This window comes from Lepus europaeus, chromosome 2, assembly GCF_033115175.1.
Source record: "Lepus europaeus isolate LE1 chromosome 2, mLepTim1.pri, whole genome shotgun sequence".
Lineage (NCBI taxonomy): Eukaryota > Metazoa > Chordata > Mammalia > Lagomorpha > Leporidae > Lepus > Lepus europaeus.
In genome coordinates, this window is record NC_084828.1 from 82,600,369 (window position 1) to 82,741,596 (window position 141,228).

The following is a 141,228-nucleotide window of genomic DNA, read 5'->3' on the forward strand; positions in this document are numbered from 1 at the left end:
GAATAGCGGGTAGAGCCGCCGCCTGTAGTGTCAGCGTCCATGTGGGTGCTGATTCAGTCGCCGGCTGCTCCACTTCCCATCCAGCTCCCTGCTGATGGTCTCGGAAAGCAGCAGCAGATGGTCCAAGTGCTTGGACCCCTGAACCCATGTGGAAGACCCTAACGAGGCTCCTGGCTTTGGATCGGCCCAGCTCCAGCCGTTGAGGCCATTTGGGGAATGAACCAGCAGATGGAAGATTCTCTGTCTCTACTTGTCTCTCTCTGTGTAACTCTGCCTTTCAAAATAAATAAATAAATCTTCCTTAACAAGACACAAATCTGAAGACTGCTGAAGTCACAGGCCCCTGCCTCGGGGCTGCCGCCTGGCCCTGTCCTCCTCCTCCTAGATAAATCCTGGCATCCTCTGACCTCGGTTGCCCTGCGTTCTCCTGGTTCTGCCGTCGCTCTCTGACCCGTCCTTCGTCTGTGGAGCTCCCGTTTCCTCCTCCCCTCCCTCCCCTCCCAGCTCTCTTCTTCCGCACTCCACACCTCCCTCCCTAGCAGCTGCCTCGCTCTGTCCTCTGTGTGACAGCTCTCCCAGCTACACCTCGGCCCCCTAGCTGCTCTGATGACCTGCAGCCTGGAAGGTCCCACTTGAATTCCCTCTGTGCCCTTAAAGTCTCAGATGGCAGCCCCAGTGCTGGATTCTCGGGGATTCTGTGAGCACGGTAAGTGCACCAGGTCGAAACCTTATCATGGCGTCTTCATGCAATTGTAACCCATGAGGCCACTGGGAAGAACGAGACCGCGCCACACATTCTGATGGGGAACAGTGTCCATGTATGTAAAAAAAAAAAAGGGAAGGAAGGGAAGAAGTGCAGAAGTTCAAGGCAATGCTGTCTGCAGAAATGGAATGTAAATCATGTGTGTTGGGGCCAACACCGTAGCATAGCGGGTAAAGCCGCTGCCTGCAGTGCCATCATCTCATATGGGCGCTGGTTCGGGTCCCGGCCACTCCGCTTCCGATCCAACTCTCTGCTGTGGCCTGGGAAAGCAGTGGAAAATGGCCCAAGTCCTTGGACCCCTGCACCCACATGGGAGACCTGGAAGAAGTACCCACATGGGAGACCTGGCTTCGAATCAGTCTGGCTCCTGCCATTGCAGCCATCTGGGGAGTGAACCAGCAGATGGAAGACCTCTCTCTCTCTCTCTCTCTTTCTGCCTCTGCCTTTTTGTAACTCTGCCTTTCGAATAAATAAATAAATCTTTTTTAAAAAATATCAAAAACTTTAAATGTTCTATTACCCACATTACAAGTACAAAAAAGACAGGTGGAATTAACTTTAATAATATATTTAACATGTTATCATTTTTTAAAGATGTATTTGTTTATTTGAAAGGTAAAGCTACAGAGACAGAGAGAGGAGATCTCCCATGCTTTGGTTCACTCCCCAAATGCCTACAGCAGCCAGGCTGAAGCCAGGAGCCAGGAACTCCATCCAAGTCTCCCCTGTGGGAGGTTGACTACCTTTGTAACAGAAATTGACGAGGCCCCGGTGCAACTCTGACAGTTTGTTGGGGGCTCATTCCCCGGGCACAAGGAAGAAAGTCAGACAGAAAGAGGTTCTGCCAACTGGTGTCTTTCTTTTCTTTATTTGTTAAAAAAAATTTTATTTATTTATTTGAAAGACAGACTTGCAGACAGAGAGAGGGAGAGACAGAGAGAAAGGTCTCCCACCCACTGGTTCACTCCCCAAATAGCTGCAACAGCTGGAGCTGGGCTGATCCAAGGCCAGGAGCCAGGAGCTTCTTCCAGGTCTCCCATGTGGGTTCAGGGGTCCAAGTGCTTGGGTCATCTTCTACTGCTTTTCCAGGTGCATTAGCAGGGAGCCAGATCGGAAGTGGAGCAGCCAGCACTCGAACTGGCGCCCACATGGGATGCCGGCACTTAGGGTGCATATGCTCCTTGCCCCTGGTCGCGTTGGAGCTGGGTGCACAGTCGGGTCAGGAGACGGGCACACAGCAGGTCTGGGCAGGCTTGATGTAGTGAGTCCTGCTTCCATCCGGGCCCAACCACCTGCTGCCTGCCTCCCAGGGTGCACCTTATTGGGAAGCTAGAAGGGGAATGGAACTGGCTCAAAGCCAGGTCCTCTGTGGGCGTCTTAACCACTGTGCCGAACAGCCACCCCCTTGCTGCCAGTTTTGCCCAGAGGCTGTGCCTGGCCACCCGGGAAGCACCGCCGTTTTCATGAGCCTCTGTGCAATCCTTCTACGTGAGTTTGCTCAAAATCAAGGCATCTGAGGCCGGCGCCGCGGCTCAATAGGCTAATCCTCCGCCTGTGGCGCCGGCACACCGGGTTCTAGTCCCGGTCGGGGCACCAGATTCTGTCCCGGTTGCCCCTCTTCCAGGCCAGCTCTCTGCTGTGGCCAGGGAGTGCAGTGGAGGATGGCCCAAGTGCTTGGGCCCTGCACCCCATGGGAGACCAGGAGAAGCACCTGGCTCCTGGCTTCGGATCAGCGCGGTGCGCTGGCCGCGGCAGCCATTGGAGGGTGAACCAATGGCACAGGAAGACCTTTCTCTGTCTCTCTCTCACTATCCACTCTGCCTGTCAAAAAAAAAAAAAAAAATCAAGGCATCTGTCAGTCAACAGCATTCTGTGAGTGCTCACTGCCTGCCAGTTACCTGGCGCCAGGGACATCACCAAAGCTGCCTCCTGCCCTCATGCAGCCCCCCGTCTAAGAAGAGCCCCATCCCATCCCTCCTGGTCTACCCCTTCTCATCCTTGCCCCTGCCTCCCTCTCCCCAGGCCTCACCCCTGTCTCCTGACACCATTGGCGTTCACGTATGGCTGCTCGGCTTCTCAGCCACACCCCCTGGATCTCCGTTTCAGATTCAGTTTGGCCTGGTTTCTGCTCTTCCTGGGGGAGGTTTCGCTGCATTAGTCACTTCGCCTGGCTCGGACAGGCAGAGATGGCGGGGTCACCCTGAGGACAGGGAGGAAGCCTGGGCTCCTGAAATGATCAGGCTCAAGCCTGTGCCCGGGGGAAGGAAGGCACAGACCAGCACCTGGGCTGCCCGGAGCTCGCCTGTGGGATCCACTCGGCACACACAGAGCAGGGGCGCTGCAGACTCTCCTGTCAGTCAAGTCGGCCCCAAACCCACTCACTTCCTGCTCGGTGCCTCAGGCCTGGGCTCTGTCCTGCTCCCTGGGGCCATTTAATGGCCTCCTCCAGGATGGCCACCCAGACACCCACCCTGGGTACACCTGCCCCCACAGCCACATTAACCTTCTGAGACCACCCCTCAGGTGCCCTGCTCCCATGGGAAGTGTGTTTCTGCCACTGCTAATCCTTTCACAAAGTGACCGACCACAGGGTTCACCCCGTGCGCACCCTCTATTTTCTGGAAATGGGAGACGCACTTAGCATAATAGCGCACCCACGTGGTGCGGCCTCGGTGATGGCAAAAGGGCAGGCAGCTGTGTCTGTGAACCCTCCTTTCGTAGCTCTCCCCCCAGTCCCCTGCCCCTAGAGCTCCTGAAGTCTCACCAGCTCCGGGAAGGGGGAAATGCGACGCAGCCATGCCCAGTTGAATTCATGTGTATGAAAGGACAATACGACACGACCACCGGGATGTATCTCAGAAATACAAAGTTGGCTTAATAGTCAAAAACTTTTTTTTAAAAGATTTATTTGTTTATTTGAAAGTCAGTGTTAAACAGAGAGAGAGAGAAGGAGAGGCAGAGGTGGGGAGGTCTTCCATCCGCTGGTTCACTCCCCAGTTGGCCACAACGGCCAGAACTGCGCCGATCCGTAGCCAGGAGCCAGGAGCTTTTTCCGGGTCTCCCACATGGGTGCAGAGGCCCAAGGACTTGGGCCATCTTCTACTGCTTTCCCAGGCCACAGCAGAGAGCTGGATCAGAAGAGGAGCAGCCAGGACTCGAATCAGCGCCCATATGGGATGCCGGCACTGCAGGCAGCAGCCTTACCTGTTACGCCATAGCGCCAGCCCCTCAAATACTTTTTAAAGATCAACTTGAAAAGTATTCTAGCAGACTAAAAAGGAAGAACCTATCAACTCATTAGACTTTTTTTTTTTTTTTTTTTTTTTTTTTTGGGACAGGCAGAGTGGATAGTGAGAGAGAGAGACAGAGAGAAAGGTCTTCCTTTTGCCGTTGGTTCACCCTCCAATGGCCGCTGCGGCCGGCGCATCTCGCTGATCCGAAGCCAGGAGCCAGGTGCTTCTCCTGGTCTCCCATGCGGGTGCAGGGCCCAAGCACTTGGGCCATCCTCCACTGCCTTCCCGGGCCATAGCAGAGAGCTGGCCTGGAAGAGGGGCAACTGGGACAGAATCCGGCGCCCCAACCGGGACTAGAACCCGGTGTGCCGGCGCCACAAGGTGGAGGATTAGCCTGTTAAGCCGGCCGTAGACATCTTAATTATCTATAATATCTTAAGAAAAGTTCAAAAACACTATTAGAACTAATAATTAGCATGGTGACAGATACCTGGTCAACACACAAAAATGAATTGCATTTCGATATATAAGGAATGAACAGTCATAAATTGAATTCTAAAAACTCTCTGTCTCTCCTTCTCTCTGCAACTCTACCCCTCAAATAAATAAATAATCTAAAAAATTAGTCTTTAGAGTCGGCCGGCACCATGGCTCAACAGGCTAATCCTCCGCCTGTGGCGCCGGCACACCGGGTTCTAGTCCCGGTCGGGGCGCCGGATTCTGTCCCGGTTGCCCCTCTTCCAGGCCAGCTCTCTGCTGTGGCCAGGGAGTGCAGTGGAGGATGGCCCAAGTGCTTGGGCCCTGCACCCCATGGGAGACCAGGAGAAGCACCTGGCTCCTGCCATCGGATCAGCGCAGTGCACCAGCCGTGGCGGCCATTGGAGGGTGAACCAATGGCAAAGGAAGACCTTTCTCTCTGTCTCTCTCTCTCTCACTGTCCAATCTGCCTGTCAAAATTTAAAAAAAAAATAGTCTTTAGAAATAAAATTATTAAAAATAGGCTGGTGTTGATGGCCCTTGAAAAGAAAAGAAGCCTGGCGGGTGTATACGCGCGTAGGTGAATGTGTGTAACAAGTAGAATAACTTCATGACTTCCCTGTATTTTTAAAATTTTTAAATTAGCTTTGAACAGTCAATATTGGTCATAGACAACAATATTCTCTTGCACCCCCCCCCCCCACATGGAGATTTTAGGGGAAAAAAAAAGTTTGCTTCAGACCAATCAAGTGAGGATCTCCGGGATGAGGTCCAGGCACCCCTCCCAAGGTGAGTCCAGTTCTCCAGGACTGAGGACCCCTGTGGTCAAGGAAAGCTGCTGGGGCCAAACAAGCTGGGGGCTGACCTCTGCCACCAGGTCTGAGTTAGGAACTCACCATCCTCTCTCCCAACCTCGGCTTTCCCGTCTTTCAAATGGGTTCACAATAGCAGCTCACTGGTGACGTCCTGAGATGTAGGAGCTCAAGGGCAGTCACAGCGCTGCCTTCCAGTAGATCTGAGCTCCCAGCCCGAGGGCCACAGTCAGCCTCTGCAGGTGGCAGGGAACGGGGGAGTGCCGAGGCACAGGACCCATTCCCTGTGCTCCAGGGGCTCACGAATTGCAGCCAATGGCCCCTGATGAGAACAAAGGGTCTACATCTAGAGTTTTAAATTTTTTATTTATCTGACAGACAGAGACCTCCCATCCACTGGTTCCCTCCTCAAATGTCCACAACAGCCAGGGCTTGGCCAGGCTGAAGGCAGGTGCCAGGAGAACGATCCAGGTCTCCTGCATGGGTGGCAAGGACCCAAGAACCTGAGCCGCCCTCTGCTGTCTCCCAGGGTGTGCATCAGTGGGGAGCTGGAACGGAAACAGAGGCAGCACTTGCATACCAGAACTGTGGTTTGGGACACAGGCGTGGCAGCGGGGGCTTCACCGTTGCACCAAACGCCCGCCCCGGCATCCAGGCTTGACCCGGTGCCTCCCACTTGCTCCATTCGAAAGTGTGCAAGGAAAGGGCATGGCCCCCCGGAAGGCACTGGGGGGTCCCATGATTTGCTGGGGCTGCCTGCGCTGGACACTGGAGCACGCCCGCCCCCGGGGCACCAGGTGCAGAGGGCAGGAGACACCCCAGGGACAGTCCCCTTGCCACCTCCCACGTTTGCACCTGCTGGTCTGTGTGGGGTGGGGAGGGATGGGCAGTCACTTGGGGGTGCCACCTGAAGAAGCTGGTTCCATCTGTGACCCCGGGCCCTGAGGCCATGGGACAGTTAAGGTGAGGGTCCGTCCCTGTGTTCACACAGGAGAGTGGGTGCTAGAAAATGTGTATTCTTTCCTGTTATTAACAAAACTGGCCATGGCTTCGTGATTGCGAGCTCCTGAGAGACCACAGACACCTGCAAGCAGCACGCGGGGGCAAACGTGAGCTGTGATGACAGGGATGAGTCCTCGTGCTTGCTTCCCCCCCGTACTAGCTGTGTGACCTTGGGCAGATTGCTTAACTTCTCTGAACTTGATTTTCTGAGCTAAAGAGAGGGCCTGATAACACTCACTTCTTACATACACCAAAGTTCCCAGCACAGGGATTTCTGTGGAAGATCAATAGTGCGCAACAAGGACAGTGATGCCCCCTAGGGGACAGTTTGGGAAGTTCCGGGAAGCTTGTGGTTATCACTGTGCCAGGTGATAACCTGGGCAGGGCCCAAGGACCTCCTGCAATCCACAGGGCAGTTACGCAGGAGACAGCGTCCTCTCTCCTTCGTGATAAGGTAACTTTCTGCACAGTTTGAAGACTGATAGAATTTCCCAGCAATGCAGCTAGCGCGGCGGTCAAGGGCATTTCGGAACACTGTGCTTGGCTCTGTACCAGGACTTGGCCATCGCTGACAGCACTGCTGCTCCCGGTGCTCAGGCAGCCGTGCGGCCCCCGTGTGCCGCAGTGCAGCCGCCTCGGTGTGCAGGCGTCTGACACCCGCGACAGCTCCCAGAGCAGCGCCCTCTGCTCTTGGATTTGCACGCTGACTCCTGGGGACATGGTCAAGCTGGCTTCCAATCCAGGGGGTCTGGGGCGGGACCCGAGTGCCTGCATTTCTCTGAGCCTCCCAGGAGCTGCTGGGAGGTCCCAGCACAGTCATCCCTTTACGGTGACCTGCAGAGCACGCGACAGGTAGGGCCCGGTCTGGGGTAGAGCTCCCCGGAGAGCAGCAGCAATGGAGTCCTGTTCTTGGATACCCTCAGCATTGGGCAGAGGGATAAGGGGGCTGTGACGGTCACAGCAGCGCCTCGGCTGGTCCCCTGGGGTGGCCCTTCAGAGATGTCGCTGGCTGTGGGTGCTGGCCCCCCTGGACCAGCTGTGAGGAAGGAGGGTCTCCTTAAGGGATTGGTTACATGTTGATATCCACTCCGGGCGATATTCTGGTTTCTTAAAAAAAAAGTGTTTGGGGTGGGGGGTGAGTGCTGTGGTGCAGTGGGTTAAGCCACGGCTTGCAATGCCAGCATCTCATATCAGAGTGGCTGTTAGAGTCCCAGCTGCTCCACTTCTGATCCAGCCTCCTAACTAATCCAACTGAGAAGGCAGTTGGGTCCCCTGCCACCCATGTGGGACTCTCTATTTCCCTCTCTCCCCTCCTCCCTCTGTCTCTGTTTCTCCCTCTGTCACTCCGCCTTTCAAATAAGTAAACCTTTAACAAACCAGTGTGTGCAGTTACAGCATCTATATAATTTCACTTCAGCCTAGTAAAGATATTTCAAAATATTTGGCATAGGAAGGGAACGCTGGGTCTGGTAGGCTTAGGACTTCTGTACACATCAAATGCAGGGAACCCCTATGAACAGAAACAACAGTACAGCAAACAATAAACATGTATGCCTCGTCCCAGGCACTGTCTTTGGCACTTGTCGCTACATCAGTGAACAAACCTCGTGGAGCTGTCCCAGCAGGCGGCAGGGGTCACGGGCTGGGATGGCAGTGGTCAGCTGCAAGTCTGCACCTGCCCCCTGCACCCCGTGTGTGCGCATCCCATGGCCAGCATCGGCCAGTGGGGATCTCACTCACAGCAAACCCCCCCCAGCAGTGTTCGGGAGGGGAGCTCCTCTCTGCCCGGGGGGTTTGTGACCCCAGAGTATGCAGGAGGCCCCACAGTCCTTTTTCTCTCTCCATCTTCTCCGCGTGGCCCCAGAGGCAGTGGCAATCAAGAGGAAGCTGTGTTAGGGCAGGCTTTCAAGCCAGGAGACATGCCAGTGGGGCAGGGGAATCTGGGAGTCATAAGGTTGTCACAAGATTGAAGACGAGGGGGTGGCTCATGACCTCCATCTCACAAAGCTGTGCGTGAACTGGATTCATCCCTGAACTGCACCTGCATGAACCTGACCCTCAACTGTACACCCAAGGCTCTGAGAACAGAAAGCTGTGGTAGACTACTAGGCAGGTCTCAAACTGGCCACTGGGTGGCGCACATATGGGCGGGACCCAAATAGAGGTGTACTTCAAAGCGTCTGTGGAGAAATGCAGATAAAAGATGATTTGGGGGCCCGTGCTGTGGCGCAACAGGTTAATGCCCTGGCCTAAAGCGCCGGCATCCCATATGGGTGCTGGTTCAAGTACTGGCTGCTCCACTTCCGATCCAGCTCTCTGCTATGGCCTGGGAAAGCAATAGAAGATGCCCCAAATGCTTGGGTCCCTGCACTCGCATGGGAGACCCAGAAGAAGCTCCTGGCTCCTGGCTTCGGATCAGCGCTGCTCCGACCATTGCGGCAAATTAGGGAGTGAACCAGTGGATGAAAGACCTCTCTCTCCCTCTCATTCTCTCTCTGTGTAACTCTGACTTTCAAATAAATAAAATCTTTTTTTTTTATTTGACAGAGTTATAGACAGAGAGAGAAAGGGAGCGACAGAGAGAAAGGTCTTCCTTCCGTTGGTTCACTCCCAAGTGGCTGCTATGGCTGGTGCTGCACCGATCCAAAGCCAGGATCCAGGTGCTTTCTTCCTGGTCTCCTGTGCAGGTGCAGGGGTCCAAGCACCTGGGCCATTCTCCATTGCCTTCCCGGGCCACAGCAGAGAGCTGGACTGGAAGAGGAGCAACCGGGACTAGAACCCAGCGCTCATATGGGATGCCAGCACCACAGATGGAGGATTAACTAAGTGAGCCATGGCGCCAGCCCCTAAATATAATCTTTAAAAAAAAAAAAAGTTGTAGAACTGAACAACACAATAACCAAAATAAAAAACTCACTGGATGGGCACAATGTCAGAGCAGGCTACTGAGAGCCCCTGAGGCTCCTCCCAGGGCACAAAGGCCAGAATCAGATGAAGTGGCCTTGGTGTCAGAACCCCTGACACCAGTCCCACATTGTGTCCAAATCTGTCCAGTCCTCTGGGGCCCAGCGGCACCGCCTTCCCATTCAGAACCTGACTGCGCCTGCTCCCTGGCTACCTCTGTGCATTTCCTAGTGCTTCCTCTAGGGGGCATGCTCTATCTAGCAGTAAGCTCCCAGGGAGGAGAGACTGGTGGTTTTTCTTTTACCCTCTTCATAATACTGTTTTGTTTTGTTTTGAAGATTTTATTTATTCATTTGAGAGGTAGGGTTACAGACGGTGAGAGGGAGAGACAGAAAGGTCTTCCTTCCGTTGGTTTACTCTCCAGATGGCCATAACAGCCGGAGCTGTGCCAATCCAAAGCCAAGAGCAGGGAGATCCTTCCAGGTCTCTCACGTGGGTGCAGGGACCCAAGGACCTGGGCCATCCTCCACTGCCTTCCCGGGCCACAGCAGAGAGCTGGACTGGAAGAGGAGCCGCCAGGACTAGAACCCGGCACCCATACGCAGGCGGAGGATTAACCTACTGTGCCACAGCGCCGGCCCCCATAGCACTCTGCATACAGTAAAAGGCACAACAGATTCACCTCAACGTGGGCCACTAGAGGAGAAGCAAAAGTGCGCAGGGCGTGAGATCTCAGCTGCAGGCTCTGACAGGTCAACGCCCTCACGATGTGTCATCCTGGTTACAGAGGACACTGATGCCCTGGAGAGACTGAGAGACGTAGCAGGAGCCTGCACACGAATAACACAGCTGACTCAAACCCACGTTCCTGCCTCGAATCCAACCCATTAGCCGGGGAAGATGAGAGCTGTGCAGAGCAGAGGCGGCAACTGTGGGCAGAGCTCACCATGAGCCTCCGCCATCAGACTGCTCCTCCCTGGGACAGAACACAGAACACAGGGTTGGTAAGGATGGTATGTGAAACCCAGGGACCAGGAAGGGCAGGGACTTGCCCAAGTTCAAATAACCAGTGGCAGAAATACCTGCTTTCCTGAACTTTCTATATTTAAGTAGGATTAAGTACCAAAAAGGGCTTTTATAACATCATTAAGAATTTCACCTTCAGGGTCGGCACCATGGCACAGTAAGTTAATCCTCCACCTGCAGTGCTGGCATCCCGTATGGGTGTTGGTTCTAGTCCCGCTGCCTCTCTTCCAATCCAGCTCTCTGCTGTGGCCTGGGAAAGCAGCAGAAGATGGCCCAGGTGCTTGGGCCCCTGCACCCGTGTGGGAGACCAGGAAGAAGCACCTGGCTCCTGCCTTCGGATCGGCACAGCTCCAGCCACTGCAGCCATTTGGGGAGTGGACAACAGATGGAAGACCTTTCTCTCTGTCTCTCCCTCTCACTGTAACTCTACCTCTCAAATAAATAAATAAAATCTTTTAAAAAAAATTCACCTTTAGCGGGCCAGTGTTGTGGTGCAGCAGGTAAAGTCACCGCCTGCAGTGCTGGCATCCCATATGGGCCCTGGCTTGTGTCCCAGCTGCTCCACTTCTGATCCAGCTCCCTGCTAGTGGCCTGGGAAAAGCAGTGGAAATGACCCAAGTGCTTGGAGCCCTGCTACTCATGTGGGAGACCCAGACGAAGCTCCTGGCTTCAGCCTGACTCCGCTCTGGCTGTTGCGGCTACTTGGGAAACAAACCAGGGGATGGAAGACCCCCTCTCTCTGCAACTCTTTCAAATAAATAAATCTTTTTTTTAAAAAAATTCACTTTTACCAAGATTTGTAGAGTTCAAGGGAAAAAAAAGTTCTTACATGTAGACTGTTGTGCTTAATATCTTGCCAAAACAGCACAACAGCCAACTGCTATTTTTTTTTTTTTTTCAAGAGATGCACCGGATTAAATACTAAGTGTGAGATGGGCTGGTTCAATAGCAATAGACTGAACACAATCAGCTCTGGCAACGAGACTGGGCGCTCCCTCTGTGCTGACCAAAGGGGATGCCTGAGGGTGCTTCGGCACTGGCACTCCACGTCTGGGACTCTGTAACAGGGTGAACATGTCAGAAACACAACCAGACTTTGCTTGGGATGCCCACGTCCCACACCAGGGGCCTGGGTTCAGGCCCTGGCTCGGCTTCCAGTCTAGCTTTTTTACTAATGCACACCCTGGGAAACAGCATGTGATGGCTCAAGTACCTGGGTCTCTGCCACCCACGTAAGAGACCCAGACTGAGTTCTGGCTTCTTGGCTTCAGCCTGCCCAAACTGCGACTGTCGCAGGCATTTGGAGAGCGAGTGAGCAGACAGAAGATCTTCGCCTCCCTTTCAAATAAAACGAACCAACTTTTTTTAAAACACAAAAGGACACGACTGTCAGGATGTTACACAGGGGTTGTGTTCTACAGTCAGAGCATGAATGCGGGGCTGGTGTTGTAGCGCGGTGGGTGAGCGCTGCCAGACACTGGCACCAGATATGGGCAGAGTCTGGGGGCCCCATCTCTGACCCAGCTCCCTGCCGATGCACGTGGAAGGCATAGGCCCCTGCACCCACTTGAGAGACCCAGATGAAGTTCCAGGCTTCTGGCTTTGGCCTGGCCCACCCCAGCCATTGTGGCCATTTGGGGAGTGGGCCAGTGGATGGAAGACCTCTCTCTCTGTTTCTCTCTGTCTCTATAACTCTGCCTTTCAAATATTCCTTAAAAAAGTATGAGTGAGTGGAAGATTCTATTTTTCTATATTCCTGAGTTTATAAAACAAGAAATTTTTTTGTCAAAGTTTTATTTGAGAAAAAAAGAGAAGCCAGAGGCTGGTGCTGTGGCGTAGTGGGTAAAGCTGCCACCTGCAGGGCCAGCATTCCATATGGGTGCCGGTTTGAGTCCTGGCTGCTCCACTTCCAATCCAGCTCTCTGCGATGGCCTGGGAAAGTAGTAGAAGATGGCCCAAGTGCTTGGGCCCCTGCACCCACGTGGGAGACCTGGAAGAAGCTCCTGGCTTTGGATCAGTGCAGCTCCGACTGCTGCAGCCATTTGGGGAGTGAACCAGCAGAGAGACCTCTCTCTCTCTCTGTGACTTTTTCAAGCAAGCAAGTAAAATCTTCAGACAACAAAGGCCAGCCTTTATTTTGGTGGGCAGTGGGCAGCTGGAGCAGAGCTGGCCACTGGGGAGCACCATGTGCGGCCTCAGCCCTCGGGTGCTTCCTGCGTGCCCCCAGCTGCCTTCAGAGCTCCCGTCTCAGCCCCTTCCCGGCACTAGATTCCAGCTGGTCCCTGCTTGGCCCCGAGTGTGCAGGAGCCCGTTTCTCCTCTCCACGCTTCCTTGGACAGTCTCTTTAAGCACCCAGAGGCCTGGGCCAGCAGCATTTGGACTTAATTCATTTATTGGGCAATGACTTTCCACTTCAGTCTTTGGAATTTAACCTCAGGCTGCAATGTCACATTTTGCCAGTAGGTGGCGCTGCCTAACTCGAGAAAAGCCCAGGGATTCTCAAGCCTGATTTCAGGGATTTGGGAACACGGTTTACCGCCCCACACAAGAGCAGCCATTTCTGTAGAGAGTCAGGACGACAGAAATGTCACAGGGAGGGCGGTCCTGGACGTGGGATGCACCCTGAGGTCAACTCGGCCCTGTGGTTCACATTCTCAATTTCACCTGGACCCTGGGGGGAACTCGCCCCTGGGCAGCAGCAGCAGCCCCGGGCTGGCCTTGAAGCCCGGCTGCTGTCGCCAAGGTTGGCAAGAGCTGGGGCGTCCTCCGCTCCCCAAGTTCCAATTTCTGTAAAAACTCACTGGTTAGGAGCACCCTTGTTCCCAGTGGGTGGCTGGACATGTGCCAGATCCCCCCCTCAGGGCCACAGGCAGCGGCAGCCACTCTGCACCTGACCCGTCGACCACCTCGCCCCTCTGCGGGCTCTGTGCATCTGCAAGGTCAGGGGAACACGGCGTGTCACACCAGCAGGTCATGACCCCGGGGTCACGGGAGCCACCCCAGCCTAGGCCCCCTGCTTTCAAGGCCCCTGGGCGCTGGCTGGAGGACATCACGGCCCGCACCCCCCAAAGCCTGACCTTCCCCTCCCCCTGGGGACGCCGACTGTGTCTTTTCAGCTTGTGTCACCTCATCAGGGCACAACAGAGAAAAGTGCTGGGCAATCTTAGGCTCAATCCACCCCTCCATGCTGGCGACAAACCTCATCAGCTTCTTCACTGCTCTACCTTAAGGTCCTTCCGGAAGGCCCAGGATTAGGGAACCATGTGTCCTGCATGGACAGTGCAGGGATCCCAGGAAGCGGCCGGGCCTCGGCGCCTCCCCCCTGCCCCAGCCCTTGCAAAACATCCTTCAGACGCCTGGTAAATCACACAAGAGGCTGCCAGCGCTTAGGCAAAAATGACAACCCGAGTCCAAAATGTCCAGAAAAAAATCTATAAATAGATGACCGTGTGCAGCAAAAAGAACAAAATGTATCAGACAAGAGGCTCGGGAAGACAGGAGCAGCAGAACCCAATGTTATGCAGAGTGTGGCAGACTATAATGTAAGCCACTGACTGACGGATGGAGCCACAGTGCCAGCCCCGGCATTACTGAATATTAACTTCTGCCCGGCTATGAAGTTTGAGTAATTTTTTAAAAATTAAAAGTAAGTGTTGCCCCCAGCAAATGGTGTGCAGAACAGTGGGGTCTGTGGGCGCCAGATCTCCAGGGTGGCAGGGCTGCAGGTCTCAGGCCCACCAGGCAGGGAGCCCAGAGCACTGACACCCAGGGTGGGCTGTAAACCCAAGTCATCAGCTCACATTCTATGATATAATAGTATATACAGCGGGGCCAGCGCTGTGGCACAGCAGGTAAAGCCGCCACCTGCAGTGCCCGCATCCCATATGTGCGCCAGTTCGAGTCCTGGCTGCTCCACTTCTGATCCAACTCTCTGCTATGGCCTGGGAAAGCAGTGGAAGATGGCTCAAGTCCTTGGGCCCCTGCACCAGCGTGGGAGACCAGGAAGAAGTTCCTGGCTCCTGGCTTCAGATTGGCACAGCCCGGGCCATTGCCCACTCCCACTTGGGGAGTGACCCAGCGGATGGAAGACCTCTCTCTCTCTGAATCTCCCGCTCTCTGAAACTCTCTCAAATAAATAAATATTTGAAAGTCAGAGTTACACAGAGACGAAGAGGCAGAGAGAGAGAGGTCTTCCATCCACTGGCCCACTCCCCAACTGGCCACAATGGCCGGAGCTGCACCGATCCAAAGCCAGGAGCCAGGAGCTTCTTCCGAGAAGGCAGTGGATAATGGACCAAGTATCTGGGCCCCTGCCATCCACATGGGAGACCCGGATGGTGTTACAGATTCTTGGCTTTGGTTTGGCCTAGCCCTGGCCATTGTGGAGTAAACCAGTGGACAGATCTCTGTCTCTCTCCTCTCTGTCTCTCCCTCTATCTTTGCCTTTCAAATAAATGAAAATAAATCTTAACAAAAATAAACCATATCCATTCACTAGCGAAATGAATGCAAATTAAAACTGGAGAAACAGCATTTTCTACTGGTCAGTGCGACCGAAGTCAGAGAGCTCCTCAGCTGGCCCCACGGCTGCCGTGCATCAGCTGGGGCCGCACCCTCCACGCCTGCGCTCCCGCTGTGCCCCAGCCGCCACCAGGTTGAGACTGAGGGAAGAGCTGAGCTACACGACCTACTGCAGCAAGTGTGAAGGACCACACCCTGCCAAAGAAACCTGGACGCTGGGCCTGGGCTGAGCCGCACACCCACGCAGCCAGAGACGGCACCAGGACCGCCCCTCGGGCTGCCGCGGGACCCTTCCAAACACTGTAAGCTAAAAAACAAACAAACAAACGACGGAGACCCGAGAACCTGGTGCTGAAGACGGGAGGGGATGGTTGGGACAAGACCCCAGGCTGTCCACCCTTTAGTACGGCTAGACTTTGAACCACGCGACCGTATTATCCAGAAAAACAAAATTATCATCTCATACACACTAAGCCTGAGGTTCCTGACCGGGCTCCAGTTAACGAGCTACTCAGATCCCTCCCGCCTGCCTCCTTGCCTGGGGAACAAAACCTCGAGGATGTTCCTATGAGAGCCAGCGGCTGGGTGACCTGGGGTCTCTGGCCCCTCTGCCAGCCTGGTGGCCGCACAGGTCCCGGCCTACACTTCCCTGCTCTGCCCGCAGGTGGCACTGCGCAGCCAGTTGTCCTAACAGAACCTTGGGCTCTATAGCTGCTGACCACAGACAGAACAGGCGGGCACAGGGCGGTAGCATAAAATAGAAACTAACTTTATTTCTCTGGAAGAAGCAGGTATTGATAGCTGGGGCAGCAGCCGTGGCGACAGGCTGGTGGGACGACACAGAACAGCACGGGGGAAGAGCTGGGGTCAGGGAGGGAGCAGTAGCTCCTCCAGGGCAGCTGCCCCCTTGGTCTCCTCCCATCGCTGGGGCCGTGGGCCCTGGTCCCTGCCAGAGAACGGTCTGGCACCTCTGCTCTGCTTCCTGAGCCGCCTCGGGCTATTTCCAGGCACAAGGTCCCAAGACCAGCCAAGTCCCACAGTGCGTCGGCCGTGAGGCCACAGGTCACATTCTCTCCGACACCCCAGCCATCTGCCAGCGACTCCCTGGAAAAGGGCCCAGCCCTCGGGGTGGGGGTGGGGGGCTGCCAGGGCCAGCCCACCCTTCTGTGTGGTCACCCCATCCTCCCTGGGCCAGGTCAAGCCTGGCCTCCTGTGTCCGAGCCTGCTGGGCAGGGCTGGGGGGCCCGTGCCAGCCCCAAGTCCAATCAAGGACCGGAGCCAGCAGCAGGCCACGCATTGGCCCTCCTGGGGCAGCTCCTTCCGCTGAGGGGCCCCCGAGGGCTCCTTCCCACCTCTCGGCTGGGGCACGGAGGGCTGAGCCGAAGTGTGCAGGGACGGCGCTGGGCAGGGAGGGACGAGCACAGGGGTCACCCAGCCTCTGCTGTGGGGCCGCGCTCTGTCCGCTGGGAGCAGCAGGTCCTCGGGCCCGGCTCAGGGCGACGGACAGACAGACGGACGGGCTTAAATGATTCCTTCAGGACACGCCCTCTGGCTCCACAGATGACTCTCAGCGCCTAAAGGACAAAAAACGGCCAACAGTCCTTGTATCAGGGGGCAGGTGTCGGCTCCTGGTGCCGGGCACACTGGCTGCAGGGCGGCTGTGCTGGGCACTGGGTCTGTGGCTCCGCCGGCCCGGAGTGTCTTCTGTCTTTAACAAATGATGAACCACCGGCAAGAGGAGCGCGCTACTGTGCGTGAGTCACAGGGTAGCCACGGACTCGGGTGCAACAAAACCTAAGTGTGCCTGGATGCGAACCAGTGAAAGGAACTGTGGGAGGGTGCCGAGCCTCCAGGCCGGTGTGCTGTGGGCCACGCGGCAGCCACATCTCCTGTCCCCAGACAGGGACCTGCGTGAGCTGCTGGTGAGCAGGAGGCCAGCTGGGCCCCCCCTCCCCTGCCCGTGCCTCCCAGGGTGACCCTAACTTTATCCCTGTGACTTCACTTCACAACGTCTGGCTTGTTAACATCTTACGGACGTATTTCTACGTCACTGTACGTTATTTACATATCTATTGGTTTTGTTATATAAACTTTTTACAGGAAAGCAGTAACCCATTATGATTTTTCTTGGTCGGGCATTCCTTTAAAAGGCATTGAGGGGGCCGGCGCTGTGGCATAGCGGGTGAAGCCGTTGCCTGCAGTGCCAGCATCCCATATGGGCGCCGGTTCGAGTCCCGGCTACTCCACTTCTGATCCAGCTCTCTGCTATGGCCTGGGAAAGCAGCGGAAGATGGCCCAAATCCTTAGGCCCCTGCACCAGCATGGGAGACTGGGAAGAAGCTCCTGGCTTTGTATCGGTGCAGCTACGGCCGTTGTGGTCATCTGGGGAGTGAACGAGCGGATGGAAGACCTCTTCCTCTCTCTGCCTCTGCCTCTCTGTAACTCTGCCTTTTAATAAATAAATCTTTAAAAATAAATAAATAAATAAAAGGTACTGAGGCTGGAGTTCGGCCTAGCAGTTAAGACGCCTGCGTCCCCTATCAGACTGTGGGGGTCAAACACCTGGCTCTGGCCCGGACTCCAGCCTCCGCCGATGCAGAGCCTGGGAGGTAGCAATGATAGGTGCCACTCATGTGGATCGGCTCCCGGCTCTGGCCCCAGCTGGGAGCTGTTGGAGGCATTTTAGGAGCAAACCAGTGGATGGGAAATCTGTCTCTCTCTCAAACAACTTTAAAAGGCATTCAAATGTTAAATGTTACTTTAAACAGAAATATAAAAAAGAGGTGAGATACAAAAAGTTCACAGGAAGATGGACTTCAAAGACAAATTTGGTGAAAAATGAATTGTGAAATCCATGCATGAGTGGGTTCTTCAAAAAGTTCATAGAAAGCATGTGTTATTTAAAAAAAAAAAAAAAAACTGGGGCAGGCGCAGTGGTGCAGCAGGTAAAGCCGCCACCTGTAGTGCCAGCATCCTGTATGGGCGCTGATTCGTGTCCCAGCTGCTCCACTTCCCATCCAGCTCTCTGCTGTGGCCTGGGAAAGCAGTGGAAGATGGCCCAAGTGCTTGGGCCCGGAAGAAGCTCCTGACTCCTGGCTTCGGATTGGCACAGCTCCGGCCGTTGCGGCCAACTGGGAAGGGAACCAGCGGATGGAAGACCTCTCTCTCTCTCTCTCTCTCTGCCTCTACTTCTCTCTGTGTATAACTCTGACTTTCAAATAAATAAATCTTTAAAAAAAAATTTTTTTAAAAAACTATGCACAGATTACAACACCTTTGCTCCCAAATAAAGTCATGTTTCAATTCCACAAACCTTCTGCAGGGCCCTCCTATTTGTCTCCATCACTGGGTCCCCAGAGCGCCTCTCCCTGGAGCCACTTGGAGCGGCTTCTGCAGGGGCGAGCGGGGTCAGGCCATCCCCTCCCCTACTCACCAGCTCACCTGAAAACCAAGTGGCTAAAGTGTCTAAATGAGTTCATTTAGGAGAAATTGTTTTCAACCCAAACTGCCTGCCTCCCCACACCCGCTAGGGAGCCCTGGGCGACACAGGCAAGGCAGAGTGTGGCGCTTACTCACTTGTGGTGGGCAGGGCCACAAGAGCCCAGGAGGTGGCAGCCAGCCTGCTCCAGGTTCCAGTCGAACATCTCCAGCACCTTGTGGCATTCCCCTCGGGGACGCAGACCCAGCCCAAAGAGCTGCTCCACCTGCGGGGCAGAGCGGGTATCGTGGGACACACCGGGGCCGAGGGGTACAGGCCGGGGGCGGGGCTTGGGAGCAGCGGGGTCCCTGAGCGCTGGAGCAGGCAGGGGTGGTGGCGGTACCTTCAGATACTGGGCAGCCCGCTGCACGCTCCAGCCGTGGCTCTGCAGGGCTGCCTGGCACTCCTCTGTGGTCACCCCATGCACCATGACCTGCAGCTGGGCACACCCACCCGCCTGTCAGCACCACGCAGGCCCACTCCGCTGGGTCCCCTGGGCCCCTGCCCCTCCTCACCCCGAAACCGCACCTGCTACTCACCATCTGGATCTTGTCAGCTGGCCGCCCGGCCTCCGGCCCATCCGCAGGGCAGCCCCGGGGTGGCAGCCGAGCAGCGGCCCTCAGGGCTGCTGGCCGGGTCCCTGGGTTGCTGTTATTGGTGGAGAAGTTGGCCTTGGGGTCCAGGGCAGCCTGGGGCATGGGCCGGACAGTGGCGGTGGGGGCGGCAGGGGCGGGGGTGCTGGGCGGGGGCAGCAGCAGGGGCACGGGCAGGGGCGCGGGCTCCTCCTCGGGGCTCTGGGCCTCCTGCAGGAAACGCCGGCAGCGCTCCAGGTAGGCAGGGCGCTCGGGCAGCAGGTAGTAGTGGGTGTTGCTGGCCTTCTTGCCGTCGTGGATGATGGGCAGGATGCAGGGGCCGGCCCGGGGCCCGGGGGCCTGGACCACCTGCGGAGTGGCGTACTTGGGGTCGGAGGCGAAGCTCTGGGTGGTGGGCATGATCTTCCCAGGGGAGCTGGAGAGTCGGGGGGACAGAGGAGAGCTGCCAGGGGGTGCCAGGGGGCTGGGGGTCCTTGAGCCTTGAGGGGACAGGGGCTCACGGGGAGGCACTCGGGGAGGGGAGGCAGGCCCGGGCCACCGGCCCACGTCTTCCTCGCCTGCCGGGGCTGGAGACGGCTCAGCTCGTGGACGTGTGGGCCGAGGCGGGATGGGCACCCGGGGCGGCACCTGGGGCTTGTCCTCGCCCCCAGGGCCAGGCGAGGGCGCCAGGGAGGCGGCCGGGACCTGCAGCTGCCGCATGCACTCCTGCTGCAGCGCCTGGAAGATCTGGGCGGTCTGGGCGGAGCTGGCCGGCGTGCTGCCCCCCTGCGGTGGCGGGAGGAAAAGGTTGTCCTCCAGGGCAGGGGGAGGCCGCGCCTGCTCGGGCACGAAGGCGTAGTTGGTCTCGCCCTGGCCAGGCCCCATCAGGGTGCTGTTGATGGAGCAGACCTCGAAGTCCTCCTCGTCCTGGGCCACGTCATCATAGGCAGGGGGTGGGGGCAGGGGGCGCGCATCCCAGTCCACCACGGGTGTGGGGTGCAGGGGCCGGGGCAGCGCGCGCGTGGGGCTCTGTGGAGGGGTCTTGTCCAGCAAGGAGCAGGCGTCCATGGCCAGCTGTGCCAGGGAGGGCGCGCAGGGCCGCGGGGCCGGCACCACGGGCTCCTCGCCGAAGTCGATGAGCGGAGCCTCGCCCACACCCCCGCGGCTCGCCTTGGTGCCCGGCACCCGGGCCGATGGCTTCGCCAGCCACAAGCCCCGGGCTGGGCCAGGTTTCCGCATGCCTAGCCTCTTGAAGTCGCTGGCCAGTGGGTCCTGTTCCTCACTCACAGGGTCGTAGGTTGGCTCTGTGATGGACAGAGAGACCCCCATAGGAGGTGGTGTCGGGGGCAGGAGAGCCGAGCGTCCCCACCGACTCCCCGCTCCCAACTCCCAGAGGCTGCTGCAATTCTCTTGGGTGCCTGGGGGACCCCATTCCAGAGACAGGGTGGGACCCACTGCTGGCCCCCTGCCTTCACTGAAGCCATGGTAACCTATGCCCATGCCTGTCTCCGAGGCCCCCTCCAGCCACACGAGACCCCAGACGGCCCTGCTCCTGGGCCGGGGTTAGCAAGCCTCCACTAACCCCACAGCGGCCACTGTTAGTGCAGGCAGGGGTTACGGGCAGCACTCCCTGGCAGGAGGGGGACAGTGACCAACCACCTCTGCTAGTCCGCACAGGAGCGAGGCAGGGCCCGGACCCAGGCACAGCGGGGAGGTGGGGGAGCGCTGCACACCTGCTCCCGGAGCCCAGGCACTGGGGGTGGGGGGAGGCATGCTGGGCCTAGCCAAGCCCAAAAGCTCACGGCACACACCCACGTGCCCTCCCACCCGGCCAGCCGCCAGGGCTCTGTACCTTCCAGGAGAGGAGTGAGAGGAGAGAGGGGGCGGGGGCAGGGGCCAAGGCATCCAGAGCAGCCCCACTTACTCTGAGTGAAGATGGCGGGCTGAGGTGGGCGAGGCGGAGGCTCCCCTACAAGAAAGGCCATGCAGAGAAGGGGGCACAGAGCAGACAGGGCAGGGGAGGGGCACAGAGCAGACAGGGCAGGGGAGGGGCACAGAGCAGACAGGGCAGGGGAGGGGCACAGAGTGGGGGGACAGAGCAGACAGGGCAGGGGAGGGGACAGAGTGGGGGGACAGAGCAGACAGGGCAGGGGAGGGGCACAGAGTGGGGGGACAGAGCAGACAGGGCAGGGGAGGGGCACAGAGTGGGGGGGACAGAGCAGACAGGGCAGGGGAGGGGCACAGAGTGGGGGGCACAGAGCAGACAGGGCAGGGGAGGGGCACAGAGTGGGGGGCACAGAGCAGGCAGGGGAGGGGCACAGAGCAGACAGGGTAGGGGAGGGGGACAGAGTGGGGGGCACAGAGCAGACAGGGTAGGGGAGGGGGACAGAGTGGGGGGCACAGAGCAGACAGGGCAGGGGAGGGGCACAGAGCAGACAGGGCAGGGGAGGGGCACAGAGTGGGGGGACAGAGCAGACAGGGCAGGGGAGGGGCACAGAGTGGGGGGGACAGAGCAGACAGGGCAGGGGAGGGGGACAGAGTGGGGGGCACAGAGCAGGCAGGGGAGGGGCACAGAGCAGACAGGGTAGGGGATGGGGACAGAGTGGGGGGCACAGAGCAGACAGGGTAGGGGAGGGGGACAGAGTGGGGGGCACAGAGCAGACAGGGCAGGGGAGGGGCACAGAGCAGACAGGGCAGGGGAGGGGCACAGAGTGGGGGGCACAGAGCAGACAGGGCAGGGGAGGGGCACAGAGTGGAGGGGACAGAGCAGACAGGGCAGGGGAGGGGGACAGAGTGGGGGGCACAGAGCAGACAGGGCAGGGGAGGGGGACAGAGTGGGACAGGGCACAGGAAGGGGGGACAGAGAGGCACAGAGGGCACGGCAGGGGGAACAGAGTCGGGGGAGAGAGGGGGAGAGAGAGCAGTGAATAGGAGCGCGTGAAGGAGCAAAGGACCCAGCACATGCGAGGCACTGCGGTGGCAGGATGCGGATGGTCAGGTTCCGGAGTCACAGGCAGAGGATCTGGGAGGTGCAGGCCGTGGGGTGGTTTTGGCTCAGGACAGAGCGGGATTAAGGGCAGTGAGGAAAGCCAGGATCAGAGCAGGGCCAGCGAGGAAGGCGGCAGGAGGGAGGGGGAAGCCGAGGCAGGCAGGGCTAATGCAGGACCAAGCCGAGGGAGTCCACCTCAGCGGATACAGCTGCCTCTCGTCCTCTACCCCACGCCCAGCCAGAGCCAGGGACGCAGCTGTCCCACCCGCTGCTCCTGGAGCCGGAACCGCAGGCCCAGGGCAGCCCGAGAAAGCAGTACCCCCCGCCCCAAGCCCCCACAGCCAACGACCTGGACAGCACAGAGCAGGGGGCTCTTACTTTTCCCCCTTCCTGGAGGCTGGGTGGGCCGGGAGGCGCTCAGCTCCACGCTCAGCAGGTCGGGAGGGTCCATGGGATTCCCCAGGTAGAGCCTGTGGTAGGAGAGCCAGGTCAGAGGCGGGGGTGGGGGGGTGGGCTCCCGCAGAATCGCCACGCCTATCACTCTGAGTGTCAGAGGAGAAGCTGAGGAGCAGGCAGCACGGGGCATCCCGGGCCCAAGCTGCAGCTCCGGTCCCTTCTGCAGATCTAAGCTGTTAGCAGAGGAGGCTTCTGGGAGAAGGAGCAGAGAAAGCAAACCCAAGCCCAGGCTAGAAGCTGCCGACTCCAGGGTTCTGATACTGCCCCCATGGCACCCCAACGCACACTGGCAGTCCCTCTGCTGCGTCCTGCAGGTCCCACGGGGAGGGCCCGCGGCAGAGGCATCCGGGCCACAGTCCTCAGGCAGGGTGGGTGGGAGGCGTCCTGCTGGGCCCTGCCAGGAGCTGGAGAGGCTGGGCCACCTGCACCCTCAACCCCTGCACCAACTGTCAGGATCTGGGACTTAGTGAGGCTGATTCAAGCCTGGAGGAACAGGGCCAGGCTGGCCAGGCCAGGAGTGGGGCAGCGGGTGGTGGCCCACTGCCGCACAGCCCCGCACTTGGCTCTGGGGAGTGACAGACAGGGGCCGGCCCCTCCCAGGGCCTGGTGTTCCGTGTGTGGGTCATGGAGCAGGAGGGCCTGGCTTTAGCACGCCACTCAGGGAGGACATGCGTGTGCGAAGTTGGCAGGAGAAAGGGCTGCACAGGGGCGTGCAGGCTGGCGGAAGGAGCTGCTGGGGGTCCCAGGGAGGGGGGCCGTCCAGGACATGACCAGATCTGTGTCCCCCCCACCCCACCTCACCCTTCTACTACAAGGAGACAGCAACCCCTGTCCCAGGTGCAGGCCCGCGGGGTGGCTCCCCTCCGAGGTCACCCTGGAGAGTTCCCCCAAGCCCTGCTGGCCTGACTCCGTGAAGCAGGCACGCCCCCAGCCAGGCCTGTGCACACCTCCAGGACCTTGGCCCTTGCTCAGAGGCAAGGGTCGGGACCCTTCCCCAGGCTGTGTCCTCAGGCCAGTGTGCCAGCAGGGGTAAGGCCATAGCCTGGGGGTCTCTGCACCCAGGGGGAGTGTGGACCCATCCTTGGTGGTCCCTGACCCAAGTTTTGCCTACAGTGAGATGCTATGGGGCAATGAGACCTGTGCCCACAGCAGTGCAGCGAAGAGTGCAGGCGGACAGAGGGCTCTGTGGGCCCTGGAGGGCAGGCCGGATGCTTGCTCGTCCCCAACTCTGCCCCGGCACTGACAGCCAGCACTCAGCGGGGCCCTGCACTCCGGCACACACACCCCACCCCATTCTCCCTTAATATCCTGTTGTTGCGTTGTGCTTCAGGGATGGAGGGCAGCTAGGAAGACTTGGGCAGTGTGTGCCAGGCCCGGGACTGCGGCAAGGCAGAGAGAGGAAGCCAGACAGTGCCTCTGCCGCTCCTGGTCCGAGACACCCACGGCCCTGTCCCCATGCGAGGGGTCACCCGGCTGCCCAGGGAGCCGCTCCCCTGCACGGGCCCCCTTGGAGCCCACGAGGGGTGCTGCCCCAGCGTGTCCACCAGTGCTGAAGCCAGGAGAGCGCTGAGGACGCCGCTGCGAGAGCAGAAAACGCAGCGCTGAGGCTGCCCTGTGCTGTCGTCCGGGAGGAAAGCTCTCGAAGGACAAGGCACAAACCCCGGCCCCGGGCAGGGGGTCAGGAGCGCGTGCGGGGTCAGAAGGCAGAGCAGCGTGTGTGAAGGCCTCAGAGTGCGGCACGACACCTGCTACAGGTGACTGTGACAGGCAAACTCCCAAGGCCCCTGCCATGGCCACCCGGCAGACTCTCCCCGTAGGCAAAACAGGGTTTGGGGACTTGAAGGATGGACCCACACTGTCCCCCTTGTGCACAAGGGCCCTAGGTGCTGGACCTGGGAACCGCCTCTGGGAAGCAGTTGGAGCTGCACATGCAGAGAGCACATTCGCAACCCTGACCTTGACCTCGAGGGCAGATGCACCATGCCACCTGCTGAGTGACCCGCATCGCACCCAGGGAGCTCACAGACACAGCAGGGCCTTCCCAGCAGGACCCCCGAATCCTGGGCTGTGGCTGCCCAGGGGTCTGCAGCTTCCCAAGAACAAGGCTGGGGCCGGGGAGGCTGCGCACTCACTCGTCGATCCTGTCGGGGAAGCCCCAGCAGTGGCGGGGGTCGCTGTCGCCATGCCCCGTGTGGATGAAGCTGTTCTGCAGGGGCTGGCTGATGTCCTGGGCCGACAGGCCAGCCACGGAGGTCACCACGTTGCGAGGGAAGGGCCCCACGCACAGCGTCCGTGTGTTCTGGCCGCGCCACCAATAGTTCTCGGCCCTGCCCGACAAAGAGGACGAAGTAAGCAGAGGTGGTGGAACCCTTCTCACATCTGCTCACCTGGGCAGAAGGCGAGCACGAGGGCGGGGCCTCAGGACCAGGCAGCTGGCCTGGGCGCCCCTCCCTCTGCCACTCCCCATCCCGGCCCGGCCACTTGCACACAGCTGTACCCTGAGCTCCCTAGGTGGCTCAGGCAGCTCTTCCCACAGCTCACAAATAAGGAAACAGGTTCCAACAGGCGACACGCTGTGCCCACAGTTACCAGATAGATCTTGGCGGACTCAGGAATTAAGTGGGCAAAGCTCATGCCCTGGCGTCCCTCCTTCCCCGGCCCCAGGCCTCCTGGCCCCTGGATTTCACTCCTCAGCTGGGTCCCAGTGGTTCTGAGATACATGGGACTCAAGGGACATCCGGGACCTCAGTACCAGGCTGGGAGCCAGGCCCTCGGCGCACTGTCTACTCCCAGCTTCAAGTGTGTGTAGGCACCGGGGTGCACCTGCGGCCTTCTCCATGGCGGGGCGGCGAGGACTCACCCTTGCCACCCTGCTCCTCTCCCCATGAGTGGAGAGAGCTCCACTTGTCTTAAAGCGAGAGGTCCAGCAGGGAGCGCCTGCCCAGGGCACGACGCCCCGGCAGATGCAGCCTGCACTGGGGCTGGGCCCCCGCGCTTTGGTGTTTGCAAGCCCTAAGGATTGCGAGATTCCTGCCTGATGTGGGGCAAGCCTTGGCAAAGGCACAAGTGGGGACAGCCCTCACGCTGATGGGACACACGTGGCACCAGGCTGCCTGCCCTCCCTGCCATCCCTACTTCACCTGGCCTAGGGCCAGAAACAGAGAGAGAGGCTCCAAAATGCAGCCAGACCACAGGGCCTGCAGGAAGCTGGTGGCAGGAGCTGAGGCAGCGTGACCTCCCAGAGACCAAAAACCCAAGGCCACCAACACGGTGTCCTCGGGGTGGGGCGGGGGAGGTGGTGCTGAGCTCCCACAGCCCCAGCCCCCTCACAAACAGCATACCAGCAACCCTGTGATTACCCATGATCCCTCCAGGGTGGGAAGGGCAGGAAAGGAAGCAAGAGAGGACCCCACCCCAAGAAGGCACAAGGCCCATCCAGAAATAGCAGGGCCGCCTCAAGGAGACAAAGGCTCCCCTCGGAGCACACGGTCACCAGGGTCAGGCGCTAGGGAGGAACAGCTGGCACCGGGGACCCAAGGCCACTCCCCCCCGGCACCCCCACCGGCTCCCCAGTGACGCCCTCGACCTGACGGTCCCTCCACCCCAGGGCTGGACGCTGGACTCTGCTCCCCACACCTCTGCAGAGGTGCTCATTAACTCGGGAGAGAGCCGTGGCTGAGGCGGAGCCGCTGTTCCGAGCAGAACGGACTCCCGTCCAAGGCCAGGTCGGGCCGGGGCCACTCCCTCCGCCCCACTGCCCTTGCCGGCTCAGCCCAGCTTCTGTCACAGAAGCCTCCTTCTGGACCCCCTCTTCAGAGGGCAAGGGATGAGCAGAGGTCTGACGGAGACCAGGGACCCCGGGGTGGCTGTTGGTCAGTCCCAGCATCGCCTCTCAGACGCACGCTTGCTCCTGGGGGCAGGAGAGTTGGGGTACAGAGGCTGTGTAAAGGAGAGAGGCCCCCGAGATGCATCCCAGCCCCTCAGAAGCAACACACACCTCAAAAGGAACTTCACGGGCAGCCAGTGCGGCATCTCACTGCCCCCACCCCTGGGCAGCCGTCCCTTCCAGCCCAGCCTGCTCCAGCCGCACCCTCTCTCCCTGCCCTGCATGGCCCAGAGCCTTGGTGGCACGGGGAGCACCAGGCCTGCCATCCACAGCGCCGAGCAGAGGCCAACAGCACCTCCAGCGCAATCTCCCCACTTGCTGCTGCCCTTGGGCCTCCTGGCCGAGCTCCTGGGGCAGACAAGACTGGAAAGCTGAGCCTGGGCCAAGGAAGGCCGGAGGCTGCCCCAGCTCCGCACCTGTCGGACCCTGTCCCTGTCCTGGCCACAAGTACTCCAGAAACGGCCAAACAACGTGGCCTCAGCTCACGACACACAGCCCTCCTGCCCCCTTCTCTGTGGGCGTCCCCCCGCCTTGAGGGATAATTCAGGTACTGGTTGCTGACCTCGCCTCCCTACCTCAGGAGGCAGGGGCTCCGGGGCCAAGCCCAGGCCTTCCAGACGGATGGCAGACCCCCGCCCGCCGTGGTCAGTTCTGGGGAAGCGCCAGGTGAAGACTGCCGGCTCCCAGCCGGACCCTCTGTGGAAGCCCCGCCACCCCCTGTCCCTCTGAGCCTGGGCAGCTTCCTAAGCTCAGCCTCCTGGCTGCCCGGTGCCTGAGAAGCGCTGGGACCTCGGGGTCAGGCACAGCTGGGGCCGGGGAACTCCAGAGCTGGGACCAGCAGACAGTTTCAGCAAGGAGGAGAACAGCATGGAGAAGGAGGTAGTGAGACAGAGGGAGACCCACACAGGCACACGCAGGCCCACAGAGACACAGGGACAGAGACACGGAGACACTCAGGGACCACGCAAACAAGGAGGCAGTCAGCATCCAGGCACTGCCGGCACAGACCCACTCCCAAGCCTCACCAGCTGCCGGGATGCCCACCCCTCACCTCCCGTCCATCCGCCCCTCACCTCCCACCTCCTGAGCAGCTCCAGGGAATGGGGGCAGGACTGAGGTCCCAGTCAGGGCTGGAGGCCCAGGACGAGTAGCCCTGTGGGCCCAACCGTCAGGGGCAGCAGCCCGGCGTTGGAGCCAGCAGCTGGGGTCAACCGGAGCCTGTGGCTGGACCGGCAGGGCCAGGGCCTCCCAGGAGGAGCCACTCCCGCAGCCCCGCCCGCAGCCTGCCTCCTTCCGGTGCTGACCCAGGGCACCAGCTCCAGAGACACACGCCCCAGAGACACACCAAGTTCTGAGTCATTCCTCTGGGGAAGGCAGGCTCCAGCCGAGACAAGAGATGGGAGTGGTAAAGACCAGGACCTAGCAGAGTCCCTGGGGGTGGGAACAGTTGCAGGCCCAGACCTGGAGCCTCAGGCCCTGTCAGGCCCCTCCACAGGGCCTTCTGAGGGTCGTGCTGCACCCACAGCTGTTCCTTCCTGCTCCCACCCTGTCTCTGTCCCCCTAGCAGCTCTCTGCTTTCCCCTCACCATCCCTGACTCTCGACCTGAACCCGCCTCCTGCAGGCTGTTGGGTGCCATTCCTGCTCCCAGACACTACGTTGGAGAGGGGGGCGCAGGGTGTGTTCCTCCACCCTAGGGACACAGCACACAGGCTCCCCACCACAAGAACCCCCCGCCTGAAACCCACACAGACGGGGCAGCCTCCTGCCCCCAGCCTGGCCTGGTGCAGCCAGAGGAGTGGGCAGCACGGGGCATTTCCTCTGCCTCACTCTTGGTGAGGAACCTCCAGGCTGCCCTGCCCCAACCAGTTCCTCAGACACTCAGGGGATCAGATAACAGAAGGTGGGGTGCATGTGGGCGGGGCTTCCCGGGACAGGTGCTGGCAGTGCGGGGGCTGCAGGTAAGAGCGGTGACTCAGGGGACGCTGGGCCTGTCAGACGGAGACTGCTCCGGGCACATGGGCAGGGGAGGGCAGGGGGCAGGAACAGAGAGGGCCTTGCAAGGAGAGACTGGCAAGAAAGGGGCGAAGGTGGAGGCCCAGGCACAGGACAGGGGAGGCCAAGGCCACCGGAAGCCCTGAGGGGAGCCTCGGGGCTCGGAAAGGACAGGAAGAGGGCAGGACCCGGCAGGTCCAGGCTGTGTTAGGGTCCTGCAGGGCAGCCAGGTGGGCGGTCAGGAGTCCTGGAGGAATGACAGGCGCTCCTGAGTGTTCGGCTGTGGCCCGGGGCCAGGCTGGGCCACTTCCTGTTCCTCACCAACCTGGCAGCCCGGCCCTGATCCACACAGCAGGCGCAGGGGACAGGGAACACCCTGTCTGCGCAGCAGCGGCCGCATCTGTGCCCTCGGCCCCAGGCGCTCGGGTCTGACCCCACCCGTCGCCGCCACGGTGTGCCCTCTGTGCACGCGCCCTGCCGGCCCACGTCCTTGGAGGGCTCCCAGGCCAGGGCATGGTCCTACCTTCCCTCGATGACGGTGATGACGTCATTCATCTGGATGTGCAGCTTGTCTGGCTCCTCAAAATCCTGCAGGGCTCGCATGTCCGTGGGCTGGGCCTGGGGGAGACACAGGTCACTGCCCACCCTGGGACTGACCCAGGGCAGCCTCTCACTTGGACACCCCAGCTCGGCCCCTCACCTCCAGCAGGAAGTCCCGCAGGGCCACAAACGTGGGTCTGTCCTCCGGCTTGTGAGCCCAGCACTGGACCATGACATTGTAGATGTCCTGGGGGCAGTCCTCGGGCCGCGGCAGGCGCTCCCCTTCCTTGTCAATCTTGTGCAGGATCTGTCGGGAGCACAGGCAGAGCACTCAGCTCTCCACCTCCCATGGTCCCTGCAGCCCAGGCTGCATCTGCCGCTGCTGCCGCTGGCCGCCAGGCCTGCCCTCCTCAGTAGAAGCCTGGCACCCACAGCAGGGCTAGATGACAGTAGGTCCCAGCTCTTCCCTGCCCCCATCAGCCCCTCCTGAGACCTGGAGGCGGACTTGGGGCAGGGAGAGGAGCGCCAGTTCCAGCAAGGCCAGACTGGGTGCCAAGGAGGGAATTAACCCCCACCCGCCCACAAAGAGCATGGCCCCCTTACCTGACTGCCATTGAGGCCGATCCAGGGCTCCTGGCCATACGTGAACATCTCCCACAACGTCACCCCAAACATCCAGGTGTCGCTGGCGTGTGAGAAGGTGCGTGTCTTCAGGCTCTCCGGGGCGCACCTGGCAGAGGCAGGAGTCAAAGAAAGGGCCACCTGAGCACCCCTACAGGACACTGGTCTCACAGGCATTTGCTGTCGCCTGGAGCCAGGCCCAGTGATGGGTATCGGGGACAGGGAACGAGTGGACAGGAGGGGACTTCCTGACTGCGGCGTGCAGGTGCACTGACCCCACCTGTGCTGAGGTCCCTCGTTCACGTGCAGCTGGGGTGGGAGGAGGAGGGGAAGTGCCCAGTTGGGAAGCAGGGCAGGGGCGGGCGGGCTGTTCTCTAACTGGTGGGAAGACCACAATGCCCAGATTTGGGACAGGATTCTGGGATTTGGCCCATTTCAGCAGGAAAGCGTGGGTGGGAAATTCACATAGGGCCTGGGGAAGAACCAAAATGGGTGCCAAGAGTCATCCTGGTTTCACCCAAATATACCCACGCTGTCTCTGGACGCTACTGCCTGCAGCTGGGAGGGGGCAGTCCAGAGTTGGGGACAGAGCAAGGGGGAGTGTCCCAGACTGAGAGCAGCCCTGCCACTCAGACGGGAGGGGACCCGGGGAGTCTCCAGGGCACACCCTCCCTGTCCATGAAAAGGGAACTTCAACCTGCTCACTTCACAAGGTTTGAGGGGTCTACAGTCTACCCCCAAACCAGAAGGCTTGACTAGGAAACGGGCTGCTGCCAATTATTCCATGTCAACAGGGAAGTTCCAGGAAATACGGTACCGCCCTGGTATAAAGGGAGCTCCTAACAGGGGAGCCATGCAACCTGGCTCACAACGGCTGCTGGACCGGCGCCCTGCACTCCGAAGTGGGGAGATGGTACCCCTGGCACAGGAGGACCACGGTCATCTCAACCCACAGGGGACATGGTGGTGTGCCACATAACCCCCCAGTATGCAGGTGAGCAGCCCTGGTTGTAGAATACAGGGCCCATCCTGGCTCTACCACGAGAGAGCGTTAACTAGTCTTTGCCTGGATAACTTCACAGTTGAGTCCCCTGGGAAGCCTCTTCCTAGCTCACTGAGTAACAGGCCCCTTGTCTCTATGTCTGGCCGGGATCCAGACCCTGGCACCCGGGACCTCGAGGATTTTCTACACAGACAGGTAAAGGGATGGCTGTGCCAGAGGGGTACCCCAGGCCCAGGCCGGTCAGGGGCAGGCCCAGACAAGAGTCGTGGCCATGGTGGGTGCAGGAGGCCCCGGGTTGGGTGTAGACCCTGTGAGTTGGCAGCGCCTGCCCCTCACCAGGCAAAGGGCACCTTGCGATGTTCCTGCATGACGTAGTGGTCATCGTTCTGGGGCAGTGCTCGCATCAGCCCAAAGTCCCCGATCTTGACCAGATCTCGGGTAGCCAACAGCAGATTGCGGGCAGCCAGGTCACGGTGGATAAAGCGCTTGGACTCCAGGTAGCCCATGCCCTCAGCCACCTGCACAGCGTAGCGGCTCAGGGTCCCCAGGAGGAAGTGCCCCTGGTGCTTACGTAGCCGGTCCAGCAACGATCCCAGAGGTGCCAGCTCTGTCACCTAAGGCCAAGGAGACGGAGGGAGGAACACGCCCAGGTAAGCCCCAGCCCCTCTCAGCACCCCAAGCTGGGCCCCCAGGGCCCCCATGAAGGCCTGGCGGAGCCATGAGCAATGCTGCTTCCTGGCCTCCACACAGTGCGGGAAACTGAGGCCCAGAGAGAAGGAACTCAAAAGATTTGGGTTAGACATTCTAAACACTGGGGTCAGTGATGTGGTATAGCAGGTTAAGCCGCTGCCTGCAACGCCAGCATCCCATATTGGAGTGCTCGTTCAAGACTTGGCCGCTCTGCTTCCAATCCAACTCCCTGCTATTGTGCCTGGAAAAGCAGAGGAAGATGGCTCAGGGACCTGAGCCTCTGCCACCCGCGTGGGAGACCCGGATGAGTTCCAGGCTCTTGGCCCAGTTCCAGCCGTTGCAGCCATCTGCGGAGTGAACCAGCAGATGGAAGATCTCCCTTTGTCTTTCCTTCCCTCTGGGTCACTCTGCCTTGCAAACACATAAATAATAGTTAAATTTTTAAAAACAAGTTCCAAAAACTAGACTTAAGGGTCAACTCCTCCCATGGGTGCAACACTCTGCCAATGTGTGCTAGCAACCCAGAGAAAGCCCCAGGGCTGGGCCCATGAGCCCCCTTTACCACCATCAGCGGGGGGCCTCTGACCTCAGTGTGGACAAAGCAACCCCAGCACAGGCAGGAAGAGGGGCACACGCGGGAGCCCAAAGCCTACAGGCCTCTCACCCTGCTCCTGTGACTCCCCTGGCCCAGGGACTCACCATCTTCATGGGCGGGGTGAGCACAACACCGTAGAGACGAATGAGGTTGCGGTGGTCAAGCGAATGCATGGCATTGACCTCACGGATGAAGTCATCCATGGCCTCTGGCTGGCTCAGCACATCCGGCTTCAGGCATTTCACAGCCACGCTCACCTGCTCAGAGCGGGACGTGCAGGGCTTCAGGACTCACGCCCCCCCACACACCTCGGAGCCAGTCTGCCCCTCCCCCGCCAGCTCCGCTGGCCTCCCCCACCCCCACTCCAGCCTCAGGCCTGCACATCTCAGACAGTGAAGGTGTCGCCGGTGCTCATGCTGCACACTCTGCCTGTGGCCAGGCTGGGCAAGGACAGCTGGGGCCACCAGCTGGGCCTCTCCTTCCTGGAGCCACAGTAAGCTACGAGATGCCCGGTGTGATGGCAGAGTAGTAAAATGGTATAAGAAGATTTTATAATACAATGGAACGTTAGGTGTTTGTGTGTAGAAGGAAAGGATGTCTTAAATTATGACACACACACAAAAAAAACCTCATCTATGGTGCTAGAAGTCAGGAAAGCAGCTCCCCCTGGGAGAAGGGGGAGAGGCGGGTTGGGGGGCGGTCCCACCCATGGCCTGGGCCACGCTACGGTGGTTGGTGGGCCAGCAAGCTCCACTTCAGGGTTAGCTGTCTTAGTGGATGTATGTTGTCCCGCAGGAAGCAAGGACAAGAGGAAAAAGTTGTCTCCAAGATCTCTACCTTAACTGAGTCCAGCAAAATACCAGGGGAGGTGGGAGGCAGAAACGCCAACTCTGTTTTCTCTGAGTGGCAGCATCGCGAGCAATGTGTTTTCTTAATTTTCACATAGTTCCCAGGGTCTTACGTCAAGCATGTTATCTTCATAATCAAAAACAGAAACCAATGTGCCTAAGAGAACCGAAGTGGGGACTCCAGGGCGAGCCACTTCCAGGCTGTGCCCGGCAGGGCAGGACGAGGGGCTCACCGTCTTCCCCGAGGGGGCGTCCCACTCGCCCCTGCGCACCACGCCAAAGGAGCCGTCGCCCAGCTTCTCCAGCAGGCGTAGGTCCTTCTCCCCGATGAGGCAGGTGAGGCTCTGCAGGGGCCCCTCCCCCGCGGGGCCTGCTGGGGTAGGGGAGGTCTTCCGAAAGGTGCTCTGAGAGTGGTGAGGAGGGAGCTCGGCCTCCAGCCGCTTTCCACTGAACACCTGTTTGGAAAGAGCCAGGGGCCAGATGGAGCCCTGGGCCCCCGGGGCCCGTCACTCAGGTCACTCAGGCCCAGCCCGTTGGCTGGCCGCCCCCTGCTGCTTCGCTAAACTGCCAGGGGACAGCCTGGCTGCACAGACTCCCTCCAGACCCTACACCCTGACACAGGGACCCACGGCCTCAGAGCGGTGTCAGGGAAGGTGCCAGAACCAGCCTGGAGCCGCTGTGGCCCCACACCCTGCTGCCCGGACAGACCCCACCCATCCGTGTGGTCTGGGTCTCCTCCTCACTCCTCCCCCGCCCAACGCCCAGCCCCTAACCCACAAAGACGGGCAGCAGCCCGAGGGGCCCTCCACGAACGCCGCCCTGTCCATTTTTAGCCCTGGCCCCTTCTCTGGGTTGCCCATTTGGCGCTGTCTGTCTCTGCCCTCCCCAGGGAGCCGGCTGCCCTTCATCCTGCCCAGGGGAGAGGATAATTTTAGTCTGAGGCTGGGCTGGAAGAGGGTGTGTGTTGCGTGTGGTGCAGATGGAGCTTGGGCTAGCTGGGGGAGAGCCTGGGAAGACAGCTGGGTTTCTGGAGTGGCGCCTGGAGCCGGGGCTGGAGAAAGACGGAAGAGGGCTGGAGGGGATCTGAGGCCTGGGCTGGATAAGCAAGGGGCAAGGGGCAAGGGACAGAAGGAAGAGCCCATCGGCCTGGTGTAGACGCCTCTACTGGGGCACCCAAAGCCTGGGCCTTTCTCAGTCTGGGCCTCCCAGCCCCTGGAGTTGGCATGGCAGACATGGGCCAGGGGGGCCTCTCAAATTTGAGGGTTTCTTCTCCGCCATTCCTCCCAGTAACCAGAATTCCTGACGCTAGTGAGTTCAGTGCAGCGCTTACCTGGGGGACCCCTGTCACGGCCCTGTAGGGTGAGCCAGGCCATGGGGCCGGCACCATCCTCCTGAGGACACGGCTGTGGGCTGGGGAGGGTGGTGACTGCCCTGGCGAGACCCCCCACACCCCAGCACGCCACACGGCTCGTCTCTCCTGCCTCCACCTGCCCAACACACTCATCCTTCCCCAAAACCCGGGCAAGGCACCAGGACAGTGTCCCCAGGAAAGGCCACAGGATCCCAAGGGATGGCCAGGAAATCTCTGATGCCCAATCCCAGTCCAGCTGTTCTGCCCTGCCCAGCTTCTGCCCAAGCCCTGAGGCCAGAAGTGGAGAGGGAGGCCCTGGCTGGCTCACTTCCTCTCTCATTGTCTTCCAGACAATGGGCAAAGTTCCACTGAGTCAACCAGGGACTCACTCGCTACAGGACAGACCCAAATTAGGACTAGGCCTGGCGGGGAAGGGTGGGCGGCTGTGGGAAAGGAAGCTGTCAACAGGGCTGGATGACCAGAGAGGCCCAGCGGGCGGGAGGGGAGGGAAGCAACACAGATGCCCTGGGTCCAGACGGGCCCCGCCGCCCTACGCTGGCCCTGGGCCCCGGCACTCAGACAGCGCCCGGCTCGGGTGAAGGAGCACTTGTCAACGAGCCCCTGTCTCCTCCGCGGGGCCCTCAGCGCGCACACAGGCTGCTCACGTGTCCATCTCTGGCGGAGACAGGCACTTAGGTGAGCGGCTCCACAAGCGCCCTGCCCGATAAGCCGCGGGCAGAGGGAGGCCTGTACGAAGTGCCAGGAAACACGGAGCGATTGCGCCTGTCGGGGCGCTGGGGAGGGCTCCCCGCCTACCCACCTTGCTCATCCACGACTTGCGCTTGCACAGGGCCTTCCTCCTCTTCACGGCCTCCCACAGCCGCCGCTGGCCTGCAGGGAAGGAAGGAGAAGCCAGGGCTGCTGAGGAAGCTCCCAGCACCACGCCCCGGGCATCCTTGGTCCCACTGGGGCGAGCCCACCACGAGGTAACTCCCAGCACACTAGGAGACCCGAGCAACCAGGGCCTCCTGGTCTCCGCTAGGCAGTGGTCTCAAAACAGATGGGGCCGCTTACCCCCAACACCAAGCAGTAGCGGTTGTCTCCCAATACTCCCGGGGGGTGGGGGGAAATCAACGCAGGGCCAGTGACCCACATGGGCAAGGGCTCCTGTCCCAGCTGCTCACTGCCTATGCCTATTTAGCCATTTCTTTCAGGCTGAATGCACTGGTAAGTTCTGATGTTCTGCAGAGAACACCGTGACTTCCCTGTGCCACAGCCACTCTCTGAGGATAAACCTGAAGAGAGAGATGAGTTCGACTCAGAGTAGATCTTTAGGGGAGGCAGACAGAGGTCAGCATCCATCTCCATCCAGGGCTCTGGGCACTGGGAACTTGCACAAGCGGGAGATCGCGGAAGTGCCCCCTACAAATGATAGAACAAACAGGGGCACACGGGGCATCCTGGGGAGCCAGGGCTCTACCTAAGGCGGTGTACCTGCACCTTGGCGTGTGGCACCCCTGGGGCCCTCCCAGCCCTCCTCGCCACCAGTGCTATGGGGAGCAGCCAGCAAGGCCAACGTCCCACCTACCAGGCCGGCCCATGCCGATCTTCTCCAGGTCCTCATTCTTGACATACTCAAAGTGGGACAGGCGGGTGACATTGAGGTCGTCGCGCAGCCGCAGGAAGTACTGTTGCAGCTGCACCTCTGACAGCAGCTCCAGCAGCCAGCCCGTGCCCTCCTCGGGCTGCATGCTGCTGCTCCCCAGCCTCTGGGGGAAGGGGAGAATGGCTCAGTGACCAACAGATGGCAGGGGGGCCTGCCTGTCAGTGCCGCGGGCCACCCGCCTCCCACCACGGGGCAGCCTACATCGGCTCCTGCCGCTTTTCTACTCCCCAAACAACGGCGCACCCCAGCCCCACGGCCCCACCAGCAAGAAAGGGCAGAGGCAGGGCAACCAAGAGACAGCCCTGGCCCCGGAGTCAGAGTCCTACTTGGTCCCAAATCTGGGCTCTGTGCCCGAGTGACCCGAGATCAGCCCCTCTGGGCTCAGCATGCTCACTGGGTCACAGGCCCATGGAAATGAAACCACCCAGGGTCAAAACCACCCAGGGTCTCTCCAGGAAATGATGAGCGTTCCTGCTCCTTCTGTTTGAATGGAATCTTTTAGGTTCCATTATCTGATGGATCCCACCTGGAGATCTGGGGACCAGATGCGCCCTAAGCTAAGTTCCTCCGATGCCTAATGTCACGGGGGCCTCTCCCGCCAATCCGAACCCTGCCTCAGGCCCCCACCCAAGTGCCACAGCAAGCGCACAGCCCTGGGCGGGTTTGCAGACACCCCAGTCGGCGGGGAGCTCAGCTCCTGTCCATGGCTGGGTTGTCGGCTGGGTTGTTGGCTGGTTGTTGGGAGTCACTGCAGGGCTGTCTTTACGAAGCTGAAAGCTTTGGCAAAACACCAGCACTCTGAATTTGCAGGTGAAATCCCACTATTAAAGCTCTTTTATGAAAGTGATACATGCATATGGGAAAACACTGAGGTTTCACAACCTCCCCTGCTGCACCTATCCCCGAAGCCGGCTGCCCCTAATGTCCCATACGTCCCCTTTCAGGCTTCGTGTTGCCATGTAAATATTCACACCACCCACGTCCACGCCCTTCTACTCCTTGTTTTCACTTAACATGATGCCTCTCTCCAGACTTTTAGACAGCATCAACTAGTTCAAGTTTCACACACACACACACACACACACACATATTGGTCAAAGAAAACACAACTGCAGGCCACAGTCCGCTACCAGAGTGGCCTCTGACCCACACTCTCCCAGGCCCACAGAGAGAGGTGGCTGACCCCTTCAAAGCCAAGGGGTCCGACCCCCAGGACACCAAGCCTGTCCCTGACCCTCTCCCCGTGCCCCCTCGGGGGGGGGGGGCTCATTTCCAGCTCTAGAAGAACAGGCCCTAGCAGCCTGCACCCCCACACTTCCCGGTGGTCCTGCCAGCACAGTGCCGACAGCTCAGACTTTTCCAGGCCGCTCAGGGCAGCACAAAGAGTGACAAACAGGAATGAGGAGCCCTCAGTTCAAACCCTGGCTCGTCCACCGAGGCCACTGGGCCAGGCAGCTGGGCCAGCCAGTAGCTTCCAAACTTAAAGCTGTCATCCATTATTTGGAGGTTCCGGGGTGGGGGAGGGGGGCTGCACAACCCCCTGGAGGCCAGCTCTGGCTGTCACTCACTGTGTTTGGGGGGTGGGGAACACCATGAGTTAGCCTGCAATGCAGAGGACAGTCTCACACTGTCCCAAATCCCCCACCACTGAAATTCATGCAGGTGAAATCCTTAACAATCCCCCAAACCCACAACCCAATCCCACTTAACAATCTCCCAAACCCACAACCCAATCCCACTTGACACAAGAACAAGAAAGCACTCTGGCAGCTTCAGTATACACTGAATTCTCCCAGACCCACAGTGTACACGGAGGAGAAAGTGGAGTTTTATTCACAACACAGCGGAAGTCCACTATTTGGAGAGTGAAGACAACCCGGCCTGATTTCCACACTCCTGCCGGCCAGCAACGGTAGACAGCCCTGCTTCCCAGAAGCTCTCCCCGCCACTGGCAGCTCACTCCATCACTGCTCACACATCAGAACACACACAACACTGTCCACTGCCTCCACGTCTCCTGTGCATCTACACTGGCATTGTGCTGTCTCACTACAGCTGCACACACAGCGTAACGGACTCAACGTGTGTTAATTTTATTTCCGAAGATTCACAGGAAGAACACCACCTAACGCTCCAAGCACACCCGCGCGCTGCCGGGCACAGCTCTAAGCTTTCAGCAGTCCTGACTCACTCGCGCCCCACGAGCTCATCTGCTTACAGAGGGGGTGTGGGACGCAAGCGCTTTCCAGAGGGAAGCCCACAGGTGCACCGGGGGAGCCGGCCGGCACTGCTACCCTCCCTGCCCCGGCCCCACTGCCCAGCTCAGCTTCGAGCCCCCTGCAGGGCAAACAGTCTGGGGTCCCCTTGTCTTCCCTCTGCACCCTCTCCCAAGTCCCAGGGTTCCAGACCCCTCATTCTGACCCTCCTCCCCAAAGCTACTTAGCAAGCACAGCAACCCGCACCCTCTTCCTCACATGGCAACCAACAGACTGCTGGGCCGAACAGCCCCTCCCTGCCCCCCAGCCCAGGGAACAGGGCCCCTCCCTGCTCCCCACCCTGGGAACAGGGCCGCTCTGTGCAAGGAGTGTGGGGGAAGGCTGGGAAGAACGCAGAGAGCCTGGTGTGGAGAAAGGAGTCAGGACTCCAGTCCCGTGGCTCCTGCTTAGCCCAGGGTGACCCTGGACAGACCCCCTCCCCCTGGCCAGCTCCCTCTCCAGCCCAAGGGTCCCTTTGTGAAGCACAGCAGCATGCCTGGCCCCCAGCACAGCGTCTGCACACCTGTGTCTGACACATGCAGCTCTGTGGCCAGCATGCAACACACCTGGCACAAGTATGTGTGCAAGGCCAGAGGGGAGGCCACGCAGACCTGTTGCTCAGCCCCCGACCGGCCCGACCCCTGCCCCTAGGTGAAGTGCTGGCACGGAGGAGCCAACCCGGCCCCAGCCCCACTCACTGTGTACAGACGTCGCCGTAGTCTGGCCAGGAGCGGGAAGGAGAGCTCGAGGCCAGGGAACCGCCGAGCTGCTGGCATCGCCACCCAGGGGACCCCCTGAGCGGGGGTGGGGAAGTGGACGAGCAGCAGCTCCTGAGCTGGCCAGGGGTCCCCCAAGCCCCGCACCGGGGGAGGGCAGAGGAGCGGGCTGGGCCCCTCGGCTCTGCTGCAAGCCCGCTGGGTGGCCACAGCGGCCCGGCCTGGCCCTCCTCCTGGCTGGCTGCAGCCTAGGTCCTCGCTCCTGCTGCTGTCTTCTCCCCAGTGCACTGGTCACAGCTCCAGCCCTACTCCCAGGCTCCCCCACCCGACTGTCCTCCCTCCCGCCCGCCCGCCCTCCCCAGCCGAGCAGCTCTGACACTGGCTGAAAAAGGACCTTTCTGAATCTCTGCCAAGAGGGCGGCAGGAACGAGGGACTCTTCCTCCCAGCCGCCCGCGCTGGCCCCCTGCCTCCCGACACACAAGGCCCCCTGTCTCCGGCTTCCACTGCAGACTTCACAGTTGCGGACAGCTCCTGGGATTCTGGGGCTGGGGGCCGGGCTATGTGAATCAAACAGCATGTACGGAGAGGGACTGCAGGCCCCCGGATGGGCTTGTCTTGGGCCGTGGGGGCTTGGATCCCAGACACTCTCCTGGACCCTCCCCCTCCCCCACCCCAGTCTTGGCTGGGTGTCTCCTGGCTCAGACCCTCATGTGGCCCTGTTACCCTGGTGCCCGACGGAAATAGGAGGCCGGCAGCCTGCCAGAGTGGGGCAGCCCAGCCAAGAGCAAGGGTGGGGTGGGGGTGAGGCGCTCCACCCCCTCCCCTGGGATTGCCTTGTCTGCTGCCCACGACATCCAGGGTGCCTCCTCCCCCAGACCAGCTGGCCAAGGTCCAGAACCCCTCAAAACATGCCACAAGACCCCTGCTGGGACAACCCCACCCCAGAGCTGCTGCAGGACCCCAAGCAGTGGGATGTCTCCAGCAGTACCCCCACCACCCAGACGAGGGGCTGTAGAGGCTCCACCACACCCCCAGGGGCCCCCCACGTTCCTGGAGCTGACAAATGATCCCTCTGCCCCTCCTCAAAGGGCGCCAGCTGCTCTCACACCCCCCTCATCATGGGCCCCCACACACCTGACAGCTGCAGGAAGACGTCTCTGGCTCCCCTAGCTTCCCCAGCCAGGCCGAGGGTGCCCCTGTTTTCTTACACACTGCTCTCTTGTCCCCGTCCAGCTGGCCACCAGCTCAGGGAACCCCAGCTGGCTGGTGGGCAAGGCAGCTGGAGCGAGTGTTTTGGGGGAGCAGGCATCCTGGGGCCTCTCCCCCAGTGTCGGATCTCCCTGAGGGGACAGCCGTTTCCTGGTCTGACCTGGGGGGGAGGCAGGGGGTCTCTCTCAGCAGCCAGGCCCTCTTCACCATCCCCCATCCCTCCCACACACCCAAAGCTTGTGGAGAGAGCCAGGTGCAGCCTCTTCTCAGAACAAGTGAACAACCAGTCTGCAGCTGAGGTCAGGGCCAACGGACAAGATGAGGCCAGGCCAAAGTCGCACTGGAGCTGACTGCTCCCCGAACCCGGACACATGCCCTTGGCCAGAGAGGCCTGCCCCTAGCACCCTGTCAGGCACCACCCTGGAGGAGCCTAGCAGTAGGGACAGGTTAGAAACTCCCAGGAGTGCGGGCGCCAATCCACCTGGCCCCAGTGGCGACCCATCTCTTGGATGTCTGCTAAGAACAAGCCCAGCAGCACGAGCAGCAATCCTGCTGCAGGAAGCAAACTTGTGTCTGTCAGAGACAGAGCGAGCAGACAGGCCCTTTCCCCCAGCCCAGGCACATAGCCCCCACCTTTCTGGCTCAGCTCCCCTTTCTCCTGTCAGCCACTGCCCTCTGCTGGCCATGAGAGAAAGAGCTGGCTCTCCCAGGGGAAAGGAAGCGGCCCCATAAATCAATCCGGTGACCATATTTCCCAGAGCAAACAAGGATGCTTGGCTTCGCATGCATATTCGACCGGCCAGTGACTGGGGACTGTCCAGGACGCAGAGCCTCAGTGCCCTTAAAAGACCGAGTACAAATCCTAGCAGTGCTACCCTAGGCTCCCACAGCGCACTGAAGCCTGGAAAGCAGAGGATCTGGATCCCAGGGGACTCACGCGCACGGAGGGCAGATGCCGGCGTCGGGAACTCGCCACCAGCGCCGCGACCCCAGCCCCGATCACACGCTCACAAGCCCACACCTCGCCCCAGCCTCCCAGCCCCTGGAGCCGGGACCCAGCTTGTCCCTGACAAGCTCTGCAGAGGGCAGGGATGTCAGCAGGCCGCCGGCAGCTGGCGGTACCTGGCTGTCCCCCAGCCTCACACATTACCTGCCGCCCCTCCTCGCTCCCGGCTAGGCGCTGGTAAGCAGATCGCTCCCCCATGGAGCCGACTCCCGGCGTCCCGGACGCCCGCCCGCAGCCCCCGCCCCTCCTGCGGCCCCGGCGGCGGCGTCACTGCCCTGCGTCCTGAGGGGCCGGGCCTCGAGCATCCTCCAGGAGGAGGGCAGGGCGGCCGCATCCTGGCCCGCACCGCAGGGCGGCCGCGCTCGCCGCCTCTCCCGGAGCCCCGCCCCAACCCGCGGGGCCTCGCCGCGCTGCTGGCGGGGGTCCACTCCGCCGCCCCGGCGCCCCGGGACCACGGCTACCTCGGCCTTGGCCTGCGCGCGGGACCCCAGGGTTCCATGGCCACCGACGAGGTTCCTGGCGAATCGAATGTTCCCAAACGAATGCCCAGGAAGGGAAGCCTCCGTCTCCACTGCACCAGACCCGACCTTCCAGGCCCACCCCTCCACCTGCCGCAGCTTCCCCTGAACTCCGAGAACGCGCAGCGCCCACCTGCCCGGCTCCTCCGCGCGCGTCCCCGAGCCCAGCCCTCGCCCAGCCGCCGCCACCACGCTCCCACGGGAGCAGACCCGGCCCGCCCCGCCCTCAGCAGGGCCTTGACATCTCCGCCCCACAAACCGGCCGCAGCTGCGCCACGGAGCGCGCGGGCCAGGGTCGGGGTCTGACTCTGACCTTGCGAGGCTCTGGTGGCCGAGCCGCTCCTGCGCGAGCCCGCTCAGGGCGCTGCGGAGCCCACCTGCCCAGGCTCCTCCTCTCCGTCCTGGCCCCAGGGCGTCTCACACACACCCTCTCACTGGCATGGCATCTGAAGCATCCACCTGACTCTTTCCTACCAGGTATTTAGGGCTGAGCGTAGGGTTGAGGCAGAAGACAGACACTCCTCTCCCTGCTCAGGTGCAAGGTGGAGGAGACAGATCCCAGGAGGGCCCTGGCGCGTTCCCACGAGGCTCACTCCCACCCAGTCCCATCCTCGCCAGGGGAAGCCCCAGGGGTAGGGGTGACTCTGCCAGGCAGAGGTAAGGTAGCTGCAGCAGAAGGAATCTCTGGAGTAGCTGCAGGGACCCAAAGTGCAGAGGGCCGTGGAGAAGGCAGGGCCCAAGGGTCTGAGCCAAACCATTCCTCCCCGCTTCACCCCGGTACACCCCATCTCGCAGCACCACCCTGGAGTACCAGAGCCACCAGGTCTAGGGGTTGGGGGCATCCCTTGGTCTTTCCGTGCCCCACATTGTGGCCGGGGACCAGCCTGCCCCGCTGTCTACTGCCCTTTCCCCGGCCTCCCCAACAGCATCCGTGAAGTGACAGATCCACACCAAGGAGCAGACAGGACATGCAATTTCCGGCCAAGAAAAATTTTCCAAAACAATCTACCGTATTCTTGGGAATACACGCCACCACCCACCCACCCCCACCTCAGAGCTGGCCCTCTCCCACCTCTACCTCTTCTCCCAGCCCTGAAGGAAAAACAGCACACTGGGGTGGGGGGTGGGGCCTGACAGTTCCTCCCCCAGCCTCAGCCGGCCAGGTCAGCCCCCTCCGCAGGCGGCCCTCCCGCCCCTGCCTCTGCAGTGCAGGGCTCCAGCTTCTGCAGCAAGGCCAAGCTGGCTCCCCTTATCTCATCCCACAAGGAGGGACACCAGGCAGCCCTGCACGTTCAGGTCAGCCTGATCTGACATCGGGCTGGTCTGGGAAGGAGGCTGGCTCAGGGCCAAGGGAAAGGGAGTGATTCAGACACACACCATGGCTGTCCACACCCTCTCCATCTACGGAACACCAGGGCCCTCACTCCGCCTGGCCCCTGAGACTGTGTGTGTCTGCAGGTGGTGCTGGGCCCAAGGACCAAGCCCGGCGCGCAGCCTCTTCACTCTTCCTGAGGGTGCTGAACTCCCGTGTCCTCTACTGGAAGGATGCTGCGCTCCCCAGGGGCGCCTCCACTCCAGGGCTCCTACTGCCACCACTGCTCTCTCCATCCCTGCAGATGGTTAGCTACCGGGCAACTCCACCAGGGGGCTGCGCATGCGCCGGCACCTGCGTGTCCAAACAGCTCAGCATCATCCCCTTAAGCCCTGCTAATCCCAGCCCCCCGTGTCCTGACTGAAAACATCACTGGCCAACCCAGGCTGGGACCCACGCACCACATGCCCCGCCTCCCAATTTACGCCTCCACCTCATCCCTCTACCCTCCCCCACCCCCGAAGCGTGCCCGCAAAATCGTGGCTGCCAGCCTCCCAGGTATTCCTCCCATCTCTATCATCGGGATCAGGAGCCAGGCAGACCTGAGCTGGATTCTTGGCTCCGCACTCTCTGCTTGGGCAGGGTTTGAGCAAATCACTTAACCTCGATTTGCTCAACGGCGGGGGATACGAGGGATGTGCTTCATGCAGCAGTTAGGGGGCCTTGGCACGACAAGGACACGGAGCCCAGGACACGGAGCCCAGGCAGCACCCGGCTGCCCTCCAGCTCTGACATCTGCACACAGCAGGCCTCCCGCCTCTCTGCCAGTGCCCCCTCAGTAACTGCTCCCCAGGCAGAGCCCTGCTGGCTGCAAGGTTCTTCAGAGACCCACTCGTGCCTGTTTCTCCACACACTCTTCTCAAATGTCTGCTCTTCCAGACACACGCCGACTTCATTTTAATGTCTGAGTATTTCTTTGTAACATTCCTCTGTCTATACGATAAACTCCTATACACCCCTCAAGACCCCAAACCAAATACCATCTCTTCCCATTTCCTATTGAAAACAGTAATATAAACACAGAATAGTATATGTTAAAAAAAAAAAAAGCAGCCAAACATATAAACAATTTTAAATTATCCACCATGCTCCAATCCTTAGAATGTGGCCTTTGCTGTAGCCTGTTATTCCTACAGAATGCTCCCGCGGGAGCGCACACCTCTGCTCCATATGGCTCGCACATCCGTCACCTTGAAGGCAAGAGACCCAGCAAGTGGAGAGCTTGCAGCGAAGACTTCAGCCTTGGTGACAGGCCCTGGAGCAAGGCAGCAGGCCTCTCTTCCTGTGGGCAACGGCTGCACACCTCCCCACCTGGCTGCCCTCCTCCCTGTGCAACTGACCTGCCCCCAACCCCCACCCCGCCTCATAGTTAATTCCTGGAGGCAGCCACCTTCCTGGGAAGAGGGGCTCTCAGTCTCCTTTCCGCCACTAAGCTAGTCTGCTCCCACCGTTTCATGCCCTGCCACAACCTGGCGGGTGCAGCAGGAGAGCAGGAGAGCCGGGTACCTTGTCATCGGGTGGCGCAGGCACAGCCACTGGACAGCACCGACACCCACAGGAAGCAGGCCTGGGCTTGTCGGGCCTCACAGGGACAGGGGTCGGGACAGGACAAAGCCAGGCTGGGAAGCAGGGTGCAGAGGCAGATGCACACACCAGACACAGGGACTCTCCGGTGCCCCAGCCCCTTCAGCGCCGACGGCAGGACGGGGACGCGACTGCACACAACGGCACGGCCTGCACTCCGTTCCCCAGCAAACGCATCTTGCAAGGACTGTGCAGCTGGCTGTTCCTGCCCTGCCAGCTGAAGCTCCTGACCCCCGGAGCACCCCCACCCCGCCACCAGCAGCACGTGACAGAGGGTGACTCCCTGCAGCCACCATGGTCTGGAACCCATGCTCACCACGCCTGCCTGGTGCCAGGGCTGAGAGGCTGCGACCTGCAGAGAGCTGCCTCTCCCGGTCACCCCGCCCAGGGCCCCACAGGGACTCCAGGGAAGGGAGGATGGCTCCCGGAGCTCTTCCAGGGCTGGGCAGGGCCACCCAGCTGGTCAGCCTCCCCCCTCCCCCTCAGCAAGAGCCCAGCACTGAAGGGGCCTATTGTTGGGCCCGGGAGACGGGGTGGGCAAAGGACTAGGGTGAGGAGAAGCCAGAGCTGGGAGCTGTAGAACATTTACTCTGCAAGACGCTGAAGCTCACCCCCTTGGGCCCACATCTACGCCAAAACCAGAGGAACATGCAACCCAGAGCAGGCAGGGGCCCCTGGAGAGTCTGGGTGAGAAACACCAGGGACTCAGGCCAGCCAGCTTAATTCCCGCCGGGCTCTGCCTGCCCGTGGGACCCATGAAGGAACTGAGACTCTCAAAGGGGCTTGCCTGGCCCAAGGCATGAAGAAGCTGCCTCAGGAAATGCAGACCCCAGGGCAGGGGCGGGGGAGGGGAGGAGGGGGGGAGGGCGGTCGTGCCTTCATCAGGTGACACGGAATGCAGGGGACACAGACAGTGCAGTCACACCCAGTGGGGGCTCCCAAGAGGTATGGCTGCTGGCAAGAGGGGCCAGCCCACCCACCCTGCCCCTCCCTCCCCCCTCTCCAGGCATCCACCGGGCACTACCGTGTCCCTGTGCTAGGGGTTCCCACAAAACATGAGAGGGCGAATGCCAGGGTCTGCGGCCTCCAAAAGGCCCCCTTGGCTAGCCCAGGCAGGGCTGAGCTGTGTCTCCACTGACTGACTACAGATCATCCCCACTACCCTAGGCGAGGCCCTGGAGGAGGGACCAGGCTCACCGCAGAAGCCAGGATTCGGTCCTTATACAACCGCACACTGGCTCCAGGGTGCGGGCCACGGAGGGCAGAGCTGAAGGCCCATGGGAGACCCGTGAAATGCCCTGTCCTTTGCTGATGCTTCGTGAATCCATGGATTCTGCAGACGGGGGAGGTTAACGAGGGGCTAGGGCCCCCCCCCCCCCCCCACGCACATCATCCCACTCCTTCCCAAACCTCACCACGGGGAAGGAGCTCTGAATGGCATCAGCACCGAGGGATGGGAGAACGGCAGAGGAGACAGCCATGAGTGACCCTGGGAAGCAGGAAAGCAGCCGGGCCGAGGACAAGGGAGCCTCAAGGCGACAGTGCCCGCCGAGTCCACAGAAGCCTCCGAAGGCCCAGGCACCCGCAGCCCCAGAAGCCACTGGAAGGAGGAGGGGTGTGCCAGGAGGGAGATGCTAAAAATGCTGAGATGCAGACGAGGAAATGGTATTTAAGGAGCCAAAAGCCCTTAGACTCCCTTGACACAGCCACTAGGAGACATCCCCCTTCAACCCCGGTGAAGGCTGAGCCAGCAGGTGGGGGGTGACGCACCGCAGACAGGCCGCCGCACACAGTAGGTCAGGCCTCCACCCCCGGCAGGGGACAGAAGGTGTCTTCCCGGGGACACTGGGCCAGGCCAAGAAAGATGTCAAGATGCTCGTCCTCCGGGTTGCCAACAGATGGTCCCCTCCAGGCACCACACACAGCTCGGTCAACAAGGCCACCACCCTGTGCTGCAGTCCCGCCTCCCCCCAGCAAGAGCACACAGCAAGTACCAGATCCCCGCCCAGGAAGCGAAAGCCTCCAACATGGGAGAGGGGGCAACACACAGGAAACAGACGCTGCAGAAAGAAAATTCAGACTGGCAACTCATTACTACCCTCGGGGCAGTGAGAGGCTTTGTCCACAAAATAAGAACCAAGGTTATTATTTTCTAATCGGGGGAACCAAAATTGCTAAATACAACAGCAGGCACAAACTCTCAGCAGATACCCTCCCCAGCAAAGTCTGGCCCAGAGGAGGGGCTCAGACCTATTTACTGCAGGGATCCGTGAGGCGCAGGCCACTGTGGCACACATGCCAATCACCTGTGGATCTTATTAAAAGGCAAATTCTGATCCCACAGGCCAGGGGCGGGGCCCTACAGGCTCCCGTGTGCTGCAGCCTCTAGCCCAGGGCCCACAGTCTGAGATGCAAGGGTCTTCTCCATGCTCTGGGGTTGTGGTTCTTCCTCCCGCTGCGCATGGAACCCTCTGGGAGCTTGCAGAGTCTCCCAGCAGGTCCTGAGAGCATCCATCCTGGCCAGAGCAGCCCTGTTTTCAGACCCCCTCTCCGCTGGCAGGGACCTCTCTGAGGGCACCTTCCTCACAGCCCTGAGCACGGGTTCCCAGGCCTGCTGCTTTCATGTCAGTGCATGGAGGAATCGTTATACTGGTAACCCAAGAAATTCATACTGGGAATTTTTTCCTCGTTAGAATCTCACGCCTACCTTTCCTGCCTTCTAAACATCTAGACCGCAGGGCCAGTGCTGTGGTGCGGGGAGGGTTAGGCCTCTGCCTGCAACGCCAGCATCCATACTGGAGCTCTGCTTTCCTCGCAGCTCCCTGAAGGCCTGGGAAAGCAGGAGACGGCCCAAGTACTTGGGTCCCTACCGCCCATGTGGGAGACCTGGATGGATTTTCTGGCTTCTCGCGTCAGCCTGCCTCCCCCCCCCCCCCCAGCTGCTCTCTCTCTCCCTCTGTCACTATGCCTTTCAAACAGATAAATTAAATCTTTAATGAATAAATAAATAAATATTCAGACTTCAAAACTTTAGCACATGAAATGTGGATTATCTCATGCAGGCAACACATGGGGTACGACTGGATCAAGAGTTCATCCTAGGGGTCGACCCTGTGACACAGCGGGTTAAGCCACAGTCTGCAGCACCGGCATCCCATAGGGGTGACGGTTCGAGTCCCAACGGCTCTGCTTCCGATCCAGGTCTCTGCTAATGCACCTGGGAAAGCAGTGGAAGATGGCCCAAGCGCTTGGGGCTGTAAACCTGCGTGGGAGACCCAGAAGCTCCTGGCTTCAGCCTGGCCCAGTCCTGGATGTTGTGGACATTTGGGCAGCACATGGAAAATCTCTCTTTGAAATTCCTCCACATCAAATAAATAAATCTTTAAATAATATTAATAATAATAAAAAGGTCATCCATGACACAGCATTTTGAACGACTTTACCCTGCAACCTAAAAGGCAGTGCGGGAAGTTCCTCCAGCAACTTCTAACCTAGAGCTCCGGCTCAGCGAAGCCATCAACCGGGGGATGAGTGTCAGGCTGGCGTGGCCTCAGCACCCACCACTCAGTCACACTCCTCTCTCAGGAGATAGGCGATCTGACCCAGAGGCCAGGGAAGCTGGGGGGGGTGGGGAGGCTCTGAGGCAGCCCGGGGGGGGGGGGAGCGGGGTGCAGACAGTTGGGGGTCCTGAGGCAGCCCAGGGTGGGGTGAGGGGAGCGGGCGCAGACAGTTGGGGGTCCTGCAGAGCAACAGCCTCAGCAAGGTGACAGCCGACAGCGCGGCCTGCTGCGGGACCCCAGCAGCTCATCTAAGTCTGACCGGCAGAGAGGGCGCACAGGAAAAAACCACGCCAACAAAACAGCAATGCCGGGGAGAACCAGGCGCGGGGCGGGAATGGGAAGTCATCCGGGTCTGCTACATCCTAACAACGTGAACGGGGACAACAGGGGGAAGAAAAGGTCCCACACACACCTGGTCTGAAAGGCGTGGGGCAGGGGAGTGGAACAGAAGAAAGCCAACCCCTCATCTCCAGCTGAGACGCATTCCCAGGGATCAGCTCTGCCCTCCTGGCTGGAACCACACAGAAACCTCAGGACGCCAGACAGCGGGCAGTGAAGAACCGGGAAGCCTCCTGGTTTGCAGCGCAGGGAGGAGAGCCCAGCTGGACCCAGCACACTCCTGGGGCGAGGAGTGCAGGTTAGAGCTCCGGGACTCAACCACTGGACCAGGGCAAAGGGTCTGCGTCTGCGTCTGGAGGCAACCCCCCCCCCCAACCCCGGCCCCAGGCTGGGTCAGAAGTGACAGCGCCTGGAGCTCACAAGGCTGAAGAGTGTCCGTTCTCACCAGCCAGATGGGAAAAGCTAGGCACTGGGGGAAGAAACGCTGAAGGGTCTAGTCTCAGCGTGGAGGAATCATTAGCCCTGGACTGCCAGGCGGCTCCGTCCCACCTAACAAATCTTAAAAAAACAAGCCAGCGCCACGGCTCACTAGGTTCTAGTCCTGGTTGCTCCTCTTCCAGCAGCTCTCTGCTGTGGCCAGGGAAAGCAGTGGAGGGTGGCCCAAGTGCTTGGGCACCTGGCTCCTGGCTTCGGATCGGCGCAGTGCCAGCCGTAGTGGTCATTTGGGGGGTGAACCAGCGGAAGGAAGACTTTTCTCTCTGTCTCTCTCTCTCTAACTGCCTGTCAAAAAAAAGACCCGAACAGATCAAAATGTTTCCAAGTCACTTAGTCGCTCCCAGAGCCAAGCTCAAGAATATTTACAAGAATGCAAAAAATAGCCAGCAACCTCTATGGTAAGATTCACACTGCCCGGGCCGGCGCTGTGGTGTGGCGGGTAAAGCCACCACCTGCAGTCCCAGCATCCCATGTGGGCGCTGGTTCAAGTCCTGGCTGCTCCACTTCCTATCCAGTTCTCTGCTATGGCCTAGGAAAGCAGTAAAAGATGGCCTAGGGCCGGCACTGTGGTGCAGTGGGTTAATGCCCTGGCCTAGCCTGGTTCAGACCCAGCTGCTCCATTTGCGATCCAGCTCTCTGCTATGGCCTGGGAAAGCAATGGAAAATGACCCAATCCCTCGGGCCCCCGCACCCGCATGGGAAAACCCGAGGAAGCTCCTGGCTCCTAACTTCGGATCGGCACAGCTCCAGCCGTTGCGGCCAACTGGGGAATGAACTTCTCTCTATGTAACTCTGACTTTCAAATAAATAAATAAATCTTTGAAAAAGAAAAAAAAGAAATAGGCCGGCGCTGTAGCTTAACAGGCTAATCCTCCGCCTTGCGGCGCCGGCACACCGGGTTCTAGTCCCAGTTGGGGCGCCGGACTCTATCCTGGTTGCCCCTCTTCCAGGCCAGCTCTCTGCTGTGGCCCGGGAAGGCAGTGGAGGATGGCCCAAGTGCTTGGGCCCTGTACCCACATGGGAGACCAGGAGAAGCACCTGGCTCCTGGCTTCGGATCAGCGAGATGCTCCGGCCGCAGGGGCCATTGGAGGGTGAACCAACGGCAAAGCAAGACCTTTCTCTCTGTCTCTCTCTTTCTCTCACTATCCACTCTGTCAAAAAAAAAAAAAAAAAGAAACAACACATCGTAACCAAGTCAAGTCTGTGCCAGGAATGTAAGGCTGCTGTAATATCTGAAGATCCATCAATACAATGCATCATATTAACAAACTAAATAATCATTTTGATAGACACAGAAAAAAACAGTTGACAAAATCCAACACCCATTCCTGATTAAAATTCTCAGCAAAGTAGGAACAGCAGGGAACTTTCTCAACTTGATAAAGACCACTTATGAAAAACCCACACCTAGGGGAGGGCCACAGGAGGGGGGGGGGGGGGGAAGCCACAACAATACAAAAGTTGCACTTTGTAAATTCACATTTATGAAATAAAAAATAAATTAATTAATTAATTAAAATAAATAAATAAACCATCACTGCTGCCTCCCCAGGTATGCATAGGTAGGAAGCTGGAGTCGGGAGCTGGAACAAAATCAAGCCCAGGTACTACAATGTAGGAGGCAGGCATGTTAACCAGTTGGTTAGATGCCCGCTCCCTGAATACCAGTCTGTGTTTTCCAAGATTTTATTTGAAAGGCAAACTGATAGAATGAGATACCCAGGGATCTGATACACTGGCTCACTCTCCCAGACAGCCTCAGCATTTGAGGTCTCCTGCATGTGTGACAGAGATCCCCCCAGTACTCGGGCCATCTTTTGCTGCTCTCCAGGAGCGCTAGCAGGAAGCTGGATTCAAAGTAGGGCAACCTCAACTCAAATGGGCATTCCGACGTGCAGTGCCAGCCTCGCAGGTGGCAGCCTAGTCTGCTATGTCCCAAGGCCTGCCCCGACTTGTACCATTTTACCTTGTGCTTTATTTTCTGGGAGAAATATGTAACATCAATGCTGGTATTTTGATCTTCCTTCTTTTGAATTGTATCGGATGCTGTTTAATGATTTTTCATTGTTTTTGTTGTGTTTGTACTGAATTCATTAATACTTATGAAATGACATTGTACTAAGCATTCTACTGGATGATGTATTGTTTCCTATTGCCCTTTTAACAAATCACCCCCAGCTTAATGGTTTAACACATGACAGGAGACAGCATTGTGGCACAGGGTGTGCAGCTGCCACCTAGGATGTTTGGAGAGAGTCCCAGCTACTAGATTTGCTCCAGTGCCTTCCTAACGTACCTGGGAGCCAGCAAATGATGGACCAAGTACATAGGTTCCTGCCTACTACGTAGGAGACAGGAATCTAATTCCTGACTGTGGGCTTTGGTCTGGCTTAGTTCTGGCTGTTGCAGGCATTTGGGATTAAATTACTGGATGAAAGAAAAAAAGAAAAGAAAAACCCACGCTAACGCCACGAGAAATGAGAAAAGGCTGACTGTGTTCCCCCCAGAGTCAGCAGCCTGGCACCTACCCTCCCATTCACCAGACACCAGGGGATCCCAGTGTGGGCAATCAGGCAAGAACAAAGATCAGAAAAGAAGAAGTAAGACTGCTTTTATTGGCAGATGAACGGCAGTCCACGTAGAAGCTCCAATGGAAGTTACCAAAAAGCGACAATTAACTAATAAATCAGTTCAGCAAAGTTTCAGGATTCAAGTTCAGTATACAAAAATCAATAGTATTTACATTATTCGCCCACCTCACATCAGGGTTCAGAGACTTGACTCTGGACAGAAGGGTCAGGTATCCAGAATGCAAAGTAAGACACCTGTGCAGGTGTTTTCAAAGGCTGCACACTGGGGTTCTGAGCCTCTGCTCTGAGCTCCGTCCCAGAGAAGAAAAACATACAGCCAGCCATTCTTCAATTCATCCTAATTCAGTTCTCTTATTTTTTTTTTAAGATTTATTTATTTATTTGAAAGGCAGAGTTACACACAGAGAGAAGGAGAGGCAGAGAGAGAGAGAGAGAGAGATCTTCCATCTACTGGTTCACTCCCATAATGGCTGCAACAGTCGGAGCTGCGCTGATCCGAAGCCAGGAGTCGAGAGCTTCCTCCAGGTCTCCTACATGGATGCAGGGGTCCAAGGACTTGGGCCATCTTCTAGTGCTTTCCCAGGCCATAGCAGAGAGCTGGATCAGAAGTGGAGCAGCCAGGACTTGAACCGGCGCCCATATGGGATGCTGGCACTGGCGATGGCAGCTTTACCCACTACACCACAGCGCTGGCCCCCAATTCAGTTATTTAATTAAGAAAAGATTCTCAACCTGTAGTCCAAACTCTCTGGGTAGAGACAAATTTTTTAAAAAAGTATTTATATATACTACCAATAATTGGACGTTGAAATTTTAAAAACAATACCCCCTTTTTTTTTTTTTTTTTTGACAGGCAGAGTGGACAGTGAGAGAGAGAGACAGAGAGAAAGGTCTTCCTTTTCCGTTGGTTCACCCCAAAATGGCTGCTGTGGCCAGCGCACTATGCTGATCCAAAGCCAGGAGCCAGGTGCGTCTCCTGGTCTCCCATGGGGTGCAGGGCCCAAGCACTTGGGCCATCCTCCACTGCACTCCAGGGCCACAGCAGAGAGCTGGCCTGGAAGAGGAGCAATCAGGACAGAGTCCGGCGCCCCGACCGGGACTAGAACCCAGGGTGCCGGCGCTGCAGGCAGAGTATTAGCCTTTTGAGCCTCGGTGCTGGCCAAACAATACCATCTTATAGCAACATTACTGATGACAGCCAAAAGGTGGAAGCAATCGACTTCCCATGAATGGATGAATGGATTTTTTAAATGCAGCCTAGTGGAATATTATTCAGTCTAAAAAGGGGCGAGTGTGTGGCACAGCAGATTAAGCCACTGCCTGCCGTGCTGGCAATCCATGAGCACCAGTTCCAGTCCTGGCTGCTTCACTTCCGATCCAGCTCCCTGCTAATGCAGCTGGGAAAGCAGCAGAGGATGGTCCAAGTGCTTGGGCCCCTGCACCCACATGGGAGACCCAGAAGAAGCTCCTGGCTCCTGGGTTTAGCATGGCCCAGCCCTGGCCATTACAGCCATCTGGGGAGTGAACCAGCAGATGGAAGATCTCTCTCATCCTCCCTCTCTGTAATTCTTTCAAATAAATTAATAAATCTTAAAAAAAAAAAAAAAGACAAAACTCGAACACATGCTACAACAAGGATGAATTCTGAATATATTTTGCTAAGTGAAATAAACCAGTCATAGAAGGACAAATACTGCATGACTCGACCCCTGTGAAGCACAGAGTCACGAAGTAGAATGCTGATTACCAGGGGCTGAGGGAGCTATAGGGAAGAACCGCTGAATGACACAGAGTTTCAGTTTTGCAAGAAATAAGTCCAGGGGGGTGGTAGTGATGGGTGTACAACACTTTGAATGTTTAATATCACCAAATTGTATACTATAAAGTGGTAAATTTTATGTATACTTTATCACAATTTTAGAAGGTTTTTTTTTTGTTGTTAAATACCGTACAGGGTGGGTGGGCATCTGGTATGGTGGTGAAGATGCCCACATCCCATATCAGAGTTCCTGGGCTCAAGTCCTAGCTCCACTTCCAATCCCAGCTTCCTGCTAATGCACATACTGGGAGACAGGAGGTAATGGGTCAAGTAGTTGGGTCCCTGCTACCCTCATGGAAACTCAGACCGAGTTCTGGACTACTGGTCTTGGACTGGCACTGTCCAGCTGTTGGGAAAATTTTGGGGGTCAGAGACAGGAAGACACCCGCCACTCTCTCTGCCTTCCAAATAAAAACACGAAATAAAAATTTATATTAATCATCTTCCAAAAATTAACAAAAGCCAACACAATTTAAAATAGCATCAAAAATACATAATAAAGATGTGTGACAAAAGACTGAAAACTACAAAACACCACTGAGAGAAATTACTGAACATGTAAATATGGAAACGTGGTTCAGAAGTCAGAAATTAAGATGTTAATTTTCCCCACACTGATCACAATCCCAATTGATCAAAATTCCAGTAGACCTTTCTTTAGAAACTAATTCTTAAATGCACATAGAAGTGCAAAGAGCTTCGAATCGCTAAAGACATTGTAAAAAGGCAAAATTTGAGATCCTACCTTGATTTCAGGACTTAAAAGAAATTCAGAATAATCCAGAGTGTGATACTGGGTTAAAGGTCAACAAAAAGACCAAGGCAACAAAACAGAGCCCACCATCAAACCCACACATCTACAACTCACTTTTGACAAACATTCAAAGGCAACATAGTGGAGGGAGAGAAGTCTCCCACCAGCTGGTGCTGGAACAATTAGATCTCCACAGGTAAACAACAGGACTGGCTCATGCCTTACACCATATACAAACATTATCCCCAAAAAATCACAGACCTAAGTGTAAGACCCAAAAACCTCAAAACTTCCATAACAAAACACAGGAGAAACATGCTGTGACACTGGATCAGGCAAAGATTTCTTAGACATGACATCAAAAGTATAATCCATCAAAGAACAAAGTGGTAAATTGGAGTTCATGAAAATTTAAAAACTTCTCTTCACACAGTCACTGTTAAAAGAGAACTAAAATGCAAGTCATGGACGGCAAGAAAAGATTTGTAGATCATGTATCTGATGAAGGATTTATATCCAAAACACATAAAGAACTCTTCAAAACCCAACATGAAAAAAAACCCATGCAATTAAGAATGGGTAAACAACCCGAGGAGACTCGTCACCAAAGATACAGAGACGGCAGGTGAGCACATGAAAAGATGATCAACTACATCAGTCATAAAGGAAACACAAATTAAAGCCCTAATGAGATACTGCCACAGACACATTAGAACGCCCAGAATGAGCGCCTGGCCACACCACATGTTGACAGAACAGAACATGCACACACAGCCAGTGGGTGTGCAAAATTGTGCAACCACTTTGGAAGACAGTCTGGTAGTTTCGTGGTGTTTTCTTCTTTTAAGATTGGGGGTGGGGGGTAAGGACGGATCTGTTGGTTCACTGCCTAAATGCCCACGGCAGCCAGGTCTAGGCTAGGCCAAAGCCAGGAGCTAGGAACTCCATCTGGGTCTCCGATATGGGTGGCAGCATCCCAAGCACCTGGGTCATCCTCCACTGCTTTCCCAGGGAGCCGGACCAGAAGTGGAACAGCCAGGACTGGAACCAGCACTGATGTGCGTTGCTGGCATCACAAGAAGCAGCTTGGCTCACCGCCCCACAACACCAGCCCCTTGTAATTTCTTAAAAGTTAAATATTCACCTACCAAATGATTCGGCCACCCTGGTCCCAGGCATTTACCCAAGTGTGTGTCCATACAAAGACTAACATAAACATTCCCAGCAACATTATCTGTAATAACCAAAAACTGCAAACAACCCATCAACGGGAAATGGATAAACAGACTGTGGCACACACACGCGGCACACTACTCAGCCACAGGAAGGAATGAACTGAGAAAGCCGCAACACGGACGCGTGTCAAAATAATTACGCTGAATGAAAGAAGCCAGGCAGAAAAAGGGCACGTGCTATTTTATTCCATTTACTGCGAACATGCGTATAGTGACAGAGAGCCGAGCAACCTGCTACCTGGCGAGGGGGGATGGTGGAGAAGGGGTGGGAAAGAGGGGTTCCCAGGGGGCACAAGAACTTTTTGGGGATTTGGGAATAAGGGGTATGTTCACCATCTTTCTTGGGTGTATACATGTTCAAATATTAAATTGCATGTTTTAAAAAATGTTCCATTTACCATATGCCATTATACCTGAAAGCTGTTATTAAAAACAACACAACACAACACTCTTCCTTCCAGAAAAAGCACAAAAGCCGGGGGTAATCTCAGACTCTAGGGGCCAGAGGAACAGGTCTGGGAGTGATGGAACCTCTACACCTGCCAGCCAAGGCTCCTGGTGGGGTGGGCCGGAGCCCCCTGCTCTGGGGACGCTGCAGGCACTGACCCAACCAGCCACACAGGCAAGCACGCTGAAGCCTGGCTAAGTGTGTGCCCACATCAAAAACGATCTGCCCGGTGCCTGTGCCTTTCTCCTCGGCTTCGTACGCCCCAAATTCAAAACGGCCCACCTGAACAAAGCAGGAGACATCTGCCTGTGTGCACGTATCCTGAACAGACAATTCTCTCGGCTGACGCCCGCGAGCCAGAACCACTCTGGCCATTCTAGAAGGGCCAGGCAGCTGAGTGCCAGTGTGACAGGCACGGGATGAAGCTGACAGACGGGTCTGGCTCTGCAGGAGAAGCGGGCTAACCGGCTCCTCCAGCACTCCTCCTGCCCCCAGAGGAGCACACTAGCTCCACCCAGCCTGGTTCCGGGCCAGGGGTCTAGGGGCCCTCAGAGCCACAAGCTGGGCTGGGGTAGAGGTGCAGAGAAGTTGTGATGGAGGCAGCAACTCTGTACCCACCCCACCCCCCGCAGAGGGCTAGGGGAGCAGGCAGTGAACAGCCCTAGGAGGGTAAGCCCAGAAGCCGGCCAGCCGGAGTCCCCCTGGGCGAGAATACAGCACCCAGCCCCGGGTCCCTGCGAGCCCACCTCCAGGCTGAGCGCAGCGGGGCCGGCCGGGTCACCAGCAGAGCCAGAGAGCAACACTAGTTGCTCTCTGCCTGCTCTTCAGGTTGGCTCTGTGCCCTCGGAATAAATCAGCTGTGACAAGACAGCGTGGCAGGAGCAGGCCAGGTTCGTGCCCAAGCCACTGGTGGCCACACTCAGATCTCGGCTCACATGGCCAGCAGGGTTACAAGAGGAGGCTCTGTTAAGGCGTCGTTGCCCTCTTCCCTTCTCTGGAATGTTTTGAGGGCTTGAAGCAACCTGTGCTGAGAGCGCCAACCCAGCCTTGGTACAGAGGCACTGCCAGCCCCACGGGCAGGCAGGCAGAGAGGTGACTAGCTCCCCTGCGACTTCAACCCCGGGCTAGTCCTTGCCTCTGCCGCCCACACCTAGCAGCCTGCTGGCTGGTCTCACCTCTGGTCTAGACTCAAGGAGATGCCCCATCACTCTGGCTGCCAGAGACAGCCAGCTTGGGGGGGGGGGTGGAGGGGAGGCGGAGGCTGCCTTACTGAAAACAGCACTGCTTCCTGCCACCCCAGCCTGGAGACCACCCTCCCCACAGTAACTCCAGCCGGGAACAGAACTGGGCTTGCTTACCTGCCGCCTGTGGCCGCCTCCCTGCAGACACAGCTTCGACGATGTCCAGGCTGAGGGGGCAGAAGCCGACCCTTGCAGGCCACCTCTTACCCTCGGGGAAATAACTTCCAAAGCGCCCCACTCCCCAAACGCCTACATGCTGCACGCCCCCTCGGCTCTGGAAGTATGATCCTGGTGCCAGGCAGGCGATGCCCCAGTCACCACCTCCGCCGCCGCCGGCGCCTCCGGGTCCTGAGCCCCTCGGGGGGACCCTCTCCCGCCTGGGCTCCCTTCCCGTTTAGGTGCGTTTCCTGCACGGCCTGGACCACCTGCCCCTCCTGCACCCCGGGCAGCCAATTTGCTTCCTGCACCCCTGGGCGCCCCTCTCCCTCAGGCCCCCGGGGCCCCACAAGCCGGGCCCTGCCCACCAGCTCCGGCCGGTCTCCCGGCTCGGGGGCCTCCCCCAAGACCACCGCCTCCCGGCCGAGGTGGCCGCAGCTCTCCCAGTTCCGCTCCCCCTGCTCGCCGCAACTTTCGAGTCCCAGCCCGCGCTCGCGCTCGCGGTCCCCTAACTCGGGCTCGGGCTGCTGCTGCAGCCTGCGCGGACTCCCCTCCCCCCGCTCCTGCACCCCGGCGCGGGCCTCGCCCCGCTCCTGCACTGCGGGGCTGCCTCCCCCCTTCTCCTGGTGCTGCTTGCGGGGCCCCAACCCCTCCTCCTGCGCCACTGGCCAGCTCGCCGAGCCCGTCCACGGCGCCGGGCGCCTCCAGTCCGCGCCGTCCGGCGGCCCCCACACCACCCCCAGACTGGGCTCGTGGCCGCGGCCGCCCCGCTCCTGCACCCCCGGACCCACCCCGCCCTCCTCCTGCACGGCCGGACCCACCCCGCCCTGCTCCTCCACGCCGAGCTTCAGCCCGCGGAGCTGCTGCGGGCCCCAGCTGAGAACCCCGACGCGCTGCGGCTGCTGCTCCGGCAGCGCGGGGCTCAGCCCGCCGCGCTCCTCCTGCGCTCCCCGCCGGGGGCCACCCGCCCCCACGGCCCAGCGCACTCGCCTGCCCCCCAGAGGCCGCGCGCTCCCGCCCCTCCAGATGGTGCTGCCTCGGCGCCCGCTCACACCGCCGCCCCCCCACCCCGCCCGGCTCCTTCCGCCCCGTCCCCCCGAGGAGGGAGCTGCCGAGGCCCGTCCTCCGGGCCACCCCCGCGTCCCGGGCCCGCCTCCCTGCCCTCGCCTGCGGGCGTCAACGTCCGCCCGCCGGGCGCCGCGCCCCGCGCCGGCCCCCGCAGGTGCTGCGGCCCCGCGCGCCCGCTGCCAGCCAGCGAGGGCCCGCCCTCCAGCCCTGGTTCCCGGAGCACGCCTGCGCCTGCGCCGCCCCTGGAGGGCGGGGCCGGCGGCGTTGACCCCGCCCTCTTAAAAGGCCCCGGCCCGTTACTCCTCCCCTTTTCGCAATGCCCTCAGTTTCCCCTGGCCCGTCCTCCCTTTCCGCTCCCCGACGCCCTGCGGTCGGTGTTGTTCCTTCCTGTGGTGTCAGAGCGGGGAGCGGCGAAGCAGCAGCTGGGGAGGTCTCACGGAATCAGCGAGGCCCAGTGGAGGAGCACTGCGGCGAGAATCCGCCATTCTCTGGCCTCTGTGGCTTTGCCTCGCCAGTGAGGAGGTTGGATGGGCAGCTGTCCAGGGCCACGTCCAGCGAGGGTGGGACTCTGATCCTGACTTCCCTGTAGCAGGCCTGAGGCCAGGACCTTGGCCATGCCCCTCCACCCCCACGCTCTCCCTTGGGGCTGATGGCTGAAAGAGGTCTGTGACAGTTCCCTCTGGGGCGTTCAGCAGAACGCGTCCTAGGCTAAGGGGCCCCCCTGCGCTATCCCTCGTGAACCCTATGCCTTCTCTCCACCATCAAGGGAACTCAGAGCACGCACTCCCCGCGACAGGGCACCTGCAGAGCCGGTCTTCACCCACTTGAAGGCAGCCCTGGGCAGAGAGGCTCAGAACCCAATGGCTGGGGCCATTCAGTGTGTCAGCATTGTCCATAAAATGGGTCTCATAGAAAAGGAGCAGACACGAGGACCCGTGTGGGAACAGCTGTCTCTGGGCCCTGCTTGTCCAGCGCTGGGCCCAAGGGCCATGGCCACGGGACAGGAGAGCAATGACGAATTGACACGGGGCCTGATCGGAGTGGATTTGAATCATGGTACTTGGCAATTTTCTACTAGATCATCTGACAGCACTACGTACGAAGGCCGCCCCTCCCCTCGGAGTCACCCATCTCAGCCTAGAGACCGGCTGGGACAAGGCAGGACCCCACCCCAACTTCTGGGCACAGCCAGCCCAGGACCTTCTCACTTATTGCCTGGCCGCAGGGGAGAAACTCAGGGAAAACCAGAGAGGCTTCTCTCCAAGCTCCCTCACCCGGGCCGCTCGGTGATGACACTAAGGCTTTTGCAGCCCTCTTGTGGGGAAATCCTGCACTTTTCCCTCCTTTTTTATCCACTCTGCCCAACAACTCAATGCAGTAGGGATACATCACCATCGCCAACCTACAGATGAGAACGGAGGCTCTACATGGTTAGAGGCTGAGGCACAGCAAGCCTTGCTTCAGGAAGCATCGGGACTAACTGGATTTTAGCAATCAACAGATTGGAGCAAAGCTCCCTGCCAGTAGATCAAGCTCCAAATCAAACAAAGCTAGAGGTCAGAGCACTTCCATGTGATTGTCTTAGGGGAGCCCGGGCCTGCACTCGCTCACTTCTCCTCCAGGTTCCCTCTGGAGCAGATCTTTGGCCCCTCTGCATCCTTATTGTAAGGTTTCTCTGGAGCTCCTGGGTGGCCCCCGCCAGTGTTGAACACGAGCTGTGAATCTGTCCCATCTCTACGCTGCCCTGTGACTCTCGTACTGGTGGCTGCATAGACACTGAGAGAGACTGCCCTGCAGTCAGGGAGCCGACTGTGTGATGGAGGAAACAGGGCCTAGGCAGGAACCAGAGGGCTCAGGATGTGGAGAGGTGGCTGCTCTAACGTGCCTGTGCCAGCCTCCTCCCAGATCTGGACTCACTGTGCCCACAGCACAGTGACTGTGCAAGAAGGGCTTGTCAGGGCTGGCTCCAGGCGGAGGTGGGCCAAGCTGCTTGAGGGAGGCTTTGGGTGCTGCCTGCAAGAATCTCCACCGTGCGCTGAGTGCACTGAGGTGAGGTAGCGAGGGTGCAAGGCAGGCGCTGCTGGGGTGCTGGGCATCGGGCTCATACCTGCAAGCAGGCGCTCTGCCAAGGGAGGTGGACGTCGCTAGGTGATTGGGCTGAGGCTTTTTTGTTCTGATTTGCCTTTTAAAATAGAACAAAGTATTAAAAATTATTCTCCCAACCCATTTGCAAGAGGTGAACTGAATCTAATGGATTTTTACTTTTTTAAATGAAAGGTCAATAATCAACTTGAAAATATCGGAATTTTCTGAACTTTTAGAAAATGTTTATTTTCATCTACTTGAAAGCAAGAGCAAGAGATCTTCCTTTGTTGGTTCACTCTCCAAATGCCCACAACAGCCAGGGCTGGGCCAGGCCAAAGCCACAAGCCTGGAACTCCGTCTGGGTCTCCCACATGGGTGGCAGGGACTCAAGCACTTCAGCCATCATCCACGGCCTCCCAGGATGCATTAGCAGGAAGCTGGATCAGAAGCAGAGCATCCAGGGCATGAGCCAGCACTATGGGATGTGGGCACCCACTCTGACACAACACCCACCCCAACTTTTTTAACTTTTTATTGAAGTGTAACATGCAAGCAAAGTGCAACTTGCACCCAAATTAAGATACAGAAATACCAGTACCTCCAGAAGCCGGCCAAAATGTAATTGAGATTTTTACCAACCTACTAACATGACTTTCATACTCACCGTTTATTTTTAACTATCTGATCTCCTCCCCTCTCACCCCCTCCACCACACATCAGCAAACTCCACAACAGAGGTTTTTATTCAAAGCACAAGCAACTACAACAATGCTTAGCAGAGTAGGTGCCAAAAATGTCTGTTGAGTGAGAGTCATCACAGGGAGTAACGCAGCATTTTAAGAGCTCCCTAGCTCGTTCCAGTGTACAACCAGAAATGCCAGTGCTTGGCTAGAAAGCTAACTCGGGCGTGGAGGCAGAGGGGCCAGAGATGCGGGTCTTTGCTTCTCAGTGCATCCTTCGTGCCTAGCACATACCTGAGCTGAGGCCAGAGGGAAGTGAGTCGTAGGGAGAGGACTGGTATCTGGGCCAACAGTCTGACTTAACAAAGGGCAAAAGATTTCTGAGTCACCGAGGGCCTGCGTGCTTCTCAGTGGAGATGGAGAGATTTCCAAAGGAATTCATAGGCATGGGTTGGGGAGGTTGTATGTGATAACCCTGACCACTTCCTCCCGGGATCAAGAACAGGCTGTGCCTTCACCCTATTACCCTATGAGAGCTCCCTGGAGCTGCTCAGAGGGCCAGTGTGCACATGCCTCCAAGCAGTTCAGTTTTCAAAACCTTACCAGGGAATTGTAAGGAGGTGCTGCCAGCTGCTCCCACATGCCTGCCCCCTCTGCCCATCTAGAGCAAGAGCTAAATGAGCCAAGAGATTACAAATCCTGAGGTCACCATGAGCTATTCCAAGAGTACGATGGCGTCCTGTGTTCTGATGCCCCCTGCTGGACACTTAGAATTGGGGCTGGCTGGTCATCAACAGATACTGTTGAGTATTCAGGCAGTGTGGAGCACACTCATCCAAGAAGTGGTCCAACATGTGGAAGTCTGGCTTTTATCATTCACCTGCTTAACTCCCTGAAAGCTGGCTTTCCTTGGAAACCACTGCACTGAGTTGAGTAGTAGATGCCTGTCTTAAGGCAGATGCTGGTTAAGGCATTGCATGGGATGCCTGGGTTCAAATCCTGGCTCCACCCCGATTCTGGCTTCCTCCTAATGTACTCAGGGAGGCAGTGATGGTTCAAGAACTTGGGTCCCTGCCACCCATGTGGGAGACCTGGCCAGATTCCTGGCTTTGGCCTAGCCCAGCTCAAGATGCTGCTAGCATGAGTGAACCAGCAAGATGGGAAATTGTGTATGGTAGGTGGGTATGTGTCTTTCAAAAAGATTTTAAAAGTTGGTTTTCTTAAGAATTTTTCAAAAAGTCAACCAAAAAAAAAAAATTAGCAGCAGTTGGGATTTACTTTTGGTAATACTTTTATATTTTTTTGGAATTTATTTAAAAGACAGTTACCGAGAGAGGTAAAGCTAGAGATCTTCCATCTGCTGATTCACTCCCCCAAATGACTGGAATGGCCAAAGCTGCATCAAACCAAAGCCAGGAGCCAGGAGCTTCTTCTGGGTCTCCCACTTGGGTGCAGGGGCCCGAGGACTTGGGCCATCTTCTACTACTCTCCCTGGCCACAGCAGGGAGCTAGATTGGAAGCAGAGCAGCTAGGTCTCGGTGTTGCAGGCTGAGGCAACAGTGACAGCCCCTGAGCTATTTTACTTCTTGTCTTTTCCTGCTCCTCCTCTTCTGCTTAAATGTCCCCATTTACAAAGTAGACAGTGTACAATCCTTAGCTGGCTGTCCCTCCTGCTCCTAGGATGCCCATCCCAGGCAGTCCTAACTACAGCCTTTTGGCCACCCTCTCCAGTTTGGTGAGCCCACTTTCCCTCTCGGCCATCTCCACCCCATCCCTAGAGTTAAGGAGGCTTGCATCTGTGGCTGCCCTCCTGGGCACACATTTCCATTCAGTCCCAGGGATCTGAGTCTGAGGAGGGAGCAGCAGAATCCACGCTCTCCTGGAAACCCACTCAGGTTCTTGGCTCTTCCACCCACCTCCTCCTCAGCACTACACACGGGTCCCCCCACTTTCTCTCCTGACTCATTTCCTCGCTTGGGAAGAACCGGTTTAAAAAATTTGACAACTCAGTATTCCAACATTTTATTGAATCAGGCAAGGAATCTCCACATTGTTGCACATACAAGTTTATATATAGTTATAAGGGCATGTCACTTGTCACAAAGATACAGCTGAACAGTAGATTGGCAAGTCTAGAATTCTGAGAACATTCAAAGAGTAGACACAGTAAAAAGTCATGCAAGTTCTAGAATAGTGAATCATGATGGAGCTCACTCAACTTATCCTTTATCTTCAAAATGCATATGGTATCTTTAACCAGAGAAAAAAATGAATCTGACAACCAGCAGGTTGTCTCTGGTTGACATTTTATCTCCTTAAGGAGATATCGAGCCTCTTCGTCACTGGCATGTCTGACTGGAAATAACCCTAAGCACACAGGTTTTCTGGAAGAGATTTCCTGCTGTAAAATGCATGCCCTTTGTTCATATCACTCCTTAAAGTCAAGGAGCTTCGCTTAAAGCATGTACATGTATGATACCTAAACCAGGAATCCCAGCTATGACCTTCTCATGTATTTACACTGAATATGGGCCCACAAACCACGTGAAGATTAAAGAGACTGTGAGTAGAGAAACAACTCAGTGAGCCTGTCATAACCAAGGTCTATTGTAGCTTAGCTAAGTGACACTAAGTTTAAGAACCTTAAGAGACCTTATGGACTTTTTCTTAGGTGGTAGTTTTGAACTTTTAGGTTTAAAATGATGGCTGGACTTCACACAGCCTCAAACTGATTTGTCCAGATCTACATCTAATACTCCACATCCTAATGGGTAGGTAGACATGATCAAAGGCTGTTTTATATAAGCTTTACCTTCTCATAACCTTACTTCCCCTCCGCCACTCCTCCTGTGGAAGCAACCCAATGTAAGCCAAAAGGTCAATTCTGGACTTTAAACTTGTCTGAACTAGGATTCTAAGAGTTTACATGCAAATACAGGGACGAAGTTAAATTCATTTGTCAACAGCAAACATTATAGATGTATGCTACTATCCTGCTAAACAGAAGACCCGGAGCGGGGGAAAAAAAAGATGACAACACCCATATTAAATTTAAAAAAAAAAAATCTTGAAGGTAGTTTACTTTATAGCAACTGAATTTATCCACCAAATGCTTCATGACCACAAAATGTTTCTGCAACTAAAACTAAAAGAGGATTACAGGGAGTTGGGAATACATGTTAGATACTAACGACCTTCAAGCTCTGAAGATGTCACTGCATGAAGAAAACAAAGGGAAACCCTGTTCCCGGAAATTACGTACACCCTAGTGTAACATATGGAGATCACTGTCTCCGATACAGACACTGTGGTAGGCAAAAACTACCTTGTTCTTTATACATTATGGAAGACACTGCCCCCGATAATGTGAGTTAGGTTTCTGACAAAGGTACTGGAAATTTTGCAAAATTGCATTCTGAGCTATATCCTGGATAAATGTAGCCATAAAATTCTGCATGAGCAATACCCACAGCCTTTAGGTGACATTTATTTAGAACTTGGTTTAGAACGTAGTTCATTATATTCCGGAGAACTATCATTTTTATCTGGTCAGCTAAATAGAAGTCTAACTTGATTAGCTATCCCTAATTAAATTTAATTCTCTTCCAATCTCTAATTTTTTTGGGGGGGGAATGCGGCTGTTTTCTAAAACCCTCTATAGTGTCGATCATGAATGCAAAACTTCCAGTATCTGTTGGGTTTTATTAGCAGATGCTGCTTTTATTCAAAAAAAACGACAGTATAACTGTCATAATTATGGAAGGCACTGCTTCCGATAATTATCTTCTATAAAAAAAACACCATTTATAGTGAACTCTGTCACTGATAAATAAACAATAAATATCTCAGTGCCAAAATGATAGAAAGCTTTCCCAAAATATTAACACTTTGGCCAAAATTTGGCAGTGTGTTCTTTAAAGTCTGACAAACAATTTGAACTTAAACACCTAAAACTGGTTCTCTTTCAAAACTTTGGAAAACACAAAACCAACAAAGAACTAAACAAAGACTTGCGGGGCAGGGGACAGAGGAAAAGAAAACCCACTAAGTCTTTGGCTTCTGGTCTCCTCTTCTTATAAATAATATTGAGGTTAACACATTAAGGCCTGACTCCTGCAATAAACAGTTGAACCTTGTTTCATCCAGCTAAAGGACCTCCATTTCAGTCAGACCTCACTGGCAAGAAGACAAGTCCTATCTCAGAGTTAACTGTTTGATTGAGGGATGTGGAAACCAGCTAAATCCTTATGGAAAGACATATACCTCATTAGAATAAGGTCCTGCAACCTGGTTCATCTCCTCCCTATCCAGCATCAAATGAAGGTAGAGGGTCACATCATGCTGTTCACTTTCTTCAACTGACACCACCTTCCTCCTCCCACCTCAAGAGATACCAGCTCATGTCCTTAGGATTTAGAGCAATAGTTCACATAACTGGTTCTGACGTTTTCATAACTGTAACAGGAAAGAGGCAGTTGCCATTACAAAGCACTTAACATTCTGCAGATAATCAGAGAAAATCTTCTATTGTGAACATTTTGAAGTGGTTATTCACTTTACCTTGAAGTGCAGGTACCTACCCTGTACTAAAAGCTGCTGCCTTAAGACATCTAGTATCAAGATGATTGGGTAGAATTTTAACATTAGGTTTTATAGCCCTACTGAAAATTTAGCCCACCAGCACAAGTCCAGAAACCAGATTAGCCTGCTGTTCTTCTGTAAGTTATGGGTATTACATTTAAAATTCATTGTCAATGTCCCAGATGTCACCAGAGAGGGCATTGGCAGCTCCCTGAATAGTCCAAGTGGCTAGCGCCAACTGGTTTCTCAGCAGTGTTTCGTTAAAAGCACCGTTATTTTTCTGACGCAGATTCAGGTTCTCTAGCAAAGCCGACAGGGTGTGCGAGCCAGAGCCCCAGAAGATGTGTCGGAAAGGAGACTCTCTCGGAGACACGTAGGGTGACAGGAAGTGATATTCCACCTATGGGAAAACACACGTGAGATCGCTTATGCAGTGCTGTTACTTGTGAGGGAAACAACTGCTTTTCTCCTAATTCAAATGTTAAAATAATCCCCCTGAATTGAATGCAGAAAATTAGGCTGCTAATTGTACATGAACTTTCATAATACTAAGATTTCTAGGGGCTTGTGGCATGAGGATTTCAAAAGTTCACAGAAAATGCAATTAAAACATAGTGTAGATTTCCTAGGAACTTTCTGAACCCATGCCCCTCATAGAGGGGAAGCAGATGGGTTAACTGAGGCTTGAATAAGGCCTGGCCTAGACAACAAAAATAGAAAATGACAGTTATAAACCATTAATAAACTTATAAAACTTTCAAAGCCTAAATCATACAAGGACAAATGTCTCTGTGTTGGATGCATTGGTTTCAGACCCTGCTAAGAGGTAAATCTATGTTCAATCAATCAAAAAGACTCTAGGCTATCAGAGCTGCTCTGCTCTTCAGACATGTAAGATTTACCTATTAAAAATTAAACATACTTCAGTGTTTCCTTTCCTAAGATTTTACTCACTTTCATGATACGGTCATTGATTTCCCTCATGACAAATCTGTTGGTTATTTCTGCATTTTTGAAATCCGTTGTCAATCTAGAAGTCGCACGGAAAAAGTCTCCACGAGCAGAATACAGCCACTGCAGATTCAGGCCCAGCTCCTGAAACAGAAGGACAGTATGTTCTCTACTAGAAGTTACATTTCTAATTTAGGTGTAGCAAATAAGATTCTGATCAAAGGAAGTGACTCAGAAAAGCTCAGCACAGGAGTTAAACACCGGCCGGCACCGCAGCTCACTAGGCTAATCCTCTGCCTGCGGCGCCGGCACACCGGGTTCTAGTGCTGGTCAGGGCGCCAGATTCTGTCCTAGTTGCCCCTCTTCCAGTCCTGCTCTCTGCTGTGGCCCAGGAAGGCAGTGGAGGATGGCCCAAGTGCTTGGGCCCTGCACCCGCATGGGAGACCAGCAGGAGGTGCCTGGCTCCTGGCTTCGGATCAGCACGGTGCGCCGGCCCCAGCAGCCATTTGGGGGGTGAACCAACGGAAAAGGAAGACCTTTTTCTCTGTCTCTCTCTCTCATTGTCTAAAAAAATACCAGACGCACAAGATCAACATGAAGTAAGACTAATTACTGGCTACGTTAGTTTCCAACCACGTCATGTCCAAAAGGCACACAGCTCAAACTCAATACTTGAGATCTTTACATTGTCTAGGTTCCACCTAGTTATGGGTTGCCTAAAATACATGAATCAAAGAAAACATAACTGAAATGTTTGCTGAGATCTACCCAAGAACGATTTCCACAGCCTTTCAACTTCTTTTTAAAATGGGTTATGGATTCTAAGCAAAAATGTACCTCAGTTCACTTTAAAACATACTTTGGCGGGATTGGGGCTGTGGTGTAGCGGGTAAAGCCGCTGCATGCAGTGCCAACATCCTATATGGGCACCAGCCTGAATCTTGGCTGCTCCACTTCTGATCCAGCTCTCTGCTATAGCCTTGGGAAGGCAAGAAAAGATGACCCAAGTCCTTGGGCCCCTGCACCCATGTGGGAAGACCTGGAGGAAGCTCCTGGCTCCTGGCTTCAAATACGCACAGCTCCAGCCAGCCATTGTGGCCAATTGGGGAATGAACCAGGGGATAAAGATCCCCGCCCCCACCCCCGCCTCTCCTCTCTGTAACTCTTTCAAATAAATAAATAAATCTTTAAAAAAAAAATACTTTGGCGAGGAAAACATCACATCAAAAGTCTGACACTGTGCAGTAAGATCCTAATTTCAGTTAGTGCTCACCTTTATGTATGCTCTGTATTGGTTCAGTTCCCTCAAAAAGGAGAGTAATTTGTTGTTATACATCTCATAATCCAGGTTCAACTCAACATCATGAGTAAGTTTAATCATGAAGTGACCAGCCACTTCTGCTGCTGCCCGGGCCATTTTGTTCAACTGAGGAATCTTCTGGATCAGCATCGCATAGGTATCCAAAGTAGTACCCAAATAAGGATAATCCGTGTCCTGGGAAACAAAGCTAGACTGTTACACTCACCTTAGTTGTAACAGAAAAGCTTGACATGGAAATTTCACCATCAAGGTAACAGGAACTCCTATTCTCACTTAGCTGCTAATATATCCTCATCCCAATTGTATCTTCTGTTTTAAGTCATCAAGACCAGCTGTTAATACCATTCACACTGCTGCTGCTCAGGTCAAGAGAATTCCAGCTATGCTAATCCCCAAGTCCAGATCTTCCATCACTCCCTCATTTCAGACTTTCCCCCTTAGTCCCAGCTGAAAACACTGGAACAAAAGGTCTAGTAAGGACCCAGCCTCTACTGAATTGACAATTCGAGACCAAAGTCAACAGCTCCCACACTGACTGCAGAAGACTCCTTTGAGGGCCAGTTCTCCAACTCTGGCACTTCTGCACAGATGCCATCATTATTCTACTTCCTCTGCCTCACCCGTAATACTTTGTTTTTCTAAAACTGGATCAGTTCAAAGTTCTGTCTCAGAGGCTGGCGCTATGGCATAGCAGGTAAAGCCACTGCCTGCAATGCTGATGCCAGCATCCCATATGGGCGCTGGTTTGAGTAGCAGCTGCTCCACTTCTGATCCAGCTCCCTGCCTGGGGAAGCAGCGGAAGACGGTCCAAGTGCTTGGGCCCCAACAGACCAACAGCTCTGGACAAATATCTAGTCCTGCATTTCAAGAGCATGTGGAGAAGCATTGTCCAATAGGACTGTTTGATGGAAATATTCTATATCTGTATTGTCCAACAGATAGTCACTGGCTGCTCAATCATTCAACAAAGTAAGCCTTGTTATTAAAGTTCATACTTCACTGAAGAAATTTTATCAATAAACTCAAAACACTAAGCTGAGATAACAAGCCTGTTAAGACTGATAAAAAAACTCTAGAGGGCTATAGTGGGCTAGGCCTCCACTGTGGTGCTGGCATCCCCCATGGCCACTGGTTCATGTCTCAGCTAGTCCTCCTCGATCCAGCTTTTTGCTGTGGCCTGGGAAAACAATGGAAAACGGCCCAAGACCTTGGGCTCCTGCACCCATCTGGGAAGACCTGGAAGAAGCTCCTGGCTTTGGATCAGCTCAGCTCTGGCCGTTGCAGGCATTTGGGGAGTGAACCAGCGGATGGAAGACCTTTCTCTGTCTCTCCCTGTCTATAACTCTGCCTCTCAGATAAATAAAAACTCTAGAAACTCAGTGGCAAAGTTAATACAAGATCCAAGTAATACTTCAGAATTCCTTAGACTTACCTCACAAAAACAGAAAGAAACTGATGGGATTCCAGAATAAGCAAGGAAAGGGAAAGCAGCATTATCAAAAGAAAGTTTCTCACTGCAATGAAAAGTGAAAATGTATTTAGAAAGTTTTCTAAAACAGACACCCTCAATTCACCTCCAAACATTCTTAAATCGAATCTCACTAGGTAAGGGGACGCTCACTGCAAGGTTAGGTTGATTTCTACTTGCAAGAGATGCTATTGGGTGAATCTACTTGTCTATTAGTTTGTTCATTCATTTCTCAACTTACACTTTGTTGACCCAGTTGCTATCCTGATATAGAGACAGCCCAGTAACTGGATGCTTCACCTGTAAAGGTTAAGAAATTAACTTCATGTTAAAACTCATGCTTCTGCACTTATTCAGTCCAGTCACTCACATGTTTCTGTCTTTAGGAAACATTCATAAATAACATTTTTATCCATCTTCTTGTAACAAATTTCAGCTAAAACACTCTCTAACCAGTTATCCCTCTTAGATTTGTGTTGTCAGTTCTTTCAGTGAGTAAAGAACATGTCATCCTTCTTGATTAACGGTTGAAAGGTTGTTTACCCAATTTTAAAAGCCCTCAGGCTATGCCTGTCTGCTAGCACATTTTACACTTCCAGTCTATCCAACAATGATGTTATTGCCTCATTTGAGATCCCCTAGAAATCCCAAATTTCCCATGAGATCAAGATTGAGCTCTTCTGTCTTTATTTCTCTCCCCAATGTTTAACAGTTTAATATACAGCCTCTATCCTTGAAAGGTAACCTTTCACATGTTCCTCCATTATTCAAAACTACGGCTGCTCACAAGTCTATTTTTATTCAATGAATGTTTCCCTGGTCTTATTTTAGTCTTAGGTATAGTTCACATCCATTTAAACCTTCAACATTCTGACTTTATAATCCCGTGAGAACCTCCAGTACAGCTCAGGCCTCATGGCCTCTGTTCCAAAACATGTCATATGCTGAGGTCAGAATCCCTCATATACCACCACCTCCCACACCTTACAAATAGTTTAACAGCCTGGGGATGGATAAGGCAAAAGTATGACATATATAATATTACTAGACAATTTATTCCATATTCTTGTTATTGGTTACTGGTAATGGTTCAAACAATGATTTCTGTCTTACATTAAGCTGACCAAAAAACTGTGGTTTTGTAATTAGGTACATACTCACATCTTGCATTGTTTTCCCAATAAGCTTATACAACAGTGGGCTGGCAGAAACCTTGAAGTTTGTGGTACCTGCAAAGAAATTATTTTAACATTGCCCCTTCTCCAGTCAAAACAGTGTTTGAATTTATTCTTCTACAACTAAAAGTACTTAACAAACAGAAAGATAGCAACTTCCATAATAATAAATCAATAGCCTTCCACAATAAATAAAGTACACAAAAAATAATTTAGGAGTTTAATTTAGGAGTTAAGTTCTTCAGCAACATATGCTAACTTGATTCAACTGAGGCTCTTACTCCTTGAATTTGCATTTTTAAGGCTATTCTTAAAAAAAAAGATCTTTATTTGAAAGGCAGAGTTATAGAGAGAGGGGAAAGACAGAGAAAGATCTTCCATTACTCGTTTATTCCCCAAATGACAAGAGCCAGGGCTGCACCAGGCCAAAGCCAGAAGCCTGGAACTCCATCTGGGTCTCCCATAAGGGTGGCAGGGGCCCAAGTACTTGGGCCATCTTTCTGCTGTCTTCCCAGGTGCACTAACAGGGAGTTGGATCAGAAATACAGCATCCAGGATTCAAACCAGTACCCATATGGGATGCTGGCATTGCAGGCATTAGCTTAACTCACTGCCTAATGCTATTTAAGCTTAATTTTTAAAAAGTAATTTTCACATTAAAATTAAGAGGAAGGTACAAAATTTCCCATAGATCTGTCCTGACACATGTATAGCCTCCTCTGCTATTAACATTTTTTAAGCCTCTTGGATTCCAGGTTAGGGCTGTCTAGCTACAGGTTTGCCATACTCAATACATTCTGCTACATAGGTGAGAGGAAAATAATGACCAATCTAATAAATTTTGAATTGGGACTCCTTCCTTTTTCTTTCCTGTCTAGCCATTTTGCTAATCTCAGTTCCATGTCATCCATATGCACCCTAAATAACATTCAAACTCTTTAGAAGCTTAATTATTTAGTGTTTCTATCAGTGATATCACATTTTAGCCAGACATGAATTACTCTGGAAACACCACTCTAAAGGCAATGGTTTTTAGTTCCTTCTGGTCTACAATATAGTCCAGACTAGTCAGTCACATCAGAATCACCTGAGAAGCTTGTGAAAACACAATTTGTTGGACCTATGCTCAACAGCCCTAAGGTGAGCATGAAATTTTTTATAAAAGTTCCCAGGTGATGCTGACGCTGATGCTCTGGGGACCACATTGAGAACCACTGTTCTGATCAAGGCAATCTGGGCCCAATCCTTAATTTCATGTATTATTCAGATCTGGTTATGGCATGATAACTGCAAAATAAACAAACAAGGGCTACTTTGCAGAATTTTCTTCTGCTGCGAGTAGTTTTAATATTCATTCATTTGAGAGAAACACAGATATACAGACACACACACAGAGAAAGAGAAACCATTCCTATTCAGTGTTCAGTCCCCCAAATGCCTGCAATGACCAAGGCCCCAGCCAGAACTGGGCCAGGGCCAAAGGCAGGAACTGGGAATGGGTAATCTAATCCCAATCTCCCATGTGAGTGAAAAAATTCAATTATTTGGGCCATCATCAAGCCTTCCAGGGTCTGTATTAGCAAGAAGCTGGAGTCAGAAGCTAGAGCTGGGAATTAAACCCAGGAAGTCCAATGTGGAATGCAAGCATCTTAACCACTAGATTAAATGCCTGTCCTACCTTTGCTGTTTCATAAGTAATTTACATGAATTCATAAATAGCTTACAAAAAGGATACTCACCAAGAACAGCTTTATCCAGATTAATGTAAGTGAAAGCCTTTAAATGCAAAGATGGAAGGTACCCCTAGAAGAGAAGGGAAAATACTAATGTACAAATGTTTAAGTATTTGCTAATTAATACATTATTATTTATGGATTTATCATTTAGAATAGGTATTAATTGGAATTCTTTTTGAAATCTAGATTCTATTGAGGCTAAATATGCAAAGACAAAAACAAATCAAATCTAAAAGAGCGGACAGCTTAAGTCAATACAAATTCAGGTGCCCATTCCAGGCACGGCTGATTCATAAAAAAAATACCTCTAGCCATTCAGTGGCACCAATAGCTCCAAAGTCTCCAGCACTCCAGCTGGCAAAGATAATGCTTCGGCTGGGTTTAAATCCACCTTAAAGAACACAAAAAACAGTTTTACCTTGGGAAAGAGTATAGGCAGACAGCTGACGTTAGATGAATCAAAAGCTTCTAATTCATAATAACATACATAAAAACACTTCATTTTAGGACCCAGGAGTAAGAACAATAAAGAAATAGGAATATGTAAAGTAATCTACAAAGAACAGGAAAGAAATCATCTGCAAACATATAACAGGGAGCAGCTTATTGGAAGTCACTGTTACAGCTCCATTTTTCAAGTGCTTTAACCAACAGACCAAGCGATATAAAAATAAACTTCCTGAGAAAAGAAAATCTGTTTAGGGAAAAGTCAAAACACTGGATTACTATGAAACCAAAATCAGAATCCACAAATCTAAGTTATAACTATAGTTATAGTTTGTGATAGCTCTTTTTGGGCGATACATTTCATCGTCCTCCACCCACCCACTGGGTATGTATTTACTGCATTACCCTATGACCCAAACATTTAAGAACTATAGGATGAGTTTGCATGTGTGGAGGTGAGTGTGACAGTTTAGAGTGTGGAGAAGTTGCAAGAACCATGGAAGAAAGGCTTTTATTAAAAGCGAGCAAAAGAACTATGAGTTAATGAGCCTTAAGCACATTAGTATTATATACCACTGCTTCCAAAGATTGCTAGAAACTATATTAGATCTGCCATCATTCTAGATATGTTGAACTAAGAATTAGGGATCAATATGCATATCACACTTTGCAGTGTCTAAGAAATCAACAATTCCTAGTGCCATGAAGACACTTCATGGAAAGCTCTCTGAAAGTAAAAAGGTGGCTTCAACAAAAGAAAATGTATTTAAGAATGAAGAGTCTAGCACAAGACAGCCACAAAATATAGGCAAATCTGGGCAAAGCGTGTAATATCTGGAACTAAATGCAGCACATAAGTATTCAAAGGTATCAACGTTTGTACTACCTTTTAAGACCATGTCTGAGAACATCCGGGCAAGTTCCAATAGAAGAGCTGTTCCTACACTGGACTTTGCAGCTCCAGGACCCCAGGCATCCCTCTGGGCTCCTACTACAATATAGCGGTCTTAAAAAAAAAAAAAAAAGAAAGAATAAGTAACATGCACAACCAGCTTTTAAACAGTTTCCTAATGCTGAGTCTATAGGTATGTCACTAGAAGGATATAGCTGTATTACAGGTACTCAGAATAAAGAGCTCTACTTCAGATCTTAGGACTCTGGGGATTACAGATTCACAAAACAACTACTCTTTCCCTCCATTATCAATTAAGATCACTACTTACTTATATTCACTTAATTATTTAATAAGTAATAGTAAAAAGTAATGTTTTGGGGCTGGCACTGTGGCATAGCTAGTTAAGCAGCCATCTACAGCCCCAGCATCCTGTATGGGTGCGGATTTGAGCCCTGGCTGCTCCACTTCCCATACAGCTCTCTGTTATGGCCTGGGGAACAGTAGAAGATGGCCCAAGTCCTTGGGCCCCTGCACCCACGTGGGAGACCTGGAGGAAGTTCCTGGCTCTTGGCTTTGGATCGGCACAGCTCTGGCCATTGTGGCCATCTGAGGAGTGAACCATCAGATGAAAGACCCCTCTCTCTCTCTCTCTGCCTCTCCTCTCTATGTAACTCAAATAAATCTTTTAAAAAAGCCATTTTTCTAGAGTCTTATTATTTCTCAATAAAACTGATACCAAAACAGCTCACTTTAGGAAAGACAAGATTTAGCATTTCAAAAACCAAGATGTAGCCAGCCTCCTTCTCTGGCCACATCTTAAGAGCGGCATAGAAAACCAGCAGGCCAGCAAAAGCAAGTCTTCACCTGGTTCTTCAAAGCCTTTAATGACGCCAAAGATGTTCAGAATTCTCGCCTCTTTCATCACGTTGTTCACAGTGAGCTTCACATTCTTGTTCTGGGAGGACTGGAGCCTACATGTAGAGTCTGTTTGCCACTCAGAAGGACAGGCTCCTTCCATGTTTCTACAAGGAGCAGAGAGGCATCAGCATTCTCAGCTGTGGTTACTCCTCCCAGGTTTATAAACTCAGTCCTACTCTAGCCAGTGAAGGTCTAGGCTAAGGGGACACACCAAGAGAACATAAAAAACTAGCTCTCTAGCTGACAGACACTTGTATCTTTCAGTCATCTGAAAACTGTCCGTTCCTTCCTAGTTGAAACAATGTTCTTAAAAAAAAAAGTCTCAAAAAATAAAGAAAAAAAATGTCTCTACCTGTCTTCATAAGCCTTTTTGCCAGAGGTATAGCTATAGTTTATATCTGAAATACATAACAAGATGATATTCTTCAGAATAAATTCCATTTATCTATTGTTATGTTCCCAACCTTCTCAAACAAGGGTAATAAACATTCAACTGTAAATAATAAAAAATTCAACTTGGTGGTTATGTTTTCCTGCTTCCTCACATGTTAATACAAAAAAAAAGACTGCTGGGGCCAGCACTGTGGTGTAGCGGGTAAAGCTGCCGCCTGCATTGCCAGTATCCCATACATATGGGTGCCAATTCCAGTCTCAGCTGCTCCACTTCGAGTCCAGCTCTCTGGCCTGGGAAAGCAGAAGATGGTCAAGTCCCTAGATCTCTGCACCCATGTGGGAAGATCCAGAGGAAGCTCCTGGCTTCGGGTCGGCACAGCTCTGGCTGTTGCAGCCATCTAGGGAGTGAATCAGTGGATGCAAGACCTGTCTCTCTCTGCCTTTCCTTCTCTCTGTGTAGCTTTCACTTTCAAATAAACAAACAAACCTTTTAAAAAAAAAAAGACTGCTTCTAAAGGCCTTATTGACATAAAGGCCAAAATATTATTATCCCACTACACAGGGTAAGGCAGAAGGCTGGCTTCATAGGCTGAAAGACTTGTAGATGGTGGGTCAATGATAACTCCATTGCAAATGTCCCTTAGAGAACATTGTTAATAGTCACTTAGTATTTCACAAAGCAATTAAATGTAGATGCTCTCCATCTGAGACTGACCATTCTATTAAGATATTTTAGCTGTTTGGTGAGACTAAAGAAACAGGTTCAGAGGGGTTAGAGTAATTTGTATGTCAGACAGCAAATAAAAGCTTGAATAGGGGTCTGAAATTAGATATCCAGCCTATGACAATACTAGATAGGAAATATGTCCACATCAACTAGTCAGATTGGGTTCTACCTTTAAATATTTCTAAATACTAAAGTACGTGGAAGGATATTCAAATGAACTAATCACAACCAAAAAGCAACTGGAAACAGAGGTGTCTATAGACACCGAAACTGTGTTGCTAAAAGGAAAACAATCCAGAACTAATGAGCATAATAAGGAACAAGATCTCAGCCTGGGGCCTGCGCTGTGGTGCAGTGGGTTTATAAAGCCCTGGCCTGAAGTGCCGGCATCCCCTATGGGCACCGGTTCTAGTCCCAGCTGCTCCTCTACAATTCAGCTCTCTGCTATGTCCTGAGAAAGCAGTAGAAGATGGTCCAAGTTCTTAGGCCCCTGCATCCACGTGGGAGACCCGGCTCCAGCCATTGTGGCCATCTGGGGAGTGAACCAGCGGATGGAAGAGACCTCTCTGTCTCTACCTCTCTAATTTTCAAATATAATCTTTAAAAAAACAAAGATTTCAGCTCAACAGGAATTCTAACATTCTCCAACAATGGAATGACAACCAAGTGTTTCACCATATGAAGTACTCAAGCAGGAGCTATACCAGGAATACTGCACAAGCAATTAACTCATAAATTGGGCAGGAATTTAGGAACTTAGAAATTCAATGTCCAGTATTAAGATCACTTTACAGAAGGAAATAACCTTATCAGAAAACCTAGCCTGGCAATATGGTTTTCATATAACAGCTTACCCAAAAAGTTTCTCTGCAGCCTCTCTGGAAATTGTCTGGACAGGTATATTAGGCAATCCTGATGACTTAGATGGTGGAAACTGAGTGTGATTGAAAGAAGGAAATCCAGGTGTGTAAGGGTCACCTGTTCCCAGATGAGCCTAGTAAAACAAAAGAATTTTCTCCATCAGACACATACTCAGAAAGGTCCCTATGAGATCCTCATTTGGAATGACTTTGATATATGACTCCCATTTTTGTATGGCATATGGCAAATTCTGAATTCAAGGCACTCTTTGATAAAGTAATTTTAGCAGCAAAAAATAACGTCTCAGTCAGTAAATCTATCTTCTTGCTTCCTGCTAAAACTCTCCCAGAAAAAAAGTATTTAAGGAAGGCACAGTTCCAATTAATAATTTAGAGAACCCAAAAACTCATTTACTCAAGAAGTAAGAACTTACATGTCCAAAGAATGGAAGGTCTGCCTTAACAATGGGAAACCTCATCTGGTCCATGTATATCAACACACCAATTGCATTTAAACTTTGAGCATTAGCAACCTAAAGAAAAACATGAAAAGCTCAGAAAACGATCTGACTTAGGAGAACAACACACACTGGACTTCATGGCAAGAAAAATGGTTACAGAGAGCTAGATATACACTCCCAAGTGTTCAAGTAGGTTATACATTTAGAAAATTCTATTAAAATGAATTCAGAGTTTAGAAAATAATGGTTATCCAAGATAACCACTTTTTTTATATGTCCCAGTTTTGTACATAAAACCAGGTGACAGACATAATTTAAATCGTTTTCCCTAAGCACTTCTGATTATTTCATTTGTACTTAAAATATTGGCTGTAAAACTTTTCATATAGAAATGCCAGTTTTGAAGTATCCTGTGACTTTACATAATTAAAACTTACTTGATTTGTTAACATTTTAATATAGTCAGGTGTAAGGATTTAAGACTGCTGATTTTCAGAATGTAGGAAAATCAACAAGAAACAGCATTTAACTGGACAATGATATCAATGTATTTCATGACCCATACTCACCTTTTCCGCAAAAGTAATTTTCCCTGCTCTAACAATCACTATCGATCCATTCACGGGAGAGTTCAAGTCCTCAAAGTCTTTTTTAGTGCCAAAATTGGCATGGATCAGTTTGCCCTAAAACAAACACATCACATTTCATGAGGGTTTTACAGACCAAATTTAAGAAGGTAAAAAAGGGTCAAGAATGGGGCCAGTGCCATGGCATAGTGGGTTAAGCCACCGCCTGCAGTGCCGGTATTCCATATGGGCACCAATTTGAGACCCAGCTGCTCCACTTCCTATCCAGCTCTCTGCTATGGCCTGGGAAAGCAGTAGAAGATGGCTCAAATCCTTGGGCCCCTGCACCTGTGTGGGACACCCAGAAGAAGCTCCTGGCTCCTGGGTTCAGATAGGCACAGCTCCAGCTATTGGGGCCTTCTGGGGGGTGAATCATCAGATGGAAGACCTCTCTCTCTCAACCTCTCCTTCTTTCTCTGTGTAACTATGACTTTCAAATAAATAAATCTTTTAAAAAAAGGGTCAAGGTCTAAAAATGATGAGAAATCTAAACTTAAAGCTAGTAAGAGCATCATGAAGGCAATCAAGATTCCTGGCCTCATATATTCATGCCATTAATCCATGCTGCTTGTAACTTAAAGGGTATTTCACACTGCTGCAGGCACATTTCTACATAGAGGTATGTCCCCACACTTAAACCCCAGACAGTTGAGGAGATATGTAGGAATGGTTTTAACTGAAAGCTGGTTAACAAATTTGTTGTTAAATACCATCTGAGGGATCTTCAAAAAGTTCATGAAAAACTTGCATTGAGAAAAAAAACACATGCATAGATGGCAAAATTTTTTGCACCAAATTTCCCACAAACTTTTTGAAGAACTTCATGAGCTGTCATCATACTGTTACTAAATTCAGGTTCAGATTAACAGCTACAAACTGACAATCACAACCAAATATCGGAATACAGAAAGCCTCAATGTTTTTTTAACTAAACAATCTACCCTCCTTTCCAGTGAGGTAACATAGGAAAACACAAGTGAGTAAATAAACCATGTCAACGTAAGGGGAAGAATGGGCCAGGCAAAGGGAGAGGAAAGTGTCATGAAGGCTCTGAGATGGGAAGCATGCTTGGGACTGAGTGTTTAGGAGGTCAGGAGTCAGAACAGTGAGTGGAGAGCAGTAAGATCACCAAGGGCCTTGCAGACCAAGATAGGACTTTGCATTTTATTTGAGGCTGAAAAGAAGGACTATCTCCTGATCAATTATATTTTACAAGCAAATTTATACAACTATCATGCACAGGGAAGATAATGAGTTTTTGAGCTATTTAACAGAAAAAAGGGTCTCAGAGTTTTGCCTTACTTACAGTAACTGTGGTAGCCTTACTATATGCCACATAACCCAAAGGATTCTCCACCAGGTCGGGCACCTCACTGTTCTTATTCACTATGACCACAGAGTTCTGGGCACTGTTGAAAAAAGATTAAGTTAAAATGAAGCTAAGGCCAACCTTGGAAAAACAAATATTTTGAAAGTATACCATCTTTCAACATACTTGTCTTTGACCTGAATCTTAACAAAATGTTCATCACGCCAGACTTTGCTAAGTTTCAAGTCACGGAATTTATTTTCAACAAAAGATGCAAGATTTTCATCATTCTGAGATCCAGCCTCACGAGGGATGTAAGAATTCTCATTCAGCTGCCTGGAAGAGAAAAACATTTGTTAAATGAACTTAAGTTTAATTTTAAAAAGAAGAAAACACTTAACTCAAGGATCAACAGAGAGAGTGAGAAACAGAAACAGAAAGATCTTCCATCTGTTGGTTCACTCTCCTCTAATGCCCACGACAGATGGGGCAGATCAACGCAGGAGCCAGCAACTCAATCTGAGTCTCCTACATGAGTTTCAGGGATCCAAGGATCTGAGCCATCTCCACCTCCCAGGGTGTACATTAGTGGAAAACTGGAATTGGAAGTGGAGCCAGGACAGAAACCAGGCAATCCAGTATGGCCTGCCCCAAGTTAAGTTATTTTAAAAGCATGTCAGTATTATGAGTTTAACTATATTTACCATGGTTTAAGATAAATCAAGTGTAACCCAAAAACTTCTAGATTGATCAAGCCTAGAAATAACGTAATTTCAAACTTTGCATCCAACATAAAACATTCCTTCAAATACCAGGTGCTGTGATGTTAAGCTGCTGCCTGCAGTGCCGGCACCCTATATGGGTGCAGATTCCAGTGTCAGCTGTTCCACTTCCAATCCAGCTCCCTGCTAATGCACCTGGGAAAGCAGCAGAAGATGGCCCAGGTATTTGGGCTCCTGCACCCATGTGGGAGATCCAAAAGAAGCTCCTGGCTCCTAATTTCTGTCTGGCCCAGCCCCGGCCATTACATTTGGGAAGTGGACTGGTGAATGGAAGCTCTCTCTCATTATCTCTGCCCTTCAAATAAATAAATCTTCAAAAGAAAATCCATTGGGATTGGCACAGTGGTGTAGCAGGTAAAGCCGCCACCTGCAATGGTGGCATCCCATATGGGTACTGGTTCAAGTCCCAGCTGTTCCACTTCCGATCCAGCTCTTAGCTACGCCTGGGAGAGCAAAGATGGCCCAAGTCCTTGGGCCCCTGCACCTGCCTGGGAAACCAGAAGCTTCAGGCTCCTGGCTTCAAATTAGCTCAGTTCCAGCCATTGGGGCCATCTCGGCTCAGCATCTAGTGCACCAGCAGATGGAAGACTCTCTCTGCCTCTCTGTAAATCTGGCCTTTCAAATAAATAAGTAAATCTTAAAAAATAAATAAATAAAACAAAAACCCAGTCCTAACACAACATCTCTGCTTAGGGCAGTTTGGGGAGAAGTGAAATAGCCTCCAGGAGATCCACTACAGCAAAAGGAAAGGTAGCAGCAGGGCTGATGAACACATGTGCGTCTTCAGTCTTCCCCTACTCTGAAGCACTCTGAATCCCCCAAAAGCAAGACCACTGCTTGCTCTGAACTTCCATGGCTCTTTCCGAACACTCAGCATATCGGTTCTGTGATACCGTGTTATGTGTCTATTATCCTCTCACTTTATCCATAATGCTTGCTGAATTGTACACATACAAAAGTCACAAGATGAACTAAAAATCCAAGATTTCTAATGTAAGTCTAAAAGAATCACGGTACCACTAAAACTGTAGGAAGCTAACAAAAGGTCAATGATGAACTTGTTCTTTACAGACATACGTCTCAGGAAGATACTAAAGTTCTAAGGACAGAAACCTTAAGGATATGGACTAATGGCCAAGAACCAGCAGAAATCAAGGAATATTGGAGACATGTCCAGTTAGTCATGGTCTGGAAGATGAAAGCTACTGATGCCCTGACTTTACAAGAGGATAAGATGGAAAATGCAAGCACAAAGACCGACAGCAAGCAATAAACTACAAAGAACCAAATGGCAAAAAGGTCAAAGACTAGATTTCTGTGGAACAGGCGGCTTCAACTCACCTGATGGTGCTGGTGAAATCGGTGGTATCCAGTTTCTCTGACAACATTGTCCTGAGGTCTTCCCAGTACAACCGAGGAGGTATTACAGGCAAGTCCTCTTCGGGCTCCGCGTTTTCTGACTCCTGCACCTCTGTTCCCGCCGGGCTCTCACACTCAGCTTTTTGTTCTACACGTTTACAATTTCCCAAGTAACCAATCATAAATCCTAAAGGTATAAAAAAATGTCAGAGCTGAACTCACAGAATTTTACTTCTAATCTATCCCTGTAGGAAGTATTATTTCAGTTAAGCCTTAAAACTACTGGCTTTAATCAAATTCTAAGTAGTGTGGGAAGTAAATAATCCCTTTTAGTTTTGTATATTCTAAACCATTTAATCCAGTTAAGTTATATAATCACTTTATTTTATAACAGTTTACCTGTTAAAGCATAGGTGGGTGCCTTTTCATTCCAGAACCCTTCCTTGAACAAACCTCAGGCTAAGCTCTGCCACAAACATCTTCTGCACCTGTCTAGTGTCCCGTGTGCACATTATATTGAAATGATTCATGTGTCTCCCTTCTCCCAAACTAAATGTAATCTTAGTCATCATTGTATTCCTAGTGTCCAGCACAGTGGCATTTAAAAAATACAAGATAAAGAGGTGTTGAGCTCAAGTAACAGATTTCCCACCACTGGTTATAAGGAACACTTAAAATTTTGAATGGCCATTCTTACCAATCAAGAAAAAAATGATTATAGCAACCATCGCGTAGCAGAGAGTTCCGTTGCACCTTTTTGGTTTTGCGACATTGGCTCTCACATTATTCTCAACATGTTCTTCTTCATCAGCCAGTTTCATCTCCACGTGACTGTTATCACCATCCACTTGTCGAGCCAGGCTGAACCGGGTATATGACAGTGGTTCTCCACCAAACTAAGATTTTTTTTTTGCAAAAGAGAGAAAGCATTATGAAAGAGATGAAAGGGACAGGAATATTTAAAATAAAGCCTACTCACATACTATACTTGGTTTGGGCCATTATTATGATTCATAATACATCCTTAAGGGAAAAGAAGTTTCCCTTCCAAACCAACATTCTTCCCTAAGCTGTGTTGTCAGCAGGCTAGCTCACACACTGGTCTTTATCCCACTCATTTCATTCAGGGTTCTGCTTTGTGTGTCTCCTACACATTCAGATCAGTGCTATCTTCAGTTCATCCAGCTACTTGGCTATTCCCCTTTACCACATCCAAACTACCCCGAAACTTAATTTTCCATACTTAACCTCACTCAAAAGGGCTATCCTCCTTTGTGGCATCAGGATCACCAGTTTAAATGTAAATGAATACCTGATGATAGCTTTAGGGACCACTTCATCCTTACTGAGAGAAATCCATGCTACTATACTTCACATTCTTATAGACCCAGAAAGAAAACCGAAAGCTTACCAAATTAGAAAATGCTGATCTGGCTTGATCCATCATTCCGAGCTGCCACAGCGAAGAATCTAGTATTAGAATGGAAAGTCAATATGAGATACCAACGTACCAGATTAATAAGGGCTTTTCATTACCAGGCTACATTATTAAATATCAAATTTACTTTTAAATATGTCATTTTTCTCATAAAGATCTTTTAACGAAAATAGCTTTGTGGGGTCCTTATTTGGATCCTCAATTGAGGTAGGGTAGCAATGGGGACAGCCATGTAAGACATTATTGATTCAAATAAGAAATCTAAATATGGACTGCGTACTAGATTATGCTGTTGTATCAACAGAATTTAGGAGTATGATAATGGTACTGGGTTTTTTTTTTTTTTTTTTTGGGGGGGGGGATGTCCATGTCCTTGGGAGGTCAATGCAGAAGAATTTAAGGATAAACAACCATGATATCTGTTTACTTACTTCCAAATAGCTTATTTTTAAAAAGTATATAACAAGGGCCAGCACCATGGCATAGCAGGTAAAGCCAGCTGGCATCCCATATGGTGCCAATTGGATCCTGGCTGCCTCTTCCAATCCAGCTTCCTGCTAATGCACCTGGGAAAGCAATGGAGGAGGGCCCAAGTCCTTAGGACCCTGTACCCATGTGGGAGACCTGGAAGAAGCTCCTAGCTCTTGGCTTTGGATTCACCTAGCTCCAGCATTGCAGCAATTTGGGGAGTGAACAGTGGACAGAAAATATCACTCTCTGCAACTCTGCCTTTCAAATAAATAAATAAATCTTTAAAACAAGTATGTAATAAAACAATCATGGCAAACAGTTAACAGTTGGTAAATCTAGTTAAAGCACACATGACTGTCACTGTATTAATATTTCTATTCTTTTTAAGCAGGCTTGGAACTACAAAATAAAATGTGAAAAAAACTAATTAGAATGCCATCCTTGATAAGTAGATTTAAGTAATTAATTTAGTAGAAAAAGAACCAATACAAAAAGATAATATACCACTTGAAAAAAAATACACACACACTAACTAAAACAGAAGACCACAAAACATCTCCAAAAGGAGAAACATCCTGATCCTTCATACAGTTTCCTGCATGATTTAACAGATCTGGAACAAAACAAGACAAAAACAGATTATTCTATTTTACAGATGAAGCAGCCTAGAGGTTAAATAACTGTTCAGAGCAGAAAACTGATTCCAAAAATGACGTTCAGGTGCCAGCACTGTGGCGTAGAAGGCTAAGCCTCCACTTGTGGCACTGGCATCCCATATGGGCACCAGTTTGTGTCCCGGCTGCTCCTCTTCCCATCCAGCTCTCTGCTTATGGCCTGGGAAAGCAGTGGAAGATGGCCCAAATGCTTGGGCCTATGCAACCAAATGGGAGACCTGGATGAAGCTACTGGTTCCTGGCTCAGTCCCAGCCTTTGCATCCATTTGGAGAGTCAACCAGTGGATGGAAGATGTCTCTGTCTTTAAATAATCTTTTAAAAGAAAAACTTAACTGAAATCTGATTTTCTGATTCATTTGGTTCGAGTGCATCTAGATGCTTGAAAGTGTTATTATGATGAAATTTGTAAGATGAACATTTACTGAATACTATCTACTATAGGTTTTTCCTTTATACAAATACATTAATAACTAACAGCATATTAAACACCTACACAGTACAATGCAAACTGTGAAGGATATGTAAATTGTAAAATGCAGGATTTTATGTAAACTTGCATTTTAAAGTCTCTGTTCTAAAACCTATTAGCTTTAAAGACCAGAGTCAAATGCATCAGATCATATTCTCAGAAGCACAATCTCTTGCCCCTTCTGGTGGAAAAAGCTTATCACTCCCACTGCACCCAACCAGCACACACCCAATCGGCACAGCCAGAACTAGAGGGCACCACCCGGAGGCAATGTGAATCACCCTTTTCTAGGAAAGAAAACAGTTTTACAAGTTTAGCCCTCGTCAAAACCAGCCATTTCTCAAAGGATTTAAATAAATGATGAGGGGCAGGCATTGGCGCCATTAGTTAAATGGCACTTCGGATGATGCCTGCATCCCATCAGAGTGCCTGGGTTACAAAGCTGACTCTGCTTCTGACCTAGCTTTCTGCTAATGTGCACCCTGGGAGGTAGCAGATGGCTGAAGTACTTGGGTTCCTGGAACCCACATAGGAGACCTAAACTGAGTTAGATTCCTGGCTTTCTTTGGCCTACTCCTGTCCTGGTTGTTGCAAGCAATTAGGGATGAACCAGTAGATGGAAGATCCTTTCTCAAGGTCTGCCTCTAAATAAAATGAAAATAAATTAGTAAAAAGAAATTTAAAATAAATGAGATTGAGTATCTGTAGAAACTGGTAGGTATTAATAAAACACATAATAACTAAAATGTAAATACATTTTTCATTAAAAAAACGTTATTTTTATTTTAATCCCAAACACAAAATTCAGATTTTTTTAAAAAAGATTTATTTATTTATTTGAAAGTCAGAGTTACACAGGAGAGGCAGAGAGAGGTCTTCCATCCACTGCTTCACTCCCCAGCTGGCCACAACAGCCGGAGCTGCAACTATACTAAGCCAGGAGCCAGGGGCTTCTTCCCAGTCTCCCACGCAGGTGCAGGGGCCCAAGGACCTGGGCCACCTACTACTGCTTTCCCAGGCCATAGCAGAGAGCAGGATTGTAGTGGAGCAGCCGGAACTTACATCAGCGCCCATATGGGTTGCTGGAATTGCATGCAGCAGCTTTTGCTGCTACACTACAGCACCTGCCCCTTATGTTATCTCTGTAACTCTGCCTTTCAAATAAATAAATCTAAAAAAAAAAAAAAAAAACATAAAAGATATCAGGGGGAAAAAAAAAATGGGACCTAGGCAAATTTCTTTTAATTACATCATTTAATTCTACATCTGTGAAGCCAATAGTCTTACAACACCCACAAGTTACTCCTGAAGTTCTACACATAACAAATTTGAGTGACTTTCAAAGAAGCTTCCTACTTAAAAGTGCTCCGTTTGAATTTCCTTCCAAATGAAATTTCCCTAATTTGTGTGCTCTAAAAGCAAGAGAAACTTCTCATACCAGTTGTAATTCCATACTGTCTATAAATAGGTAGTTCTGTTAAAATACCACATCTAAATGTCAGCATTGTTGGTGACATCTTTAAATCTATCACAAGAACTTGGCTGTTCACTCACATAAGTGACTATCTTTGGTGCTCCAATGTTGACTGAAAAACCTTTCAACTTCTCACATTCATAATAAAGATTAGGTAAGCAAAACATAGCCCCACTTGTTTGGAACCACAACCTGGAAGAAAGTTCTGAAATGTCTTTAACTGAGCTGTGATATAAAGGAGCAAAGACACCAACTAGACCATAACTTCAAACTTCCTTAAAATTCCACTTTTGAAATATGGCATTAAAGTCTATTTTACTTTTAAAATACAGTAATTATTTAAGGTCTTGAACTATTTTGGGGTGTCTCAAAACTGGAGATCTGCAAACAATACATGGAGCTAAAGGGAGATGATTTCCCAACACACTTTCACCTATGCATAATATACCTAAGATGCTACTCCATTTTTTTTGTAATAAGAGCAAGACATCTTTGTTATTATTGAGAGGAGTCTACTGAAATTTAGAAAACATACCGTTTCATGTTTTTTAGAGTTCATATAAAATAAAGTTTCTGTTTTGTTTATTTTTAATTTATTCTTATTTACTTGAAAGGCAGAGGGACTAAGAAATAAACAGAAATCTTCCATCTGCTGGTTCAATCCCCAACAGCCAGGGTTGGGGCCAGGCTGAAAAGAGCCAGAACTTGATCCAGGTCTCCCACACAGATGGCAGGGACCCAAGTTCTTATGCTGTCACCTGCTGTCTCCCAGGGTGCACGCACTAGCAGAAAGCTGGAATTGGAAGCAGAGCAGGGACCTGAACTCAGGTACTCTTACATGGGGGGCAGGCGTCTTAACCCCCGGCCCACAGGTGCCCTCTCTGTTTTTGAGGCTCTGTTTTGGAGACCTTCACAGATCAGTAACTATACTTCCTGTTTTTAATCCAGAAAAGAACTCAACCCCTGTCTTTACTCAGTAACATCCTTCCTCCGTTCCTCGAGACCTACTCATTTCTTCCTGGCTCAGCTCAAGGGCCATCTCTAGGAAGCCTTCTGATATCCCTATACTGTAATACCTGATATTGAATTACATGGCAATTAATGAGTTAATATATGTATTTCTTACAGTACTAGAGAATGCTTGACATGAGGTTCTAAGTGATAAGAAAAAGAATAAAATGCAAATATTGGACCTAGAATCTATTCCCATCCTTGCCACTACTCGAGTTTATCCTGAAATAACTTGACAAAGCTTGGGTAGTTCAGAGATTATTAAAAATAGAGTTTACCTGGCCGGCGCCGTGGCTTAACAGGCTAATCCTTCGCCTTGTGGCGCTGGCACACCGGGTTCTAGGTCCGGTCGGGGTGCCGGATTCTATCCCGGTTGCCCCTTTTCCAGGCCAGCTCTCTGCTATGGCCCGGGAAGGCAGTGGAGGATGGCCCAAGTCCTTGGGCTCTGCACCCGCATGGGAGACCAGGAGAAGCACCTGGCTCCTGGCTTCGGATCAGTGCAGTGCGCCGGCCGCAGCAGCCATTGGAGAGTAAACCAACGGCAAAAAGGAAGACCTTTCTCTCTGTGTCTGTCTCTCACTATCCACTCTGCCTGTGCAAAAAAAAAAAAAAAATAGAGTTTACCTAGTAAGACTCCAAAAATCAAGCTGCTGGTTGTAGGTACTACCCAGACTACTTCCCTGGACAAGGTGAAAAAGAAGTCTTGCATCCACAAGACCTTCTGCAGTCCTCAAAACTCATATACTTGTATTTACCCAGAACTTTTTGACAACAGATGGTCAAGGTCTTCCCTAGCTACAAGAGTCCCTTTACCCACCTGAAGTGAGAGGGCAGTGTGGAAATTCAATACAAGCAGAATCTAAGCTTCGGTAGAGCTTTTTGTAAGGCATTGACCACCTGAAGTCCTTGCTGTCCGTGCAGTACAGAGGGAAGGCACCACACGGAATCCCACAAAGGCCTGAGGGTCACTTCTAACAAGCTTTCATTGTCTGCTTCAGGTTCAACTGGGAAGTCAACTGCCAAGTTTAACTGCACTATCAGAAGCAAGTAACTGCCTCGCCTTAGGGCAGTGTCAACCAAACTGCTCTTCCCTTTCCAACAGTCTCCAACACATGCCAGGTTCACTACCACCATTGATTGACAAGAACATCCCATCGGAGAAAAATTGAAAGGTGCTGTATGCTGCTAGGAAATATTTGATATCAATGACAAAAAATTTCTTAAACTACGGATTCTCTTGCAAGGCATGCCTGGCAAATTATAGCCAAAAACAGAAACAAAAAACAGCAGGGCCCACGAGTACTTTAAAGGCTCTGAACTGAAATGTTCACGACAGGTAACTTCTGGAAATCAGCTTAAATGTCATGGTCGAGGAGGTCGAATTCCCCAGCTCAGAGAGAACTGAATCAGCATCTAGACTCATTCTGAGCCTAGAATAAAGGTATCATGTAGCCAAACGGTTCTGTGACAGGACAACTATTTCCTATTTCAATCCTCTTACCAAGAAAAGGGGGAAAAACACACAGGCGAGACAGGAGCTGCAAACAAGCGCCCTGGGTAGGCGATGCACCCAAGCCGCGCGGGCCAGGGCAAAGTGCTCACGGTCAAACATCACTTTCTCCCCCACCACCACGTTCGAGAGCTGTCCAACGGAGCCGACACAATAGGCCTCCGCCGCCTTTGGATCGCACCGCTAATTTCCAAACGGCTTTGAAAGGGGCTGCTGGCCGCATTCCTAACGTCACCACCTGCGGCCTTCAGTCGCACTCGGCCTTGGGAAAACCGAGAATCCACACACAAGGCCGACAGGCACAGCCTCGCTAGAACGAGGCGGACCGGAGTTGGAACCGGGCAGTCCTCGGAAACCTCGGTCTAAACAGCCAGGCCCTGCCCGCTTTGTCCCGCTAAGGGTTGGCAGCCCAAGGTCACCCGCGAAGCCCCTGGGGCGACTTCCTGGAGCAGCCACGTGCTCCCCGCGCAGCCGGCGGCTCCCGCGGCGTCCCCGAACCCGCGGCCTGCAGCCCGCCCGGGAGGGCCTTGCGGCTTTCACGGGGCGAGCTGGTGAGGAAACGATGGGGCTGCGAGGACCGCGGGCCGCAGGGTCCCCTCACCTTGCCCTCAGACCCTCGTGGAGAAGCCGTCCGCCCTCCGCGAGCGCGAACGCAGAACAGCCTCACAGGGTGGCCAGCCCCCCTGCCCGCAGCAGCGCCACCCCGCCGCACCTGCCGCCGCAGCCGCCGCCCCACACGCGCGCCCCCCGCCGCTCCCAGAGGCTGCTGGACAGCACCGAGACCGCCCGGTCCAGCCCCGCGGGCTCAGGGCTCAACACGAGGGTCTGCGGAGCGCGAGCAGCGGCGCGTCACTCACCCGGGCACCTCCTCCGTCCGCCGCAGCCCCAGACGCCCCCCGCGATCCCGACGCCCTCTGAGGGCACCGCTGCCCCCAACCGGTGGTTTATAGTCTGGCCACGCCCTCCCCTGCCCCCCGGGTCTTGCGTCACTTCCTGCCTCACGTAGCTCTACCTACTCCAAAGCGGAGCGCCCGGGGCGAGGGATGCGTGCGCACCCGGACGGCGCTCTCCTCCGAGGGAGCGCGACGCGGGGCCAGCGCCTGCGGAAAAGGCGCCAAAACGGCAGGTTCCCCGAGGAGCGGCGCGATTGGCTCACCGGCTTGCGCCTCAGCGGCCGCCGGAGCCCTCAGCCCGACTGTGACCGACCTGCAGGCCCTCAGTGCAGAGTCCTGTGTATAAACCGTGGGTTCCGGAATGTTGGCTACTTAGCCTGAAGCAGTCCCTTCACGTGTTGGCGGCCAGCCTGATCTAGAGCAGCGCTAGCCTGATGGGAATATAGGGTTTGCAGCCCCAGAAATACTTAAGCATAAAGGAGGAAGAATTAAAGCAAGATGCAGCTTTCAGGACAGGAGCTATACAAGCCGCATGTACACCAGGGCTGGTATAATGCTTCGCAGTATTGTTTAATGCTTGACAGAATGGAAAGGAAAATAGCAATATTTATTAGGCTGTTAGCGTTGCAAATTAGCTTTCAAATGTATTGCCATTATTGTTATTATGGGATTGTTGCAACGCATAACAAATAAAATTGGATTCTCATCATTTTTAAGCTCTCCCTGCTGGTCAGCGCTGTGGTGCAGCAGCTTAAAGCTCCGACCTGCAGTGCCAGCATCCGGTGGTTCAAGTTCTGGCTGCTCACTTCTGATCCAGCGCCCTGCTAATGCGCCTGGGAAAGCAGAGGAGGATGGCCCAAGGCCTTGGGGCCCTGCACCCACATGGGAGACCCAGAAGAAGCCAGTGAGCTCCAGGTTCCTGACTTATGGATCAGCCTAGCTTGGACAGTTTAGGGAGTGAACCTGCAGATGAAAAGACTTCTTCTCTCTCTCGCTCCTCCTTGTCTCTACCTCTCTCTGTAACTCGGTCTTTCAAACAAATAAAATGAATATTTTTGATTAAAAAAAAAAACCTCCCCCTCCTGGCCAGTGATTTAAAGCCGGAGATGAGTTTAGAAATAGCTACAAGGGGAGAGAAAGACCAACCATGAAAGGGTCGCAGATAAAACACTTCCTAGGTCAGAGCCCTGAGGGACCAGGAGAGGTGGTTTACGATGCAAATCTTTGCAGGCCTCTGGCTCCTGCTTGCTTCCTAATTCTGCTCCAAAATGCTGCAAGTGCTTAGGATTTACCCACTGCCCTTCCTTTCTCCCGCATTCCGCGAAATCTGTCTCCACAAAGAGAAATATTCAAAAATCAGATAAGCTGGAGCATGGTGCTCCTTACTGGATCCACCCTCAGAAAGATTAAGACACAGAATTGGACCACCCTGATTAGCCACACAAAGGCCACCTTGAAATTCAGACAAGGCACAAAGTTCGCTTCCGCCTTTCCTTTACTCGTGGTCTGTTAAAAAAAAAAAAAAAAAAGAAAAGGATGCTCATGTTTCCAGGCGAAGATTTTACAGCCTCATGAAGAAAATGAGGTTAAGGAAGTGGAGGTCAGGACCATTCATGAAAATTCAAATACGCGAACACTACAGAGGATATCAATTCTAGTCTTATGTTCATGCTTTTGTCCCTAACAACGTACACTGTACAATTAAATTCCTTCACTAACCCTTCTCACTAGAGGCTTTGCAGATCTCCTTCACCTGCAATTTCAAGTAAATGCATATAAAATTGTCTTGCTTTATTACAGGAGCCTTATACACCAAGAGGCAACTTGTCTTTTTTGAGCAAACGTTTTATTTGACGTTTCATGCTAGATCAATTTAAACAAATGGAGCAACTTTGTTAAATAGATTTTTTTTTTTTTGACAGGCAGAGTGGACAGCCTCCAATGGCCGCTGCGGCCAGCGCATCGCGCTGATCTGAAGCCAGGAGCAGGGTGCCTCTCCTGGCTAGAACCCGGTGTGCCGGCACCGCAGGAAGAGGATTAGCCTATTGAGCCGCGGCTCCGGCCTAAATAGATTTTTTTTAAATATACATAATGACACGGACAACTGAGAACATGGGAAAAAACCAATTAATCTTCAAAAATATTACAAGCTATTATTCAAGCCCAGCTACTAGGATTTAAAAGAAGCACGCCAGGGGCCGGTGCTGTGGCACAGTGGGTTAAAGCCCCGGCCTGCAGTGCCGGCATCCCATAGGGACACCAGTTTGAGCTTCCTGCTAAAGTGCCTAGAAAAGCAGCAAAGGATGACCCAAGCCCTTGGGCCCCAGCACCCACATGGGAGACCTGAAAGAAGCTCTCACTGTTGCTGCCATTTGGGGAGTGAAACAGGGGATGGAAGATTACTCCCTGCCTCTCGGTAATTCTGCCTTTAAAATAAATAAATAAATCTTTAAAAAAAAAAAGAACAAGCTAGGAGAAGTCAGATATGTTAATAGGTAGTCAGGGTGGCCCCAACAGAATTTAGGGAGTGAAATATTTGCTTCCTTCCCCAAACAGGCAGCCCTCCTTCCTTTGGAATCTCCGAATTTACCATGAGAATAACAAGGGAGCTATTCCTGAGCTCACAGCTTATTGTGAAAACAAGTACCTATCCCACCCTTCTCCATGCTTTTTGTTTTATCAAGAGCAGACCAGATAAGATGGAGAACTGTAAATCAGGTCTTTTGATGGGTTTTGTCCCTGTCTGGTAACTGAATGCCAATCAGATTGTCCAGTTTTTTTCCTTCGAAATTGTTCTTAAAAACCCCAGGGGGTCTTGTCCGATTTCACCACCAGCCCCTTTGGATTTTTTCCTTTCTTGGAAGCCCCCCTCCCTGCAGCTCTGGCTAGAGGTCTTTGACTCTAATAATTTTTTTTTTTTTTTGACAGGCAGAGTGGACAGTGAGAGAGAGAGACAGAAAGGTCTTCCTTTGCCGTTGGTTCACCCTCCAATGGACGCCGCAGCCGGCGCACTGCAGCCGGCGCACCGCGCTGATCCGAAGGCAGGAGCCAGGTGCTTCTCCTGGTCTCCCATGGGGTGCAGGGCCATCCTCCACTGCCTTCCCCGGCCATAGCAGAGAGCTGGTCTGGAAGAGGAGCAACCGGGACAGAATCCGGCGCCCCAACCGGGACTAGAATTCGGTGTGCCAGCGCCGCAAGGCGGAGGATTAGCCTGTTGAGCCGCGGCGCCAGCCCAAGGTAATAATTTCTAAAGAACAAGCAAGGAGAGTGAAAATTGACGGTGCTACGCAGAACCAGGTCGTTGTTGGCCTGCGTTCTATGCACCAAACACAGTCAACATCCCATCATTGTTTCATTGCTCTGAAAAGAGCAAAACCAAATTCTTTTATTTAAAGGAATTTTAAATATTTATTTCCCTCCATAATTTGTGAGGCAAAAAGATAAGTAAGTACTTGGGGGACATCACCGCTGGGGACAGCAGCAACACGGGGACTTCAGAAATGGCCTTAAAGTATCAATAACATTTTATTGAAGTTAACATGTTATTGAAGTATCAACAACATTTCTCATGCAGCATTAGAAGGAAGACATCTAACAGATTTGCAATGTTGTCACAGTGTTCTTCCAGATAACTGAATCAAATAAATTAGAACATTACAAGGGGCCCACACTGGCATAGCAGGTTAAGCCGCCACCTGCAGTACTGGCATCCCATATGGGCACCAGCTGCTCCACTTCCTATTCAGCTCCCTGCTAATGCAGCAGGGAAAGCAGCAGAAGATGGCCCAAGTGCTTGGGCCCCTGCACCACCAGGGAGCCAGAAGAAGGCTCTTTGCTTTGGTATGGATCCGCCCTACCTTTGTGGTCATTTGGGGAATGAACCAGCAGATTGAAGATCTCTCTCTCTTTCTCTGTTTTTCCTCTCTGTAAATCTGCTTCAAATAAATTAAGTAAATATTTTTTAAAATACATTACTTAAGAAAATTAAATTTTTGTCTTGCTCTGAAAAAAATACTGGTTTTAGTTAATATGTTTTTTAAATGGAGTTGAAGGAGAATGTGACAGCTGGTTTGCAAAATGTCTTTGTATAAGTTGCATTTACAAGACTCTGGTAATCTACCTATAATTTGGAGAGGTAATATTTCTTTGCTTCCTACTCTATACAAACATTAAAATATTTTTTATCTGATTTTCTCTAAAAAAATCTTTTTCTCTTTAAATTAGATGCAGAGAGAGAATATATATGCTCCCAATTGCTGGTTCACTTCCCAAATGCTACAAAAGGCCTGGGCTAGGGAACCAGAACTCAATCCAGTCTCCAACATGAGTGGCAGAAACCCCACCACTTGAACCCCACGAACAGCTGCCTCCCGGGATCCGCATTGGCTGGGAGCATCCTAACAGGCATCTTAACCACTAAGCTAAAGACCTTTCCCTGTTATCTGACTTTCATTGTTGTAATTGCTATGGCCATTTTTGCACATCAGTACCTCCTGCTTCTGGTAACTTGGATGCCTGCAATGAAATGTGTTTTTGGTGTGGCTGGCGGTGTGGTGCAGTGGATTAACGCCCTGGCCTGAAGCACTGGCATCCCATATGGGGACTAGGGGTTCTAGTCCTGGCTGCTCCACTTCCCATCCAGCTCTGCTATGGCCTGGGAAAGCAGTTGAAGATGGCCCAGGCACTTGGGCTCCTGCACCCCCATGGGAGATCCAGAGAACTCTCCTGGCTCCTGGCTTCCGATCCACCCAGCTCTGGCTGTTGCAGCCATTTGGAGAGTGAACCAAGACCTTTCTCTGTGTGTCTCTACCTCTCTCTGTAACTCTGCCTTTCAAATAAATAAAAATAAATCATAAAAAAAAAAAGTACAATTGGATGTAAAGGCATTATCCTGTTTCCCTCACCAGTACAAGTAGGAATCTTTACTACTTGCCCCATGAGACTAAAGTCAACAAATGTCTCTTTTTTTTTTTTTTTTTTTTTTTGCCAGTCAGAGTCAGTGAGACAGAGTTACAGACTGAGAGAGACAGAGAGAAAAGTCTTCCTTCCATTGGTTCACTCCCCTAATAGCCGCTACAGCCGGCGCCGCGCCGATCGGAAGCCAGGAGTCAGGTAATTCCTCCCGGTTTCCCATGCGTGTGCAGGGACCCAAGTACTTGGGCCATCCTCCGCTGCCCTCCCGGGCCACAGCAGAGAGCTGGACTGGAAGAGGAGCAGCCGGGACTAGTACCCGGCGCCCCAACTGGGACTAGAATCAGGGGTGCCAGTGCCGCAGGCGGAGGATTAGCCTAGTGAGCCATGGCTCAGGCCAACAAATGCCTCTTATCTTAAGTTACAGACTAGGACCTGGAGGGTGAGGGGAGCTGGAAGACATTGTAAACCCAAACCTACCAGTTTCTAGATTTTTTGACAAAGGCATGTAGGATTATATCTCTCACATTTAAAAAAATTAATCTGCTGTGTTACGCATATTTTACCACAACTTTTTAAAAATACCATTAATCTGGGGCTGATGTCATGGCATAGCAGGTAAAGCCTCTGTCTGCAATGCTGGCATCCATATGGGCACCAGTTCCTGTCACAGCTGCTCCACTTATTAAAAAAAAAAAAAGATTTACTTATTTATTTGAAAAGCAGAGTTACAGAGAGGCAGAGGCAGAGAGAGGGAGAGAGAGAGAGGTCTTCTACCCACTGGTTCACTCCCCAGATGGCTGCAATGGCTGAGCTGCGCCAATTCGAAGCCAGGAGCCAGGAGCTTCTTCCAGGTCCCCCACGTGGGTGCAGGGGCCCAAGGACTTGGGCCATCTTCCGCTGCTTTCCCAGGCAATAGCAGAGAGCTGGATCAGAAGTGGAGCAGCTGGGACTCAAACCAGTGCCCATATGGGATGCTGGAATTGCAGGCGGCAGCTTTACCCAATATGTCACAGCGCTGGCTCTGCTCTGTGTCTGATCCAGCTCCCTGTTAATGCACCTGGGAAAGCAGCAGAAGATGGCCCAAGTGCTTGGGCCCCCACATAGGAGACCCAGAAGAAGACCCTGGCTCCTGGCTTCAGCCTCGCTTAGCTCTGGCCATTGTGGCCAGTTGATGGAAGATCTCTCTGTCTCTCCTCTCTTTCTGTAACTCTGACTTTCAAATAAATCAATAAATCTCAAAAAAATGAATCTGTCAATTTTATCAGTAAAAGTTCTAAAGCCGTTTGCTTTTTCTGTGATCCTACCTGTGATCCAAATGGTAGTTGGAGTCTCTTAGCTCGATGTTTCTGAAACATTTTTGACTGTGCTTCATGGAAAAATTTCTGCCTTCACAACTCAGTACACACATATGTATGTGTATGAAACAGAAATAAAAGTTTCATGAAATAATACCCTTGATTTCTGCAAAGCATTCCGGAATGTTCTATGCTATTTAACTGTAAAAGTGCTGGTTTCAACCCATTCAATTGACTTCCCAATGGACTGTGACCTGTGTTTGCAAACTACAGGAGGCATGAGCATTTGGCATGGCAGTTAAGACACTTGCATGCCATATCAGAGTGCCTGGGTTTGAGTCCTAGTTCTGCTGTTGAGCCCAGCTTTCTGCTAATGCACCCTCTGGGAGGCAACAGATGATAGCTCAATATCTGGATCTCTACTGACCACACGGAAGACCCGGATTGAATTCTGGGCTCTTAGGTTGGGTCTGGCCCAGCTCTGGCTATTGTGAGCATTTGGGGAGAGAACCAGTAAATGGAAGAGGTCTTTCTCTCTCTCTCTCTGCCTTTCAAATAAATATTTTACAATATATTAAAAACATGTTTCTAAAAAACAAATAGAACTACAGGAGATAGTTCTAGGCCATCTCCTTTCTCAGAGCACAAGTCTTTTTAGTGAACAGGATAAACGACCTGCTCAAAGTTAAACTTCAACTCTGAAGGTTTCTCCCTGTTACTTTGCCACTGTTTTCAACTTTCTGCCACCCTACACTTTAGCAAATATTGATTGTGGTTTTATGAGCTGGGAGGTTGAATTAGAAAATGTAGATAAACAGACTCTTTTCAATGGTTTCAAATAGCAACACACACTTTGGTCAATGATGGTAGAACTCTTCCCACATGGCCGACCTTCATAACAACCTGCACAGATCCCTCTCGTATTTAGCATGCTAGATTCGTTTCTTTATCTTGGAGTCCTAAGTCTAGGGCACTCACCAGAATCATAAAAGCATGGAGCTCTGCCACGTGGAGACAGGCTGCACTCCAGGGAATGATTGGTGGACTGGCAGCTCATAGGCTAGAGGGTGGTACGATTTTCCACTTTATCTTGCATTTTTTCCCTTAAAATATACTTGGAAATCTTCCATTTCCTGTCCTTATACTGCTGACCAAAATATTTTTGTTTTCTCCATGCTTAAAGGAAGCTCACACAAGGAGAACATAGAACAGGAACAGTCAGATTGATATGGAGGAGTTTGCCCCCACTTTATAGCAAATGGCAAAGGTTGCTGAGGGCAGATAAAGAGAATAATTAGTCTTTGGTTAACTATGAGGATACGTGTGCCGACTAGTATAGTGGTCCAGGCAAAGTTTTGAAAAGGACAGGAGGCTCTGTTTAGTCCCATTTGAACACACTAGAACTAGGTTCATAATGGACTCTCAAACTTGGAAGGAACTTGAACTCGTGAACCCTCCCTGGCCTCTGGTTGGTGCTCAATAACTGTATATTGAATTTATAAAAGAAAATCCTCTACTTCATTCCACCAGGTAGCTGTTGAATTTCTTCTTTACTGCTCCACTGAGAGAAAACTGCAATTTCCCAAAGCAGACAGCTTTAGGCAGTTAGAACTGTTTTCACCTGGGGCTGGCAGTGTGGTACAGCAGGTTAAGCCACTATCCTCAGTGGCCGCATCCCATTTGGGTATTGGTTCAAATCCTGGTTGTTCCACTTCTGATCCAGTCCCCTGCTAATGTGCCTGGGACAGCAACATAAGATAACCCAAGTGCTTGGGTCCCTGAACCTACATGGGAGACCTAGATGAAGCTCCTGGCTTCAGCCTGGCCGTTGAGGCCACATGGAAGTGAACTAGTGGATGAAAGATCTCTCTCGCTTTCTCTCTCTGTAACTCTTTCAAATAAATAAATCTTTAAAAGAAAGTTTTCATCTGTATTAAGATGAATTCCTCTCCTTTCTATAAATTCTCTCCAGTTTCTGTAAATTATTGTCTGAAGACTGCTGTTCTGTCCATAGCTGTTTTCTCTTCTCCAGACTAAATGTCTATAATCCCCTCTAAGGGCCACCACGTGACTGACCGTGTGTCTCCTCACCCTCTGGTCCCTTTCGGAAGCATGATTTGACCATTCCAGAGGGAGCAGGGCCATCTTTCCTCTGTTGCAGGTGCTACAGCCTCTGTGAATGCCATCTGTCTGTCACACCACGCTACTTTAATAGCCACTGCACACTGCCAACTCATGTTGAGTTTTCAGCAGGGTTCAATGGGAGCAGATTGGCCTGGGTTTGACGTGTCATTTGCCATGTCCTGGTTAATTGTTCTGAGTGTTCTCTTTCCCATGGATATACTGTGTGTAGACTATCATTATTACCGGTCTAATTCAGCTAAAGAGCTAAAAAGAAAGCTCTAACTGGCTGGGAACATGCTGTTAGGGATAAATTACAACAGCTAACATTTATCGATCATCTACTATGTGCTGGGCACCGTTCTTCGCCCTTTAAATGTATTAGCTGATGTAACCTTAATAATCATCCTTAAAAATAAGACTTAATATTATCCCCATTCTCCGGGTATTGAAAGTGGCATTATACAGAGGTTAAATGAGTTGCCCCAGGGCACATGGCTAAGAAGCAACAACCAGAATTCAGTCCTAGGCAATCTACCTTCTGAACATGGCCCTAAGCAACTTCTCCACATGTTGCTGCCACCTTATGAGTCTAATCACGACACACACGGACTTGTACTACATCTGTGACTTACAGACTTCTCAGGGCAGAATTTCCAAAAAAGGGATCCAGGGTCCATCCGAGTGGGACAATTTGAGAAGATTGAGCATTGGGAGAATTCACTTACTTTTCACTTAACATTTCAAGCTTTGAATTCGTATTCATGTGGAAGGGATTTCCCAGATAATTCTACAAATAAGCCTGTAAATTAACTGGTGCTCCCGAGTTCTAGGTACAAATTTGACAAAATTGCAGTGCATTCGTGCTGTCCCTTGAGACAACTGATTTCTGTAAATTCTCTAAAGGTATACCCAAGTCTGCCAAGGAGAGTTATTGAATTCAAAAAATTATATTGATTTTATTTCCAAAATGTCAATGAGTCAGTTTGGATTTTATTATTTTCTTTCTTTTTTTTTTTTTTTTATTTCTTGGGGGGGCGCGCTGTGAGCCCGGCCCGCACCCCGACCCCCGCCCGCACCCCGACCCCTGGCCCGGCCCGGCCCGGCCCGCACATCAGCGATCTTGGTGGTGTCGACGTCGTCACTGCGCTCAGATAGCAAATATTCCGCCACATCATCTGCGGGATTTTATTATTTTCATCTTCTTCTTTTGACATCTGAGCTTGTAACTTTGATTTCTGTCTGAGTTCCTCTTCCTCTAGGTTTTAAATATGACATCTTAAAGACTAATGTTTTGGTAAGCTGCCTGCCAAATGGCCAAACACTGCCCAAGTGAAGCACTTTCAATGAAAAATAAAACTAACGAAGGGGCTTTAAAAAGAACTTTGTGAACAGCTGGGTGACGGTTCATGTAAATGGTGAAAAAAAAAAAAAAAGATATGTAAACACACACACACACACAAACTTGCAAACACCATTAAATTTAAATTCTAAGTCAGCAAATTCAGTTGCAGGAAAAATACCAAATCGTCAGATTTTTAGTTTCTTCAGTTTAACATGCACAGTAGACAGTTTTTCCCTGGCTTGGAAAATAACCCTGCCAAGACTTTTGCTTCTCATACATGGAAATGTGGTGAAGGAGGCGAGTGTGTGATGGCCACATCTGTGAGAGCTGGCCTGCTTTCCCCACTTCATCTCACAGTCTCCCAAATGCTGGGGAAAGCCATAGAGCAGGGCTGGGACTCCTAGGCACCAAGAGTCAGCATTAACAGAGCTCCTATGTTGTCCAGGACCTGGGCTGGGCATTAGTATTTGTGTCATCTAATTTTGGCCCTCAGTGATCCTGTGCAGTAGATATTCTACTCCTCTTACAGAGGACGATCACAAAAGAATTGGTTAGAAGTGGCACGGCTATCATACGGCCGTGTCTAACCTCAGATCTTTCAGGCCTTCTGTCTTAAAACGATTTTCATCACACGTCAGGTGTTGCAATGCTGTTCACTCTGTGGCCAGGGAAGAGTAACTGCCAGGCACCAACCTAGACCTTATATCTATACCCACCTTAGGAAGGTTTGAGTCCAGTTTACATTGAACTTGATGCCAAGGCACAACAAACAAACAAACAAACAAACAAACAAAAAAAACAAAAACACCTGCAAAATAAGAAGACAAGGCCACAAAGCACAGTGTGCTGGGAGAAATATTCCCCAGAATGCTTCCTAGAAGTAATCCGTGCTACAGTAATACTTAGAATTTGCTTAACTGTTGAAATGAAAGTCTACAGCCACCAACCAGGCAATCAGAAAGTAACCAACCTAAAAGATAATAGTGATAAGCCATCTGCAAACTGACTTAAGATGACTGCTTCTAGACTGGCCTTGTGATGCAATGGGTAAAACACCACCTCCAATGCCGGATCCCATATCAGAGCACAGGTTTGCATCCTGGCTACTCTGCTTCCGATCCAGCTCCCTGTTAATGTGCCTACAAAAGCAGCAGAAGATGGGCCAAGTCCCTGGGACCCTGCCACACACATAGGAGAGCCGGATGGAGACAATGGCAGCAGAGAGCTTCAAAAGGAATGAAAATCCTGGGAACAGGGGCCGATCCCGCTGACCCTGGTGCCCTCCTCATTTCAGGCTGGACAACGCTCTCTGTGGTCAAGATCAAAGATCCAGTCTTGACAGTATTAAGACACAGACAATTTTCTCTGCAGGTGTTGGGATGAATCAAGCTGAAGTTGGTTTTGAGATCCACGTGGAGCCTGGACTGTAGCCCAGCACTTCTTAAATTTTAATGTGCACGTAAGTCCATTGGGGGGGCCTTTTTAAAATGAGTATTCTAAAAACAAACAAACAAAAAAGAATATTCTACTCTGGCCGTTGTGGCCAGAAGAAAAAAAAATGAATATTCTAGGGTCAGATGTTTGGCCTAGTGGTTGTTGGGATGCTTGCGTTCCATATCACAGCGTGGGTTCAAGTCCTGGCCCTGCTCCCAGTTCTGGCTTGTTGCTAATGTGAACCCCAGGAAGCAGCATATATGATAGCTCCAGTCCCTTAGCTCCCTGACACCCAGGCAGGAGATCTGGATTGAATTCCTGGCTCCCAGCTTTGGCTTCAGCCCAGCCCCAGTTACTGTGGGCATTTGGGGAAGAACCAGTAGACTGGAGCACTCTCTCTCTCAAATAAACCAATCCAGTTTTAACACAGATTCTGATTCAGAAGATCTGACTGGGGGCCCGTGACTCTGCATTTCTAGCCAGCTTCTGGCTGATGCCCACGCTGCAGGTTGTCAGAGCACACTTGAGTTGGTTTTGGAGGACACGGGGGTTTTATTCGCTGTTTCGCCAGCACTCCCCACAGAGAGGACACACTGTGGGGCCAGCTGGCAAGAAGGTGGTTTCTGCTTGGCAGCTATTTTTATGTCGCTGTAGTGGCCTCTTACCCTGTAATGCTTTTCGATGGGCAAGGGCAATTCTCAGGGCTATCGCAGCTTAGGTAAAACAGCCCTGAAGAGCATTCAGTCCCCACATTGCCAAACAACTCACTCATCCTAATTCTTAAGAGGGTTTTCCCCGGGAGAAGACACTGGACCCCATTGTGCAGATCTGGCCGGTGCAGAAACGCTCTTGCTCCACACAAGTGAATCAAGAAGAGCCTTATGGGAGGCCGGCGCTGTGGCGTGGCAGGTGAAGCCGCTGCCTGTGGTGCTGCCATCCCATGTGGGTGCTGGTTCGTGTATCCAGCTCTCTCCTGTGGCCTGGGAAAGCAGTAGAGGATGGCCCGAGTCCTTGGGCCCCTGCACCTGCATGAGAGGCTTGGAGGAAGCTCCTGGTTCCTGGCTTCAGATTGGCACAGCTCCGGCCATTGCAGCCACTTGGGGATTAAGCCAGCAATGGAAGACCTCTCTCTCTCTCTCTCTCTCTCTTTCTGTGACTTTCAAATAAATAAATAAATCTAAAAAAAAAAAAAAAAAGAGTCATATGAATCAGTGCTGTGTGCCCTTGAGTAACAGATTACCCGGTGACCCTGGCTGCACTGATAAAAATTTCCTTTTTTTTTTTTTTTTTAAATTATTTATTTATCTGAAATACAAAGAGATATCTTCCACCTGCTGGTTCACTTCCCAAATGGCTGGAGCTGAGCTGATCCAAAGCCAGGAGCCAGAAGCTTCTTCTGGGACTTCCATGTGGGTACAGGAGCCCAAGAACTTGGGCCATCTTCTACTGCTTTCCCAAGTCATAGCAGAGAGCTGGATGGGAAGTGGAGTAGTCAGGACTTGAACTGGCGCTCATATGGGATGCTGGCACTGCAGACAGCGGCTTTACCAGTTAGGCCACAGCACTGGCCCCAAAGTTGAGTTTCTGTAACTGGGAACCACAGGTGTGGGATCAGGGCTGGAATGAGGGTGGGATTAGGGAGTTATTCAAATACCACCAATAATTCCTTTCCACCCCAAACAAATAAACAAAAAACTCTTCCTGGGAAACAAATGCTAAATTGATATTTGTCCATTCACATTCACAAGATAGGAAACAAACAGAGCCCAGAGTATTCCTCTGGGAATCTGAATCTGGAGTCCAGATAAAGGTCAGCTGAAGTGTAGCACCAGCCGTGGCCTGCTTCCTCTTCTCTGCCGCTCTGAGTTGGAGGAGGGAGATGGGCTCCAGGAGAGGACAACCCCACTTGGAGAGCTGGTGCTGGCAGGGACACAGGCCTGGGCATGGGCTCCCCAGATCGTCCTTTCACGGGTAGTTCATGACCTGAGCCTTGCCCAGCCCAGCCCTCCATGGAGACCAAGCCTGCTGACACTGCTCCAACCAGTCGCAGCATCTCTAGGCAGTTGCTTCCTTGCCCATGGGCCAGTTCTCTCTGGCCACTTAGCACAAAACTGGTCTGGATCATACGTGGCCCTCCGCAAGCATCCAGATGCAGTGCTTGTCTGTCCGGCCCCAGCCGCCTCTGCCAGGGAGACTGCATTGCCTCCTCCTGTATTGAAGCCCAAGATTGTGTTGGGGCCATTGGCCAAGTCCCTACTCGCTGTGTGAGAGATAACTGTGATCTTCCTGTTTGCTCACAGATCAGAAAGACTGATTCTGTCCATGAGCGAGCCCATGTCCCCATTCCTCTCACCTTGTTCATGGTGAACATGATGAACACTCATCAAGTGTCTACTGCGTGCCAGGCTGTGTGGAGTCCTGGGGATGGCCCTCCCTTGGGCACTCCCTGGTGTCTCGCCCATCAGGTACCCCATGGAAGAAGGCCTCCGGAAGCTGGCCATTCCACCTGTGCAGTGTCTGCCACAACAAGCCTTTGGAGAATCAAGAAAAGCCTCCTTCGGGCACATTTAAGCGTCACAAGCACAAGACCAGAGGTCTGAAATGCTCCAGCTCTAGTTCCAAGAATTTTTGAGAAAACAGACTAGACATCGGACGTGCAAACGCCTTTGGTTATCTGAGGGAAGACAGGTGATGAGTTCAAGGTCAGGACCCACACACTCCCCTTTGGATCTCTACAGGGTCAGTGGGATCGCTCCTCACCCTTTCTCCTTCCCATGGTACAAAAACCAATTTATGCTCTCTCTCTCTCTCTCTCTCTCTCTCTCTCTCTCTCTCTTATTCTTAGATGCCTGTGGGACACTCTAGCAGAGTGACCCACTCAAATTCAACCTGTCCCAAAGAGAAGCTGACATCCCACCCCCCAGAGCTGGTGCTCCTGCTCCTGTGTGTCCTATTTTGCAGACTCAGGGGGCAGTGGAGGGGACTTTCTCCATAGCCACCTGGTAAGTGCCCAGTACATGCTTATCAAATGGAGCTCTTTTGGCATCAACTTGTGCCTGGACTCAGATAAAATCCACTCATTTGTTGGGAAATAACCTTTCCATGCTAGCTGTCCTGGAGTAAGAGATAGGTCACAGCCTAGTGCTGTGGCGGGGAGGAACAGGGAGAGATCCCAGCATCTCCCTTTTGTTATCTTCAAATCATAGCTTACTCTCAGGCAAACTTTCGCTTCCACTAGGAAGGAAATGCCAAGTCCTGCTTGGACACCTCAGTGTGACACCCCAAGTCATTGTCCTGTGGGAGGCAGAGTCCGGGTTGCAGCCTGCCGCCTGGCCTGTACTAAGTGGGACTTTTTCTCTGCAGAGCACCAAATTAAGCTCTGAGGAGGAGGCCGAGACACACAGCAAACCCACCTGTCTCTAGAGGTACGCTGACATGTCCACAAGTGTATAGGAGAGGACCGAGAGGGAGGCACCCTACCTCCATACTTTTGGAGAAATAGAATATCTTTTGGGTCCCGTAGCATGGTAAACAGCTGGATTGTTGATAAGGGGTGTAAAATATACATGGACTGGGAAAGCTCTCAAGCGAAAGGTTGAGATTATGAGTTGAATGAAGCAAAACTCTCTGGGACAACAGGCTTTTATTGTTAGCAGAATGGGACGTCCTTGGATTTAATTTCAGTGCTGATGTTTACAAGGTTAGCCATCAACCAGGAGACTGATAAAACTAATCAAAGGGGCCATATCTCCCTTCTAGGCACACCCTTACTTTCCTACACTTTCCCATGGCCTTAGATCCATCAGAACAGTAAGGAGCAAGATTAACAGAGGGCCATAAATATAGATTCTGGGTCATTGTATCTGAGAAGTGTTTTTTCGCAATGTACTAGGTCTCTCATTCATTGATGATGAGAATGTAAGACCGTAACATCATCTGGAAGACAGGTCGGCAATCTCTTGGGAAACTAAATGTAGTCTGATCTTCTAATCCAGCAATCAACTCCTAGGCATTTCCCCAACTCCTTTGAAAACTTATGTCCACATAAAAACCTGCACACAAATGTTTAGGGCAACTTTATTGGTAATATCCAAAAACTAGAAGCCACCATGGTACCCTTGAATAAGTGAACAGCTAAACCACAATGCATCCAGGCAGTGAAAAATTTAGCAATAAGAAAGAATGAGCTACCAATCCATGCAACAACATGGAAAATGTTGCTAAGCATAATGCATATTAAATGCACACTGCTCAATGGAAGTGCCTATCTTAAATGACTACATACTGTATGATTCCTTTTATATGACTCTCCGGAACAAGAGGAATTATAAAGACTTAAAATACATCAGTAGCTACCAGGGGGTTGGACAGGATTGAACAGGTGAACTGTATATGATATTTTAAGGCAATGAAAATATCTTGCATTGTGCCTGAAAATATACATTTATCAAAACCCATAGGCCCTAGCAGCACAAAGAGTCAACCTCAATATTTACAAATTTTAAAAATTAATGAGGAGGGGGACCAGTGCTGTGGCACAGCAGGTAAACGCCCTAGCCTGAAGCACTGGAATCCCATATGGGTGCAGGGTTCGAGTCCCGGCTGTTCCACTTCTGATCCAGCTCTCTGCTATGGCCTGGGAAAGCACTAGAAGATGGCCCAAGTCCTTGGGCCCCTACACCTGCCTGGGAAGACTCGGAGGAAGCGCCTGGCTCCTGGCTTCTGATTGGCGCAGCTCTGGCCGTTGCAGCCAATTGGGGAGTGAACCATCAGATGGAAGACCTCTCTCTCTCTCTCTCTCTCTGCCTCTCCTCTCTCTGTGTAACCCTGACTTTCAAATAAATAAATAAATCTTCTTTTAAAAAATTTTATTTATTTATTTGGCAGGTAGATTTACAGACAGTGAGAGAGAAAGACAGAGAGAAAGGTCTTCCTTTCACCCCCCCAAGTGGCCGCAATGGCCGGAGCTGCACCGATCCAAAGCCAGGAGCCAGGTGCCCCCTCCTTGTCTCCCATGTGGGTGCAGGGGCCCAAGCACTTGGACCATCTTCCACTGCCTTCCCAGGCAACAGCAGAGAGCTGGACTGGAAGAGGAGCAACCAGGACTAGAACTGGCACCCACATGGGATGCCGGCACCACACGAGGAGGATTACATAGTGCGCCACGGTGCCGGCCCCATAAATAAATCTTTAAGAAAAATTAATGAGAAGGTTCAGAGGTGAATGGAATATTCAGAATGGAATACAGACTGTGAGCAAAGATCTGGGTGGCAGTGTTGTCGTGCAGCAGGTTAAGACGTCGCCTGAGGCCGGTGCAATGGCTTAACAGGCTAATCCTCCGCCTTGCGGTGCCGGCACACCGGGTTCTAGGCCCGGTCGGGGCGCCGGATTCTGTCCCGGTTGCCCCTCTTCCAGGCCAGCTCTCTGCTATGGCCCAGGAAGGCAGTGGAGGATGGCCCAAGTCCTTGGGCCCTGCACCCACATGGGAGACCAGGAGAAGCACCTGTCTCCTGGCTTTGGATCAGCGCTATGCGCCGGCCGCAGTGGCCATTGGAGGGTGAACCAACGGCAAAAAGGAAGACCTTTCTCTCTGTCTCTCTCTCTCTCTCTCTCACTATCCACTCTGCCTGTCAAAAAAAAAAAAAGACATCGCCTGCAACTCCAGCATCCCCTATTGGAGCTCTGGTTCGAGTCCTAGCTGCTCTATTTCCCGTCCAGCTCCCTGATAATGCCCCTGGGAAAGCAGCAGAAGACGGCACAAGTACTGAGGCCCTTGCTACACACATGGGAGACCTGGATGGAGCTCCTGGCTCCTGGCTTCAGCCTGGCCCAGTCCTGACCAGTACAGCTATTTGGGAGTGAACTAGTGGATGGAAGACCTCTCTCTGCCTCTCCTTCTCTCTCTCCTCTCTCTCTCTCTCTCTCTGTAACTCTTTAAAATAAATAAATAAAAATCTTTTTAAAAAACATTTTTTTTTTGACAGGCAGAGTGGACAGTGAGAGAGAGAGACAGAGAGAAAGGTCTTCCTTTTTGCCGTTGGTTCACCCTCCAATGGCCGCTGTGGGTAGGCGCGCTGCGGCCGGTGCACCGCGCTGATCCGAAGGCAGGAGCCAGGTGCTTCTCCTGGTCTCCCATGTGGGTGCAGGGCCCAAGGATTTGGGCCATCCTCCACTGCACTCCCTGGCCACAGCAGAGAGCTGGCCTGGAAGAGGGGCAACCGGGACAGGATCGGTGCCCCGACTGGGACTAGAACCTGGTGTGCCGGCGCCGCAACGCGGAGGATTAGCCTATTGAGCCGCGGCGCTGGCTTAAAAAACATTTTTTTCTCCAGTAAATGTTTCTTAATGAATTTGTTTTACTTTGGACATTTAAAAAACACTTTTGGGGCCAATGTTCAGACATAGCAGGTAAAGCTGACACCTCCAATGTCGACACCCTATATGGGCTTTTGTTCATGTCCCAGCTGCTCCACTTCTCATCCAGCTCCCTGCTAATGGCCTGAGAAAAGCAGCAGGTGATCAATCAAGTACTTGGGCCCCTGCCACCCCTGTGGGAGATCTGCATGAAGCTCCTGGCTCCTGGCTTCAGCCTGGCCCCAACGCTGGCTGTTGTGGTCAACTGGGGAGTGAACCAACAAGTGGAAGAGCTCGCTCTCTCTCTCTCTCTCTCTCCCTCTTCCTAACTCTAACTTTTAAATAAAAATAAATAAATCATAAAAATCTTTTAAAAGCACAAAGAAAAACGATTATTATATTTAAAATCAAACTGTGACTTTCTCACATCTACTGTATTCTGTTACTGTTCTGTAATAGGAGGCATACACCTGTGACATTCACTGTCATTCAACGCTCTTAACAACCCATTGAGGTCAGTGCTAATACTAATCAAAAATTAAAAAAAAAATTATTAAAAAAAAGTATTTTTTTTTTACAGGCAGAGTGGATAGTGAGAGAGAGAGAGAGAGAGAGAAAGGTCTTCCTTTGCCGTTGGTTCACCCTCCAACGGCCGCTGCGGCCGGCGCATAGCGCTGATCCAAAGCCAGGAGACAGGTGCTTCTCCTGGTCTCCCATGTGGGTGCAGGGCCCAAGGACTTGGGCCATCCTCCACTGCCTTCCCGGGCCATAGCAGAGAGCTGGCCTGGAAGAGGGGCAACCAGGATAGAATCTGGCGCCCCAACCGGGACTAGAACCCGGTGTGCCGGCACCGCAAGGCGGAGGATTAGCCTGTTAAGCCACGGTGCTGGCCAAAAAAAAAAAAAGTATTTTACAGTTGAAACACCCTGAAGTGAATAAGCGCTTGCCAGCTAGGAATGGGTGGAGCCAGGATTTGAATCCAAGTTGACTGCTCAGCTCAGGTTGTCTGTGCTAGGATTCAATATGTGACCTGGAGGGCCAGCAACCATTGGGTCACACACACACACACACACACTCAAGGCCCCAAGGCTCCAAGTGACAGTGAGCCGGATGGTTAGCAAGCCCTGAGCACCTCTGCTTGCAGCCTCACAGGCCACAGATGCCTCAGGGCTCCTGGCTGCCCGAGGGCCTGTGGCTGGTGTAGAGCCCCCCCTTCTCTCCTCAGTGGTAAACTGGGGGTGATGTGGTCACCGCTGACAGGGTCACTGCCTTGCAGAGCAGTCACATCCGTGAGTGGTGGTGCCAGAGCTGCTGGCACATTTCTGAGAGAAGACAGGGCCTGTCCCATGGATCGATCTAAGCTGAGGCAGGTAGAGGGAACCCAGGGTTTCCAGCCCTGGAATTGTCCTGAGCTCCCCCAGCAGGTGCATGTGTGCTGTGCACAGACATCAGCCCGTACACCTCGGCAGCACGCACCGAGTGGGCAGCCCCGGACACAGAGCTGCCGCGAGGCCGCCAGAACAGCAGCGTGCCTCCCCAAGCCGTGTTCCTGCTGTTGAACGACTATCTTAACAGTAAGGAAGAGGAGGACACAGCCTTGTCCTGGGCCCACACTGTTTGCAACTCGAAGTTTCGTTGAACTCGGCTTTAGGATCGTTCCACCTGCTTTCACAGAGGCCCGTTCTAATGAAGTCACAGAACACTCAATGCTGAAATTGTGGTGGAGCTATAATAGCTGGTGGTGCTTCTGGATTTTTCTAGGAGTCTAGTGCCAGAAAAGGTTGAGCCTCTCCTGGTCGACAGGGTTCTTTCATTTTTGACATATAATTTAGTACACTTTTTTTTTTTAACTGAAGAGTAGTATACGCTAAAGAACACAAACCTTAAGTGTACCATTTTGAAGGGTTCACCCCCGCTTTCACCTGTGTGAGAACTTCCTGGATCACAGTACAGAACAATCCCAGCCGATCAATGCCCTACCCACGGAGGAAACCACTATTCTGAGCTCTGGATGTCAGTCAATTCTGGTGCCCGGCTCAGTAGGATGTCAGGGTTTGCATTTTACACACACAAGCTCTGCTCCCCTGGTTTCGTCTTATTTTCCTGCCTTCTCAACGGGCCCGAATGTTTAAAACAGCAGACTTGGAGTCCATCAAAACCTCTTCATCATGCTCACCCACCACGTGGTGACCTTGGGCAAGATACTTAACCTCCTGGGGACTGTGCCATTCCTGATAAGATAATCACACCTAACCCCAGGGTAATTCTGAGCATAAATAAAATAATCTATACAAAATAATCATTCGATTACACCCCCTGAGGTGGCCCTGAGCACCTCTCAGTAACTGGTAGCCAGTGAGATGAAGCTGAAAGGTCCCCTGCACCTCCAGGGCCACCTTGGGTGACATTGGTACAAAGAAGTGTAACACTCTTAGGGAGCCCAGATATTTTCTCTTGCACATGTGCAGTGCGTTACTCTCCTGTGAGACAAACACAGAGCAAATCAAAACATAATGGGAAGGGGTCATCCACGGCCACTCCCGGGGAGACAGGAAGCCAAGGCCCCAAGGGATTGTGAAAGCAGGCCGCAGTTTTCCTCCAGCTGCTTCAAAGGGGGTGGTGATGGCAGGTGAAGGAATTGATGGAGACTACCTGGCAGCAGTTCACGCATGTTTGTCAGTGTGGAGCTGTGGCTGACATGCAAAAGACCACGCTGTCCATTTCTAGAAATGAGTCATGACAGAAGCTGGACCTGTTTGCACGAGCGAAAGTGGGTTTAGTTTCTATGTGCATGTTAAAGCCAATGTTTGAGTTTTTCTGGCAACTCAAGGAGTTAATCCTAAGGAACATTCCATAAAACAGTGGAAAGAGTCAGACTACCTACGAACAGAGTCAAGGAAACAACACAGGTGAAGCGGACAGGGGTGCAGTTCCAAGACTGGTGAAAAACGCCCTCTGGGAACCGAAACCTAAAAATGCATCAAAAGTTGCCAGTGAAAGGATACACAAAAATGAACTTTTGGGGGTCAGCACCGTGGTGTAGCAGGTAAAGTGGCCGCCTGCAGTGCCAGCATCCCATTTGGGTGCTGGTTCAAGTCCCAGGTGTTTCACTTCTGATCCAGCTCTCTGCTTTGGGCTGGGAAAACAGTAGAAGATGGCCCAAGTGCTTGGGCCCCTGCACCTGCATGGGAGACTCGGAAGAAGCTTCTGGCTCCTGGCTTCGGATTCACCCAGCTCCGGATATTGCAGCCATCTAGGGAATGAACCAGTGGATGGAAGATCTCACATCTGTAACTCTGCCTTTCAAATAAATAAATAAACCTTTTTTTAAAAAAAGAACTTTTTGGGGTTGGCGCCATGGCTTAACAGGCTAATCCTCCGCCTTGCGGCACCAGCACACCAGGTTCTAGTCCCGGTTGGGGCACCGGATTCTATCCCAGTTGCCCCTCTTCCAGGCCAGCTCTCTGCTATGGCCCGGGAAGGCAGTGGAGGATGGCCCAAGTGCTTGGGCCCTGCACCTGCATGGGAGACCAGGAGAAGCACCTGGCTCCTGGCTTCGGATCAGCACGATGCGCTGGCCGCGGCGGCCATTGGAGGGTGAACCAATGGCAAAAAGGAAGACCTTTCTCTCTGTCTCTCTCTCTCACTATCCACTCTGCCTGTCAAAAAAAAAAAAAAAAAGAATAAAAAAAAAAAAAGAACTTTTTGGTTGTGATGTACACATATTCCAAAAGTGCATCATTTTTATTGTCTTTACAAAATAGCTAATGAGGCAGCAACACAAAATTTAAATGAATTCCTTGTTGAATTTATACATAAATGTATACTTTGAATTTATAATGCAAAATACTTTTCCCCCAGCTAGGTGATTGTAACTGATTTTCCTGTAGAGCATTCTGAAGTTTTAATATTGTGATCTATTTCATATCTATAGTCTACCATCTCTCTCTTTTTTGTTTTAAAGATTTATTTATTTATTTGAAAGTCAGAGTTACACAGAGAGAGGAGAGGCAGGGAGGGAGAGAAAGGTCTTCCATCCAATGGTTCACTCCCCTGTAGGCCGCAACGGCCGGAGCTGCACTGGTCTGAAGCCAGGAGCCAGGAGCTTCTTCCAGGTCTCCCATGCGGATGCAGGGGCCTAGGTCTTGGACCATCTTCCACTGCTTTCGAAGGCCATGGCAGAGAGCTGGATCAGAAGTGGAGCAGTCGGGTATCAAACCAGCGCCCATATGGGATGCCGGTGCTTCAGGCCAGGGCATTAACCCACTGCGCCCCCTACCATCTCTTTGACGACACTTACTTCCTTATATAAATCTGTCTTGTAAGCACCATTTTTTAAACAACTGTGAAATTTCAGTTAAATATTATTTGTAAATATTTATACTATTTTATTTTATTTTTATTTTTATTTTTTTTTGACAGGCAGAGTGGATAGTGAGAGAGAGAGACAGAGAGAAAGGTCTTCCTTTTTGCCGTTGGTTCACCCTCCAATGGCCGCTGCGGCAGGCGCATCGTGCTGATCCGAAGCCAGGAGCCAGGTGCTTTGGTCTCCCATGCGGGTGCAGGGCCCAAGCACTTGGGCCATCCTCCACTGCTTCCCGGGCCATAGCAGAGAGCTGGACTGGAAGAGGGGCAGCCGGGATAAAATCCAGCACCCCAACCAGGACAAGAACCCGGTGTGCCGGCGCCGCAAGGCAGAGGATTAGCCTGTTAAGCCACGGCGCCGGCCTATACTAGTTTATTTTATTAGATGTATTTATGTATTCATGTATTTATTTGAAAGGCAGAGTGATGAGACAGAGAGGGAGAGACAGAGAAACAGAGAGACACAGAGAGAGAAAGGGGGCGGGGGGAGATCTGCTGGTTCACTCTCCAAACGGCTGCAACAGCCAGGGCTGGGCCAGACGGAAGCCAGGAGCCAGAAGCTACACTCCGGTCTCCCACGGGGGTGCAGGGGACCAAACATGTGAGCAATCCACCGCTGCTTTCTCAAGCACACTAGCAAGGAGCTGAGTCACAAATGGAGCCGCTGGGACTGTTTCTGGCACTCTGATTTGGGATGCTGGCACTGCAGGCAGCAGCTTAACCCACTGCGCCCCAATGCTGGCCCCATTTATACTATTCATGAAATGTTCTGTCTGTGGCCAAAGTTCTAAGTACATCTGTTTCCACTGTGTGACATTAAGAAAGAATGAAATGACTTAATGACTGTTTTTTTTCTGTGTGGTTAATTCATCATGTTTTTGTGATCTGGGGGATTTACTGCTTTTTTGACATTCAGAGTGTGAAATTGAAACCTCAAGATGGTACTTTAATTTTTGGCACATTGTCTCAATGTCCCATTTAATATAAAATGTATTCTCATTTACTTTAGATGGAGAATAAGTTTTATGTTGCTGACTGAATTTTGACAAAATGGCTGTACCATCGTCATAAAGTCTGTAAATGTTGTGTTAAGAAAAAAAAAAAAAAGGAATGAGAAAGGACAAGGGAAGTCCCTCTCTGGGATGTACCCAAGGCTGCGCCCTCCCAGAGCACAGCCCACATCCAGGCATCCAGGAAAAGGGGCACCCCAGCCCCGGAGAGTCCCCTCCCCTGTGGAGGCTCACCTGAGGCCTCAACTTCACCTGCACCCGGGGCCACCTCTCCCAACAGGGACACCCTCCCCCCTCAGGAAACTTCGGCCCTGCCGCACCTTTAATTCACTGCCCACGTGCAGAGCTCTCTCAGGATCTGTCCCCAGTCACCCTACCTGTGACAGCTCTAAGGCCTGGCTATCAAATGGCCCTGGCGTGACAGTCTGACGCCTTTAGCTCCACAGTGGGCAGGCACCTTCTAGCTCCCCTGACAGGACACTAGAGGATGTGTCTACACCTGGTAATTTGCACAAGCCCACCAAAGTGAGAGACTGGGAGAAATACAGCTAACCTAATGCTTCCTGCGCCAATTCCCACCCTTACGTCTGTTCTACCCGACGCCCACTCAAATGGGAAAAAATTGTAAAAGGAATCCCACGAGCCACTACAGAGGAACAAACCAAATCATATTTCCCAGAAGTCCTTGGCATTGAACTTGCTTCATTATGAAAGGATCTTTACTTAAAACTGGGCTTTTCCTTTTCCCCTGAAGTCTCAAGTTAAGCAAGGAGGGAAACCCCACTGTTTGCTCTGGGTAAGAAAAGCTGCAAAAATCTTCAAGACGCATCAAGATTTTCAGTGTTAAGAATAATGAGCTCCATTATGCAGCTCCAGCTATGGGGATCTGAGCACAAGGAACACTCACAGGTGGCAAATTCCAGCTTGTAAGATGAAGCTGGAAATCCTGTGTGAGCTAATGCCTGGTTCCTGAGTGGCCATTCAGCTGTAGAGATTAGAAAGAACGAGCCTGTGTCGCCTCAGTCGAGGAGAGGGGGTTGAGTAGCGATAAATCTCAGAGGACTTGGGACTATTTTAATTTCCAAAGATGTCCTTGAAGATCCTTGACACAGCTGATAGCTATGTACACTTACAAGGTGAATGTCTCAATTAAAAAAAAAAAAAGATTTATTTATTTGTTTATTTGACAGGTAGAGTTACGCTCAGTGAGAGAGACAGAGAGAAAGGTCTTCCTTCCGTTGGTTCACCCCCCAGATGGCTGCCACGGCCGGTGCTGCACCGATCCGAAGCCAGGAGCCAGGTGTTTCCTCCCGGTCTCCCATGCAGGTGCAGGGCCCAAACACTTGGGCCATCCTCCACTGCCTTCCCGGGCCACAGCAGAGAGCTGGACTGGAAGAGCAGCTGGGACTAGAACCCGGTGCCACAGGCGGAGGATTAAACAAGTGAGCCACGGCGCTGGCCCAAGGTGAATGTCTCTTTAAACAGGGCTTTTATACTTTTTGAGGGCCATAATCATAACAGCTGTGTGTCTGAGTCAGACTTTCTGCAGTGTGTTTTGGGGTGCTGGCAAGTGGAGGAGCAGGTGAGATGGCTCCCGGTCTACTCCTCTACATGAACAATTCTGTCATTGTTTCCAAAGGAATATGGCCTCGGGTCTATTTGCCAAACACATCATGATAACCTTGTTGGATGAAGAACATTCTGGATTTCTAACTGACAGGATGCATGAGGCATAATGAAATTAGTTACCAGGATCACACTGCCTTTATATCACTTATTTTTTAAAAAATTTTTATTATTTTTTATATCACTTAATTTTATTATTTTAATTTTTATTATTTGCTTCAACGCTGCATTAGTCAACTTTCTGTGACTACAAATGGAGTAGCTGGGATGGGCACACTGATGAAGGAGAAGGCTCATTTTCACTCAGGTTCAGAGGTTCACAGTCCAGGACGAGGAGGCCCAGTGGTGCAGCACCTGGTGAGGGCTGCAGATAGCAGACCACATGCAGGAGGGTCACGTGGCCGGCCAGGGAGCAGGGAGGAGGAGCCTCTTAGTGGTTCCCCTTACAAGGCAACCATGTTTTCATCATGGGGGGCTCCACCCAAACAACATAATCCCACCACCTTCCAAGGCCCCAGCTTCAGACACCATATCTGGATTAAACTCCATCCCCGGGGCCGGCACCATGGCATAGCCGGTAAAGCTGCTGCCTGCAGTGCCGGCATCCCATATGGGCACTGGTTTGAGTCCTTGCTGTTCCAGTTCCGATCCAGCTCTCTGTTATGGCCTGGGAAGCAGTGGAAGATGGCCAAAGTGCTTGGGCCTCTGCACCCACATGGGAGACCTGGAAGAAGCTCCTGGCTCCTGGCTCCTGGCTCCTGGCTTCGGATCCATACAGCTCCAGCCGTTGACGCCATGTGGGGAGTGAACCAACGGAAGGAAGACTTTTCTCTCTGTCTCTTCCTCTCACTGTCTGTAACTCTACCTCTCAAATAAATAAATAAAGTCTTAAAAAAAAAAAGAGGTGCAGGCGACCTGAACCCAGACCTTCTGATCTAAGATGTGGGTGTCCCAAACAACATCTTAACCCCTGGGCCAAACATCCACCCCTGATTGTGATTTTTGTTTTAAGCCAGGAGCCAGGAGCTTCTTCCGGGTCTCCCACGTGGGTGCAGGGGCCTAGGGGCTTAGGCCATCTTCTACTGCTTTCCCAGGCCTTAGTAGAGAGCTGAATGGGAAGAGGAGCAGCTGGGACTAGGACTGTCACCCATATGGGATGCTGGCGCCGCAGGCGGAGGAGTAACCTACTGCGCCATGGCACCAGCCCCATATTATGATTTTTAATAGTAGTTTCGTGCTACATAGATAAAGCAGGACTTGGAATTTGACTGGGTGGAGCAAAGTTTGCCAAACAAGACGGTGAAAGGATGAAGACCAGAGATGCAGGCGAGGTGGAAGCCCCAGGGGTTGAATGTTCAGAGATTGCTTTGTTTTCACTTGGAATTCTTTTTAAAAGATTTAGTTATTTATTTAGCTGAAAGGTAGAGTGACAGAGGGAGTGGAGGTGGGGAGAGAAAACACACACAAACATACAGAGAGAGATCTTCCATCCACTGGTTCACTCCTCAAATGCCTGCAATAGTTAGTGATGGAACAAAGACATCAGCCTCAGCCATTCTTGCTCACTGCCCAAAAGAGCGAGAAACACTGGAATGTATTCCTTGCCCTTGAATCTCAGCTGGGTCTCACACCCTACTGCCTTCATACCTCACCCTGCACTCTTCCAGGTTCCCACGATGCCGCCCAGTTCCAGGAATTCACCTCTGTCTGCTACCCCATCCCCACCCCACCCCCACCCCTAGCCCTCCTAAAATACAAAAATTCCGGGCTACAGATGGCCGGGGCCTTCTGCCACGTGCTCCATCAATGTGCACACCAGAGTTGGTCATACACCTCTGCAAGTTTATTTTCTCTGAATAGACTCAGTCTGGCTGTAAATTCGTACACTGCCCCCCCCCCCCCCATTCTGTGCCTCTTTTCCCAACAGTCAGGAGTCAGGAACTCCATCCGGGTCTCCCACATGGTGGCAGGGACTCAAATACGTGAGCCATCATCTGCTGCTTCTCAGGCACATCACCAGGATGTTGGATCCAAAGCAGAGTAGCTGGGACTTGAACCGGCACTCCAATAAGGGATGCAAATGTCCCAAGTGGCAGCTTAACCTTCTGTGCTACAACACCAGCCCTTCATTTGGAATTTGTTCCATTATAGGTACATTGTTCATATTTTTTTAAAGATTTATTTTATTTATTTGAAAGAGTTACACAGAGAGAGGAGAGAGAGAGAGAGGTCTTCCATCCGATGGTTCACTCCCCAAGTAGCCGCAATGGTTGGAGCCGTGCCAATGCGAAGCCAAGAGCCAGGAGCTTCTTCCTGGTCTCCCACATGGGTGCAGGGGCCCAAGGACTTGGGCCATCTTCTACTGCTTTCCCAGGCCATAGCATAGAGCTGACTCAGAAGTGGAGCAGCCCAGTCTGGAACCAGCACCCATATGGGATGCTGGCACTGCAGGCTAGGGCATTAACCCACTGTGCCACAGTGCCAGCCCCTGTTCATAATTTTTTTTTAAAAAGATGTATTTATTTATTTGGAAAGCAGAGTTACAGAGAGGCAGAGAGAGAGAGAGAGAGATCTTCCACCCAGTGGTTCTATATAAGGCCACCATAAAACACACCAAACACTGGAGTAAGGGAAAAAGTTTATTGGGGGAAACTTGACAGACCAGAGAGAAGGGACAAAGAAGAAAAACAGGAGAATGTAAGAGAGAGATCAAGAGAGAGACAGAGCCACGTGCTTAGGAACAGGTCCTCTTAAACCTTTGAGGGGGTGGGCAGGGAAGTAGGTGCAGTGAATCCCATTAGGGTGGTTGGGCCGTGGGGTCACCTGGCTTCCATCCATGGTGGCGAGGACTAGAGCCTGGGATGGTTTCCGGGGTGTAGATCGTGCCAAATATAAGACTGTGACATTTTGCTAACATTATCCCCAAATGGTCGCAATGGCTGGAGCTGAGCCGATCCAAAGCCAGGAGCCAGGAGCTTCCTCCAGGTCTCCCACATGGGTGCAGGGGCCCAAGGACTTGGGCCATCTTCTACTGCTTTCCCAGGCCATAGCAGAGAGCTAGATTGGAAGTGGAGCAGCCAGGACTCAAACTGGCGCCCATATGGGATGCTGGCATTGCAAGTGGTGGCTTTACCTGCTACACCATAGCGCCTGCCCCACTGCTTGTAATTTTTACAATGGTAACATCCTTAGTGTGTATCTGCAAGGAGCTCTGATACCTCCATTCCATGCACGTGATAGAACGATTTAAAGGAGTGAGGCAGAGCCTGCCTTGCTAGTAAATCACCTCCCAGACCTACTCAGCTTGGAAAGCGAGCAGCAGGAGGGGGCATGAGGAACCTCTCGGGGGTGGAAATGTCCCAGGTCTGGTTTGGAGTGGTTGTTACCTGGGTGTGTACAGGTCTCAAATGAGCAAGCGGAAAAATTAAGAACAGTGCGTTCTGCTGAATGTAAAATGTGCCACAATAGGAGAAAGCTGCAAAGTAGTGTAGTTAATGTGGTTTCGTTTGTGTTATAAATAAGGAACCATACGTATTTCATGCCAAGGTATCCTTAAAAAATAATTTCTGCGAAGGCATGTGAGGCCGACCAGTGGGGCTGGGAATCTGGGCCCCCCAGGCATAGGTAGAACGTCCTTCAGAAGCACACCGTCAGCTGTGGCTGGAAAGCCTGTCTCCAGACCGACAGGCATCTCCCCCACTAATAGCTTCCTGTGCTGCTGCGTGTGTGACCTTGCGGCTTTGAATCCCACCTTCAGGGTGGGGGCAGTCTTCACTCAACGCTGGCAGGGGAAGGGGCTGGGCCCCTGGGGGAGGCAGACTGGTTCTAGGAGATCCAGGCTGTCTTGTGTGACCTTGCAGCCTTCAATCCCACCTTCAGGGTGGGGGCAATCTTTCACCCAGAGCTAGCAGAGGAGGGGGTTGGGCCCGTAAGGAGTCAGTCTCTAGGAGCCCCACACTGCCTCCACGAGCCCCAAGCGAATCAACATGTGTATGTGAAACCCCCTGTCCAGTGGCACCCCCAATAAGGTAACCCAATGATCAGAGAGTAACGCCTTCAAAACCCGGGATACCTCCTCAAACCAGTGTCCCGCTTGGGCACTCCGCTTGCTCTCCTCTCGGACCAGACGCTTTCTCTATCGCTTGCCAATCAAATAAGTTTCTGCCTCTTTGCAAATTGTTTCCTGGCTTTTTATTTCTATACTAAGCTGAGGAAAAGAACCCACGAGACTCAATCCTGCAACCGCCCTCCCCTCCATGACCCGTAACAGCACTTAAGAAAGTATTACTAATGATTAACTCCAGGAATTGGCCAGGGTGTGGCAGAGGGAGAAATTTTGTTTTTCATTCTATGGTGTCCCGTAGTATTTGAGATATTTTCTTTCCCCATAAACTATTTCCTTTTTTTTTTTTTTAAAAATTTATTTATTTGTTTGAAAGGCAGAGTTACAGAAAAGCAGAGGCAGAGAGAGAGAGATCTTCTACCCGCTGGTTCACTCCTCAGATGGCCAAAATGACCAGAGCTGGGCCAATCTGAAGCCAGGAACCTGAGCTTCTTCTGGGTTTCCCACGTGGGTGCAGGGCCCCAAGGACTTGGGCCATCTTCTACTACCTTCCCAGGCCATAGCAGAGAGTTGTATCGAAAGTGGAGTAGCTGGGACTCCAACTGGCACCCATATAGGATGCCGGCACTGCAGGTGGTGGCTTTATCAGCTACACCACAGCACCGGCCTCTAAAACTATTTCTTTCTTTCTTTTTTCTTCTTCTTTTTTTTTTTTTTTTGACAGGCAGAGTGGACAGTGAGAGAGAGAGACAGAGAGAAAGGTCTTCCTTTTGCCGTTGGTTCACCCTCCAATGGCTGCCGCAGCAGGCGCACTGCGCTGATCCGATGGCAGGAGCCAGGTGTTTATCCTGGTCTCCCATGGGATGCAGAGCCCAAGCACCTGGGCCATCCTCCACTGCACTCCTGGGCCACAGCAGAGAGCTGGCCTGGAAGAGGGGCAACTGGGACAGAAGCCGGCACCCCGACCGGGACTAGAACCCCGGTGTGCCAGCACCGCTAGGTGGAGGATTAGCCTGTTGAGCCGCAGCACCGGCCCTCTAAAACTATTTCTAACAGGTATTTTCCCACAAATGCAGACATACACATACATTTTTAAAAAGATTTATTTTATTTATTTGAAAGGCAGAGTTATGGAGAGAGGTAGAGACAGAGAAAGAGAGAGAGGTCTTCCATCCACTAGTTCATTCCCCAGATGGCCCCAATGGCCGGAGCTGCACCGATCCGAAGCCAGAAGCCAAGAGCTTCTTCCTGGTCTTCCACATGAGTGCAGGGGTCCAAGCACCTGGGCCATCTTCTACTGTTTTCCCAGGCCATAGCAGAGAGTGGGATCAGAAGTGGAGCAGCCAGGACTAGAACCGGTGCCCATATGGGATGCCGGCACTGCAGGCCAGGGCTTTAACCTGCTGTGCCACAGTGCTGGCCCCTGCACACATATATTTTAAGTGCCATTTTTGTTTCATTAGGAATCTGGCTTCTGGGGACTGCAAGGGACTTTCTGAAGCCTGTGCTTAAACTTATACAGTAGTGACTTTAAAATAACAGACATTTTTCATGTTGGATGAAAAAGAATCTCCCTAACTTCCTCCACACATTCAGACATGATGGGTTTTCCTCGAGTGGCAATGGTAAGCACAGAGGAAGCCAGCCATTTGGACTTCCTATCACAGGCATGGCCCAGGGCATTCCTGCCCTGCTCCTCCCTAGTTTGAGAAGCAGGTGGCCACCTGGGTATCCTACCTGTTCTTAAGCATCTCTACTGGCAAAACAACAACAACAACAACAAAAACACCACAGTTGTTAAGATTTATTGATTTGAAAGTCAGAGTTACAAAGAGAAGGAGAGACAAAGAGAGAAATCTATCTGCTGATTTACTCCCCAGATGGCTGTGATGCCAGGGGCTGGGCCATGCCAAAACCAGGAGCCAGGAATTTCATCTGGGTCTCCCACGTGGGTGCAGGGGCCCAAGGACTTGGGCCTTCTTCCACTGCTTTTCCAGGCACAGTAACAGGGAGCTGGGTCAGAAGTGGAGCTCAAACCAGCACCCATATGTGATGCCTGTGCTGCAGGTGGAGGCTTAACCTGCAACGCCACAGTGCCATCCCCCTCCCCCATTATAGGAGGTTAAGAGAACTTTCTGGACCATAGCCTATCCCTGTGATGAAAGGTGAGTGATAAAATAGAATGTGGGCAAGAGCCTGAGGCTCGCCACATACACGCAGGGTAACCACCCTCATCTGAAAGGAGGCGAGCTTGGAAATCCCCAGCGGCCCATAGGTCACAGATGAGCCACAATCGGGAAGCTAGAGAATATATGATAACCTCTTTCACATTCTTAGTTGATGGCTCAGCAGCTAGCACTCCACTGGTTCCTGTTTTCCACCTTGGCCAGGAAGTACTTGCAGATGGATGCATGGTAGATACTGAACACAATGGTGCAAAATGGAATTGAGAGTGGTAAGCGTTGTGTGAGTGTCCAGGCCACAAACATTGACCATAACTCAGTAAAACAGGAAGAACAAGCACTTACTCTACATCATCTTGAAAAAAAAAAAAAAAAGTTCTAGGTGGTTCAAAGATAGAAACAAGAAAGAACAAACAATACATCCTTCAGAAAAAAAGATAGAAATACATCTGTATGACTCTCAGACAGGACTTGCGTTTTACAATCTGACATAAAAAATGCAACCTGTGAAAGAAAATACTGGTAAGTTAATTAATCTGAAATGAGTTTCTATTATCAAAAGCCTGCATAAAGAAGGCAAAAAAGGAGCCTGTGCTGCGGCATTGCGGTAAGATCGCTGCCTGCAGTGCCGGCATCCCATATGGGCACCAGTTCGTGTCCCAGCTGCTCCTCTTCCAATCCAGCTCTCTGCTATGGCCTGGGAAAGCAGTACAGGATGGCCCAAGTCTTTAGGACCCTGTACCCACATGGGAGACCCGGAGGAGGCTCCAGACTCCTGGCTTCAGATCGGCGTAGCTCTGGCTGTTGCGGCCAACTGGAGAGTGAACCAGCAGAGATGGAAGACCTCTCTCTCTCTCTCTCTCTTTCTCTGCCTCTCCTTCTCTCTCTGTGTAACTCTGACTTTCAAATAAATAAATCAATTTAAAAAAAGAAGAAGAAGAAAAAGGCAAAAATCTACAAATCTATTTCCTTTAAAAAAAAATCTTTATTTACTTATTTGAAAAGCAGAATGACATAGAGAGAAGAGTGTGGTAAATCTTCCACCCACTGATTCAGTTCCCAAATCTTCCACCCACTGGTTCAGTCACAACATTTGGGGCTGGGCCAGGCTGAAACCAGGAGCCAGAAACTCCATCCAAGTCTCCCACATGGGTGGCAGGGACCCAAATACTTGGGCCATCTTCCTCTGCCTTCCCAGTCGCATTAACAGGGGGCTAGTTCAGAAGTGCAGCAGCCGAGATTCAAACCAGTGCTCCAATGTGAGATTCAAGTGTCCCAAGGGGCAGCTTAACAGCTGCATCACAATGCCCCTCTACAAACACATACGTGGCACACATAACCAACAAACTATATATCTACCGAATATAAGTCACAATTTATGTATGTTACACATACTATCTTGAAACTATATTTCACAGTAAAGCAAAAAAGAGAAAGTGCGGCTTTGGAGCCAACAGGAACCTGGCCCAGAGACCCCCAGCTGCACAGTTCAGCAGGGAGAGACAGCTCCGTCGCTGGCTCTGTAGCTGGCTGCCCACAAGGCACAGCGGCAGAGAGTGGGGAGCAAACTCAGCTCCTTCCATCCCCGCTGACCTAGCAGGATTGTTCCCGCGGCTCCCGGCTGGGGTGCAGCGCCCTGGCTCTGGAGGGCAGGGGTGAGCAGGGAGGGCTGAAGCCCCTTCCCCGGCTCCCAAGCCTTCCTCCTCTTCTGCCCACTCTGGCTCGGGGGCAGCAGCTGTCGACCCAAACACTGCGCACAGCGAGTCCCTCCAGGGGGCTCAGCCTCTGGGCTGGTGAGAGCGTGGGGTGGACATGGGACAGAGAAACCAGCTCAACTGAGCCATGTTCCTGTCTTGGCAGCAAAAATCCTTCTTGGTGCTGGGCCGTAAACTTCCACATACGAACAGGAGAAACAGACCTGTAACAGGCACTAGGCCCTGACACAGCCACACTGACACCGGAAACTCACTCCCAACAGGCTCTGCTCAGGAGAGACTCCCCTGGATGACTCTACTGTTCTCGTTAATGATGGCAGGTATGCGACAAATAGCAAAGTAAAAGCAAGGGACAGCAGAATCAAAGTAAATAAAGAAGAATGAGGAGGAGGAGGCTGGAGCCAATCCTGACAGCAGAGGCACCTGGACCTAGGCCAGGGGAGAAAGCTCAGGGCCCCAGGAGGCCCCATTGCCTCGGAGGGACTGAGGCAGACATCCCTGCCCCAGGACTTTGCATGCAAAGCTCAGTGCTCGGTGGCTGGGATGGAGGGACAGCAGGGTGTGTAGGAAGGAGCTGGAGCAAGAAACCTCCCTGGAGGGAGAAGAGACAGCTGTGCTCACACCATACAAAAGTTCAGTTCTTATCTGAGCCTGTGTCTTCATTTTTAGAAAAGAGTTATTTATGTATCTGAAAGAGTTACAGAGAGAGGGGGAGGGACAGAGACAGAGAGGAGAGAGAGAGAGAGAGGTCTTCTATCTGCTGGTTCACTCCCCAAATGGCTGTAATGGCAAGAGCTGGGTCGATCCAAATCCAGGAGCCAGGAACTCCATCTGGATCTCCCACATGGGTGCAGGGGCCCAAGCATGTGGGTCATCCTCCGATGCTTTCCCAGAAGCATTAGCAGGGAGCTGAATAGGAAGTGGATCCGCTGGGACTTGTATCAGCGCTCAGTATGGGAGCTGGTATTAGAGGTAGTAGTTGAACCTGCTGCGTGACAAGGCTGGCCCCAATTTTTTGCTCCCAACAAAAGCATAGTCTCCATGTCCTTTTATTTTAGGACTTGGTGATGACTTGTCTGTGTCCTGAGAGCTAAGGGTAAGGGGGTTTGGTTCCTCTCCAAAACCCTGAAGGAGACACATGCTTACTGTAGGTGGTCCATGTGACTCACAGGCCACCCAGCATGTGCCCCGGGGGTGGAGACAGCAGCCCTGTCCACGATGTCCCACTCTCACAGGGATGGGCTCAGAGAGGACCTGAGAGAACCCGGGAGTGGGGGCCCCTCGGGGTCTGCAGGGCTGCAGCCAGGTTCACCGGAAGCCCAGAGCTGAAGCTCAGGTGGATGTCTCCTTCCTTGTCCTCTTGCAGTCAAACTGCCACCTTGGCTTCCAGCCCAGGCAGGCACTGAGCCAAAGCAAGTATCTGAGCTGGGCAAGGGAGAAGGGCCTTCCAAGCTGGGTCTCCCAGCGCAGCGGCTGACAAGCTGGCCTGGAGAGCAGGAAGAGAACACGCCACTTTCCCAAATCCACATGGCAAGTGACTGCAGGACCTCAGCAGGGACTTTCATGGGAGGAAGTGGATCTGTAGAGGCGTGGCTTGCTGACATCCTCCGCTTGTCCAGTCTTTACCTAAGCCACACAAGCATTGCCTTCAATGCCAGGGGAAGAATTCACTGTATCAGCACTTCTGCATTGCAACATCAGTCTCTTTACTTTAGAGCTTTGTTTATCTTCCTGCCAGGTGACCAAAGTTGGACCTGAAGAATTACCCTCCCACCCCAGAGACCCAAATGCCTACTTCCCAACCAACTGGGCATAAAGCAAGCACTGCGTCACGCCGGGAGACTGAGCGGTGGGCTACTCGTGGCAATGCTGAGATTCAGGGGAAATACAGACCAAATCAGGAACTTTCTTTACACTCTCTGTAAAATGGGGTGGACATTTGGCCTGGCAATTAAGACACCCATGTCCTATAAGAGTGCCTGAGTTCCATTTCCAGCTCTGGCTCCTGACTCCAGCTCAGTCAATGTAGATTCTGGGAAGCAGTGGTAATAGCTCAGGAACTTGAGTCCCCGCCACCCATGGGAGACCCAGATTGAACTGTGCTCCTGGCTTCAGCCCTGGTCTGGCCCCAGCCCCAGCAGTTGCAGGCATCTGGGAAGTGAACTAGTAGATGGGAGCTCTTCTCTACCTCTCAAATAATTTTCTTAAAAGAAGAACTGTAGAATTGTCCTTTAAATTTTTGCCAGTGGATTTTTTCCTTGATGGTTTGAGAGTGTTTTTCACAGAGAGCTATTCAAGGATAAACCAATCTTTGGTTCAGCTGCAGCTGTCCTCTCTCTGAGAAGTCAGATAGCTCTGGAACTGTGCTGCTTAACAGGTGCATAATATGAGCCTTGTGTGCAATTTTAAATCCTCTGGTAGCCACATTTAAGCCATAAAAGCAAGAGCAAATAGGTGAAATTAATCTGAATGAAGTGTGTTATTGCACCCAACATACCACTTCAACGTGTGGTCAACATATTTAAATTTTATTAATTATTTTATTTTGAAAAGTAGAGAGACACGGACAGACAGGTCTCGCAGCCACTGGGTCTCTCCTCAAGTGCCTGCAACAGTCAAGGCTGGGTCAGGTTGAAACCAGGAGTCAGGAACTCAATCTAGGTCTCCCATGTGGGTGACAGGGACCCAATGCCTCCCAAGGTGAACATTAGCCAGAAGCTGAAATCTGAAGCAGAACCAGCACTCGAACCTGGCACGCTGACCTGGGATGCAGGTGTCCCATGGGGTGTCAATCACTGTGCCAAACGCCCAGCCATCAGCATATTATGAATGTGCCGCTTTAGGTTCCCTTTGTCAAATGAGTGTACAGAATCTCATAGGTGTTCTCCATTTGCAGTGCAGCTGAGCTCCCGGGGTAGCCACGCTGTCGAGCGCCGCTGGGGCCAGTCGATGAGCAGAGGTATAAAGCACCAGGTCTGTATTTTATAGCTCGACCTTTCTGGTCGATCTCAATTCCATCTCTACTGATTCAGGCATATTTAGCCTCTCTCCTGAACAGAGAGCAAGCCAGAGACAAAGCGACTGGCTTGAGATCACACCGGCAGTGGCAACACCATGGCTTTCGCGACTTCTAGAACTAGTGGAACCATTTGAGCCAGTTAAGTGCTATCAGCTATCAGGAAGTTATTACTGGGGAGAATTACTCATGGGAGGTTCCTCCACTACCCTGCTGATGGCTCTTTGATGACCCCAGCTTCCCAGGATCTTGTGCTGTGGACAAGTCATCCCCACAGCCAGTCCCATGACTCTGCAGCTGGGTGAGCTAGCGTGTGGATGACTGCTGGGAACGCTGCCTCTAGTTCTGCATACCTTGGGGATTTTCAAGGTCACCAGGTGGGGTAAGCTGGAGGGTCGTCAGAGGATGTTACCAACAACTCCCTGTTCTGGATCGACTTAGGGTAAGGTCAGCGTATCCCAGGTGCCTCCACCCATCAGCCCCAAACCAGTGATAGGGGAATGGAAGTGACACCCAAACCAGAGTCCTACCAAAAGCAAAAGTCAGGGTAGACAGGTCCTGTGGCCAGAGGGGCCCCGGCTGCAAAGGGGCCAATGCCACTCGTTGGGAGATGCCTGCAGCGCCTGTTTCTGTGGGCCCTTCCAGTGCCGCTCAAGCCTCAGTGTTTGCCTGAACCCTGCAGAGCTCCTTAAAGTGAGCTTCCATAAAAGGCCATCAAGGCCACATGAGGTTTCACTTCACCCCAGTTAGAATGGCTTTCATACAGAAAGCAACAAACAACAAATGTTGGTGAAGATGTGGGGAAAAGGCACCCTAATCCACTGTTGGTGGGGGCGTAAACTGGTAAAGCCACTGTGGAAGACAGTTTGGAGATACCTCACTAATCTGAATAGAGCCCTACATTATGACCCAGCCATCCCACTCCTGGGAATTTACCCAAGGGAAATGAAATCAGCAAATAGGGGTTATCTGGGGGTGGCTCACACAGTTGGTTCCTTGTCACTCATATGAAGGCCCTGGATCGAGTTTCCAGCTTCAGGTTTCAGTCTCTGGACCATCGAGGACACTGGGGAGTGAGCCAGTGGATGGCAGCTCTCTGTGTGTCTGTCTTTCTCTGTGTGTGTCTGCCTTTCAAATGAAAAATAAGAAAATATTAACACACACACGAGTTATCTGTACCCCCATGTTTATTGCAGCTGAATTCAAAATAGCTGAGATATGGAATCAACCCAAATGTCAGTCAACTGAAGACTGGATAAGGAAATTATGGGATATGTACACCATGGAATACTACACAGTGGTAACAAAAAATGAAATCCAGTTGTTTGCAACAAAGTAGATGAAACTAGAAAACATACTTAGTGAAATAAGCCAGTCCCAAAAGGTCAAATACCATATGTTCTCCCTGACCTGTGATAACTAATAGAGCATCTAAAAGGCAATCTATAGAAATGAAATTGATATTTTGAGAAGCAATGACCTTGTCTTGACTGTTGAGGAACAGTGTTTTTTTTTATACTATTTGTTGAACTCTTTACTTAACATAGAGTTAATCATATGTGTATAAAATTAATTGAAAATAGATCCTAGTAAAAATCAAGAATGGGAACAGGAGAGGGAGGAGGAAGGGGGTGGGAGCGTGGGTACAGTGGGGAGAACCACCATGTTCCTGAAGTCATAATTATGAAATGTATGAAGTTTGTATTCCTTAAATAAAAGGTTTCCAGTGAGGGGGTGGACGAGAGAAAAGCTTCCATAGGCTCAGATCCAGCCTTTGTGTCTCACAGGGTCTCTTACTGCAGTTCCAGGGATCACACTTAACAGCCAGGGCCTATGCCACCCACTGCAAGGGAACAAGCAGTGACTGGGGAGCCCGCTCAGGCTGGGGGCAGCTGCGACATTTCTCCCCACGAAGATTTATGGAGCGAATGATGATCGTTAACGCCCACAAAGTACGACCACCGCTCCAGTCTTTCTGTATTCACTCATGTAGTCCACATCACAAGCCCTGAGCAAGTGACTTATTATCCTATTACAGATGAGGAGGCCAAAGAACAGAGAGGTTGGTGACATGCTCAAGCTGCTAAGTGACAAGGCTGGGATTTCATTTATTATTTTTTCCACTTGTTTGAAAGGGGGGAGAGAGAAAGAGAGAGAGGTCTTCCGTCTGCTGGTTCACTCTCAAACGCCAACAACAGCAGGGTCTGAGCCAGGCTGAAGCCGGGATCCACATCTCTAGACGGGTGGCAGGGCCGCAAGTACTTGAGCCCTTACCTGTTCCTGCCAGGGTGCACTTTAGCAGGAGGCTAGACTAGAGAGTGGAGCTGGGACTTGAACCCAGGCTCTCTGATACAGGATGTGGGCGTCCCAAGCAGTGCGCTAACCTCTTCCTCCAACACCCGTCCCCATGCTGGGATCCTGACTCTGGAGTTCAAGGTCTTAACACAGCTGATGGTCGTGCATATCAGGGCTGCGTGCTGCGTGCAGTCCTGGAGACCCAGGCTGCGGTGTCGTCTTGGTGAGACGGTCACAGACACATCTGGGTGGGCTATCAGGGTCCTTTCAAACCACAAGGAGTGTGCCAAAGTTTGTTTCAAGATCCCTGGAAAACCTCCCCTCGCCAGCCTGGCCCCTAAAGCACCTTTTATCTTCAAGCAACTTCAAAGCCTGTTTGTATTTCTTTATTTTTCAATAAAAATTTAGTTCCTGAAGAATTCTAAGAAGGTATTGAAAGTAATCAGTGAGGGCTTCTGGAATTTTATCTCTGGCTTCCTCACTGTGGGGGGCAGGTCCTGTCCATGTGCTTCAAACATTGTTGATCTGTTTGTCCTCGGTGTGGGGGTGGGAGTGGAGCAGAGCTCTGTTGGTCTGATGGGCCCAGGCGTTCCGTTTGTTCTGTGTGATCCGTGGCCAGCTGTAGCTGGGGGTTTGGGATCCGGATAGTGGGGTCCCGCTCTGCCTGCAGGTGGCCATGTGGCCTGGGTAGGTCACATCCCTTCTCAAGTCCTTGGTTTCCTCATGGGCCTCGTTAGATGCTCTGAGTGCCAAGTGCAGTTCCGTCATCAAGTGCCTAGGCCCCTTTTTGTCTGTCATCCTCGGTGTGTTGGATGTGCCTTGCCTCGTGGCCACAAGACAGCAGCTGCAGCCCCACACATCACATCCCCACACCTTAGCATCCAAGAAGGATGAAAAGAGGTGGGAGAGGGGCCTTTTACTCATGAAATCCCTCCTAGAATCCCCCAACAGAGATTCACTTGCATCGGACTGGGCAGTTCTAAGTCTAGGGCCCACCAACCAAGAGCAATCCTTGACAAGGGAGAAAGGGATGGAAATGATGCATTCAGACCAGCCATGGGCCACCCCTGTGGCAAGGCACAGGGTTCTGTCGTCAGGAAACAGGGGGAATGGACGTGGAGCAGGTGTCTTGGCTGGGCTCCCTTGAATCTCTCTAATTGGTCAGAGTGAGGTCCATGGGCCGGCAGCATGGGCATCAGTTGGGGCTTGCTGGAAACACAGAACCCAAGCCCCAGCCTGGACCTGATGAATCAGGATCTGCATTGTAACAAGCGCCCCAGGTGCCTCGGCAGTGGCTGAAATCTGAGTCAAGTTTGCAGGGCTGGTGCCTGCCTGAGAGCCTACAGCAGGGAAGGGAAGTAAGGCAGGGAAGGAGGTGGAGGCACAGCTGGTTCCCAGGCAGGATCGACGTCTCTGGGGAGGCCGCACACCTGTCGGCTGGCTGCCTGTGCCTCGTCTCTTCTCAACGGTTGCTCCGCCAGTGTGAACCTATCAGACTTCAGGTTGGATAACCTGGTCCTTTTTGGGCAGCTTCATCTTGGGCCTTGCAGGATGGTGCTGCAGCCCACCCTGGGGCACAGCAGCAGCTTCTGCCACGGACAGGACAAATGAGGCCTGGGCTGGTGATAGGCCAGCTGCTGGTGGGAGCAGAGTAAGGGGCGGACACAGGTGCTCGAGTTCCCCGCCGGCGAGGGGCCGAGGGCTCAGGGAGACAGGAGAGGACGTGGCATCTGAGGGGCTGGGTCTGATCTATCACAAGGCTGGCGATCCCCAGGGCCCAGCTTTCTCACTCCTGAAAGGCAGGGCTAACACTTCACTCACTGCCATGGGGAACTTGGCCTATAGTAGGTTATCGACAACGCTACCTAACTGGATGATGCAGTGGTTGTCCCCTCCACATGCAGGTTGAAATGGGATTGCTGTTGTGTTGGTGCTGGGAGGCCAGGCCTTTCAAAGGTGACGAGGCTGTTCCGTGAGTGCTGGCTCTCGTGGGAGTCTGTTTGCTCCAGGAGAGCAGGTGGCTCGGGGCCAGGCCGCCGCCCGGGTTCTGCCCCTGCTTTTCCATACATGTTAACAGCAGCTCTCTCTGGAGCACACTCGTGGACGTCCTAGCCTCCAGAACCATGAGCCAAAACAAACCTCTTTCCTTTATAAATGATTCAGCCTCCTGTATTATAAAGACTTATTTACTTATTTGAAAGGCAGAGTTACAGAGAGAGAGGGAGAGAGAAAGAACCGTCCATCTGCTGGTTCACTCCCCAAATGGATACAAAGGCCAGGGCTGGGGCAGGTGGAAGCCAGGAGCCTGAACGCCACCTGGGTCTCCTACGTAGGTGACAGGGGCCCAAGCTTGGGCCACAGTACTTGCTTTCCCAGGTGCATCAGCAGGGAGCTGGATTGGAAATGCAGCACCTGTGACTCGAATTGGTGCAGGCGTCCACCACAGCGCCAGCCCTGGGGTCTTGTCATAGCAGCAGAGCGCAGTGATACAGGTGGTGGCTGGGAGTTCCCCAGTGTGGACTCCTGGCCTAGCTCTTGGCCTGCTTTCCTACCCCTGGTCTCTCTACCTGCACGCCAGTGCTCCAGTGTTAATGACCCAACCTGACCAGGTGCCTTTGAAAGTCCTCACTCAGATCTGACCTTTTCCAGTGCCCGAGGCAAAGGCCTCTTTTGTCCTGAAGAAGCAGCATTGCTCCCTCAGTCAGAGTATTGGACTGCATGGACATCTACGCAGCTTTGCATGGCCCTGTTGGGTGTGCTTGCATAGTGAGCCACCTCAAATACCTTTCTGGAAGCAGGTGCGGTATAAACAATAAATAAACGAATGAATATCTGGAAGTGAGGCTGTTTGGTTTCATCCTGGGAGACTGTGGTGCCCTGTGCGATAAGGACCTCAGGCTAAGAGTAAACAGGACGTCCTGGCCCCTGTCTCCTACGTCCTGGCTCCTGTCTCCTACGTAAGAGCTGCAGGTGATAAAGAGGATGGGGCTTGCTGCGGGGAGGGGAGGGTTGGGTTGGGACATGATCTTGCTTTTTGGTGCGGCTTGTTGGGTGGCTTTGGGGTGAGTTTTGTAGCAGGAAATGGCCCGAGGCCTCATCAGTGCCATGGATGGCCACAGTCTCCCAGGTGCTTAGCACAGCAGAAGTCCCGGGTTTGGTGGCCTCAAAGGCCCTTTCAACTTGGTTGATGTGCCAGTGCTTAGGAGAGGGTCTGGTGGGAGGTGCTACCCAAAGGGGCGGAGCTGCCCATCAGCGGGGACACAGGGAGCTGGAGACACAGGGAGCCGGCACTGGCACCCTGACCACTTTCCTTCTCCACCACTGTGGCCTTGGCGCTCCCACAGGAGCTGGGACCAGACTCCACTGCACCTCAGAAGGGTGGGGCTCCCCATCCCAGGCAGCTCTCTTCTGGGCACGGCCTCAGCCAGGACAGAGCAGACAGCGGTGGAGGGGAAGGGTGCAAGGAGGTGGATGCCGGGGGCAGCGACTGCTCTCAGGTGCCAGGGAGCCCCGAGGCTCCTGAGTGGAGAGCAGAAGCCCCTGCTGCGGGGAGGCGGGAGGGGCTCACCCTTGCCTGGGGACTCCTCTTTGGCTTCTGCACCGTGAGGGGCGGGGCGGGGCCAGGCCAGCGGGGTGAAGTGACGGGGAGGGAGGGGCTCGTACAGCTGCCGCGCCTCCACACATCACATCGCAGGCCTCGGGAGACCACTGGCCTGACTCTCCAGGGCAGCCAGGTACGCTCTTCCACCCCGCTGACCCCGGCCCTCGCCGCCTGCGCTGGCCACGGTCTCGGCAGAGGGGCGGTGCTTTGGGCTGGCCTCCAGGCATCGGGGCCCAGCACTGCTGAGCTGTCCTCAGTCCTCTGCCTCTCTCCAGCCAGAGAAGCCTGCGGCTGCTGAGAGGCGAAACGCTGCGTTCTAGAACCCCGTGCAGCCCTCTGCCCTAGACAGCAGTTTATCAAGTTTTGTGATGTGGCTAAGGCAAGCCAGGTGGATACCACAGCCACCTTCTCTCCTAGGAGCTGGGAACACCAAGGCTCTCAGAGAAGAGTCATTTTCCCTTGTCACTCTTGTAACAAATTAACACAAGTTTAGCATCTTAAAACCACACAGGGGGCCGGCGCCATGGCTCAACAGGTTAATCCTCCGCCTGCGGCGCCGGCACACCGGGTTCTAGTCCCGGTCGGGGTGCCGGATTCTATCCCGGTTGCCCCTCTTCCAGGCCAGCTCTCTGCTATGGCCCGGGAGTGCAGTGGAGGATGGCCCAAGTCCTTGGGCCCTGCACCTGCATGGGAGACCAGGAGAAGCACCTGGCGCCTGCCTTCGGATCAGCACGATGCGCTGGCCGCGGCGGCCATTGGAGGGTGAACCAACGGCAAAGGAAGACCTTTGTCTCTGTCTCTCTCTCTCACTGTCCACTCTGCCTGTCAAAAAACAACAATAACAACAACAACAAACCACACAGGGGTGGTGTAACAGGTAAGGCTGGCCCTCCTGAAGTGCCAGCATCCCATATGGGCACTGGTTTGATTCCCGGCTGCTCCACTTCCTATCCAGGTTTCTGCTATGGCCTGGGAAATCAGTAGAAGATGGCCCAAGTCTTTGGGTCCCTGCACCCACATGGGAGACCCGAAAGAAGCTCCTGGTTCCTCAGCTCCAGCTGTTGCAGCCAATTGGGGAGTGAACCAGCAGATGGAAGACTTCTCTCTCTCTCTCACTCTCTCTGTCTCTCTGCCTCTCCTCTCTCTGTATAACTCTGACTTTCAAATAAATTAATTAAACACACACACACACACACACACCAAGCCAGTGCTGTGGCAGAGCCAGTAAAGCTCCTGCCCGTGGGGCTGGGATCCCATATGGACATCGGTTCCAGTCCCAGCTGTTCCACTTCCGATCCAGCTCCCTGCTAATGCGCCTGGGAAAGCAGCAGAGGATGGCCCAAGGGCTTGGGCCCCTGTACCAGCATGGGAGACCTGGAAGCTGCTCCTGGCCCTGGCCGCTGCAGCCATTTGGGGATTCTGGTAGATGGAAGAGTCTCTCTCTCTCTCTCTCTCCTTTCTCTCCTCTCTCTCTGTAACTCTGTCTTTCAAATAAATAAATAAATCTTAAAAAAAAAAACAACCACAAAGGGGCAGGTGTTTGACGCCTCTCGGGATGCCTGAATCCCGTCCTGGAGTTCCTATGTTTGAGCCCCGGCTCTGCTTCCACTCCCAGCTTCCTGCCAACACAGTGGTGATGACTCAGCTGCTTGAGTCCCTGCCACCTACACTGGACTGAGTTCCCAGCTCCGGGCCCTACCCTGGGTTGCAAGTATTTAGACAATGAACCAACAGATGGAAGATCTATCTCTCTGCCTTTCAAGTAAATTAAAATAAATTTTTAGAATCTTTTTAAGCCCATAAACCTTGGCAGAAGTTCAGCAGAGCATGCCCAGTTTCTTCTTTTCTGCAGGTTTATAAGACCAGAGCCAAAGGATACACAGGGCTGAATTCCTCTCTGGAGCTCCTGGGAATGAACCTGCTTCTAGGCCCACTCAGGCTGATGGGAGAACTCACTTCCACAGAGCTGGTACAGTGGCACAGTGGATTGAGCTGCCCTCTGCCGTGCCAGCATCCCACATGGACACCAGTTCGAGTCCTGGATGCTCCACTTCTGATCCAGCTCCTGCTAAAGCACCTGGGAGAGCAATGGAAGATGGCCCAGGTGCCTGGGCCCCTGCACCCACATGGGAGACTCAGAGAAATCTCCTGGCCCAGCTCCAGGCTTTGCGGCCATTTGGGGAGTGCACCAGCAGATGTAGAATCTCTCTCTCTCCTCTCTCTCTCTCTCTCTCTCTCTCTCTCTGTGTGTGTGTAACTCTGCCTTTCAAATAAATAAACCTTTTTAAATAAATCCACTTCCACGTGGTGTTGGGTGAGTCCTGGTTTTCCTGCCGGCTGCAGTGGGGTCATTCTTAGCCTCCAGAGGCCCCTGCATTCCCTGGCTGTTGGCTCCTCCTCCACCTTCAAATCCAGCAATGGTGGTTGAGTGCTGTTCATTGCTTCTCCGACCACTGCTTGTGCCTCACCTCTCTTCTGCTTCCTCCAGAGAAAGTTCTCAGCTTTTAGGGCTCATGTGGTGAGACTGGGCCTACTGGAATAATCCAGGGTATAACTTTAATCACATCTGCAAATCCCACTGTGCGGTGCCAGGATTCGAGGGTGCCTGGGCCTCCTGGGACCCGTTACTCCGCCTAGCGCAGAGCAATTCCAGAACCTGTCAGTAGCTCGGAAGTGGCAAAGATGGCAGCTGAATACCTTCTGACTACAAGACTCGTGCTCCTGCTGCCTCCTGGGGCACCGTGGACACCAAGCCAGCTTTTTGTGACAAGACACAGCCAGCAGAGCCCAAAAGAAATGCATCTACAGTGAGACTGACTTTGCAGGCCCCTCCATCAGCTGGGCTGGCGTCTCACTCCTTGGGACCATCCAGCAAGTTCTCCAGAGCAGAATCCTGACTGGTCCAATACAGGGGCTCAAGGTGACCCAGAACATCGCTGCCTGCTTGTCTGAGAAGACTGTAGGAAGCTCCCAGCAAAGGAAGAGGTGCAGTGCACACAGGCGGCACCCCCACCTCCCGCCCCTCTAGACTGGTCCGGGTGGGAGCTGAGTTAAATAGGTCCCAGAGCAAACTGGGGGCACAGACGGGTGGACACAACCCAACCAATGCCTGCCCCTGGCTTCCGGTTAAAGTGCCCTTGTTCTTCCCCAGGAGGAGGTCTCCTGTAAACAGCTCCACTTGTGACTAAACACCCTGGCTCACCCGTCATTCATCCAGTAACGATTCACTGTCTACCTGCATCACCCGCTATGCCACAGTGCCGGCCCCTGCTCTGCTTCTGGCCCAGCTGCCTGCTAATGTGCACCCAGGGAGGCAGCAGGTGAAGGCTCAAGTCCTTGGGTCGTGTCACTCGCATGGGAGACTTGGACTGAGTTCATGGGCTCTGGACTTTGGCCTGGCCCAGCCACAGCTGTTCCCAGCATTTGAGGAGTAACCCAGCACACAAGAGGTCTGTCTTTGAAATAAAATAAAAATCAAATTTAAAAAGAGAGAAAGCGATCTCTGCCTTCAAGGAAACTGCTTTATGTGTGGGGGATGAATAATAATGAATACAGAAGAGAACTGAGTTAATTCTGTAGGTGTTGGACAGTGGTAAAACAAACAAACAAAAAACTGTTGGAACTGTTGCAAAAGGAGAGTAGGAGGGGCTGGCGCTATGGCACAGCAAGTTAAGCCATGGCCTGCAGTGTTGGCATCCCATGTGGGTATTGGTTTGAGACCTGGCTGCTCCACTTCTAATCATGCTCCCTGCTAATGTGCTTGGGAAAGCAGTGGAAGATGGCCTAAGTGCTTGGGTCCTCTGAACCCATGTGTGAGACCTGGAAGAAGCTCCTGGCTCCGGGCTTCAGCCTGGCAAAGTCCTGGCTGTTGAGGGCATTTGGGGAGTGAACCAGCAGATAGAAGATCTCTCTCTCTCTCTCTCTCTCTCCTCTCTCTCTCCATAATTCTGCCTTTCAAATAAATAAATAAATAGATCTTTTTTTTTTTTTTAAAGGCGAGTAGGGAGGTAAAGGAGCCAGCAGTGCGGGGGAAATGCAGACTGCAGTGCTGAGCATGGGGCCAGCGCAGGGCTCCTTGGGAAGCTGAAGTCTGAAGCAAGACTTAAAGAGGTGAGAGAGACAGCATCATGTTGACACCTGAGGGGCGAGCACTGCAGGTGGCGGGGACAGCTGTGCAGAGGACCTGGGCCAGGAACGGGCCAGGTACATGGGAAGAACAGAGCTCCACGGAGGTGGACAGGTCAACGCTACAAAGACTCAGTTTGGCTTTGAAGGCAATGGGAAGCCATGGGGAGATTTTGATGGGACAAAAGAGAGAAGGCCTTGGGTTTCCCCTGCCTGTCCCTGCGGGAACAGGTGGAATGTGCAGGCTCCAGGGTTCAGACAAAGCAGAGGTAAGGCAAATGGCAGGACTGGAGTAGGCGTTGTAGGCAGTGTAGCCTTGGGAGAACTGTGGGAAGTTGGGGAAGGTGGTTCCTGAACTCGGGCCAGCGCAGTGGGCTGAGGTGGTGGTTGCCAGGCCTTTGTAGGTGGACTGGGCTGGAGACTTCAAGGTGTCACAAGTTGAGCCAGCCCCATAAGCATTCCAGCATCCGAGCAGGCAGGTGGGAAGATCCCACTAGAGAATTCACGACAGGTCAAACTTTGGGAGCACAGAGCCAGTCAGAACCATCTAGCGTTCAGTATTTGAGTTACCAGCAACTGTGTGACCGTGTTGTTGGACTATCAAGTGAGGGTGATGCTGGGAGGTTTGTGTAGAGACAGCCGATGGCGATGGCTGGGGCTGTTCCATCTAGTATAGGACACAGTGGTGTTGCTGCTGCTCCCGTGGTGCAAGGAGATGCCCTGAGCACGTTCATGCACAGAAAACCCGAGTGCAGGGTCTCAGTCCCAAATGCTCTTCCCCACGGGGGTTGTGCTCCATAGAGAGCACTTCTTGAGGATCTTCAGGACAGAGCCCCCTGCAGGGACGGGGTCCCTGGGCCCCTCTTGTGCAGCTGCTCCAGGCAGTGGTCTAAGAGGGTGGGTTGAAGCTCTGCCTGGGAGCAAGGAGCAAGTGGGAGCAGGAGATGAGACTGGCAGGCCTCTTTTTTGGGACTTCTGGGAAATTGTACTCTTTTTTTTTTTTTTTTTGACAGGCAGAGTGGATAGTGAGAGAGAGACAGAGAGAAAGGTCTTCCTTTTGCCATTGGTTTACCCTCCAATGGCCGCTGCGGCCGGCGCATCTCGCTGATCCGAAGCCAGGAGCCAGGTGTTTCTCCTGGTCTCCCATGCGGGTGCAGGGCCCAAGGACTTGGGCCATCCTCCACTGCCTTCCTGGGCCACAGCAGAGAGCTGGCCTGGAAGAGGGGCAACCGGGACAGAATCCGGCGCCCCGACCGGGACTAGAACCCGGTGTGCCGGCACTGCAAGGTGGAGGATTAGCCTGTTAAGCCACGGCGCCAGCCGGGAAATTGTACTCTTGAGCGATCAGGAGCCCAAAGGGGGTAAAGGGAGCTGCCAGTCACATCAATCAAGGGACAAATATCATATGTTCTCCCTGATCGGTGGCAACTAATCGAGCACCAAAAAGGAAACCTGTTGAAGTGAAAAGGAAACTATGAGAAATGGTGACTTGATCAGCCCTTGCCCTGACTGTTGATGTATAACTTACTACTTTATCCCTTTTAGTATTTTTTTTTGTTCTACTTAATACTATTGGTTGAACTCTGTAATTAATACACAATTATTCTTAAGTGTTGAAACTTAACTGAAAAGTGATCCCTGTTAAGTATAAGAGTGGGAATAAGAGAGGGAGGAGATGTACAATTTGGGACATGCTCATTCGGACTTGCCCCAAATGGTAGAGTGAGAAACATGCCAGGGGATTCCAATTCAATCCCATCAAGGTGGCATGTACCAATGCCATCTCACTAGTCCAAGTGATCAATTTTTGTTCACAATTGATCATAATGATAGGACTAAGAGTCAAAGGGATCACACAAACAAGACTAGTGTTTGCTAATACTAACTGATAGAATAAAAAAGGGAGAGAACTATCCAACATGGAAAGTGGGATACACAGCAGACTCATAGAATGGCAGATGTCCTAAACAGCATTCTGGCCTCAGAATCAACCCTTAAGGCATTCGGATCTGGCTGAAAAGCCCATGAGAGTATCTCAGGCATGGAAAGCCAAGACAATGTGGCAAAAAAAAAAAAAAAAAGAAAAAAGAAAAGAAATGACCTAAATGAAAGATCTCTGCAAGTGAGATCCCAGTGGAAAGAACAGGTCATTAAAGAAGGAGGTACCTTTCTCTGAAGGGAGGAGAGAACTTCCACTTTGACTATGACCTTGTCTAAATATGATCAGAGTCGGCAAACTCAAAAGGCTTCCATAGCCTTGGTAACTCATGACAACAGCCTAGGGTGATTACTGACGCCATAAACAAGAGTGTCAATTTGTTTTTGTTCTTGTTTTTTTTTTTTTTTTTTTGACAGGCAGAGTGGACAGTGAGAGAGAGACAGAGAGAAAGGTCTTCCTTTGCCGTTGGTTCACCCTCCAATGGCCGCCGTGGTTGGCGCGCTGCGGCCGGCACACCGCGCTGATCCGATGGCAGGAGCCAGGTGCTTCTCCTGGTCTCCCATGGGGTGCAGGGCCCAAGCACTTGGGCCATCCTCCACTGCACTCCCTGGCCACAGCAGAGAGCTGGCCTGGAAGAGGGGCAACCGGGACAGAATCCGGTGCCCCGACCGGGACTAGAACCCAGTGTGCCGCGCCGCAAGGCGGAGGATTAGCCCAGTGAGCCGCAGCACCGGCCCAAGAGTGTCAATTTGTTAAGTCAACAACAGGAGTCACTGTGCACTTACTCTTCATGTGGGATCTCTGTCCTTAATGTGCTATACATTGTGATTTAATGCTATAACTAGTACTGGAAAGTATTTTTCACTTTGTGTTTCTGTGTGGGTGCAAACTGTTGAAAGCTTTACTTAATATATGCTAAATTGATCTTCTGTACATAAAAATAATTGAAAATGAATCTTGATGTGAATGGTAGGGGAGAGGGAGCTGGAGAGGGGAAGGTTGCAGGTGAGAGGGAAGTTATGGGGGGGAAAGCCATTGTAATCCATAAGCTGTACTTTGGAAATTTATATTCATTAAATAAAAGTTAAAAAATAAAATCACGGCCGGCGCCGTGGCTTAACAGGCTAATCCTCCGCCTTGGGGCGCCAGCACACCGGGTTCTAGTCCCAGTCGGGGTACCGGATTTTATCCCAGTTGCCCCTCTTCCAGGCCAGATCTCTCTATGGCCCGGGAAGGCAGTGGAGGATGGCCCAGGTCCTTGGGCCCTGCACCCACATGGGAGACCAGGAGAAGCACCTGGCTCCTGGCTTCGGATCAGCGAGATGCACCGGCTGCAGCGGCCATTGGAGGGTGAACCAACGGCAAAAAGGAAGACCTTTCTCTCTCTCTCTCATTATCCACTCTGCCTGTCAAAAAAAACCAAAAAAACAAAAAACAAAAAACCACGCGGCACATGACAGTGATGCTGTCAATCATGGATCTGAGAACATCCTGTCACCTAGCGACATGGTAGCAGCCTCACCATCACAGGGCCAGCTGCTACTCACATGTTTTCAGTGACGTTGGTGGTGTAAACAAGCCAGTCATATGGAAATGTAACATAATTACATGGAGTACATAACACTTTTAAAATGGAGAAAAGCTTATAGAACCGGGATACAAAGAGACTAGGAGCAGGTGTTTAGTGTCCCGCCCATCCCACATCAGAGCACTTAGGTCTGGTTCCTGCCTCCGACTCCCGAATCAGCTTCCTGCCACCGCAGACCAGGGAAGGCGTCAGTGATGGCTCACGTGGAGAGCTGGGTCACTTTCCCAGCTCCTGGCTTCAGCCCTGGCCCAGCCCGCTGTTGGGGAGCGAAACAGTGAATGGGAGTTCTCTGTTTATCTCTTTCTCTAACCGTCTCTTAAGTAACACATATCTGTTGTATATTAGACATATATATGTTAAATCTTATATATGACAAAAAACCTACTATTGCAGGCATTTAGGCAATGAACCACAGATGGAAGAACTCTCTACTTCTCTGCCTTTCAAGTAAGTTAAAATAAATTTTTAGAATCTTTTTAAACCCACAAGCCATGGCAGAAGTCCAGCACAGCACACACAGTTTCTTCTTTTCTGTGGGTTTGTAAGACCAGAGTCTTATTTTGCACAGCCGAGGAAAGTTGTTTTAAGCTAAATGTACAACACTGACTAAGTCTTCGGCAGTGCACAGAATGTTCTAGGCCTTCACACTCACCCCTGACTCACCCAGAGCAAGCTCCATTCGTAGGAAGTGCTCTATACAAGTGTCCCATGTTTTAAAATCTTTCTTTAAAATTTTTAAAGATTTATTTGTTTTAAAAATTCTATTTATTGGGGCCAGTGCTGTGGTGCAGCGGGTAAAGCTCCTACCTGCAGTGCCGGCATCCTATATGGACACCAGTTGGACACCCAACTGCTCCACTTCCGATCCAGCTCTCTGCTATGGCCTGGGAAAGCAGTAGAAGACAGACTAAGCCCTTGGATCCCTGAACCTGTGTGGGAAACCCAGAAGAGGCTCCTGGCTCCTGGCTTCAGATTGGCACAGCTCCAAGCCATTGCTGCCAGTTGGGGAGTGAACCAGAGGATGAAGACCTCTCTCTCTGCCTCTCCTTCTCTCTCTATATGTAACTCTGACTTTCAAATAGATAGATATATTTATATTTGTATATATTATATATTATATTATATTTTTAAAAATATATTTATCTATTTGAAAGGCAGAGTTACAGAGAGAGAAAAAGATCTTCCATGTGCTATTTTACTCCCCAAATGGCTACAATGGCCAGGGCTGGGCCAGGACAAAGGCAGGAGCCTGGAATTCCATCTGGATCTCCCACGTGGGTGCAGGGGTCCAAAGACTTGGACCATCTTCAGCTGCTTTCCCAGGTGCATTAGCAGGCAGCTGGACTGGAAGCAGGACAGCCAGGACAAGAACCAGCACTCATGGGATGCCAGCTTCACAGGCCGCAGCTTAACCCATTGTGCCACAAACCCAGCCCCTCCCCCTTTTTTTTTTAAAATCTTTACTATAATACTTTCACTGCAATATTTACGCTTTTTAAAATATTTGTTTATTCACTTTTATTTATTTGAAGGGCACAGTCAGAGAGAGAGAGAGAGGAGAGAGAGAGAGATGACCCACCTGCTGATTCAGTCCCCAGATGCCTGCAACACTTGGGCTGGGCCATGCTCAAGCCAGGAGCCTGGAACTCCATGAGGGTCTCCCACCTACATGGCAGGAACTCAGTACTTAAGCCATCATCTGCTGCTCCCATCATGAGCTGGAAGTTGGAAGCAAAGGTGGGATTGATCCCAGGCACTGGGATATGGGATGCAGGCATCCCCAGAGCTGGCTTAACCCACTGCACCACAGTGCTTGCCCCTGACTTCCCTAGGTTTAGATTTAGATGTATTGTATTACAGTTGTGAACAGGGTTCAGTCCAGTGACATGCCTACAGGTTTGTAGGCAGGGGCTAAGGGCTGTACTGTCCATCAGTTAGCCTCGGTGTGAGCAGGCTAAGCTATGCAGGTTTGTGTGAGTGTACCCTATCATGTCATACAATGATCACGTTGCCTGACAGCACGTGTCTCAGAATGTGTCCCTGTCATTAAGCAATGCGTGACTGCCTAGGAAATGAAGTGTAGAGGAACAAGTGTAGCAGAAAACCTTCTAAAACATGAGTGGGTTGCGTTTCCAGGGTATGATTTTGTGGGTGATATTTCTCCTCCCTGTAATTCATATGTATTCTAAGTATGTATGTTTTATATTTTTCAATGGTTCTGTGATGACAGGAAAACAATAAAATTATTATGTTAGTAATTATAGTAGTGGTGCTGGCGCTGCGGCTCAGTGGTCTAATCCTCTACCAATGGTGCTGGCATCCCATATGGGTGCCAGTTCGTATCCCAACTGCTCCTCTTCCAATCCAGCTCTCTGCTATGGCCTAGGAAAGCAGTAGAAGATGGCCCACGTCCTTGGGCCCCTGCACCCGGGTGGGAGACCCGGAAGAAGCTCCTTGCCCCTGCCTTCAGATCAGCCCAGGTCCAGTCGTTGCAGCCATTTGGAGATGGAGAACCAACGGATGGAAGATCTTTCTCTGTCTCTCACTCTTTCTGTCTGCATCTCTATCTTTCAAATAAATAATAAAAAGCTTTTTTATAAAAAAAGACTCAAAGGAGAAAGCTTTAAAAAATAATTATAGTAGCAGAAAATTGAACTCAGGTGAGGAAGAAGTTTCTGAATGGGGAGTGACAGGACAGGGGTCGCCCACACCAGGGAGGAGGCCCTGCCCCACTGTCCCCGTCGGGGACAGGCACCCCAGCTCCTAGCAGGAGCTGGCACTTGCTTGGTTGTCAAGATTGCAATTGGTATTAGTTTCCCTTAGGGCTCAGGTCAGCTTGACCCTAGCAACCAAGTAGTCCCCTTCCTCTCCTCTTGGTTTTTGCCTTTATCAACCCTGTTGCTTTGAGCTTCGGGGTCGAGAGTTCTTTAGGGCAGGAGCCCACCCTCCACTGCAGGCAATAAAGGACCATCACATTTTGGCAATGCGGGGTGCCCCTGGGTTTGCGCTCGCTCAGGTACAGCAACACCATTGCTGTGTTCAGCAAGCGGAAGCTGCAATGGTTGCATATAGGCAGGTAGTAACTCCAGCTGAAGCATTCATAGGCAAGCATTTCCAGGCTGTTTCTGGGCAGACCTCTATGACAACGTTCATTGTGCTAGTCAGAAACAAGTTTAATCACGAGACAAAGGCCTCTACCAGTCTTCCTTCTGAAATCCTTCTTCCAGCTCCGTGAGCGTCTGCCCAGGAGCCTGCAACATGGATGGCCATTCCCCCTGAGGCCCCAGGGAACAGCGACTGCTCCCGAGCTGTGGGGCAGTGCTCAGTCCCAGGGTGAACAGAGGGCAAGGGAGCGCAAGCCGCCATCCTCCGCGAACCCCACTAGGAGGTTTTCAAACTGGGGCCAGTCGTCCCAGGGCAGGAGAGGAGGCGCGTGGCAGATCCCCCGCCCTCCAGGGTCCCTCACCTCCACTATACCGCAAGCCCCTCGGAGGAGGATCTGAGCTAAGAGCCCAGGGTGGCGGTGGGGCACAGGGGTGAGGAGCAGAGTTTGGCTCTGCTGTCTGCCCACTGTGAGATCTTGGGCGAGTTACCCAAACCCCGGGTCTGGAGTGCGGAGATAATGGCAGCGACCCCCCTGAGCTGTTGGGGATTACGAGGAGATAAGGCATGTGAAGAGCTGGCAGGGAGTGTGCAGGGCCCCAGGCAGGCGCCAGGGCCTGCTAGAGGC

The 141,228-nt window shown here is 52.1% G+C and overlaps 3 protein-coding genes and 1 non-coding gene across 13 annotated transcripts; 1 reads left to right on the plus strand and 3 right to left on the minus strand.

The window, feature by feature from the left end:
• Positions 1-15,486: 15,486 nt before the first annotated feature.
• TNK2 (tyrosine kinase non receptor 2) lies at positions 15,487-57,494 on the minus strand. 10 transcript variants are annotated; one of them, XM_062209446.1, is made up of 15 exons: positions 56,688-57,494; positions 35,349-35,529; positions 34,581-34,651; positions 32,643-32,897; positions 31,666-31,818; positions 30,613-30,890; positions 29,256-29,382; positions 28,813-28,959; positions 28,636-28,730; positions 24,366-24,560; positions 22,156-22,247; positions 18,756-20,092; positions 18,560-18,655; positions 18,315-18,442; positions 15,487-16,312 (listed from the first exon to the last, which is right to left on the minus strand). In XM_062209446.1, exons 2-15 carry the CDS (start codon positions 35,509-35,511, stop codon positions 16,306-16,308), a joined length of 3,144 nt encoding a protein of 1,047 aa, XP_062065430.1. In that variant the 5' UTR covers positions 35,512-35,529; positions 56,688-57,494; the 3' UTR covers positions 15,487-16,305. The 10 variants fall into 10 exon arrangements, with proteins under 10 accessions (XP_062065430.1, XP_062065413.1, XP_062065397.1 ...); XM_062209429.1 differs by lacking the exon at positions 56,688-57,494 and adding an exon at positions 38,380-38,657 and having other exon boundaries at positions 32,643-32,864; XM_062209413.1 differs by lacking the exon at positions 56,688-57,494 and adding an exon at positions 38,380-38,657.
• On the plus strand, positions 40,560-41,437 carry LOC133751225 (basic proline-rich protein-like). Its single transcript, XM_062181123.1, has 2 exons — positions 40,560-40,725; positions 40,785-41,437. Exons 1-2 carry the CDS (start codon positions 40,560-40,562, stop codon positions 41,435-41,437), a joined length of 819 nt encoding a protein of 272 aa, XP_062037107.1.
• A 5,071-nt stretch (positions 57,495-62,565) lies between the features above and the next one.
• Positions 62,566-88,564, minus strand: TFRC (transferrin receptor). Its single transcript, XM_062209504.1, has 19 exons — positions 88,474-88,564; positions 81,980-82,038; positions 81,266-81,464; positions 80,551-80,755; positions 78,614-78,763; positions 78,425-78,527; positions 77,062-77,175; positions 76,466-76,564; positions 76,026-76,165; positions 73,998-74,155; positions 73,125-73,244; positions 72,097-72,182; positions 71,795-71,858; positions 70,042-70,109; positions 69,122-69,180; positions 68,845-68,926; positions 67,365-67,586; positions 66,095-66,235; positions 62,566-65,540 (listed from the first exon to the last, which is right to left on the minus strand). The coding sequence occupies exons 2-19, from the start codon at positions 82,013-82,015 to the stop codon at positions 65,298-65,300; spliced, it is 2,289 nt and encodes a 762-aa protein (XP_062065488.1). The 5' UTR covers positions 82,016-82,038; positions 88,474-88,564; the 3' UTR covers positions 62,566-65,297.
• A 9,385-nt stretch (positions 88,565-97,949) lies between these two features.
• Positions 97,950-98,022, minus strand: LOC133752853 (small nucleolar RNA SNORD24). Its single transcript, XR_009864983.1, has one exon. It is a non-coding gene; the product is annotated as a small nucleolar RNA SNORD24 (small nucleolar RNA).
• Between the last annotated feature and the right edge of the window lie 43,206 nt (positions 98,023-141,228).

Coding starts and splice junctions, on each gene's coding strand:
- TNK2 (XM_062209481.1), bottom strand. CDS start 38,457: ATGCCAGCAGCTCGGCGGTTCCCTGGCCTCGAGCTCTCCTTCCCGCTC. Junction 24,561..28,635: donor ATCACCGTCATCGAGGGAAG/GTAGGACCATGC, acceptor TTTGTCGGGCAG/GGCCGAGAACTATTGGTGGC. Junction 22,248..24,365: donor TTCCCCGACAGGATCGACGA/GTGAGTGCGCAG, acceptor CTCCTACCACAG/GCTCTACCTGGGGAATCCCA.
- LOC133751225 (XM_062181123.1), top strand. CDS start 40,560: ATGCCGGCGTCGGGAACTCGCCACCAGCGCCGCGACCCCAGCCCCGAT. Junction 40,726..40,784: donor CAGGCCGCCGGCAGCTGGCG/GTACCTGGCTGT, acceptor GCTCCCGGCTAG/GCGCTGGTAAGCAGATCGCT.
- TFRC (XM_062209504.1), bottom strand. CDS start 82,015: ATGATGGATCAAGCCAGATCAGCATTTTCTAATTTG. Junction 70,110..71,794: donor TCTGGATAAAGCTGTTCTTG/GTGAGTATCCTT, acceptor ATTTCTTTGCAG/GTACCACAAACTTCAAGGTT. Junction 65,541..66,094: donor TCAATGACCGTATCATGAAA/GTGAGTAAAATC, acceptor GTTTTCCCATAG/GTGGAATATCACTTCCTGTC.